Source organism: Homo sapiens, chromosome 2 (assembly GCF_000001405.40).
Source record: "Homo sapiens chromosome 2, GRCh38.p14 Primary Assembly".
Taxonomy (NCBI): Eukaryota; Metazoa; Chordata; class Mammalia; order Primates; family Hominidae; genus Homo; species Homo sapiens.
In genome coordinates, this window is record NC_000002.12 from 138,667,115 (window position 1) to 138,811,293 (window position 144,179).

Consider the following 144,179-nt stretch of genomic DNA (forward strand, 5'->3'; position numbering starts at 1 on the left):
CATTTCTCTGGAGAATGCTAATATACTATACACTTTACCAGGTGCTGTGGAGGACACAAAAGAGTTAACTCATTATTTTAGATAATAGATTAAGTACTACAGATGCACCTCAATACACGGGGTTACATCCTGATAAACCCATTGTACGTTGAAAATCCTAAATTAAAAATGCATTTAATACACCTAATCTACCGATCATCATAGGTCAGCCTAGCCTACCTTTAATGTGCTCAGACACATCAGCCTATAACTGGGTAAAATAATCTAACTCAAAGCCTATTTTATAATAATGTGGTGAATATTTCATGTCATTTATTGAATACTTCACTGAAAGTGAAAAACAGAATGGTTGTACGAGTACTCAAAATGCTGTTTCTACTGAATGCGTATGGCTGTTGCAACATCGTAAAGTCGAAAAATTGTAAGTTGAACCATTGTATATCAGGGACTGTCTGTATTTATGGGACAGCTGAGTTGAATGTAGAGAAGGGAAGTTTTAAAATGAAGCAGAATGGGTTGTGTTCCCAGGATTCCAGACCTCAGAATATGGGGTAGGAGATTGGGGTGAAGATGAAATGATCTTTGAGTATCATCTACAAGACTTTCCTGAAGGAAAAATAATCTCTAATATGAACTTGTTATCCTGATTTGTCTCTTGCAATTGGCAATATTAAATTGTCATTCATTAAGAGTTCTGATTAATCAACATTGAGTTAACTTTAGTTTCCCCGCAAGTAAGAATGCATGACTCCATCCTCTACATTTTACAGGCCAGTTAATTAATTTAAAATTCTTTATGAGGTGAAATCAAACCTTTAGGCAATCAAGATATTCCCCAAAACATACCAATTCCTATGAAAATATATTCTCAGGTGCCATAATCACCTGAAAACTGCCCAATGTAGTGTTCTACTGCTGTTAATTCTTAGCCAGTCATATTGCTAATGTATTCCAGGACTCCTATCTTTGGATATAAGGATTTATCCTGACTTACTTTTCTGTAGTTGCAGTTTTTAAAAAATTTGTGATCATAGATAAATTATTATCCTAAATATTTTAGGGGGAGGTTATTTTCACCGTTTTCAGGTTCAGTTTTGGCTACTGGGTCCTGTCTTGTTATAAACTCATTGCAATTATTTTTGTTGTCTTGAATACCTGCTTCAATTTACCTTTCTTATGTAACGCAAGAGCTGGGACTAGGAGTCAGGAGAAATGCATTTCAGTTGGGTTTGCCATTTACTAGTGGGCACATCATTACCCTCATGGGGACTTGGGTTTTCCTGTCTGTCAAAAAAGAGGATTAAGAAGGTAGTGTAGGCTGCACTCTCTTTGAAATATTACTCTTCTATATGTTAATATGTCTATACGTTTAAAAGTTCTGTTGCTTTAGTTTTTAAACAGTTTGTGACTGAGTGCAAAATTAGCTTCCATGAATATCCTTTTCCTCAATAGCAGTACTAAAGGGCAAAAAATAGTTTTGTAGAAATGTGTGTATTTGCATGCTTAAGTGGGCTCTGATTTATATTGTGCCAAGTACCATTACTGACAATTAGGTATGCTTTGAAATGAAATTATGACTTAGAAATATATGTGGCATATATTCTACTCCAACTTACAAACGAGCTTATGGGAAACTTTTAAAAAATTCCACAAACGCTGCTAACATCTAAGAACTGTATAAATCAATTTACAGTTTTTTTTTTGTTTTTTTTTTTTGCATAGAAATAATGTTCACATCTCTCAACTTTGGAACATCAGATAGTTTTAAACCTCATTACTTCACGTCAAAACAATAATAATCATAATGGCAGCTCACAAGTAGAGTTCTTTCTTACTAGATGCCATGCTATGTACAAAATGTTTTATGTGAGTTATTCTTTTGCCCTACTTTAAAATCTCCACAGCCAAGATGCCTATTTAACATGTATCTAAGGGAAACCTTCTTGTTCAATTGGTATCACACACACACACATGCACAGAATAAGCCCTTGTGAGGAAAAGAAACAAGGAGAACAGAGTCTTTAAAAAATAACCACCCAGGATTAATGTGACAGATCTAGCAAATTCTTTTTATTTACATAAAATGTGTACACATACTTTCTCTGTACACAGAAAATTCTAAGTATATATATATAGATATATGATTCCCACATATTTTACAATAAATAATATTTTACTCTTGTTTCTAGGTGAAAATAAAAAGATGTTTCAAAATATTAATCACCAACCACAAAATTACAAAAACATGTGGTGAACTCAGAGCAAGAACTTCAAGCCTGTACTACCACACACTAAGCTTAGTACAATTTTTACAAAAGACAAAAATTGAACACTGCAGATATTACCGGTAAAAGGAAAGAAATGAAGATAGAGAACAGAGCTCTTGGTTTTTTGAACAGTGTGGTAAGAGTATTTCTTGTTGTTTAGGACTTCTCTTCCTTTAGTCCTCAATTTAATGTTTTACTTTAATTAATATTTTACAGATAAGAAGGGAGAAAGAAGTTAACATCTATTGTAAAAGGAGTGACCATTCCATGAGCGTCCTGAGTTCTAGAAGCCTTTTTCTTGGCCAACCAGACCCCTGTTTCTGTTCTAATTTAATGATCATTCAGTTCTACCATATAGGACTGCTATTCACCCCCACAGGGAAGATGAGAAGGGCACTGACTGTGAAGTGACATTAATTTGAAAGTCATTTCAAAAGTCTGGTAAGCCAGGTATCTTGGTTGTCAGCACTTAATAATTAGAAATGTTTAAATATAACTCTCTATTTCCACATAGAGTTTGATCTCTTATTCAAATATTAACTAAATGCAAGGGGAACTTAATCTGGGAGGCTAGAAATAATGAATCCATAATCCTGAAATTTCCTCCCTCTACTTCCCACTTTTGTTTTCTATTCTAGTCTAGGAAACAAGCACTTTCACTCAACTTCAGAGCTGTTCTACACATGTGTAAAGAATCACACTATCGAATGAATTGAATAAAGCTCTAAGCTATAGGATGCATACAAATTTTGTCATTTTTTGATTAATTCCACAGCATTTGAATTTATCAGAAGAGTCTAAAAACATCATGATTTTTGTTATCGTTCAACAAACTTATTCTCAGATTTGCTTTCCCATTACATCAGTATTCAAACTCAGGGGGAATCATAAGAATGGTGACCAACACAGGGCTAAGTGCTCAAATCACATTCCACGCAACTGTAGCTCAGATGATAAGGAACTTGGTTCCACTGTGGCACTGTAACTTCACACATGAATTTTGAAACAAATTTTACCTTTTTTTCTCTCATATCAATAACAGCACAGATGGATGGGGGAAAAGATAGAAATATAAAAAAAAGGGTCCAATGTCAAAAACACAATTCATCTATCAAATACAATCTTTTCCTTTACCGCATCTGCTGTTTCTGCGGTAACCTTCCAAAACATATTTCAAAGGCAGGCTCATTTCAAGAGCAATGTTTGTCACATGCATAATTTTGTTCCTTCTTGTCACATATTGCTATCATTGATGTTTCTTTCAGAGAAACAATAAGATTTCTAGAACTTAGTCATCTTGCATGAAAGTGATGGTTTCATAAACAGTTTAACTTTTTAGATAAAGGTACCTACGATAGAAAGAAACAAATTTCACACTTAAAGATGTCTCTTTTTCTTTTTTTAAATTTGAAAACCTGATAGGGAACTATTGTTCACTGCCAGAAACAAAAGGGATCCTTTATCATAAAGAGCTGGGCTTGTTTCTTTGTCATTCTAATCAAATACATATGTATCCCTCATTTCCACCACAGCAGGAAGATCAGCCAGAAGATAAGTATGGGGTCTCACTATGGTAATTGTAGTCAGGGCACACCTTTTGCACGAGTTTATAATCAACACTGTAAAAGGCAATGTAAATGCAAATGACCTTGAAGGGCTTGGAGCACAACCAAGACACATGGCTCTGAGTCTGCTCCTGGTAGCAGATCTTGGATGGGTCAAAGTTGCACAGGGCGGTCTTTTTCGCCCGATCTGTTTTTTCATACTCAATGCGACAATTGAAAGATTTGGATTCCTTGGTCTCCAAGGTAGACTGGGGGGAAACTTCAAATTCCACCACCTTGGAGGGTGGTACCAAGCTCACTGAAACATTGCCCAGGCCTGTTGAATTATGTCGGAAATACACACTGAAGGTTCCATTTCCATGGTCAACAATTTTCCCTGTGATGAGGAGATTGAGTTTGACAGTTTTAATGTTGGAATGAAAGTCACCCCATCCAAACATTTTCTTAAATTTTCCTGTTTTTACTATTGGCCTCCGTTTAGTTCTTGCCAATGGCTCCTGAATCTCCGTGATGTTGGCCAGCCAATCCCAAAAGTTTTCCATGCTGTCTGCGTACGCCATGGGGCCGGGCTTGGGCACCGGAGACTGTTTAACAAACAGGCGCAGGGGACTGATGATCCTTGAGTGCACCACGTTGCCGACCAACGTCCCTGGAGCATCTTTGTCTTCCCAATCCAGCCCCTCCGTGGCATGCACCACTTCCTTACTGTCACAAAATAGCTGTTTGAAAAGAAGAAAGAGAAATAAACTTTAGGTTAGTGCCGTGACTGCGCACTCAAACTGAAGTCAAAGCGCAAGGGAAATTATTTCAACATTGTTTAGATTCTTGTTCGACAGCATTTCACACACACAGCCGGGCTCAACAGTGTAACAAGATAAGCATTTAATTCAAGCAATGGAAAACTGCGAGTATGAAAATTAAAAATGGTGAGGTTAAGAACAAAGTATTTCATTTTAATGGGTTGATGTGATTTTAGTCTCTGTTTCCTGATCTTCACAATTCTATTTTTCCAGATTGGGGGAAGTAGTATATTTTGACTTCTCATTTGATATAATCATTAAATTGTCAACTCTTTTCTTTCAGGTGGAAGACAAAAATAGAGTGCTGAAGTATCTACAAAGGAGCTAAAAACTGTCAATGATATTGATAAGTCTTAAGTATATTTGGAAATATTAAGGGGATTATTACATTCAAAGGCTTATAACATGTAATTTCATAGCTCTTTATATAATTCCATCTCAAACTCTGTAACAAAAAAGCATGTGATGAGGATTAGAAAGTTCTACAAAAAGTTTTAGTTGAAAAAATAGAAGTAAAAATTTAGTTGCCTTTATAAAAACAGAAAGTAATGTAGAGAGGTATATTTTGAATTAATAGGTTATATATGAGTTAATAAATTTTATTACAACTGAATTATATCCTAAAATAATTGCTAAGAAACTGTCATGTGCATTGTTTTATGGGTTCCTCAGTATTTTGGTTCAAATCATAGCCACCGAAACGTAAGACTTTATTTGCATTTGATTTTTCTTTTTATTCTTTGTATAGTGTAAGAGTCCCCATGTTTACTAAAAATAATTTAGTTAAGTAGATATGGATTTTGAGGGACAGGATCACTGTATATGATGCTGTTGCATGGAGTGAATATTTATGGATGATTTATAAAAAGTCTGGAAAATAGAGGTTTCTAGTGGAAACACAGCCTCTTATCTCTAATGGCACAAACCACTCTTGTAATGATTCTACAGAAAACTGTCAGCACGATGAAATGGATGAGGAAAGAAGTGAGGCTGTGTTTATGTACTTTCTCTAGCCCTTTCAAACTTGGCAAAACACTTGGTAAAAATGGTTTCAGATTATTCCCAAAATTATTGCTTTCAATCCAATTTTGAAAATAAATGAGAGACGTAGCCTGGATTATAAATACTGCATTTGACTAGACGGTATAGTTTGATAACACGAGGTTATCTATTGTATGTTCATAAAAGTTTAGAAGCTTAAATCCTAACAGGGCTTTGTGAAAAGTGTTTCCACCTATGTCTAGTCCCCAAATCACTTTAAGAATTCAAGGACTCAAAATGTATAGATAGGTTTCTTTAAAATTATTTTTTGCTTTGGTAAGGATGGGAAGGTGCTACAACATATACTTCTCTCTTTGGTTAATTTCTTGGAAGATTTTCTTCCGCATTCCTGGAGTTTTAAAAAATTCAGAACAAATTGGTATGATGCATATTCTTACATTTTGAGAACCTAAATCCATATGGCCTCTTCTTAGGGGCTTATACACCCTGAATTGATACTCCTTTCTCTCTCCTGGTGTTGAAAGGCTGGCAGATTCCCCAGGGAAAGAGGGATCATTACTCTGGATTTCTGGCTCAAAGTATTTCTGATACTGTAACTACAGCTTTCTGATTTTGCACACTTTTTTCTCTCTTATTGGTATATAATATTTTACATATTTATGGGGGTACACGTGAGTATTTGATACATGCATAAAATGTGTAATGATTAAGTCAGAGTATTTAGGGTATACATCATCTCGAATATTTATCACTACTATGTATTGGGAACATTTCAAGTCCTCCCTTCAAACTACTTTAAAATATACAACACGTTGTTGCTAACTATAGTATAGTCACCCTACAATGCTTTTGAACATCAGAACTTGTTTTATTTTATTTAAAAAAATGGGATTAATTTTTTTTTTTTTTTGGTAGAGATGGGGTCTCAGTTTGATGCCCAGGTGGTCTCAAGCTGCTGGCCTCAAGTGATCCTCCTGCCTCATCCTCCCTAAGTGTTGGGATTACAGGTATGAGTCACCATGCCTGGACTAGAACTTATTTCTTCCATCTAACTGTGTTTGTACTCATCCATCAATCTCTCTTCATTTCCCCCACCCCACCCTCAAATGCTTCCCAACCTTTGGTACTATCAAAATTCTCTATTTCTATGAGATCAAGTTTTTTAGCTCTTACATATGGGTGAGAATATGTGTCTGTCTTATTTCACTTAACATAATGACTTCCAGTTCCTTGAATACTATTTATTTATTTTTAGAGACAGGATATCACTCTGTCACCCAGGCTGGAGGCATAATCATAGCTCACTGCAACCTCAAACTCCTGGGCTCAAGTGATTCTCCCTCCTCAGCCTCCAGAATAGCTAGGAATACAGGTGCACACTACCATGCCTGGCTAATTTTCTTTTTTTTCTTTTTCTTTTTTTTTAATACAGTCTTGTTCTATCACCCAGGCTGGAGTGGAGTGGTGCAATCTCAGCTTACTACAATCTCCACCTCCAGGGTTTAAGAAATTCTTGCACATCAGCCTCCCGAGTAGCTGTGATTACAGGCATGCGCCACCATGCCTGACTAGTTTTTGTGTTTTTAGTGGAGACAGGGTCTCACCATGTTGGCCAGGCTGGTCTCAAACTCCTGGCCTCAAGTGATCTGCCTGCCTTGGCCTCCCAAAATGTCAGGATTACAGGTGTGAGCCACTGCTCGGCTTAATTTTTTATTTTTATACAGATGAGGTCTTGTTATGTTGCCCAGGCTGGTCTTGAACTCCAGCCTCAAGTGATCCTCCTACCTTGGCCTCTCAAAGTGTTGGGATTACAGGAGCGAACCATCATGTCCAGTCCCTTGAATACTCTTACTCATGATGTGTGCAAACTTCATTCCAATCATTTGGTAATAGCCCATGGAGCTCAACACCCAGACTCTGCTTCTGACTTGAGTTTCCTGAGAATGGAGACAGCCTGGTCCAAGTGACCTGTCCCAGCATCTCTCCAGAAAGAGGGCCAAGGATGCATGGGCAGATAAGAAGCTCTTGCTAATCAAGGTCCAATTTCTCTTCTGTGATCATGATTCTTGCTGCCCATAGTCTACTACCTATTTTTCACCTGTTTCCAGTATTTAATGAGATTCACCCTGCTTGGTAAATGCTTGCAGACACACCTACCATTTGCGGAACATCTGGTTTACAAGAAGTGCTCCCTTACTTCCCAATCTCTATTCCCTGATTTGGTACAGCTTCTGAACTTCTTCCCTCACTCCCACCTTCCTTCTCCTGTTTCATGGGATAGAGCCCTTCTGACATTTTCCCTTTTAAGCTTGCTTTTAAAAATATGTCTTGATTCTTACCTTTATATATCATAATATCAATTGCTTTATTACAAATACCATGACACTTTATCAGCAGAACTAAAATACATTTTTCATTCAAAAGTATTTTTTCAACCACAAGTATAAAAATATTCTTTTATCAGCAGCAATATGCCCTCTTTTTCTTTAAAGTGCTTGTTTAATGTTATATGTTTCCCTAAATTTTTTTCTGCCTGGTTCATTTTTCTTGTTTTAGTGCTTTGCCCAATTTTCTCCTCACTTTCACATTACTGATAAACTCATAAAAATTGAGCCCATCATTCAACAATCAGTAAGTTTTGCAATCATGTAGTCTTAGCTGATCTTGGTGCACTTTCAAATACATGATAGACACTGATACCTTAAGAGATCCTTCTCTTATCACTAGTACTTCCATTGTGATGGTTCTGAGATTACTCAATAATAATAATAATAGTAATAATAATAGCAATAGGACATTACTGAGATATTTTCAAAGATCTGAAAACTTTCCTGATAGCAGTTTATGTTGTAAGAGAACATGAACCAAATATATGTGACTCTCTTTAAAAAAATGAAAGCAGAAAACATTCTAAGCTTTCAAACAGATAAATTGAGTGTCATTATTTGCTTTTACAAAAGTTGTTTTATTCTTTGGAAAAGGTTCCCTATATGAGAATTTGAAATGAAATTAGATTTCTAAAAAAAAATCATTCTAACACACTACTGTTGAGGTCCAAACCTGTTCAAAGAGCCCTTGATTTTAAGATTAGTCAATGTAATAAAAAGTAATAAAATTTAGCTAATAGCAAAGATATATAATGTTTCTCTCTTCCAGTGACAGCATTCACTGGCAGTACCTTAGGTAAAAAGTACATATATATACATATGTGTGTGTGTGTGTGTGTGTGTGTGTGTATAAATCTATATAAAAGCACTTTTTTTTAAAATTTGGCTTTCCTTAGCACATCATATTTCTAGCTTGTTTTGACAACAACATTAGCCAAGTTGGTAAAACTGTGTACAACCTCATCCGTTTATTACTTTAAAATACACGTACAGTTCTCACAAGTGCTGACTTCCAAATCTAAACCCAAATCTCAAAAAGCTATCTGACAGTGGTTTACTGGTAGAAGAATATAATGTAAAGGGCAAATATATTTCTCTATGTCTTTAAACAGATGACAATTTTATCTCCCCTCCCAACTTTCAGCCTTGGTGTAACTTGTTCAGCCTTCCTCTTGTTATTAATCATCACTTTATAACATCACTGTTGAGAGCTCAGGCACCCTTTTCTACACCAGGTCTACCTAGATGGTTATATGACCTAAGTCCCCAGTCCACATGCTCAACATGAAGACCTAATCAGAAGACTGGAGGCTGATGAGCCACAACCCTTCCCACCTCCCCACTGCTTACCCATGTATTCCCAATAGGGAAGCAGCCTGATATGATGTTTCCATCATATCAGAGCACAGGATTTATTGCCTAATGCCATTGTCACCCCTTGCTCAAGTGTGTGACATGAACCTCAGTTTTCTCACCTACATCTCCTTTGCTGTTTGGCTGTAAGGACTAAAAGAATGGACGGAAATTACTGGGCCTATTAAGGCATTCGATGACTGATGGCTCTTCCATGGTCCAATGGATAATCTCATGCCTCCTACTCAAGAAGTGTCTCCAAAGGTTTCTATGAATTCTCAAGCCTCCAGGAAACTGATTAATGGTTAATTGAGCAACTTGTTCAGTGCCATGTGATAAATTAATGACCAAGTAGAAATCAACCCACTCAACCCCAGAACATCAATCAAATGTTTCCCTATGTTTCTAGTCTTACTGGCATCTGAGTCACATCCAAATCCCAGGTGAGCTCTCTTTGCCAACAAAATGTGTTTGTAGATCTTTGATTCCAATCTACTACATGAATCAGCAAAGGGAGCTGAGAATATAAAGTGTCTGGCAGGTGCCCTCATTCCTGAACAGACAATTTCTGTGATACAACATGCTGTGAGAAGAATGTAGGTGGCTCTGAATCTGTTGGTAATCCACTCTGTCCAAGGCAAGATTGTTAAATGTTATTTACAAAACACGTAGCTGTATATTCCTGGTTACTTTTGTATTTGCTGGGGCTCTTCGGGCTAATTTCAGTATCCCTGCTGTCTTTTCCCCCATCATATTATAATAATAATGCAAAAACATTTAACCTCAAGCATAAAATGGAGTTTTACAAAGGGGAAGAAAGAAAAATTGCTGTGCTTTATCTGTTTGAACATTCCTTGATTTCAACACATTTATCAAAGCTTAAGTAATTTATGTCTTGGCAGGGTGTATCAATTTCACAAAGCACACACATTAGCTAGATACAATGATATCATATTAGCTTTTTCTGCGTCTTACAGAAGAGCTCAAAAAGATTAATAAATGCAGAAGCCTTCATCAATTAAATGAAGCAGGTGGAAGGAAGGGAGTAGAAGAATAAGACTGTATTTCATTTTGGTTCTTTTGTTTTTAGGGGGGAAAAGCTGACAGGTTCAAATCATTCATCATAACAAGCTAAAGTTGAATTTTACTGATAATTAAATGCATTTTTTCCCAAGAGGCAGAGAAGCTGCAATGAATTTTATAGTAGCAGATGTGAGACCTGTCACAAATTATGGAAATAATTTATAAACTAAAAAGCATCTTCCTCTGCAAACATTATATCAGAAGAGACTTTTTAAACTGTATTCGCTATATATTTTTTAATAAACATTTTTATTTTGGAATAATTTTAGTTTACAGAAAAGCTGCATAATACAGAGTTCCCATAGACCCTGCACCCAGACACTGCACTCGGTATCCCCTACCGTTAACATCTAACACTATAGTATATTTGCCACAACTATTAAACCAATATTGATACATTATTACTAACTAAAGTCCATACTTTAATTGGATCTTCTTAGTTTTTCTTTAATGTCTTTTATTTGCTCCAGCATCCTGTGCAGGATCCCACATTAAATTTGGTCATCACCAATCCTTAGGTTACAAAGATTCTCAACTTGTCTTGGTTACAAGTTTCTCTGACTTTCCTTGTTTTGGATGAACTTAAATGTTTTCTGAAGTACCTGGCAGATATTTTGTAGAATACCCTTCAATTTTGCTTTATTCTATATTTTTCTCATGATTACGCTAGGGTTAGGGGTTTTGAGGAGGAAATACACAGAGGTAAAGTGCGGCTTTCATCACTCCCTCTCAAGGGTAAATGTTAAGCAACTTGTCACTGTGACGTGCCACTGTAATGTTAATCTGGATCTGGCTGAGGTAGAGCAAATGTATCTTTTTAAGGTTTTGCTTTCAGAATTCTCATAAGGGTTGCAGACTGTTGTTATTATAACCTTAGTTGAAATTACCTTTAATTCCGTGGCACTTGGTTTAGGATTTTTTTTTTTTAAGTCAGGAACTCCAAAATTTCAATTTATAACTCTTTACAGTATCACTGAATTATCTAAAATAACCTCAGAGTTGTTTAGGAATTTACAGACTATTTCTAAATTATCCTGGCAATTTTACATGTTGTTAATGTGTCTGTCATCACCATTATTCATATTGCTATTTTATTTTTATTTAATATTAATTCCCTAAAAATTGTACCCACTTTGATAGTTGATAGCTCTATAAAAAAGAGCTTATTCTATGAATATCTTATACAGAATTAGAATTACTTGCTGACTACATTAGAATCAAATATCCCTTCTCAGTTTAGGAGCCTGCCCATTTTACTTTATTCTACACATCCAGTGAGAAAGGATCAGTCTTTAGGTGCGGCTTTCTTTGTAGGTCAACTTGTTTATCAAAGGGAAGGGAGCTAATGAAAGAAAACATCACTAAGGATGATTCTATATGTAGTGCTCTGGGTGGTGCAGGGACACAAACGCTACTTGGTTTCCTCTGGGTTCTATGACAGTCAGATATTTTCCACGTTTATAGGATAACGCTTTCCTACAGGTTCATCATTGTGATAGCTCCGCTTCTTCTCCGGAGCTACATGTTGGGTTGAATCCTGAACCGCAAAGGGAAGAGATTTCTCCACACTCACTGAATAACGAAAACTAAACAAAAAGCATTTAAAACTTTGAGCTTCTGGGGTTCAACTTCCATTTAATGTAAATCATGCCTTTATCAGAACAGTCCTAATAGGTGGTACTTTTGTTACTTACAGATACACTAAGAGAAGAGATATTGCCACCACCCTTGCTGTCCTAGGCCAGTGTTTAGCAAGTCTAAATGACAAGTTTATTAGCACATATTGACTCTTCACCTACGTGGCAGCGGGGGAGTAGGAGAGGCCTGAATTTTTTTTTTTTTTTTTTGAGACGGAGTCTCGCTCGGTTGCTCAGGCTGGAGTGCAGTGGCGCGATCTCGGCTCACTGCAAGCTCCACCTCCCGGGTTCACGCCATTCTCCTGCCTCAGACTCCCGAGTAGCTGGGTTTACAGGCATTCGCCACCACGCCCGGCTAATTTTGTATTTTTACTAGAGACGAGGTTTCTCCATGTTGTTCATGCTGGTCTCAAACTCCAGACCTCAGGTGATCCACCCGCCTCTGCCTCCCAAAGTGTTGGGATTACAGGCGTGAGCCACTGCGCCGGGCCGAGGCCTGAATATATGCCCTTTCTGACTCAGCAAGAAGAGACTAGGTGACATTAACACACCCTATTTAAGAAAATGGAAAGCGTAAATCAGTTTAGAAATATTTCCACAAAAATACTATTTTATTTTTGCAGGATTAAGTTTATTGCTTCACTGATTTTGCCTATACCTGCAATCACAGGAATATTATTGTATTCTAACATTGTACTGGCTAATCATTGGACTGAGAAGAAAAAGTGGAGTGTCCCAATCAAATCAGTGCATTGCAGAAAAAGATCTGTCACTGCGTCCTCCAGTGGCTGAATTTACCCAATCAGAAAAATTGTCCCAAGAGCAAAGAAATGAATAAGAAAAGGAGGGGCAATGAAGTCAATCAGGACAAGCAGGGAAGAGCAAGAGACAGGAACAGAAGTGCTTTGATTTATTAGAAGGATTTGGCATCAGGAGCATAAAAATGGTTAATGGGTGCTGTAACTTAACCATCCCAGCACACTGTGCAAGCCACATTCCCTCTCTGAGCTTGGTTTTCTTAATAGTAAAATGGTGAAAAGCACAAGATATGGTTGCACTTCAAAGAGATGAAGGAGGCTGCAAAGTGGAAAGTGAATTAGAGTGAGGCTTGTCTACAGGTAGGAATACTTGTAAGGAGGTGAATACTGCACCCCAGAGAAGTGAGGAGACCCTCAACCAGGTTCACAAATGTATGAGTTCATTTTTTTAAACACTTATTTGACACACACTTTTCAAACACATTTCAGGAGCCCACATTTGTGCTGTAGGCACTGAGAGTACACTGCTGAGCAGGACAGACACAGGTCCTGTCTTCAGACAATTTGCAGACAGCAAGGGGGTGAAGCAATTCACCTAGTCATAGTTCTCATAAGGTCCCATCTCTTGTTCTCTCTCTCTCTATATATATATACATCTCGGTATATCAGAAGGTGGAAATGCTAATCCTAATTAAGGGAACAGGGTAAGCAACAGGGCAGGGAGTGAACAGAACTAAACAATTAATATCTTTATTTGGATGAGTGAAATGAAATCCAGGACTTACTGGCTGATAGTTGATAAACAATGAATTTGTGACAAGAAAACCAATTGATCTTGGAATTTATACTCCTTTGTATCTGGTTCCAAATTGTATATTGATTTGTTTATAATTACTAATGAGAGTGTGATAACATTGTTAAGACAACAGTTATATTTTTTTCCCAGTGAAAGGCTAACTTGGTGACTATTTTCATGACCATAAACAGGCTCCGATGTTCAGTCTTTGCTGAATTCCTGACTTGCAGCTACCAGCTACAGAGCTTGGAAGTGATGACCTCAGCAGGCCTGGCCTTTCACCTTTCTACCTCCAAAGAGCTTTTGAAGGTGCATAAGATGCAGTCTTGGGTTCTGAGACAGTTAACCCTTTGTCATGATTATGCTATAGCCCTCTTCTATATAATCAATATAATATGTATTAGTGCTACTTGATAATTAGGTAACTATGGATTAAAAAGAATACTCTGAAACAATATAGAGTTGTCTTTATGTTTATAGGTGTGTTAAAAATATGCTAACAGAAAATAAATGTAGGTAACACCCATAGTTTTCACAGGGATTACTGATTGTTCTAAATGGAAGGCAAAGCAAAACAACCTAATTTCCCCCCATAATCATAAAATTGAAGAGGCATCTATACTTTAAGAGAATGTTTTCAGATTTCTGTGTTTATACTCAATATAAAGTGTTATGTCTTTACTGGTTTAATATGAAGCACTTGCTATAACATATATAATACACAATGCATAGATTGCATAGATCACCTACCACTAAGAAGGAATGTTGTAACTATTTTATAGTACACCAAAAATATGTAGTCCTCTACTTATCAAAGAAGAAAATTTTGACTTTCCAGGACTAAGCTGAATGAGCTGAATACTCCAAATGTGTGGATTTGCAGCAAGCCGGGAGAGAAAGTTGGCTTTTCCTTGATAACAGGACTGGCATATTCTACTAGAGAAAATTTCATACAGATCAGTACAAATATTTTTTTAAAGGCAGCTGGCTTTTCGGTCTTGGATACCCTATAAGTATTTATTATTGTTGTTTCAGAATGATGACCATTGCTAAGTGCAAGTTTGGAAGAATAAGTGGTTTTCTGAATGGACTTGTTCATGGTGTTGTTAACGATGGGATCTATATTGGTGGTCATTAATGATTTCACTGGGGTTATTAATTTAAGCCAAGAACCCCAAAGTGACCGCTATTATACAATCTAGAGGTGGCTTACAGATCCCTTTACAGTTGAAGAATTATAGAACCAATAATAAAAGGTGGTTCAAAGCCTCATTTGAGTTGCTTACATATAGCTTACATAGTTAGATTGCTTTGACAGTACTGTCCTATATCCTGCAGCTAAAACTAAAATGACAAGTTGCTCAGCAGAAAGAACAACAGAAAAAAACCCAAAACCCTGTCATGATCAATTTTATCGGCATCCCATTTGAATATAACAAACAAAATATATAATTAATGATCAAATTCAGCATACCATTAAATTTATTGCTTGTAAACAAATCTTGGAAAGCATTTCTCTGGGTAGAAATTTTGCAGAATGTCATCCCTGCTGACAAAACAGGAACATGCATCTGCCGGACAGCATACAATGCTGTATTGATGATTAGTAGTATGGCTTGCCCTAGAGTCATATTTCTGGTGCTCCATTACAGAACTGTCACAGTAGATTAAAAGAAGAATGACAAAAAAAGAATGAAAAATGATAGAATCAAACATATATCAATGTACTAATTGTACCTATTAATATTTTGTGGCATAATGTGGCATTGTTCCAAAATTCATTTTGTAAGTTGAAAAACAAATGATTGCTTAGGAGAAGAAAGCTAAACAGTGGACATCCTTTCTGCTGAGAGTGGCAAATTCATTTTACCTTCCAGATATCTTTTAATAGCTACCCTTTACGTTATTCTAAATTGATACAGGAACTAACAGGAAACATAAATGTGAAGACAGAAATCTTAGCAGTAAGAGCCAAAAAACCTAGATTGCAATGCTTGGCAGTAGTTTTATTGCTAAGGTTAAATATGGCAATTCTTATTTTATCTTGATGACAGTAATCTGAAAAATCAGTGACACCAACCTCTGCAAAAAATTCAGTACACACACACATGCATGCACGCATGCCTACACACTCTAGACACACAGAAATATCATGTATGCATGCACATACCATAGTTCTCTGTAAATATTTAGGAGGATAGTGTCAAAGAAAACTTAGATTTTATTTTGTATTAGAAAGCTGAATTAACAGAGCTCTTTAACAAATTATGAACGGGCTGGAAACAAATGTTAAAGATGCTTTGTTGGAAGGGGCTGCTAAATATGATATGGCTGTGTGTCCTGAGTTAAAAATGGTCAGATCACAGTCTCAATACAAGTTTTGCGAAGTCAAACAAGGTATTCTTTTGATAATCTAGTAGACTGAAATACTGCTTTTGTTGCTAAGGAGTAAGTGACTCAGCATGGCAAGTGGCACTGTCTACTTTCATCATTCAAGTTTTCAATGAGAGACATGAGCTTCACATGATGGGAACACATATATACTTCTGAAATATAATGGCCTGGGAGAGACAACATGAATCTATGTCTTGACCGCTAAAAGTTGGCATTTAAAAAGGAAAGTTGCAATGGAGGGAAGAACAGTCAAGTGAGGAATAGTAATGCCAGATTATTCTATTTCCATGCCATTTTCGGCAGAGTTTCAGTGAGGGATGAGGAGACGTATACAGGGGAGGAAGAAGACACACGCGGTGTGGGTTTGGAAAAGTGACTTTGTGTATGCTTTGTATTTTACTATCAAATCCATTTAATATTTCGGTCTTCAGGTACCATTAATTTGGCAATTAGCACATACTCACTGTGATGGTGAGTTTTATGTGTCCATTTGGCTAGGCTACAGTATCCAGTTAACCAAACACTAATTTAGGTGTTACCATGAAGGGATTTTGTAGATATGATTTGTATCTACAATCAGTCCACTTTTTGCTGTTGTTGTGTTTGTTCATGATGTTAGCATTAATTTATTGGTTACATTCTTTCACCAAACATGACATTTGTTAATTTAAAATAAATTTTCCAACTTTCTTAGATACATAGTACAGTATTTCACTTAAATGTAAATATTCACAGTGTATTGGGGATTTTTACAAGATCCTACATAAATATGCTACTTCATTATGATCCAATATAAATATGTTTTTAAGTTCAGTGACAGTTTACAAACTATAAAATATCTATCAACTGAAAATATAAATGCCTATTACTTGTGCATTTGAAACTGATAATTGTGTTAAAAGTATTTTTGCAATAATCATTCCTGACATTTCTAATGAGAATTACAGAGCCTTCACAAATAACCTCATTTGATTCTTACATCTACTTTATGAGGTATGTAGGGCAGGAAATAGCCTTAGAGAGGTTAAGTGGCTTGTCCAAGGTCCAAGTATTGAGAGGCAGCAATAAACCTAGGAATCTGGTCTTTGTATAAGGCCATTGTACTTTCTATAGTAATACTCTAATGAGACTCAACACCAAAAACAAACAAAACAAAACAAAAAGTCAAATAACAAAAAAACCTGATTAATATATTTGCCTTATAAATAAAAAACAATTTTTCTCATTATAAAGTAAAAAGTTTATTCTAGAAAATGAAACTAAGAAAACAGAAAAATTAAAGTCTGATAACTGTTAACATTTTAATATTTAATTCATATTTTCTATCTGTAATATAAATGATCCATATTTTATATATAATCTTTATTTTTAAGAACAATATACAGTATTTAGTTGCATAATAGGTCAAATGCTCTGGAAAAAAGATCTTGCAATCACTACAAGTAAAATCTAAATCCAAATCAGGGTCAATTTTATCTAGACCTCCCTAAATCCTGGATGACACTTTCCTGTTTCAGCATTTGCCATCCAAGTCCAGACCAGAAGGAACTGGGACTGTTCCGGGCAGGAGCAAGCTCATTGTCCTCTGGACTTGCTGGGGTGGCTGCCCTGCCCTCTTAGCCCAAGAGTCCCCTTTACATCCATGGATCTGCCCTCAGAGTCATGCTCCCTTCATTTCTTCCCTTCTCTGTCCCTATCAGTCCAGGCTGGCAATATTACTGGCAGTATAAAATTTTCAAAACTTTTTCAGTCTCCTGTGAAATTCATGGGAGTTTAACCCATCAACAAGAGGGCTTTCCACACATCTTCACTGGATATCTGCATCTCTATTCCTGGTCTCTGCTGAGATGACAGATTGCATCCATGTGTCTTTGGCAAAAGTTGCCCAGCCACATCTTTGGTGTTTTCTCCAGACCAATCAGTTGATTTTAAGTTAAAAAGGTTATTCTTGATTATTGGGGTTGGCCTTATTCAATCAGCTAGAATGCCTTAAAAGCAAAACTGAGGTTTCCTTGAAAAAGATGAAATTGTGCCTCAAGATGGCAGCATCAACTCCTGCCCAAGAATTCCCAGCTTGCTGATCTGCCTATGGATTTTGAACTTGTCAATCCCTATAATCATGTGAGCCAATTCCTTGAAATACAGCTCTTGAGATATCTACCTCTCTATCTTACTGTTTCTGTATCTCTGGAGAGCCTGTTTGATTTTAATAGATATGCTCATGTGTAAATATCTTACTTTCATTAACTCAGTTATGCCTGTTGCTTTCTTGTATCCTCCACAGAACCTAGTTATAGATTCACCTTGACTTACCATGGGGTTATGTCCCAATAAACTCAATTTAAGTTGAAGATATCATAAATTGAAAATGCATTTAATACGCTTAACCTACTGATCGTCATAGCTTAGCCTAATCTACCTTAAATGTGCTCAGAACTCTTACTTTAGTTGGGCAACTATAGTTGGGCAAAATCCTCTCACACAAAGCTCATTTTATAATAAAGTGTTGAATATCTTATGTAATTTATTGATGTTCTACTAAATGCTTATTGCTTTCATAACACTACAAAGTTGAAAAATCTTAAGTTGAACCAAAGTAAGCTGGGGACAATCTATATAAGGTTACTTGATGGTGACTTAATCACAGGTTTGGACTTAGGGCCAAGTGTCTCTCCATGCTGCTCCCAGAGTAAACCATCAAAGTATAGGTCACCATGCTTGTCACACTGTTTATTATTATCATTTTTGTTTTTTGACTTGGTTCTTCCTCTTGTATATTCCTTGATGGCTGCTACTTGATCTTATTCATCGTATGTCTCTAGCCCCTCTTATGATGTCTGATTTACAATAAGTACCTAACAAAAATTGAAAAAATAAATCTGACTGGAAGTGTGTAACTGCCTGGACCTCTCACAACTTTTTATTTCCTTAGACCACTTTGGGAAATGTTTTAAATCCTAATTAAAACTTAATCAATAAAGCAGTCAACCAGGAAATATAATGGAAATGAGGGGCGTCTTTCCTGGCATCTGGAATTATTTGTTAAGGAGATAAAAATCAAAGCCTTTTCTACTTCTCTGGTGATCTCCTAGTGGGGTCTTCTTTCTCTTCTCTCCCACCAGCAACCTCTTCCCGTATCTGTCTCAGAAGTCCTGGAAAAGGTTCAACAGGACTGTCCTGGAATTAAGAGATGATTCAGACCACAGGAAGAGGCACTGTCTCTCTCTTGCCATCATTTCATGTTAAGCTCCACCCATTAGGAATTAGGCCCAGTAAATTTTCTAAAATGCAAATTTAGCTGTGAGATGTCTTTTTTTTTGTCTTTCAAAAAAAGCTACTTTATTGAGGTATGATTGATGCACAAAAAGTTGTAGAAATTGTTATTTATTTATTTTATTTTATTTTTTTATTATACTTTAAGTTCTAGGGTACATGTGCACAACGTGCAAGTTTGTTACATATGTATACATGTGCCATGTTGGTGTGCTGCACCCATTAACTCGTCATTTACATTAGGTATATCTCCTAATGCTATCCCTCCCCACTCCTCCCACCCCACAACAGGCCCCAGTGTGTGATGTTCCCCTTCCTGTGTCCGTGTGTTCTCATTGTTCAATTCCCACCTATGAGTGAGAATATGCGGTGTTTGTTTTTTTTGTCCTTGCAATAGTGTGCTGAGAATGATGGTTTCCAGCTTCATCCATGTCCCTACAAAGGACATGAACTCATCCTTTTTTATGGCTGCATAGTATTCCATGGTGTATATGTGCCACATTTTCTTAATCCAGTCTATCATTGATGGACATTTGGGTTGGTTCCAAGTCTTTGCTATTGTGAATAGTGCCGCAATAAACATATGTGTGCATGTGTCTTTATAGCAGCATGATTTATAATTTTTTGGGTATATACCCAGTAATGGGATGGCTGGGTCAAATGGTATTTCTAGTTCTAGATCCTTGAGGAATCGCCACACTGTCTTCCACAATGGTTGAACTAGTTTACAGTCCCACCAACAGTGTAAAAATGTTCCTATTTCTCCACATCCTCTCCAGCACCTGTTGTTTCCTGACTTTTTAATGTTTGCCATTCTAACTGGTGTGAGATGGTATCTCATTGTGGTTTTGATTTGCATTTCTCTGATGGCCAGTGATGATGAGCATTTTTTCATGTGTCTTTTGGCTGCATAAATGTCTTCTTTTGAGAAGTGTCTGTTCATATACTTCACCGTCTTTTTGATGGGGTTGTTTTTTTTCTTGTAAATTTGTTTGAGTTCTTTGTAGATTCTGGATATTAGCCCTTTGTCAGATGAGTAGATTGCAAAAATTTTCTCCCATTCTGTAGGTTGCCTGTTCACTCTGATGGTAGTTTCTTTTGCTGTGCAGAAGCTGTTTAGTGTAATTAGATCCCATTTGTCAATTTTGGCTTTTGTTTCTATTGCTTTTGGTGTTTTAGACATGAAGTCCTTGCCCATGCCTAGAAAACTCTAGGTTTTCTTATAGGGTTTTATGGCTTTAGGTCTAACATTTAAGTCTTTAATCCATTTTGAATTAATTTTTGTATAAGGTGTAAGGAAGGGATCAAGTTTCAGCTTTCTACATATGGCTAGCCAGTTTTCCCAGCACCATTTATTAAATAGGGAATCCTTTCCTTATTTCTTGTTTTTGTCAGGTTTGTCAAAGATCAGATGGTTGTAGATGTGTGGTATTATTTCTGAGGGCTCTGTTCTGTTCCATTGGTCTATATCTCTGTTTTGGTACTAGTACCATGCTGTTCTGGTTACTGTAGCCTTGTAGTATAGTTTGAAGTCAGGTAGTGTGATGCCTCCAGCTTTGTTCTTTTGGCTTAGGATTGACTTGGCAATGCGGGCCCTTTTTTGGTTCCATGTGAACTTTAAAGTAGTTTTTTCCAATTCTGTGAAGAAAGTCGTTGGTAGCTTGATGGGGATGGCATTGAATCTATAAGTTACCTTGGGCAGTATGGCCATTTTCACGATATTGATTCTTCCTATCCATGAGCATGGAATGTTATTCCATTTGTTTGTGTTGGAGATGGAGTCTTGCTCTGTTGCCCAGCCTGGAGTGCAACGGCACAATCTCAGGTCACTGCAACCTCCGCCTTCCGGGTTCAAGCCATTCTCCTGCCTCAGCCTCCTGAATAGCTGGGATTACAGGCACGTGCCACCACGCCTAACTTTTTGTATTTTTTAGTAGATATGGGGTTTCACTGTGTTGCCCAGGCTGGTCTTGAACTCCTGAGCTCAAGCAATCCACCTGCCTCAACCTCCGAATGTGCTAGGATTACAGGTGTGAGCCACCATGCTCGGATGAGGCATCTTTTTTTAAAGTCTTTACCTAGCTCCCTGTTACCTAGAGCAGTGGTTACAAACTCAGCAGTGGGACCCTTTCTCCACTAAAGTACACTTTTGTAGAATTCCATTATATACAAAAGATACCAGTACCATTTATTAATGCATTATATATGAGTTCAGATGTGTAACAACTATTATTGAAAGCTTCATGAATGACAGCAATAAGGATCTTATGACAAAAATGAAACTTGAAATCAGAAGTTACAGATGATCATTGCAGTCATATCAGCTTCAAAACAGTTCATGGCAGCATTTCATACATAAAGTGTCTCTTGACATCCTGATAGACTTGGTCACCACCGCCCCCCCAACCCCCGGCCGAAACTGCCTTTATACTCCTATAGTAGCACCTGAACTGGTTTGTGTCCTTTCACTAGGCTGAACTCCTTAAACATAGGGACATTTTCTTATTCTCTGTTGTGTTTCCAATGCCTTGGGCAATAAAGCACACATGTTTAATAAATATGTTTCTGAAAATGTGTAAGCCTCCCCACTAAGCTCCAATGCCATTTCAATACTAATTTTATGACTTGGTTAAATTTTCCCTGGAATTTTTCGTATTGCCATTTCTCCCTGAAATTTCCTGGAGGTTTTATGAATTGGAATGTACCCAAACGACCATATCATGTTTCTAAATTATTGGGGATCAAGCCATGAAGTTTAATTGACTGTGATTTTTTAGGAAACCTGAAGAGAAGAGCCATGCTTGAACAAGGAACAAAGTGAGAAGCTGCAAACCATTCCTGATGGGGTCCTACTAGTTTTAGCCCTTGGAGACTCAAATATAATCTCAGACTCCTGGCCCCAGAGGAGGAGAGTGGTTGGGTTTGGTGGAGGGGCTTGGTCAGATGCAAGAATGGTTCTGGAAAATAAAGACTGTGACTTACCCTCATTAACAGAGTAGGGGAGAGAAAGACTACTGGGAGGAGTGTCCTCCAGCGTACACGGGACAATTAGCAAAGCATCCACTAAATTGCCAAGGAGGGAGCAAGCTTTTCCAGGAGTGCCCATGTTGAGGTAAAGTACCAAGGAAGAAATTATTCAGATCAGTCCCAGTTTTATAGGGAAATCTGATTATTTCAGACTATGAGTGTTCTGGACCTAAATCGCATAGGAAAATGCTTCATTTCTCACTGTACTGTATTTGGCTTTTATAGGCAAATTTAGCCGTCTATTAAATAAGCTGGAATACTTAATATCTAGCGGAATAGCCCCAGTGTGTTATTGGGGAGGGAGGAGCAACAAGTGATTCATTAGGTCTTTATGTACAGAGAAATATCAAGACATGAACTCATCGACTTGCTGATTAAACAGTTCACTTTGATGCTCCCTGAACAATGATGATGTACAGATCACACTGGCAACATCTCTTAAAAGGAAGAACTTGTGGTGGAACAAATGGGCCTGTACATGCAGGAAGTAGCTTGAGGGGGTGGCAGAGGGAGGAAGTGGTCAGAAAGTAAAGTTATCCAGAAACTCAGAGACAATCTTGAAATGTAAACTTCCCCTTAACAATGTCTGTCCCTTACGCGATAATAAGGTCATTTGTGCTGATTTCCTTTCTGATTTTCCTCCTGCAAACGTTTTCTACTCCCTTGGCACATGCCTCATCCTTCCCACCTATGCGTCTCTGTCCGCCTTCCCCCACTGGCTCAACCCAGAGCCTCAAGTTCTTCTTGATACCTCCCTCATTTTCACTCTTGAATTCATCACTAATTTGTATATTTTATCTCCAAATCCATTTTATATTTGTGTACCTCTGTTCCTCCATTGTCAACATGACCTCTCTCCTGGGTACCTTCAGAAATGCTCGTGTCCCATCTCACCCTTTCAACCTGCTTCACACGCAGCATCCAGAGTGACCTTTATACATCCAGGCCATGTCCCTCCACTGTTCACCCTCCTCAGTGCATTCCATTGCACGGATAATAGAATTCAGACTCATTAAATGGTTAAGAAGGTGCTTCTAGAGATGGGTCCTTCTGGCTTTCCAATGCACAATCCACTCACTGCTATATACTCACTGTCTTTGACTTTCTCTCAAAAAACTCAGAAATTGAAAAAAAAAAAAACAAAACTCAGAAAACTTTGCTCATGGCTCTCTTAAGACACATTAATGTTTGGCCTTGTTTCACCATCTCTCACTAGGCTGCAAGTTACTTACAGTGTCCTGTAACATCCATTTCACACATACTTGGGGGACACCCCCATATTTCAGGCACTACGTTGGGCACTAGGATACAATGGTAAGAATGGTTCTTACTCTATGGAGGGTAGTGTCTAGAGGAGACCAACAGAAACCTTGTAAACAAATGCATTCAGAAAATAAGTAGAAACCATGGAAAGTGCAGAGAAGAAACCCAACACGAGATGCACCAGAGAATAGGTGGGACCCTTTAGATTGGGTGGCCAAAGAAGACCATCTTGAGAAGGTGACATTTAAACTCACACAGGGATAGTTAGCCAGAGCTCGCCATCACAACAAGGGAAGAGTGTTGTGGGCAGAGAGGCAGTATGTGAGGAGACTTCTAGTCAGGGAAAGTGTGGTGAATTCTGAGAATTGCATGAGGCTAGTGTGGAGAAAGGGCACAAGGTGATTTTGGAAAAGTGGGCAGGGGTAAGAACATTTGGATTATCAAGGTGAATGTCTCACTTGAAGGAAAAAATTAATAAGTACTTGTTGGGTTTCCAGGTGATGATTCTATTCCAACTGCAAAATTCTTCAACTTACAAAATTGAGGCCCTTAAAATTAAGAGAAAGTCTAGAATTGAAGTCTCCACATACCCAGTTGAGTGTTCTTTCTAGTATCACTATAGGGAGTTAAGTACCAATGATTCCATAGCATCTGAAAATGACTGATGACCACTACATCTTCTATCATGCACAGATTGAATGTGAGAGACATATATTAATTGACAGTCTTTTATCAGCATGTGTGAATGATTCTGATAGTTTTCCTGAGTCTGTCTTCATTCTAAAAGCAAATATTTCTCTGTGCCTGAATGCTGCCTCTTTCCTAATCTCCCTTTGCCTAATTAGCCCCTTATGTTTTCTGCATCAGGGAATTTATTCCTCACTATTGGGAGAAAGTTATACTTTTCTGGTACATGCACTCTTGGAACCTGAGCGACAAGGTAAGAAGTGTAATCACTTTGCTGGAAAGACCACACATGGAGGCCCTGAAATACATGGAGATGGAAAGGGGCCCAGATGAGTGCAAACTGCCAGCCATCCCTTCCAAGGACCCAAGTATGTGAGCAAAACCATCTTGAGCCTTCCAGATCAGTTCAGCTGTCAGGTGAGTACCACTGAGCAATCCCAGTCAATGCCCTTTCCAAAAGCAGAAGTGGAAGAACCAGCCAACTAAGCCCTATCCAAAGTTCAGACCCATAACATCATAAGATGTAATAAAATGGTTGTGGCTTTAAGACATCAAATTTTATGGTTAATAACATAACCAAAATATAGAGGGTGTGTGTAACTCTATGAAGTGAGGTGATAGCGTAGTAGCTACAATGTACAGGTGCTAAAGAGGTAATCAGAGCTTTGCCCTATAGATGAGGTTGTCTGAATGTGGAATGACCTGCAGAATTAGCCTGCAGAGTTCAGCTCTGAGTCATTCTGATTTAAGGAGCTCACACAAAGCCTGGGATCTGCCTAAATTCTGCCTCCACGATTTCATGGTTCCTGTTGAAGCAGGTTCTTGAAAAATCCAGACCCAATCCCTGATTTTTCCTGAACACTGTCACATTGTCACTGCTGGTATGAATTCCACAAGATATGAAGGTCATGTTTATACCAGCGAAACATCAATGCTTGTTTATCATCAGCCACTGCAGTTCTGGTCAATTTTTATATTTCAACAATATTCAATATATGTGTAACGGAAGCTTTAAAACAAGCCTCAAATGATAAGCAACCCTCTCTCTGTTTTGTTTTGCCTAAAAATTCTTATCTGTCTTGGGTATTCACCAGGTACCTTTTTGCCATAAAGAGAATTCTTGAAGATTAATCCTAAATGTCCGCTGAAGATGAAAATGATGGAGCAAGTATTGTTAATGTGGGCCAAGAGAAAGCAGATGAAATTAATAATTGTTAGTTTTAATTTATTTAATAAGTTCACAACAGGCCTCATTCTTATGCATAGCATATTTGGTCTTTAGATATCTCTCTCACTTCTCATCTGACTATGGCCTAATTTTAAAATGTGTGTGCCTCAAAATACCTGGAGATTTCTAATATTTATAAAGATATTACATAAATAGCAGAGGATAGCAGAGGAGAAAGCAGTTAGAAGAGGCCTGGCTGTTCTCACTCCTCAATTCATCACTAATTCTTATACTCTGTCTCGAAATCTAAGCTCAGTCAGTTGTCAGAATCTCAAGAAAGCCTTTTGTTCATATAAATTAAACTTTTTCCATTTCATTTTACAATGCATGTAAGTTATAGTTCCATTTCATGCATATTTTTTAAAAGAAGATTCAAACAAGCTATTAATGGATTTCTAACCTTTAAAAACACTCTGCTTTCCTCTTTTCCATATTATTTCTTTCTTAATGCCTTTGCTTGACTTTTTTCATGGTTTGTTCCATGAATGTGTTGTGCTCCTCATGCTTTACCTCTCAACATAACTGAAACACTTAGGAGTGGCCATCTGTTCTGGTCATCATTGTCAGTTACAAGAAAGCTAAAGAATGTAACTGCTGATCCCCCATTTCCTTACCGACTACACACTTACAAGAGAGAACTTGCTGTTACGAAAGCATGAGAGTCCCTCCATCACCTGCCTTTGGTCAGATTGAAAACATAAGCTAAGACTTATGTTTAGGAGTAGGCTGGTTTGGGTATGGAAAAGATCAACCCACATGTTCTGCCATGTGAGCCATCAGAATTAGCGATTAACTTCTGAGACAGATGATGAGAATGAAGAACAGTATATTCAGAACCCACAAGTCTGATTGCCTAGCTTTATTGTGTGAATTTCTGCAGTATCCTCCATGAATTACTGGTATAAGGTTGCCATATAAATTATAGATTCTTGATGGTGACCATGTCTTGATTTTTTTTTTTCATCAAAGATGTGACTCTCTAGAAGCAATAAACTATAAGAGAGCTGTATTGGTGTACCAGCAGGGATGTCCAGCATTAGCCAGGTGAGATTCACAGTGGTTCACTGTAGGTCTGAGTATAGAGACAGTAGGTAGGCAAACCGTGGCTTGGGAAAAGGATGAGAGTTCTAACCATGAGGACTGCCCATCAACAGAACAGCCTGCTCCAGCCTGCTCCACCTATGACAGTGTTATGGGTTGAATTATGTTCTCAAAAAGATATGTTGAAGTCTGTTAAAGCAAAATGAAAATGAAAACGGGGCCTGAAAAATTCCTGGGCAATCAAAACCTGGTAGGCTTTAAAAATAGCCTTCATCTTGCTTAAGCTGCAAACATGAGTAAAACTTGGGTCATTTCTGGTAGATGCTCGTGTTAAAGAAAAATGAAACTTAACCTCAGCCAATCAAGAGCAGCCAACTAAAATATATAATTATATGATCGAAGACTTTCCATCAAGGTAAAACAAAAAAGACGATTTTAAAAAACTGTAACCAGCCAAATAATTGCTTTGTCTTATTTCCATATTCACCTGGTAAATATTTTCCTCTAATGCTTCCTCAGTGGAGCACTACACCGCTTTTGGTTTGATGCCTCCCAACTGAGGAACTGTTGTTTACACAAATTAACTCTAAATTTTTATTTTGCCTCGGATTTTTCTTTCAACAAATCCTAACCCCGGGTACCTGTGATCGTGACCTTATTTGGAAACAGGGTCTTTGCAGATGTAATCAAGATAGTTATTATGGTAGATCCTAATCCAATTTGACAGGTGTCTTTATAAGAGGAGAGAAGCACAAAGGTAGACACCACTGACTCTGTGAAGACAGAGACAATCTCTGAAGATGGAGTCAGAGATTGGAGTTACGCTGCCACAAACCAAGGAACATTTGGGGCTACCAGAAGCTGGAAGAGGTGAGGAAGGACCCTGGACTAGAGGCTTCAGAGACGTCATGGCCCTGCCAACACCTGGATTTCAAACTTATAGCTTGCAGCCTATGAGGGAATTTCTGTTGTTTTAAGCCACCTGGAATGTGGTTTGTAGTATAGATGGTCTCTGACTTATGATGGTTCAACTTACAATTTTATGATTTTCTGACTTTATGATGGTGTGAAAGTGACACACATTCAACAGAATATCAATAAGTTACACAAGCTATTCAACTAGTCAACCACACAATCACAAAGGTAAGCAACAGATATTCTAGAACGTATTGCTCCCAGATTATTTTGCAGGCTATTGCAAGTGTTTGGAGCAGGTGTGAAAATCATAGAGTGTACTACATACACCTAGATGTATAGCCTACTACACACCTAGGCTATATGGTATGTAGTAACTGTTGCTGTACTGAATACGGTAGGCAATTGTAACACAATGGTAAGGATTCATATATCTAAACATGTCTAAGCATAGAAAAGGGACAGTAAAAATACGGCATTATAATCCTATAGGACAACCATCATATATGCAGTTCGCTGTTGACTAAAATGGTATTATGTGGTGCATGACTATATCATTGCCTGGTGAGAAAAATAAGTTGCATAAATAGGAAATCCAAGAATACCAAGGGAAAAGAATTCCAAATCGATATTAGTGGCTAGATGAAAGACTGATAAACAAAAATGGTTTTCTAAATTTTAATATTAAGTGTTAAAATGTAGTTTGAAAAAGATACTGTTCATGGTAGCAACATAAATTTTAACATATGTAGGAATAGCCTTAGCAAGAAAGTTTAGCATTTCTATGAGTAAATTTATAAAACTCTGCCGAGAGGAACAAAGGTCTACACTAAACGAAGACACCAGGTGCTTGCTTGGGAAGAATGAATAATGTGAAGATATTACTTCTGCCCAATAATGTGAAGATATTACTTCTGCCCAAATAAATCTATATATTCATGTATTTTGATTCAAAAACTCCACAAATTTTTTTGAGGTAAAAATGATTTTTATTCAGAAATAAAAGAATAATATTAAATATTTCTTGAAATCAGAAACCTGACTAGTGAGGTTAAAATGCAAAAATAAACTGATAAACTATTTGATATAAACATGGTAGAAAAAAGCTTCATTCCCTTGTCAGATAAAGAGATTTTACATATTATCAAGAAAAGATGTAAAAATCAAAATGGGAACATAGGCAAGGAAAAAAACCCACACAATTCATAGACAAGATATACAAATAGCCAATGAATACTGTGGTAAGCAGATAAGTATCCATTTAAAAATAATGACAAGGACAGGCATAGTGGCTCACACTTATAATCCTCCATTGTGAGAAGGTGAGGTGGGAGGATCCCTTGAGGACTGGAGTTCAAGGCTTCAGTGAGCTATGATTGCACCATTGCACTCCAGCTTGAGCAACAGAGGAAGACCCTGTCTCTAAAAATAAATAAATAAATAAATAAACTGAAACATATTTTCTGACAATTAAGTTGGCATAGATATGTATATATTTTTTAATAAAACAGTCAGTGTTGAAGGTTGGGAAAGTGTCTGGAAGAATAAACAAGTACAATCTTCCCAGACAAAAATGTAGGCACATGAACCAGTATCCTTAAAAAGTATGATACCCTTGAACCCAGTGTACCATGTCTAGGAATTTACCTTAAGTGAAAAATGATGTTCTGGTATACAGAAATAGATATAACTCAATGGAATAGAATAGAGAATCCAGAAATAAACCCACATATTTCAACAGCTTGTTATCTGACAAAGGTCTTATATCTAAAATATAATAAAGAACTCATCCAACTTAATAATAATTGAAGACATACCACTCCATGTCAAAAAATGGGAAAAATAATTGAGCCAAAGAAAATACATTTCACTAAAAATATACACATGGCCCATATGCTCATTATAAAGTGCTCCATCTCATTAGTCATCAGGGAAATGAGACTTAAAACCACATGAGCTAGCACTCCATACCCACTAGAAGGGCTAAAATTAAAAAGACTGGCAGTATCAAATGGTGGTGAAGACATAGATTAACTAAAATTCCTGTACATTGTTGGTGGGAAAATAAAATGTAAAAAGCAACTTTGGAAGGCAATCTGGCAGTTTTGTATAACATTAAAGATACACCTTTACTAAGATCCAGCAATTTTACTTCTAGGTATTTATCCAAGAGAAATGAGTACATATGTCTAAGCAAAGACTTTTACACAAAAATTTATAGCAGCTTTATTTGTAATAGTTCTAAACTGAAACACCCAAATGTCCAATTAATGAACCATCAAATATAGATAATTAAATAATGGATAATCAAATAGAAACTAATGGATAATTAAATTGAAAATAAAAATAGTAAACCTATCAGATAAAAAAGTAATTGTAGAGAAAACATAAGTAGGTAATTTCATATAATTAAATAGTACTCAGAATAAAGATAAAAACTGGTAACATGCAACAACATGAATGAATCTCAAAAAGATCTCAGAAAATAAGAGTATATGTGGTATAATTCCATTTATATGAAACTCTAGAATAGGCAAAACTCATCTATAGGCAGATCAGTGGTTGCCTTTGATCAAGGGGTTGGTGGTGTTGACTGCAAAGGGACTTAAGAGAACTTCTTGAGGACATGAAAAAAGTTCTAAACTTTGATTCTGGTGGTGGTTATACATGTGTATACCTTTGTCAAAACTTTTGAAAATGATTTAAATAATAAACCAAGACTGTTTATTATACTGTATGTAAATTATACCTTTTAGAAGCTTATTAAAAATTTGAAATAAATGATGCCCAGAATTTATGTACTAGTCTGTTAATTATAGCATTATTCACAATGGTAAGAATATACATTTAATGGAAGTATTAAAAGATAATTTATATGGGTACCCATTAAAATTATGTAAGTAAAGACTACTTAATAATGTGAAAAATAAAATACTATAAGTGGGGAAAAGTGATATACGTTTGTAAAAAATAGTTTATATACAGATTTAAAATTATTGGCAGGAAATATACAATTCATTAACTGGTTGTCTCAGGATAATACATTCTTGGTATTTCTTATTTTCTTCTTTGTACTTATCTCTGTTTCATTTTCAGATTAAACACACTTTTTTTAATTTGGAAAAATAATGCAATATGTTTGAGAAAAACAAAATAAAAATAATAAACTAATAGATAAATAATCACCAGAGAAAATATAAATGAATAATATTAACATTTAATAAAAATTTCAACATTACTACTAATTAAGTACATAAACAACAGATACTTTTGTGATTAACAAATTAGCAAATATGAAATATATGAAAACAACAAATATTTCTTCAGAATGAAATACCTACTGCTTGAAAGCCTATTTCACTTTGTTATGACAATATAAATTAGTAAAGCATTTCTGGAAAGCAATTTATAATATGCACCAAAAAACCTTAAAGTTCTTCACTCTTTTGATGTAATAATTGTACTTCTGAAGCGTCCTTAGGAAATTTTTCCTCAATATCAATGGTGACGAATGCACAATGATGTTCACTACAATGTTATTTATACTTTGATAAACTGCAAACAACCAAAATCTCTCAAATTTGAAGAAAAATTTTAAGTGATTTTAATACATTTACTTAAGAACTTATTATCCAGTATTTTTAAATGATATGGGTTTTAATAATATGGGGGATACTCATTTCTATAATGTTAGGTTAAAATAGTTACGAAATTGTATATAAAGTACTATTTCAAGTATACTGTATATCAAAATCAATGGAAAAAAGTTAGAATGAATATCCTAAAGTACATATAGGTTATGACTGGGCAGAAAGGTTTCTCATAATTTTCCCTTTATTTTTAATGCACTTCCCTATTTTGAAAGAAGTCAATAATAAACAGGTAGAAATTTAATAACGTCTTCCAGTAAGACTCAGGAACTAAAATATTCCCAGATGAAGGTGAACAGATTCAGGTAACTTGCTATTTAATGTGGCATCAGGGCCAGGCGTGGTGACTCAGGCCTGTAATCTCAGCACTGTGGGAGGCCAAGGCGGGAGGATCCTTTGAGCCCAGGAGTTCAAGGTCAACCTGGGCAAGATGGCAAAACTCGTCTTTACAAAAAATTTACAAATTAGCCGGGTGTGGTGGTGCGTGCCTGTGGTTCCAGCTACTTGGGAGATGGAGGCAGGAGGATTGCCTGAGCCCAGGAATTAGAGGGGGCAGTAAGCTATGATCACACCACTGTACTCCAGCCTGGGAGACAAAGAGAGATTGCATCTCTAAAGTAAATAAAGAAAGAAAGTAGAATTATTTAGTCTTCTAGTTTCTGGTGAAATTGAAAAGGGTAATGAATTTTGGGACTCAAAGTACTTTGATGCCCGGAGAGTAAATAATTAGGCATTTAACAAATTTAGTTTTGTATATTGGATTCTTAGCATACCAGGGACATGATGGTTAATAAATGCTCATTACACTAAATAGAAATGAAAAAATTATTGAAAATGTATGTGAATGTATGTATGTACATAAACATATATATACACATACACAACATAAAGCAATCTCCCCACTTGGACAATAATATAATATGTAACAAAGCTTCAACTACATATGCAGAGAAAATTGGAATGAGTACAAACCCATTTTGCAGTTGTCAATAAAGTACAAATCTTAATCTTTGGGGAGCAGAACAAATAAAAGTGTCTATGGAAATGAAAGTGCTGCCCTATAGCCCAGGGAGAAAAGAGCAAAGAGGAAGGCTTTTTTCCTCCCTTATCCAATCACGGCTGACCCCAGGGTAGAGCTGTGAAAAGAGAGAAAGTAAAGAAACAAGGCAATCTAGATTACCAGTCTATGCCTTGTGAATAATTCATTAAGAATCATCCTTAACAGAGTAGGGGGAGAAGGCAAGACATTTCCCTCTGGCTTCCTGTGCTACTCTCTGTGAAAGCAGCATCCGGCACACGGGATGGTAGAGATGGCCTAGGGGCAGCGGTGAGACTCGATGAGTAGGGTTAAAGAAGCAAGTAGGTTAATGCAGGTAGCCTAAGGCGGACATGGGAGTGAGGGCAGGCCTTGCTGGGCCAGGCTTCTGAGAAGGATGAATGCTAGCACAAGGGACACATTTTCTGCAAGGATTAGGCTGAGTCAGAGCTTTGGGTGAGAACTTTCCTATTTGATCCCAGCCAGCTTCCTGCTGGGGTGCAAAGTATCAGCTGCGAAAACACGTTCATGCGTATTTTCTTGTTAATAGCAATCTTTAATTCAAAAGGTCGAAAGTAAATCTATTTTGGCTGCAGGACGCCAACATAGATTAGGATATAAGTCGAGGCTTGTGTGTTAATATGCCTTCCTCAATGCACGTTCAATGTAATAAGATAACATTGTTCCGTTCAGGTGCTGAATACATCCTTGTGCTGGGCTGTGCTGTTTGAGGGCGTCACCAAATTCTGTTTTCCTATTTCCCAGTAAGCCATGTAAGGCAAGTGATAATATCCTCATGTTGCAGATGAGAGATCAGGGCACAGAGAGTTTAAGCAACGAATCCAAGTTCCCTGAGCAAGTGCACCCTGGAAAATAAGCAGAACCCAAGTCCCCAAATCCCTTTATTATCCCTACAGCGATGCATCTAATAGCCCATTTTAATCCAGCATTCAAACCATTTTTAACATTATGTACAGCTTTTCCTTTGAGTAGGCTGTATAATAACCAAGCCTTTAGGAAAATACATATTTAGCACTATAAACATTTAAAAAATAAACCTTAACTATTCAACAATCTTTTCACCTATCGACATCTGGTGCTGAAAATTTCTACTGTGCTGAAACAGTTTATGATATTACTAACAATTACTGCTGGGTATCAAGCCACATAAATATTTAATGATACCATTAATTTCTGAAAGGAAAAAAGAGAATTTTCACATTAGGTTTAAATGAATATGGAATTTATTTCCCCATATTTTGCACTGACATTTAATTTGAAGTTCTTGAATTAAGGCCTCCTGTCTGTGATTGATGAGAATTTGTTATGGCTCTTTAGGCCTCTCTGTTCACCTTTAAATATGGGCTTCCTTCCCCCTCGTGCAAGACATAAAAATGGGAATGTCCAACTCTATCAGACCAGCACCTGCTGACCATCCGTCTGTTGGACTTCTTAATGTCCTCCCTCCTGCTTGTTTCTTGGATGCCTGAGAGATTTCGCTTTACATTTGCTAAGACTGGTTCATTAAAATACTAATCTTAAACTGTAATTATGTGTTGGTTCATATCGGTGGTTGAACCACAGTGGCGCTGATATCTTCTAACTGCAGGAGAATTTCACATCTGTTCTCATCCCCTGGAGTCTTGAGCAAGACGTGGTGCTGGAAAGGAGGCAGTTTGAAAGAGATGTAGAGAACGGCGTTTTAAGAAAAGCGACAAAGGCAGGCAGGAAGAATTATAAATCTGGTAAATAGACTCAATTGTAAAACTATTCATGATAATACCTTCTGGGGAAAAAGCGAAAGCAATCAAATAGGAAGCATGCCAGGTAACAGTGCTGTTGTCAGGTTGGGAGGATCTTAACTGTGCAGTAGCTCGTGTAATTCTAGGAGCGTTTGCAATCTGCTGGCCCAAGTGGGTGAGAAGTGGGGTGGGGTGGGTTATACCTTGTTTTACGATAAAGGTCAAGAATATCTTTAGCCTGGTGTGGTATCAGCCAGCCTAGGGAATGCCCATTGGTTGGCAGAACTGAATGCAATTATCTGATGTAAGCCATAAATAAGTGAGAAGAAAATCAAAAAGCAAACAGAAAAACAGAGCGGGTTTTAGAAAAGAAATAGGAATACAAAGATGGATAGGAAGGAAGAAGAAAGCAAGGGGGAGAACACACACACCCTGGGGAAGAGCAGCCATATTTTTTGAGCACCAACTACACACAAGGTACTGTAGAAGGAAGGATAAAAAGAAGGGCTGTTCACTGAAGGTTTATTGTATGCTTGGTGATTTGCTTCTTTGGGTCAGGTGGGTATCATCTGCAGCATGCAGATGAGGAGATTGCGGCTTGGAGGGATCAGATTCTGACTTTGAGACCCTGGTTGTCTAATTACTTACTCTGTGTCTTTTTCATTATATGATGTTGCTTTTTAATATTTCAGGGAGATGCAGAAATGAATAAGACACATATCTTTCCTTTAAAGAGCTCAAGGTCTTAGTACAAATCATAAAGCAGTGTCATCCATATGTTACAGAAACTTGCCTCATTCATCTGGGGCTCTGGCTTGCATACGAATCTCCGCTTTGGTAGGTGGGAAGACTCTAGATAACATTTTATTTCCAGGTGAACACCACCCACACAGGCAGTTGGCTTTGACATGGATCAGGCCCTGCCACTGTCTATCATAGGAGAGGTCGGTTACTCCGGTTTAAGGCAAAGCTAGTGTGGAGGAATATCAGGAGAATTCTCTGCAACACAGAGGCCACTTTATCATTTTCCAGAGACTGTTTCTTTTTATTTCCTTCCCCTTCCTTTATTTCATTTTTTCCTCATTTTCTTCTTCCTTTCTCTTTCCTTCTTTCTTTCTTACAGGGTCTCTCTCTGTCTCCCAGGCTGGAGTACAGTGGCACAATGATAGCTCACTGTAATCTCAAACTCCTGGGTGCAAATGTTCCTCCTGCCTCAGCCTTCTGAGGAGCTGGATCTACAGGCACACAGCACCATCCCTAGCTAAATATTTAAGATTTTTTGTAGAGACAGGAAGTCTTGCTATTTTGCCCAGGCTAGTCTTGAACTCTTGGCCCAAGTGATCCTCTCACCTTGGCTTCCCAAAGTGCTGGGATTTCAGGCATGAGCAAAAGCATCTGGCCTGTTTCTTTTTCTGTTAGTGTATTCCATACTTAGGTCCTGACTTGAATAAAACTATAAAATCGTCCAATAGCCTCTTCTCACCTCATGGCTTCCACCCCTACCCAACCACTATCAGAAGAAACTACAAAAGATTCAAAATTTTTCTTGAGTTACCTTCCCACCCTCCCAACCCCCACACAATAAGCTGCATAAATTAACTTGAAGAGAAAAAATGATAGAAATAGAGTGACAAATGAAGCCAGAGGGATGACTATTTCTTTGACAGAGAGTGTTCAATGCTTCAAATACAGTACAAAATGTTGCTGCCTCCGTCTACATTGGATGTGAGAACTAAATTGCCAGGTGCTAAGAACAACAACAACAACAACAAAAAGTGAAAGATTTTTAAATCTTTGAGCAGACAAATAAGCTTTAACAATGGCCAAAGCAAAGAGAAGATAGGGAAGTTTAGGAAGAAGGAAGGGAAAAAGAACTTCTCTATTCTGAGTGTAGAAGGAGGTAAAGCAAATGAATGCTAAATCAAACTTAATGAGAACTAAATCAAAGGATGTTCTATTGACAAATTAATTTGGAAATCATTTAAGAAAAATTGTGCTTTGGCTTTTATTTATGTCTGCTGGAGTGAATGGGCCATGTTCTCTCGCCTGTATTAAATAGCAAGTATTTAACCCAGGAACTTAAAGTCCATTTTTCTTTTATATCGTCAGGACCCAGTGACTGAACTGTTAATAATTTAGCTAATTGAGTAAAACCTAATGCTTCGAGTGTTGATGCAGGGAAATAAAAATTCAAGATTTCCTGTAGATATGGAATGCATAATATTTAATGCTTCAGAGATCATCAGTAAAATAAAATATTAAAGCCATACATACCCTCTGAGAGTCTAACTAATGAACGTCTCCCAGCTGTTGTTGAAAAATCAGCAGCAGCATCAGTACCAATTTCAAGACAAAGCACAGCTGACAGATGTTTGAAGGGATAAATCAGGCTGTACAAGGATTAAAATAATAAGTCCCCAGGGCCTTCTAAAGGCAGAGGTGCCACAGTAAACTATTTCCAGCCACTTGAGTACAAGTGAAATATGCATCCTGGGGGTCATTATCCAGCAACCCAGTAGGCATTGGAGAGGTTCGCATATTACTAAAACCTAGCACAGGTTCTAACCACACTGAGCTTTAAGTAAGGACAGCTTTTACTGTTACTTCTTTGTTTTAAGGGAGTCTCAAGGATTCTAATTCAGTTACAATGTTTGGGACATAATGTGACTAAATGTGAACTTGGCCAATAAAATGAAACATAACAACAGTGATTATGCATGTACATGTTAACCTATGCTTAGCATGTAATACAGTTATTACTAAAATGTATGATAAATAACCTCCTAACTGAGAAACATGCACTTACTGAGAACCCATCATGTGTCTACTCCTGTTTATCCTTTAGCAAGGCAGGTTAGGCGGGATCTTATTTAAAACATAAGAGGTTAGTCCTCTTTCCAAACTTAGGCAACCTCTGACATTCACAGGCTTTTCCTGCGCCACCAGCCTGGACATGACTTTATTACACCACTTGCTAAATTACATTGTAATGATTTGAACGTATGTGAATTGCATTCCCTTGCCCATACCCGAATGTGAACCTATTTAGGGCAAAACCTAGATCAGAGTCAGCTTTTGTCTCACAGACCCTTGACAATGCCTGGGATACAGGATATTTGATAAAGGTCTAGCCTTTTCCTATGTGCTTTGGGAGCACCCGAACTATATGTCAATGTTCCTGACTAAAATGTGTCCTCAGGCTATTAAAGTATAAAATACTAGTAGATATACCATCTTGAAACAAGTTCTATGGAAGGTAATGACTGACAGATATAACCCAGGCTCTGTAAGCCAGGGGCTGGTCACTCCAGCTTTATGTTAGAATCACTGCCCCTTAAAGAAGTACAGTCTACAAACTATCAGCAGTCTAAGATAGATACTTCTGTGTTTGGAAACTTTTATGGCAAGTTGATATTAGAACATTATTTAATCATTTGATTGTGCATGTTATAAAAGCATCAGATTGGCACCTAAACAACAGCTGGTTATTTATACAGATAGTTTGAGAAACACAGTCCTAGAAAGCTTATGCCATCTCAGACCAATTAAATCAGAAGGAGGGGAACTGGGAGCCTGCACATCTTCAAGGTATTTAGCTCCTTTAGAAGATTCTACTGTAGTGATATTTTAAGGGTTTATTTTTTGTTGCTTTTAGAGACAGGGTCTTGCTCTCTCAGCAAGTCTGCAGTGCAGTGGCACAATCATGTCTTAATTGTGCAGCCTGAACTCCTCGGCTCAAGTGATCCTCTCACCTTAGCCTCTTAGGTAGCTGGGACTACATGTGTGCACCACCACGCCCAGCTAATTTTTTTTTTTTTTTTTTGAGATGGAGTTTCATTCTTGTCACTCAGGCTGGAGTGCAATGGCACAATCTTGGCTCACTGCAACCTCTGCCTCCTGGGTTCAAGCGATTCTCCTGCCTCAACTTCCCAAGTGGCTGAGATTACAGGTGTCCGCCACTATGCCTGGCTAATTTTTGAATGTTTTTAGTAGAGACAGGGTTTCACCATGTTGGCCAGGCTGGTCTCAAACTCCTGACCTCAGGTGATCTGCCTGCCTCGGCCTCCCAAAGTGTTGGGATAACAGGCGTGAGCCACCACACTTGGTCTTTTAAAAAAATTTTTTTGTAGAGATGGAGTCTCGATACGTTGCTCAGGCTGGTCTCCAACTCCTGGCCTCAAGCAATCTTCCCATCATGGCCTCTCAAAGTGTTGAGATTACAGGCATCAGCCACCATGCCTGGCCAATAATATTATTAAAAATAAACATTAAGATCCTTTTTTTCCTTCTTGATTTGATATATGGAATTCTCATATTAAATATACGTATATTTTAAGTCATGTCTGAGGCATTTTGAGACAATAAATAATCATTCTTTTAAAAAAGAAAGCTTTTTATAGTAAAGATGAAACAATAACATGTAGTACTATGCTTATTTTGGCAGTCTAAAGACCCAGAGTGTCTTCTGTCTAATCCCTCTTAGTAGATTTTACTCAGTAACTGATTTTGGTGCTGCCATTACAATTTGAGGGAAGTTCCCATTATCTAAATGAATTCCCTGAATTTATTCTACACTATCACTGCCAAGTTGGTCATCCTGCCTGTCTTTGAACGTGGTGTGACAGGGAGCTAACTATCTCCCAAGGGAACCTATTTCATCTTTAAATTCTCTGTTAAAATTCTTGTTTCTACTAAGCTGAAATCTGTCTGCCTAGAACTTTATTCAGTGGTCCTTGTTCTCTCTCTCTTTCTAGAGTCTTACAGAACAAGCTCAGTGATTCTTCATAAAATAAACATTCATATAGCTGAGGATGTTTGTATTACTGAGTAAGCCCCTCTTCGGACCAAATGCCTCCACTTTTTAATCAAAAACCATTCTTCAATTCTCATAACCATCCTGGTGACTTCACTCTGATTGTGATCCTGTTCCTTCATATTCCCCATAAAAATGTAATATGATCAATGAATTCCAGAAACATTTATTAAATCCTTACAATGTGAGAAGGATGCAAAGTTGAAAACCAGGATTTCTGCTCTGTATGTGTTTACAGTTTTATGTATCAGAGTGTTTTAAGGGAAAACAATCTATGCCTGTGGTCTGACCATTACAGAACATACTATGTCTATTAATAAAAAGATAACAAATATTTACTAAGAATTTTCTCTGTGCCTGTTATCTCATTTAGACCTCACAACAACCCTGAGAGGCAGGTATTATTCTACTATCCTTATTTTACAGCTGAGGGAACTGATGCTTAAGGAATTAAGTTGGCAGTGTAAGCAAGAAAGTAGCAGAGCTGCTGTAGTCTATATTAAATGACATGCTCTAGAAAAGTTAAGAAGTTGTTTAAGGATGTTAACCAATTGGCCAGATTAACCAATGTTCTCCATTGGATCTTGCTGATGCCCAAGTATCCCGAATGCACACAGCTGGTGGGCTGTTCTCTAGGATCTATCCAATTATTTTGAATTTTATGTGAGACAGCTGTTTGTCCCCATCCTGTTTATGCCAGTTATAGTTGTCATTTTAATTACGTAACTTAATAAAGTATTTATTAGATAGGCTGATGAATATGAATGAGAAAAAAGTTGTTCTTTATATGAAAATTAAGGCCAGGTGTCGTGGTTCACGCCTGTAATCCCAGCACTTTTGGAGGCCAAAGCGGGAAGATTGCTTGAAGTCAGGAGTTTGAGAACAGCCTGGGCAACATAGAAAGACTTCATTTTTTTTTTAAGTAGGCAGGTGTGGTAGTGTGTACCTGAAGTCCCACCTACTCAGGAGGCTGAGGCTGGAAGATGACTTGAGCCCAGGTGGATGAGGCTATAGTGAGCTATGATTGCACCATTGCATTCCAGCCTGGGTAACACCGTGAGACCCTGTCTTTAAAATAAACTAAAATAAAGAAAAAAAAGTTAAGGTGAATGCTTAGAGAAACTTGTTGCAGATGGGTCTCTTAAAAAATTGCTGTTCAATAAATGAGAGCAAGAAAACTATTAAGAGATAAAAGGAAAAATGTAAAAATTCTAGAAAGATTTAGATTGATTGGAAGATGACTTTAAGTACTTGCCCCATGACAAAAAAAAAAAAAAAAAAGAGCAAGAAGAAGAAGCAACAGCTAGGAATCTTCTTAGATGATTCAATATGGGTGAGTTTTATTTAAATGACAAACTTCAGTCAGGGGATTCATATTCTGAAGGATGATATTCACATATTGTTATAACCAATCAGAACACATATCAAACAAATGAGAACAAAGGCCAGCCACAAAATCCAGATATGGCCATACCAATGTGTACTTGATATGCCCTCAAAGGAAAAGGTTTGATCCTACATCAAATAATTTGTGAAAGAATGAACCTTCAGCATTTAAGTTTAAAAGTTTCATGTATGTTGGATATTTTTATGAATCACTTGTGGCCTGATCTGGGGGGGAGAAAAGCTTCTACTACACTGTGAGTTGGAGCTGGGATCTAAAACTGGGTTGTCTGACCCCAAAGAGCATTTGCTTGACATCTGTGTGTACTGCCTCCAAATGCTTTATGCTATCACTTTCCTCTCACTAAATACCACAGTCTATTAATACAGTCTAGGGTTGCATAAGCATTCTGGGAAGCTTATGCACATTTGGAAAGCTTTTGCCATATTGATGACTCACAACTTTAGTTTATTTTCAACTAAAACTTTTCCATACTTGCTAACCATATATCCTTTATCCTCTGGTGGTGGTGTTCTTTTTGTATCCAAGTGCCAGGTCTTAAAATTATCCCTTGTAACTTTCTTCTCTGTGGATTTGGCCCATCATTCTAGCCTGAGATCCTTTTGAATCCTGTCAGCCAATAGGTCCCTCTCTCTCTAAGCCTCATGTCATTAGCTAATTTAATAAGTAAGACTTGTGTCTGCCCTTTTAAAATCTGACCTTGTCAGAAGACTCCCTGGACAGTCAAGCTGATTACTACAGATACTCCCTCCATTTCTCTCTTACTGAAATAATTTGTGATGGCAGTCACAAATCTGACTGTCCCAAGATGCCAGGGCTGTCTCCTCTTATAGAGCCTCATGTGTGGCACTGTGCTTGTCTTGTCCATAACTGCACTTACCCTACTACACAGGGCATTTAATAAATGTGTTTAAATCACAGAATTTCATTGTTTTTCTGGCATGGGACAACAGGAAAGCCGATCTGGAAAAACAACAATAACAACAAGACAGCTGCTACTTTCCTCAGCCGTCACACACGCTGCCCACTTCACAACTATCTCCCCGGCCATGAACTTGAACTTGAGAGAAGAATGAGTATCAATGAATTAAGATGTTTTAGAAAGTATCTGAACATACAATTGAGCTGGCACTATTTTGTACATCAGGATTTTAATATTGCAAAGGACTGTATTGATTGCCTAAATCTAAAAATAATTTCATTAATGGAAGAAGATGTAATGTGATTTAATATGCAAATTAATGCTGCATTCACTGAAAACTATTAAACCAGCTCATTTAGCAATTTGAGTGAACATTGCTAATACATTTCCAGAGTTTTCTTTTTCCTCTACAATCATACTGAAAACTCCTGAAAGACAACAAATGTCTTTTAGTTCTGAATACTCTATATAGCAGTCTAGAAATAGGCCAAGCTAATGTGAGGTATAGTGCTTATTATTCTTTGAATGTTGTTCTAAATTAAGGAGACAAGTTGCAGAAAAGTTAACTACTGTGAACTGGAAAACCTCCAATTAAGTAGTTGGATTCCAACCTCTCCTTGACTCACAGGCTGGAGGACATTTATCAAAGCATAGGGACATCGGGACTGAAAACAAGGGCTGATTTAGACAACAAAAGCTCTGATTCACTCTCTCCATGTTGACAAAATATACTCTATACCCACAAACTTAAGCTGTGTCCATGCACACACAAACCAGTCTGAAACAAAAACAAGTGAGCATTTAAATTTAGACCAATTATGACAGCAAAAGCTGTGTTCTTTGGCATTCTACCAAACAAAAAGCTTCAGAAACCAGCACTTCAAATACTCCCCTGGTCCACACATGTATTCTAGCAGCAGGGACTGGCAATGGAGCTAATTCCAATCAACGAGGAAGCTATTTAGGTCCCACAAGGCTGACTCTGAGAGTCGCTGGGGGATGCTGGGGTGCTGGCTCCACTCGAGACGGTACAACAGCCCCTTCTATCCTCTCAGGGAAACAGGGGCAGCTGCCCAGGGGAGGCTCACACTGCACTTTCTCTCCCATCCTAAATCCTACAGCAGCCTTCACAGTTTCTCTTTTTATAATTTTATTTTATTTTGGTGAAATAGAGATAACAAAATTTGTCATCTTAACCATTATTAACAGACTTTATTTTTTAGAGCAGTTTTGAGTTCACAGCAAAATTAGCAGCCAAGTACAGAGATTTCCCATATACCCCTGCCCCCCTCCCTACCCACAGCTGCCCCATTACCACCTTTCCCCCCACCAGTGTGGTGCATTTGTTACAATCAATCCTACATTGACACATAACTACCACCTCAAGTCCATGTTTATGTTAGGGTTCACTCTTGCTGAATCCTATGGGTTTTGACAAATGTATAATGACATGTACCCACCATTATAGGAGCATACTAAATAGTTTCACTGCCCTAAAAATCCTCTGTGCTTTGCCTATTCATCCCGTCCTCTCCCCAACCCCTAATTCTTTTACTGTCTCCCTAGTTTTACCTTGCCCAGAATATCATCTAATTGGAATCAGTAAGTACTATTTTCAGATCAGTGTCTTAGTATTTCACTTAGTATTGTACATTTAAAGTTTCTCCATGTCTTTTCATGGTTTAATCATTTCTTTCACCTGTGGAATAACATTCCATTGCCTGGATTTACCACAATTTATTTATCCATTCACCTACTGAAGGATATTTTGGTTGCTTCCTAATTTTAACCTCTTTTATGTGTACAATTCAGTGGCATTACTTGTATTCACAATATTGTGCAACCATCACAACTGTCTATTTCTCAAACTATTCCATCACTTCAAAAAGGAACTCTGTTAAACATCAAGCAATAACTCCCATTCCTCCCAGCCCCTGGTGACTTACTTCCTGTCTCTATGAATTTACTTATTATTTAATATTTCATGTTAGTGGAGTCATACAATATTTGTCCTTTTGTGTCTCACTTGTATCACTTAGCATAATGTTTTCAGGTTTGTCCATGCCGTAAATATATCAGAACTCCATTCCTTTTTACGGCTAAATAACATTTAATTGTATGTATGTACCACGTTTTGTTTATTCATCACCTCTTGATGAATACTTGGGTTGTTCCCACCTTTGGCAATTGTGAATAATGCTGTAATGAAGATTGGTATAAAAGTATTTGCTTGAGTCCCTGTTTTCAATTATTTTGGGTATATATCCAGGAGAGGAATTGCTGAGTTATATGGTAATTCTATGTTTAGCTCTTAGAGAAACCGCCAAACTTTTTTTCAGCAACTCCACTATTTTACATTCCCACCAACAACACACAAGGGTTCCAGTTTGCAGCTTCTCTTAAACCCAAGCAGAGTAGTTAGTTCAAATGAAGGTTATCTTGAAGTTACCTGGCCTATTGATTAGCTGGCATCCTTCCTCCACCCTAGACTCTATGAGATAAATTTTACTATAAGCTATTATAATTTACCACTCTCAGGCCTACAGTTCTCCATTAGTTTCCCTCACTAAGACTTCTGTTTCTATGCTCTGGACCTCATTACTCTCCTAACATAACCTTGATTCACTCGCCGTCTGTTTTCCACCCTGCTGAAGCAGCCCAACACACCTCTGACTCCATAACTCATCTAAACCACCCATGCCAAACACTTTACCCAAGCTGGCTTCCCCGACTTCCTCAGTCTCTCCCCGACCTTCCTTGGGCCACTCAGCATCTGTGCTAATGTCCTCCCTGCTCCTTGGTTCACAGTCATCTTGCTGCCATCTTCCTGGAGCCGGATCCCACTTAAAATGAGGGGAGATGCTCCTTTTGACTCTCATATTGCAAAATGTTATCGCTGCACCATTCTATTTAAAAATCTCACCCAGAGGAGGAAAGCTCACTAATTAATGGACACTTTAATGGAATTTCCTTCCCATTTCTATCACTTTTTTTTTTTTTGAGATTGAGTCTCGCTCTGTCACCTGGGCTGGAGTGCAATGGCGCCATCTTGGCTCACTGCAACCTCCATCTCCCAGGTTCAAGCGATTCTCCTGCCTCAGCCTCCGGAGTAGCTGGGATTACAGGCACCCACCACCACGCCCGGCTAATTTTTGTATTTTTAGTAGAGACAGGGTTTCACCATGTTAGTCAGGCTGGTCTTGATCTCCTGACCTCAAGCAATCCACCCACCTCAGCCTCCCAAAGTGCTGGGATTACAGGCGTGAGCCACCGCGCCCGGCCCCTGTCACTCTTATACCTTCCTTTCATTCATCCATTTGCCTCCATCCTACTTGATGCCTTGGCTATCTCATGACAACAGCTTGCAAACCTGTGTCTGCCTCTAAATTGTACTTGAATTGAATCCGTCTTTGGTTGCAGTATCATATACAGTGCAGATTCTTTTACTCAAACCTATCAATTGTTCTTTAGTTCCTACTCAGTGATTCAAAAGGATGATTCTAGCAGTTCAGGCCTCCCACAAAAGCCCAGTCCACCTTTTCCATGATATCTCCTAACAGACATGTCCCCTCCAGCTCCTGACTGCCCATGTTGGGCACATCCCTTTGTGTCTGCCTCATGACATGGCCTTTGTGGTTCTCATTTACACCGTTCTTTGCTTAATGAACTTCTACGTTTTGTTTAAGGATAGTGTTTCCATGATCACTCTAGCTAGAAGTAAAATGAACATCCTCTGCTGGTCTGGCACAGTTTGTACCATTTGGCTTATGTTTAGTTTCATCTAAAGAGCAACCAGTTAGCTTGGGGTGTCACTAGAAGAGGGCAGATGGCTGGCTGCCAAGTGGTTTCATAGCACCTTGGGACATTCACCAAGGCCAGTATCTGATCTTCAGTTTAGTAGGCTGAGGCACTTAACTTTGAGCAGCACATCCTGGGCAGAACTGCCTCTCAGGAATAAATACACATCACATCAGCTCATGGAACTGATGTGTGTGTGTGCACGTGCATCGCAGAATGCCACTAAATTAATTAATTTACAGCAACAGCTAGAACCTTCATGGATGGAAGTCTGTGCATTACATGAGTAAAACAGTCTCTCCCCAGTGGATAGGCCTGAACCAGAAGCCAATTTAGAATCAGAATTTTTAGTGAGTGTGGAATCAAACCAAACTGCTGGCTTGATGAGTCAAAACAGGAATTTCTCTGTCACAGAGGCTGAACTGCTCATAACCTTAGGCCAAAGATCATTTCCTGTTTCTGGACTTCGGAGTTCTGTCCTCTCTGGGTTGACCACATGTTGACTCAGTTTTACTCAGAATGGCCAACAATACAATCATCACAACATTGCCCCCCACCCTGGGATACTAAGGAGCCTTCAAGTGCAGTTCTGCTTCCCCCAAATTCGGTGGCAGCACAGTATCTTTGGTTTATCCCCTGACCAAATTCAACCACTAAATATGTCTAAGTATACCTGCTTGATTTAACTCCCAGAAGGCAATGCTTCCTTCCCCTCACCCCCTTCCTATGTTCTTGAGAGTTACTTTACTGTTCCACAAAGCATTGGCTATTGTGCCTCTGACCACAAAGTCCACTGCACTATAAACACTTGGGTTCAGCTCTTATCTTCATGTGTGAATGGAAAACTCCATGAAGACTAGACCAAGGCCTTATACGATGGTCTATGTCACACACGGCCTAGCACACAGCAGGTGTTCAGCCAATATTATTGAGAAAAGGAGCAAACAGGGGCTGTATTAGTAAATACTTGTGATAAATTCCTTCCAATTCTTTCTTCTCTCAGCTATATCTAACACTGGTGATGGTCTTCACATGATTTTTAAGTGTTGGTTATTCAAGAAAATCTTCTGAATGAAGAAATAAACTAAATTAATTATCCAAAGCTTCCAGGTCTTCAGTAATTGACTATAGAGAAACAGTCCTTGCTAAGTCCCAAGGGGCCTCCTTCTGGGAGAAGCCTGAATTGAAAGGCCATTCAGGATCTACTTCCCCACTGCCGATGGTTCTTCTGAGATGGATCTGCGACTGGGCTCCTGCCAGCTGCCCTTTGGATTTGGGTCTGACCTCCCTTGATTCAAGCACTGAACCTCAGCAGTCACAGGACAGCATGCTGAATTTTCTAGGAGGATTTGTTGTTGACCCAAACGGTCTGAAGAGGGACCTTTGTACGTTGGGAGTGACAGATTATTTGTCCCCCAGCCATCTTTAGAAGCTTCCAAAGGAAGGGAGACAAGATAAAAGCCCAGTGTACTTCACTCAGAGCTTTGCTGCGTGGTGTTAGGTTATCCAGTGTGCTCAGGATTCATCTCCTGATTTCAGTGAGAGAAATAAAATGAATATAGGAAAGGAAAACATGATATATGTAAAACCCTTTCTAAAGCTGGCTTTAACAGCACTTAAAGTCAACTGTAGAAAACGTTCTGTGTGTGTGTGTGTGTGTGTGTGTTTTAATTGCAAATTGGTGTGCAAAATCTCTGTTTGCTCAGGATCTCCAGAGACTGCCTCATGATGTGTGTTCTGTGATGAGGCCATGGGACCAGGCAGTAGAACTGCGACAGGACAGCAGGGACAGAGGGGAGCTTCTCCAGCCTTTTGTTTCGCACCAAATCACAACGTACTCATCAGGGGAATCCAATGTGTTCCTTATCAAACCTTTCTATTTTCAGCGTAAATTACTGAACAATCCTCCAGATACTGATTTTTATCTGCTTGCTAGATAAATATTAGTTCCTATTGGCACATTCCTATTCAGTGCACCACTCACAAGTTATGTAAACAAAGAAACAAACAAAAAAGCAAAAAAAAAAAAATTTCACTACAACTAATAAAACAAAACAGAAAAAATCAGCAAGAAGAGCTTCTTTCTTTTTTCTTATTGTCATAAAAGTGTAGCAGCTTAAATATATGTCCTAATACAATAAATAGCCCATTTGTATGGTTATTATTGGTTATTTCAGTTCTCAAAATTCATACTAGAATAAATTAAATTTATTTTCTAACTCTGCTTCTCTCTTGCTGTAGGTATGTGCGTACATAGGGGCAGAGGGCATGCTAAGCAAAAGAGCAAATAAAATCTCAGCATAAGATCCCTACAAGTAGTTATATTTTTGTATTTTTGGCTCCCTATTTAAAAAATAGTTATTTGTATTTTCATTAATTCCACAAATATTTATTAAGCTCCTGTCCTATATCCCACTTAATAATGGATATATCTTTTTAAGCTAAATTTCATATCCTGAATATCTCTGAATTACTAGAAATGGGGTAACTTTTCTCATTAATTAGAAGACTTCCAATTTCCACACCTTAGGAAGAACCTTAAAGTCTTTTTGAAGGTTATATTCAATGAGTGACTGCTGGACTCCTCTATCTAACACAGAGACAGGAAGCAGGCAGACTGTGTTCGCTTCCCTACAAATTGGAAATAACACACACTTCTATTACTGGTCTGATAAAAAAAAATCCAAGAAAAAAGGTACTGAAGATCCAAGTCCACCTTCTGGGATAATGGTGTTAATTTCATTGAATTACTTTGCTCCACTATATCCTTATACCAAATTATCTAATTTGTTTCAACGGATTCATGCAAAAGAACACAAGAGCAAAAAGTCCAGTGCCTGAAAGAAATTAGACTATGTACCTAAACAACTTGAATTCATGTCAAATAATATAACATATAATGGCATAATATGTGTATATGTATTTTCCAGAACTGATGAATGACATTAATGTACAGATGATAATTCAGCAAGAATGACTAAAAGAATTTCATGAGTAGACACATTACCGTAAATTTCCTGAACATCAATGGGAAAGTGGAAAAGTAAAACTTAGAAGTGAAATTTGAAGCAAAATATGGGTTAATCATGAGTGATGGATGCATTGGTGTTCTATCAACTCTAGGTACTCTCATCCGAGCATGCTAAAAAGAATTCTATTTCATTGTAGATTCACTACAGTCACTTTGTTTTTTTACTTGAATCCCTGGATATTTACTATAATTGACTATAAGCTAATAGCTCTCTTGGCACAATATTTATTATCTATTAAGTGAGTTTAGAGTTTGATTTTTCACTATCAACTCAATATTTAAAAAGCAGAGATTATTTTATACTGGATACATACAACTATTTAGTCCAGTTATTTAGAGTAGAGTTTCTCAACCTTGGCTGCGACTTATAATTATTTGCAGGGAATTTTTTGAGCCCTTCCTCTAGATTTAATTTGTCATAATGTGTGTCCATACATCAGATTTTTAAATAAATGTATTGAATATAACAAACATCACAATAGCAGGGTGAATTATAACAAAGTGAACATAACCCTGCTTATCAGGGTAAATAAACCAGGGTTTGTTTACCAAGTGCTTTCTCCTCTGAATTGGAGGGGAGAACACCTCTGTGTCACTGGTGGGGCATGTGGACAGGTGGGTTTCCCAGGAGGGCACACTGACTAGAAGCAGACAGGAGGCTGGGAATCCTTACAATAGCCGAAGAAGGAGATCCTTATTCTGGCGGTAGAGGGCTTTCCTGTTTCTACTTCTGGACAAAGCTGTTTCCTTTATATTTTCCCTCTAGAGGTCTAGAGTCACCTAAATCTCCATTTCTTTTCCTTCCCAGGTCCAGGATGTTTACTAGAATCCCTTCCCAGTCTCATCAGCCACCTCTTCAACAGAGAACAGGTCTTGAATTTTATACCAAGGGCAGGAACTCTCCATGCCAGCTATATAGTAGCCTCTCTGTCCTGGGGTGGGGTGAGGGCTAGGGAAATAGCTGGACCAACTATTCTAAAGTTAATTCTTACATATATTGGCAATTGCCTGATGATCTACTTTTTTCTTTGTCCTTGTTGACTTTGTACTTGGAGTTTCTTTGGAAGCTTCTTTGGGAGTTGAGAAAAACTGCTATTATCTCTGGTGTTTCTGGTTTTAGTTTTTCTTACTCTGATTTCTCTCTCCAAAATTTCCTTACACTTCATAGCATACCGAACTCCATTTTTTTAAATAGCAACATTATGTTGCATTATCTTCATATGGATATATCTTTTTATTATTTCTTGAAACCATGATGTTATGGTCTGCATGTTTATATCCCCATAAAATGGATGGTAGTAGGAGACCGGGCCTCGGGGAGGAAACTAGGTTTAGATGGGAGCATGAAGGTGGAGTCCCAAGGGTGAAACTAGTGCTCTTATAAAAAGAGAAAGACTAGAGCTCCCTCTCTCTGCAATGTGAGGCCTCATTGAGAACACGGCCATCTGCAAAGCAGGAAGAATACTCTCACCATACATTGAATCTGCTGGCACCTTGATCTCGAACTTTCCAATCTCCAGAACTGTGAGCAATAAACATCTGTTGTTTCCAGAACTGTGAGCAATAAACATCTGTTGTTTAAGCCCGTCAGTTTGTGGTATTGTTGTTACAGCAGCCTGAGACGACTAAGACAACAGGTATTCGGTCCTTTTCTAGATACCTATCCCTGTTATCCTGAGTAGCCCCTTATGATCGGTTCCACCCAATTGACTGATGTAGCTATTGTTTCTGCTCATAAAGCACAGTGAAAAGCGGCATGACACAGTGGAAAAAATACTGGGTTTAAGGTTTTGAGGTGATGGTTCTAGTTCCCACCCTGGAATAAACTTGTTAAGAAAGTATGATCAAATCACCTCATCTTTCTGGGGCTGCTTCCTCATGTTTAAAATTGAAGGGCAATTGGTTGGTATTTACCAAAATTAATAACACACTTAACTTTTGAGCCTGCAATTCCTCTCTCAAGAATTTATCTTGCAGGTATAACTGCACATGTTTGAAATGACAGATGGATAAGATTATTCACTACAGAATTAAAAGAAAGAATTCTTTGGTGTGATATTTGGAACTCACAGTTTTCAAATCAACAGAGAAATAGTGAAATAACAATGATCCATCACACAATGGAGTGCTATGAAGCTGTAAAAAAGAAGGAAGGAGCTTTTTATATACTGATAAGGAAAAATATGCAGGATATGTTATTAAACGACCAAAGACAAGGTGAAGAAGAATGTACATAATCATACACCTACCCTATGACCCTGTAGCAACATTCCTATGGCTTTATCCCACATGAGAATCACCTGGAGAACGTTTAACAGTATTGATGATATGGCATCTCAAGGCAACTGTCTTAGTCCGTTTTGGCTATAACAAAATACCATAAACCAGGTAACTTATAAGCAACAGAAACATCTCACAGTTCTGGAAGCTGGAAAATCCATGATCAAAGTGCCAGCCGATTTGGTATCTAGTAAGTGCCTGTTTTCTGGTTCACAAATGGTGCCTTCTTGCTCTATCCTCACATGGTGGAAAGGGAAAAGCACCTCTCTTGGAAAAAGGTCACTAAACCCTTTTGTGATGGATCTAATCAACTCCCAAAGCCTCTTCCTCTTAATGCCATCACCTTGGGAGTTAGAATTTCAATGTATGAATTTTGGGGAGACAGAAACATCCAGACCAGAGCAGCAACCTGTATGCTTCAGAAATATGAACAAAAGATCAAAAGAAATTTGAGGAATCAAATGGATCCCAAATCACCCTAAAAATTCTAAATGTTATCAATAGAAATGTGAGGAATCAAATGGATCAAAAACAACTCTAAAAATTCTAAATATTATCCTTAGAAAGATTAGGAAGGCAATTGTACTGCAAAACAAGTCAAGAAAGAAATTTTTGGAAATTAAAATAAGATTGCTGAAATCAAAGTCATTAGACCTCTCAAACATTATAATAGAGTTGAAAATCAAGTTATTGATCTAGAAGCTCAAGCAAAGAAATTTCCAACAACCAAAACCAAAAATGCCATAAGAAATAAAAGAGAAAGTAAAACCATAAAAAATGGGTTCAGGAAGTTAAGTAGCTGACTAAAAAAAGTTCTAAGAGATGAGAACAGATAGGAAAGAGGATGGAGGAGAGAATAATAATAATAAATAATGAAATGAAAATATCCTAGGTTTAAGAAAAATTAGATCACTCATATTGAAGTCCTCACCAAGGCTAAGTGAGTTTGATGGGGAAAAGACACATACTTAAATTTTACATACTGTTGAAATTAGTGAAAAGACAATTTAAAAAATTTCTAAGAGAGAGAAAAAAATGGGGCCACTTATAAAGGAAGGAGAATTAACAACAGATTTCCCTTCAGCAACAGTGGACACTAAAACTCAAAGAAGCAAAGATTGTCAAACAAACAAACAAACAAACAAAACCCTCTCTGGGATAATGACTATGAATTTAGAATTCCATGTTGAAACTACAATTTTTATGTAATATTTTCAATCATACAAGTTTCAGAAAGCTTGTTGCCCTCACAAGCTCTCCAAAAACATTACTCAAAAAGGCTGTCCAGCAGAACAACTGAGAAAGAAATATATTATGAGTCAGAAAGGTAGCAGCTGAATATGACTTGAAAAGGGAGAAAACTAAAAGGAAATGAAAAGAGAAGCCACTGGACCTTGATGCCTGGGGCATTATCCTATGAGTGGCTAAAGGTAAGTGTCTTAATGATATATTTAATTCTCTATAAATCCAATAGCATAACTTGGTTCTGTAGTAAATATTTATAAAAGCATAATCCCATTAATGCCTTTTTAAAGTTGGTTCAAAAGCTTTGAATTAACCTATAGACTACACATGGAATACATAATCATAGCCCCAGAACAGCAGATAAAGGGAAGTACAGGAGACGGGAGACACAGTCTCACTAGAGTGTAGAATTTCTAAATCTGGAAGTCAATAGCTACTTGCTAAAGTTGGGGGGTGGGGGAGGAAGAGGAAAATGTAATGTAAATTGTAATGATAACCCTAGAAAAATTACAACACAAAAACACTTGTTTATGTTTATTCCTGGGGAGAGAATTAGAGATACAGTAAGAAAGACAGCTTTTCATTTTTGATTAACAAGCTCCTTTATTAATAAAAGATTACTTAAATAACTCAAAGTAGAGCTATATAATGGAATACTGAGTGGTCTTTGGAAAGAATGAGATATGTCTATATATATTTTTGTGGAAGATTATCCACAATTATATATACTTAAGGTAAAAAAAAGAATTTGCAAAATAGAGTATCATCCCTATAAAGGTAAGAAAATTCTTTATATGTCTGTGTGCATGTATATAAGTAAATGCACTTAAAAATATCCGAAAGGAGAAGCTACAGGTTGAGGGTACAGGCGAAGAAAGGAGTCTTTCGGAATTTACTTTTCAAGCTTCTGAATTGTTTTACTGTTTGTAATAAGTAAATATAATACATAATATGTAAATATTACTTTTAAATAACTTTCATACTTTTTAATTACAAAGGTAATTTTCTTAAAAAGTAAGAAAAGCAAGTATATGAATGTATAGTGTTACTTTCTTCATTTAAAACTTTAAATGGGCAGGGAGCTATGGCTCATGCCTGTAATCCCAGAACTTTGGGAGGCTGAGGTGGGAAGATCGCTTGAGCCCAGGAGTTCGAGACTAGTCTGGAGACTGGGTAACATGGCAAGACCTCATCCCCTCAAAAACCACAAAACTTTGAATGTTTAAATATATTATTAAAATTAGTCTTTATTTTTTCATAGCCAAATAATGCCAGTATTATTTATTAAACTATTTCCCATGGAATGGAAACACTCTCATTTTCATATTGTAACATCCCACATGTACTTATATACGTTTCTTGGTTTGATTCTATCCCACTGCTCTATTTACTTTTTCTTGTGCAAATAGCTTTTTATAAAAAAATTATTACATTAACTTTAAAGCAAATTTCAATATATGGTACTACATGTACCACCTCATTATTCTTTTTCCCTCATACATTCTTGGGAATTCTTGCATTTATTTTTCCATATGAACTTTCAAATCATTCAATCCAGTATAAAAAACAAATCTATTGAAATGTTCTGGGATTAGATGAAACATGCAGTTTTAAGGTTAAAAAAAAAAAAACTTGAAAAAAAAACAGAGGCTATATGGTTAGATCAGCAGAGGTCAATCGCCACCACTGGAAGGACAATGCAAAGTAGGTCTCGTACTGATGGTATGAAGAACAAAAGCAATGACTGGGAGAGTCTTGTCTTCTTACATACAATCCTCAGTAACAGAAAACAAGTATGCTTGTAAACTTTCTCACAGGCCATGACGAAACATGAGTATTTACAGACAGCAGTGTTCACTGACCAGGGTCATTATAAACTGAACAAACAAACTTCGGTGAAGAGCAGGCATTTCTTCGGCTGCTCTGAAGGGGTGGTGAGAGGCAAGGCCACGTAGTCAAGAGTGAGGGCTGACTGCCCCAGGACTGTTGGTGTGAAGACGTAATTGACAGTCATAAATTAAATCTATTTATGTCACTGCAAAATGGATGACCAGGTCACTGAGGCACTGCAGCTACAAAGAGAGAGAAAAGGCTCTGACAGTGAGGAGTGTGCAGCTCTTTGAAGGAACTGTAATCCTGGGTGCAGAGGAGCCACGGCAGCACAGGGGGCTGGCTCCACACGCACTGGCGCTGTGGCAAGAAAATACGGTTCAGATCCCTGTTCTCCCATTTTCTAGTTATAGGATCTTGGGGTCTCTGAGCTTCAGTTCCTTTATCTGTAAAACATAGATAAATGCTTCTGAGTAGAGCTGTTGTGAACATTAAACCAGATACAAAGCCCCTTGGACAAAGCCTGACACATTGGAGTCTCTCAAGAGATGCTAGATATTAATGATAATCCAAAATGCAAAACAGATGGAAATAGGGCAGAGAAGGTAGTATTTAAGAGTGCCTGCAGTAGAAGAAAGTGTGTAAATGTGAAACTGAAGGACGCATGCAGGGCATTATTAAATACTTTTGTATTGTGAAATTAAAAGTTGCCAGAGGGGCTGAGTGTGGTGGCTCAGGCCTGTAATCCCAGCACTTTGGGAGGCCGAGGTGGGTGGATCACAAGGTCAGGAGTTCGAGACCATCCTGACCAAAATGGTGAAACCCCCATCTCTACTAAAAATGCAAAAATTAGCCAGACGTGGTGGTCTGCACCTGTAATCCTAGCTACTTAGGAAGCTGAGGCAGGAGAATCGCTTGAACCCGGGAAGTGGAGGTTGCAGTGAGCCGAGATTGCACCACTGCACTCCAAGCTGGAGATAGAGCAAGACTCCGTCTGAAAAAAAAAAAAATTGCCAGAGGTGGGGAAAGCTGAGCCAGCCAGAAGACTGAGAGGAACACAGGAATTCAATTGGAAAGAGTCTATATGCTAGGTCATGAAATCATGATTTTATATTATAGAAGTTTGTTTTTTTTTAATGGAGCAAAATAATAAGATTCATGTTTTATAAAGACCCTCCTGACAACAATATGGAGGATGTACTGGAGGAATTTGGAGGTAGGGCTGTGTGGTAAAACTGTAGGCAGGAGGATCATTTTATTTTATTTTTTAAGTCACAATGGAAGAGATATGATGTATGTAGGGAAAAAAACTAATTTAGAAAAAGACTATGTTTAATAGCTACAGAAGAGACACAAACTATGGGAGTTAAAGAATCGCCCTTGCTAGGCTCAGCCTCGCTTTCTTACCTTTCTTCTCTCTCGGCAAACCTAAAACTGATAAAGCTTTAAACTTCCCCAGGCTGAGTAACCTTGTTAGCAAGTGGGATAATGCCTGTAAGTTTGCAGGATTTAGATGCAGCAGGTAGATATGAAAGTGTAGTGTGCTTTGAGTATTCTGTCTTTATTGAATTTGCAGACCTACAATAGCAATGGCGGGAGCATGGCTATTTTTGCTTCAAAGTCAGTTGCTTGATTCAGTAGAAAGAGCACAGGCTACAGACAGTCAGACTGGGAGTTGAATGCTAGCTGCTCCACTTATGCTATAAGTAGGTAAATTAATTTCTCTCAGAAAGTCAGTCTCATCTGTTAGTGTCTCTCTCATGAAATTCACTAGTAGAAGTAGACAGAACAACAATAAACAAATACATATTAAAGAATGCTACTGATGGTAAAGAGCAAAGTGAGCAAGAGGATAGAAACTAACTGAGAACTGCTTTTTATTTAAGGTGGTCAAGAAAGGAATCCGTGAGAAGGTCATATTTAAACACACACTTGCAGAAAGTGAGAAAATAAGCTTTGAACACATTTTGGAAAAAGAGAATTCCATGCCTAGAAAACAGCAAATGCAAATGCCCTACAGCAGAAGAAAGCTGGGCTTGGGGGAAGGAAAATCAAGGAAGTATGTGTGGTTGGAGCGGAGCCTGGGCAGGGCAGCGTGAAGACTCACCCAGTAAGCATGGGCAAGCGTCCAGGCCAGGATCTTCTCTAACTGACCAGAGCAACAGGAAGCTGTCCTGGGCAGAAGAGAGGCACCATCTAACTGGCTTGAAGATCCCTAAGACTGCAGTGTTGAGTGCAGACTGTAGGGGACAGTGGGAGGAGAGATCTTCCAATAGTTAAGGAATTCCTGCAATGATTCCAGTTGAACAACGAAGAAGGCCCAGTCCAGGCTAGTAGGTGGAAGAGGTGTTCAGTGGTTATATTCTAGATAACGTTTAGAAGGTGGTGCTGATAGCATGTGCCGATGGATTGCCAAGGTGTGATCTTTGCTCAAGAGATTTTGGCTGGTCTTGTAAGAATAAAACAAAGTAAATAAAGTGCCTACAATTACTCAAAAACATCAGTTCTTTCCACCTTCCTTTGAGGTTCTTTGGCCTCTGTAGCTCAGGCCTCTGCAAGTGCTCAACATATGCAAAATCTGGTCAAGAGTGGCACTGGGTGATTTTTCAGCCATTGCTTATTGCCTGCTGTGTCCTTGTCTACTTGTTTTCTGGGTGAACAAAAACAAAAAGGTTAAGTACCACATTATTTTATATCTATTGCCAGGGCAAGCAAAGGCAAAAAGTGCTTGAGACAAGATATTTTCTTTCCCACAACAAGACTGAGGAGATTTACTGTAGGGTTTCACATTAAAGCAAAGCTAAGCAACACAAACAGACAAGCAAGCAAGCAAGCAAGCAGACAAACAAACTGGGTCCATTTCTCAAAGCTCAAAGCCCTCATCCAAGGAACTTTAATGAAGCCTTGAAAAGCAAACAGCAGTGGCAGAGGATTTAGTTCCAGGAGGGGGAAATTTTAAAAAAATTCATTGAAGATTATACATACTGGAATATGAATGAAAAATCATGGTTGAGTGTATTTAGCAGAATACTTGGCATTTGAGGGGAAAAAATCAGCCCATTTGGCTCAAACCTATCCCTGAAATCTAGTTCTCAATGATTACGCCATGAGGACACTCTTCTCTGAGTGAAGTTTTTATGTTAAGCCAACTGTGAGGGGAGCAGTCTTGGTTCTTCCTAAAGCCCTGCTTTCCCAAGTTCTATCTCCATGTGGAACCCTGGCCCTAGTCTTTTCTAGGGTGGGCATCTCACAGGCCCCCTGGCTTTACTTCATAAAAGGAAACTGACATTTATTGGGCCTCGCCTCCTGCCAGGACCCTGGTACTCAATGGAATTGTCACAGTACCATTGCAGGTGGAGTATCATTATTTCCGCTTCTCAGAGGTGGTGCTGGAGAGAAGCTCACCCACTCGCCCACACCTCACAGCTGTTACTTCATGACAGCAGGGTGCAGCTGAGCTGCCACGGATTCCAGGCTTTTTGGCCTCCCCTAGCCTTCCTCCCAGCACATTTTCCATTGCTGACTGGTATTTGACACTGACTTCCCCCGGATTATTTCACCATTGCTCCTAAACCATTCGGGTCATAATTTCTTTTTTTTTTTTTTAACTTTTAAGTTCAGAGGTACATGTGCAGGTTTGTTACATAGATACATTTGTGTCATGGGGATTTATTGTACAGATTATTTCATCACCCAGGTATTAAGCCTAGCATCCATTAGTTATTTTTCCTGATCCTCTTCCTCCTCCTACCCTCCACTTTCTGAAAGGCCTCAGTGTGTGTTGTTCCCCTCTATGTGTCCATGTGTTCTCATCATTTAGTTCCCACTTATAAGTGAAAGCATGTGGTATTTGGTTTTCTGTTCCTGTGTTAGTTCCAGCTCCATCCATGTCCATGCAAAGGCATGTCATGGTTTCTCAATACTTTTATCAGGAACAGTTGTAGGCAGAACATTCTATCAACTTTAGGGAATGTTGCATCCATTTAGCATGACTCTGTTTTCTGCCAATCAGTATCATGTCTTCAGAGACTGCAGGATGTGATGAGGCTATGGGAAGTAATGAACTCAGGTCTGATCACCAAACCACTGCTGTCAAATGGGGTGATTGTATGTGTGTGTGTGCATGCTTGTGTGCTTACAAACAATGCAAATAGCCTAATCCCTTTGTGGGGCAGAGCTCAACAGGTCATTGTTCACTGCTGGATGCCTGTTCTTTTCATCCTAACCATTTTTCCCCTGGAACTATTTATTATTTCTTCCTTTAACAAAAGAATAGCCTCACAGGGTGTTGACGACACTGAGTAGCTCATAACATATGACTGCTTCAGTGCAAAGGAGATGTGGCGAAACAGTGAAACTCTACTCCTCATAATTGTGCATATATGTGTGTGTTTTTTTGTCCAAATGTGTGTCTGTTAGTAGCTCAAGAAGATAAATGTTATTAATCAATTAGTTAATTAAACAAACAGCAACAGAGTGCTTATTCTGCAACATGCTTTATGCTCCATGCTCTCTTTGAAACTAGGCACTCATACACAATAAATACCATTACGCACAGTTGAAAATCAGTCTGTGAGTGGAAGAGGCTATGCCAATGGTGACATTTGCTGTGTGCTCTGATTGCTACTGAGCTCTCCCTTATTCTGGTGCTCCACAATTATGGACAACTCAGTATTTTCTGCATTAACAAATGGGAACAGTGAGAAAGATAAACCAATACATAGCACGATTAAAACAAATCTATATTTGCTTTTAAATGTAGTCTCAAATATAAACAAAGATTGTTTACTTCATAGAAGAGTTAGGAGGACAGTTAGTTATTGGAATACTTTATCCTACTACTTTAATCCTCTGTGAGTTTTAAAATGTGCAGTTATTGAAGTAATTCATTACAAATATTTACAAAGTGGTTGATGTTTAACTTTTTCAGCTGATGCTTTATGTTAAATGGACACTGAGCTTGCATTCCAAAATAGATAAGACAAACTCATACATTTATCTACCCTCTGAACCCAGATCTTCCCTTACATTGCATTTTACTCAGATCTATACCAATCTGTAATAGATGTGAGCTTCTTGGGGAAGGATTGAGAAAGGAGGTGAATCCATAAAGTTAGGATTTCTCACATGAGTGTCGGATTCGATAAATAATTTTTGGCTTAAAGGCAAGTCATTCATTAACAGAAGCTAAAATCATGGTTTCATGAATGAAACCATTTTCTTCAGAGTTTTAATTCAAGGTTGGGACAGAAAGATGTTGTAGACTTATGTTACATAATATTTGGCATTGTAGATGCACTGATTTTTATTCTTAAGTTTATCCCATATTCATCCCACCAAACTATTTATATAATTGTTCTTTGTATTTAAAAATCATCTTCTGACGGTGAATTATGTTTTCCAGCTTCAGTGATCAGTGGCTTTCTCTGACAGTCTCCCTGTGCTTATTTTCCCCTGCATAAAAAATCCATTTACTGTATGTAAAGAATTTTCAAATGCATAGGTAAGAAGTATTATCATTGTTCCAGTAATGTCATTCACATTATCTCCATTTATATTCTTGTTTCAGGATGTAAGAATTTGTCTCTGTGCTGCAATTCCTTGACTATATCTGGATATTCTAGGTTTTTGCATACTGACTTTTTCTCTTCAGCATTCATAACACCTCCCAAAGCGTGGCCAACTTAGAAGCTTTTTGTTTCATTTTGTTTTTGTTTTGAGATGGAGTCCTGCTTTGTTGCCCAGGCTGGAGTGCAGTGGCATAGTCTTAGCTCACTGCAACCTCCACCTCCTAGGTTCAAGCAATTCGCCTGCCTCGGCCTCCTGAGTAGCTGGGATTACATGCGCCTGCCACCGTGCCCAACTAATTTTTTCATATTTTTAGTAGAGATGGGATTTCACCACGTTGGCCAGGCTGGTCTTGAACTCCTGACCTGAAGTGATCTGCCCGCCTCAGCCTCCCAAAGTGCTGGGATTACAGGCGTGAGCCACCAGGTCGGCCTGCCAACTTAGAGTTTAATTAATATAATGTTGATTTATTTCCTCTTAGGTTGTTAACCAAGATGCAGAAATTGTGTTACTATACTTTCCTTAGGATTTCTAGAAATTAAAAATATTCAGTCTATAGTGAACTAAATTGCTTAATTTGCATCTTTTTGGAAAAAAGTAAAAAAAGAAACACACACACACACACACACACACACACACACACACACACCCTCCAACATAGCACCAAAGGCCAAATTTTATCAGTTGAGTCAATGAGATGTGTGTGTTTTTTTTAAATAGGCTTTATTTTATAGAGCAGTTTTGAGTTTACAGCAAAATTGAGCAGCAAGCACAGAGGTTTCTCCCACACATGCACATCCTCCCCCATTGTCAGCATCCTGCACCTCAGTGGTACATTTGTTACAGGAGTTGACCCTACATTGACACATCATTATCACCTGAAGCTCACAGCACTTATTAGAGTGAACATTAGGGTTTACTTCTGGTATTGTACATTCTATGGGTTTGGACAAACATGTAGTAACATGTATCCACCATTATAGTATCATACAGAATAGTTTGACTGCCTTAAAAATCCTCTGTCCTCTCTCTATTCATCCCTCCCTCCCTGCTCACCCCAGGCAGCCACTGATCTTTTCACATGCATTTTCTAGATGCCATATAGTTGGAATCATATAGTAGAATGTAGCATTTTCAGATTGGCTCTTTCACTTAGTAATATGCATTTAAGGTTCTTCCAAGTCTTTTCATAACTTGATGGTTCATTTTTTTAAAGTACTGAATAATATTCCATTGTCTGGATGTACCACAGTTTATTTATCCACTCACCCATCAAAGGACATCTTGATTGCTTCTGAGTTTGGGCAATTATAGATAAAGCTGAATCCATGCTCAGGCTTTTGTGTGCACATAAGTTTTCAACTTATCTGGATAAATATCACGGAGCATGGTTGCCAGACTGCCTTCAAAGTGGCTAAACCGTTTTGCATTCCCCCAGCAACGAATGAAAATTCCTATTGTTCAACATCCTTGCCAGGATATAGTGTCAGCATTTTGGATTATGGCCATTCTAATAGGTGTGTAGTGGTATCTCACTGTTTTTTGTTTGTTTGTTTGTTTGTTTTTTGCAATTTCCTAATGACATATGGTATGAAGCATCTTTTCATATACTTATTTACCATCTGCATATCTTCTTTGGTGAGGTGTCTGTTAAGGTCTTTGACTCACATTAAAATCTGGTTGTTTTCCTATTGTTGGATTTTATAAATTCTTTGTATATTCTGGATAATAGTCCTTTATCGGTGCGGGGGGCGGTGAGGCGGGGGGGGTTCTTTTGCAAACATTTTCTCCCAGTCTGTAGCTTGTCTTCTCCTTTTCTTGACACTGTGTTTTACAAGCATTTTTAATTTTAATAAAATCCAGCTTAATGAGACATGTTTTCATATTATTTGACCAAAATAAATATGAGCCCACTTTATTAACTCTTATTTTCCTGAGTGTGTGTACCTTGCCAATCTTTCAGAAGACAAAGGCAGACATTACTCCATGAATGAAAATATAAAGTAGTTGGAGGCTTGAGGTTCTAGTGTCAGGCTGCCAGGGTACCAATCCTGGCTCCAGTATTTCCTAGGTATGTGACCTTGGGTAAGTTTCATAATGTCTCTGCTATGGACTACACTGTGTTCCCTCCAAATTCATATATTGAAGCCCTTGCCTTCAATGTGACTGTGTTTGAAGACAGAGCCCTTAAGGAAATAATTAAGAGGTTAAATGAGGTCTTAAGAGAAGAAGACACCAGAGTGCGCTCTCTCTCTCTCTCTCTCTCTCTGTCTGTCTCTCTTCCCTCTGTCTCTCTCTTTGAGCATGCAGAGGATCATATGAAGACACAGGGAGAAGATGGCCACTTGTGAGCCAAAGAAAGAGGCTTCACTAGAAATCAATCCTACTAGGACTCTGATTCTGGACTTTCAGCATCCAGAACTGTGAGAAAATACATTTTTGTTTGTTTAAGCCACTTAATATGTGGCTTTTCTTATGGCAGCCCTAGAAGACTAATATAATTTCTAAAACTGAGTTTTCCATCTTCCATGTATAACAATAACATGTATCTGATAAGGACTATTTGGATTAAGAAGAATGACATTTAAATGATTTGGCATAGGACTTGTCATATAGAAAGATCTCGATAAATGTTAGCTATTATTTTCTTAATAAAAGGGTGCTTACTGTAGTGGCATTCAAAAAGAAGGCTTTTTACCTGAAACACATTCTTCCTTAAGGCATAAATAATGCTTATAAATGTGTCCTGTAGTTTTTTAAATTCCTACATGAAAATCCTGCCAGAACATCAATGTAGATGCATTTATTCTCTGATAAAAAGTTTGACATTATGTAGACAGCAAGCTATGCATAATAAATAAAGCAAAAATTATAGAGTAAAATGGCACACATCAGTAAAACATCCAGATGTGCCCTTACAAAGTATTTTCATGACTTCTGTTTTCATCGTCTAGTCTAAATGTCGGGAATCATGCAAACACAGTCAAAGTTTTGCTAAGGGCTTACACTACCTCCTGGTACACTATGGCCTTAAACCTTAATAAGGTCTCTTAGGAATCTAATCAATTTTCTAGGGTCAAATAGATTAGGATTTTGCTTCTATTTCTTTTCATACATATTAGTCCAATTATTACACAAGATTTTCTTGGAAAGTCATAGATTACAATGTATGGTTCCATTCTCCCAAGCTATCCAGCTTCCCACTGTCTCCTTCTCCTCAACAGCTTTAGTGCCTGATACGGTTTGGCTGTGTCCCCACCCAAATCTCATCTTGAATTGTAGTTCCCATAATCCCCACATGTCATAGGAGGGACCCAGTAGGAGGTAATTGAATCATGGGGGTGGTTTCCCTCATGCTATTCTCATAATAGTGAGAAAATTCTCATGAGATCTGATGGTTTTATAAGGGGCTTTCCCCTTTACTGGGCTCTCATTCTTCTCTCTCCTGCCACCTTGTGAAGAAGGATGTGTTTGCTTCCCCTTTGGCCTTGACTGTAAGTTTCCTGAGGCCTCTCCAGCCTTATGAAACTGTGAGGCAATTAAACCTCTTTCCTTTATAAATTACCCAGTCTTGGGTATGTCCTTATAGCAGTGTAAGAGTGGACTAATACAGTGCCTTTAAAAAATAGAAATCAAAATGTTGCTTTCCTATTTAGCCTTCTAAAATCTTCCTGCTGCATTTAGAACACAATCTGAATTTTTTGCTATGGCCAAAATGTTCTCAAATCACGAATCTCTGCCTACCCTCTTAACATTACTTCTTTCCACAGCAGCACACTTTCCATGGAAGCACACCATTTCTGAGCTACATTGGCCTTTTAGTTTCTCAAGCTGCCAAGCTCCTTCCAACATGCTGCAGCTTTCAAACATGACCCTGTATCTTTTGACACTCCTCTCTTTAAGGGCTTATGACTCCCGTTTCAAACTGTGTGGGTTTATGTCTTCTTTGGTCAATAGGGTGCTTCTGAAGTGATGTTTTTGTCTGCTCGGGCTGCTGTAACAAATACCACAGACTGGGAGGCTTAAACAACAGACATTTATTGTCTCACAGTCCTGGAGGTTAAAAGTCCAAGATCAACGTGTCAGTAAGTTTGGTTTCTTCTGAGGCCTCTCTCCTTGGCTTGCAGATGGCCATCTTTTTGCCGTGTCCTCATTATGGTCATCCCTTGGTCTGTATTGTCTGTGTCATAATTGCTTCCTCTTACAAGAACACTAGTCATATTGGACTAGGGCCTGCCCATATGACATATGACTTTTTAACCTAAAGTTCCCCCACCCCACCCTTTTTTTTTTCTTTAAAAAGAGACAAAGTTTTCCTCTGTCACCTAGGCTGGAATGCAGTGGTGCAATCATAGCTCACTGCAGCCTTCAACTCCTGGCCTCAAGTGATCCTCCAGTCACAGCCTCCCCAGTAATTGGGATTACAGGTGTAAGCCTTTGCACCTGACCCTAAATTACCTTTTTAAAGGCTCTATCTCCAAATATAGTCACATTTTGAGGTCCTGGAGGTTAGGACTTCAACATATGAATTTTGGGGGCACGATTCAGCCCATAGCACTTCTGAGGTGTGGTTATAAATAGCCAGGCATCATATCTTGTTTACTCTTGAGGCCCTGAGCTGCTTGATAAGAAATATAACTACACTGAGGCACCATGCTATGAGGCAGCCCAGGGCAGAGACCATTTGTATAGATGCTCAGGATGATGGCCCCAGTTGAGCCTAGCCTTTAAGTCATGCTAGCACAAGAGTCAGACATGATCAAAGTTCTAATAACTCTAGATGATTTCAGTCCCTTGTCTTCCAAGTTATGCAGATGTTAAAAGTCTGTCTTCTCAGCGGGTGCTCTGTAAAATGTGAAACAGAGAAAAGCCATTTCTCTTGCATTCTGTCCCAATTCCTGACCACAAAACCCATGAGCATAACAAATTGGTTGCTGTTTTACGCCACTGGGTCTGGAGTGGTTTGTAATGCAGCAATAGCTAACTATAACACCATCTCGGGTCTTCACAGAGGCTCTTTGCTCTCCCTAGTATCCTCTTCCCATGCCCTTTGTTGTCATTCTTCACATTTTGCCTTAAACATCACCTCCTTAGATAGGCCTCCTCTGACTGCCAATGTAAAGTTTCCCCTTTCATTGTCTTACAGGTCCCTGTTCCTCTCCTTCAGAGCTTCCCTAAATATTTATCATTATTTACTTCTTTTTATTTATTCAGTTTCTGCTGCCTCCATTGTGCTGCTTGCTTTTTTAGAGCAGGAACCACTTTTCTTTTGTTCACCCTGCATAGGATGTGCTCTATGTGCTCATAATAAGAGGCTGTGGAATATCTGTTGAATAAATAAATGACTATGAGTTCAGTATTGCTGTGTTCTTGTTAGAAAAAAATCACTGAAAGCAAACTGATAGGATTTAGGAAAAGCTCGGTCAAATTTAAGCAATACGCTTTTATTGTGTACCTGCTCTTGCCAGCTCTAATCTAGTAGCTGACAATGCAGTGATGACCCAGGAAACCCAAATGTATAAATAGATCCTCTAGAGAAGAACATAGTGGCAACTCACAGATAATCCTCTGTTTGTCATCATCTCTCTGGGCTTTGACAATTTAAGGTAAGAGTCATGATTAATATAATGATTGGGCTAAAAATGCTAATCCCTTGGTAGGTAGGGCAGAGTTTCCAAGTTCACCAGGAAATACCATGCTGAGCTTTAATCTGTGAACACTCAAGATGATCAATTTTAACAAACTGGGATAGATCTTCTAAAGACTGGGGAGGTCAACCTGCAGACAGGACTGGAGGGTCCAAAGACAGGACTGGAGACCAAGGACCCAAGATCAGCATTCATTTATATAGCAAGTAGGGCCATTGGACCAGCACAAGCAGGAGACAGTAGAACGGCCCTAATCAAGTCCAGCTTCTTCACAATCCCTGAGAGTCACCTTCTTTTGAAATAATACGTTTTGGGCCCCAACAGTTTTTTAGTGGTTTCTAGCAGATTCTGTCATCATTCACAAGATATACATTGCCTGAACCTTTGATCCATATGCATGCACTTCTGCCAAAATCTGTAAATTATCTCTGCATAGGCTTCTATGGGTGGGCAGGTGTGTATGGATAAGTGGATTAAGAGGAAACAGAAATAACCAAACAGTGGCAAACATGGCAACGCAGGTTAAGGAACTGGCTTACTGCTCCAAGATACCTTGATTTAAATCCACAGTATGTCAAGTTGAAAATGGGAAACTATGGACAACATTGCTTTGCAAGTTTGGTGATCTCATACACAATGTGTCAAAAGGAGGGCTCTGTGATTAAGGATGTAATCATCTTGGGCAATCAAAGATGTTTTTTGAATCCAGTAGAGAAAACTGGCCTATGGAAAGTCATAGAGAAGAGGAGAAAGTCGAGAAGCTCTCCTGGTAACTGGTCACACATCCAGCACTGGAAGAGTAGGAGATGCATCTGGGTCTTTTAAAAGGCACCAGCATGGTTAGGTAAGGAGGACAAGTAGAAACACTGATGTGTGAGATTGCGAAGGAGGGGATTCTTTTCAGGAGATGATCTCCTCTGAAATCTGTCAATGTCAGCCTTGGGCTGTGCACTTCCTTCCAAGTAAGGTGAGATTTCAGGCTCTCTCAGGCATGTTGGCTGAGGCTTCATTCCTGTGCCTAAAAGCTCTGCTGTGCTGGACCTGCTCTTCTCCTGACTTGTCACCTTGGCTTTACAAGACACGCTAAGGTTTTTTTTCTTCTTCTCCTTCTTTGTCTAGGGTCTTTTAAATGTTCCTCCTGCCAATATTCTGATTCTATTCTGTGGCTTTGACCTGTGATTCTGAAGTCCTAATAACTGGCTCTCGGTAATTCTTAACACTGTACCTCTTCCTGGTTCCATTCCTTATTCTTCCTATTCCACTTTTAGAGGTCTGCTCACCAGTGCTGATTAAGCACATTATGGCACATTTGACTTAAAGCCAAAACTTCTAGATTAAAAGAAAAAATTCAGAGGCAAATCACAAATATTTGGTATTCCATAAAATAAACTTCTAAGCAATTGAATATATTTCCCTCATTTTCATGTAGCTGCTGTGACTTCTTCCTCTTAAATGATCTCTTGTTCTGTTTGACATGCACAAATCCTTCAAATGCCTTATATAGCTCTTTGTTTCTGAACACTTGAGAAAAGTGAACTTACTGAAGCAATTTGTGTTGTATGGTTTTTCTTGTACATCCATCCCATATCTACACAGTCTATAATGAAATGACCTGAAGGAGAAATTCCCTTGAAGCTGTTCTTTCTATTGAATAAAAAGTTTCTGAGATCCCTTAGTATGAATGGTTTAGTGATAAGTGTATTTAAAGAAATCAAGATAAACAAAAGGCCACTTTGTTAACTGAGAGTAACTCAGAAAGAACGGATGCGAAGTTACACATATTGAGAAAAACATCTGAATTTAAACAGGGGCTGAATGAAGATCTGGATATTTTATTTCTGTGTAAACCTAGAGGAAAGCCATTAACCAAGTCTTCAAGTGACTCAAAACTGGGAAAGATAGTTAATATTTCAGGTAACATAACAAAGAGCCAAAAGGATCTTGAAAGGCAAGAAGAAAAGAGTTTAAATGAATGGAGAGACATGTGAAGTCTTGCACTTAAACTTAGAGAAAAATTCTTCAGAAATTGTCATTTTACGTGAAAATATATCTGTATGTTGAATTGCCCTCTAGCTACCATTATTAATAACAAGGGATATGACATCTAAGAAAGCTCTCACAATGTTCGGCTGCATTATAAGTACAGACTATAGGTGACTATCAAAGGAGGCTACTGTACCCATGGGGCTCAGACTCCATCCTGATATTCAGACTTGATTCTAAAAATGACATTGAGTAATACAATTATTTCCTGAAGACGCTGACCAGCATCTGCAAGTGTCCTGAAAACAAAGTCAGGGATAGTGGAAAGATTTGCAACTACATCAGGAAAAGAAAAGACGTAGGGGAAAATGTGAATGTTCATTGTAAATACTTGAAGAAACGTCAAGCAAAAGAAGAATGAGGGTGAGCATGGTGGCTCACACCTGTAATCCCAGCACTTTGGGAGGCCAAGGCAGGTGGATCACCTGATGTCAGTAGTTCAAGACCTGTCTGGCCAATATGGTGAAAGCCCATCTCTACTAAAAATGCAAAAATTAGCCAGGCATCATGTTGGGTGCCTGTAATCACAGCTACTCAGGAGGTTGAGGCAGGAGAATTGTTTGAACCTGGTAGGAGGAGGTTGCAGTGAGTCAAGATCCCACCACTGCATTCCAGCCTGGGTGATAGAAGAAGACTCTGTCACAAAAAAGAAGAATGAGATATTCGAGGTGGCTGTAAAGGGCAGGTCTAGAATTCACAGAAGTCACTGAGAAGCAGGATTTACATTGGAGATATTCAATTCAATGAGTCTGACTATCTGTCATATTCTGAACATTGGGGATACAAAGATAAATAAAGCTGAATTTCTGTTGTCTCATGCATAATTTAGAGAGAAAGGCAATGAGGTAAACACAGTAACTATTCAATGTGACAGGTGGTAGAAAGGAAGAAATGGTCAAGCCAGGGAAAGCTTTAAGGAGAAGGGAGTACTTGAGCTGAATTTTAAAAAAGGAATACCTCCTTGTAGAAGGATGGAATGTGAAATAGAGAGGGTGATCCTGAAGATGGGAATGCCAGCTATAAAGGTGACAGCAATAAGCCAGAGGGAGACCACAGTAGTGATGAGAGATTTTGAAGAGGCAGAACAAACAAGACTTGGTGGCTGATGGGGTATGGAAAATGGGGTGAAGAAAGTATGAAACCAGAATGATTCCCAAGATTTGTGCTTTTGTGCTCAGATGGCTGATAGAACCATTTGCAAAGAGATGCAATATGGTGAGCATGGATAAGAGGAGAGGAGAGAGAATTCAGTGTAGGGTAAACTGAGCTCACGTGGCTCAGAAACATCTTGATAAAGATGTAGAATGAGGAGATACAAATCAGAAAACTGGTCAAGGGCCAGGGATGTAGATTTAGGGGCCATCAGTCTATAAGTAGTAATTAAAATGTTAATCTGGGGTGTGACCAAACAGGAAGAAGGTGAAGTCAGTAGTTGAGATTAGGCAGAAAGGCAGTTATATTGGGTAATAAGCATAGATAGAAATGGCGCTGTTCTGGCAAGTCCATGACAATGGATGCCCCTGAACTTGGGGATGTTGGTTTTTATGAGTTATGAGGTAATCAGCCTCCTATAATTCCATGAATATGAAACAGCTGAACTATGAGACTGATTCTTGTAGGAGTTTTATAGTTGGTATTCTATGATGGTGTTGTATTAATCTGTTTTCATGATGCTGATAAAGACATACCTAAGACTGGGAAGAAAAAGAGGTTTAATGGACTCACAGTTTCACATGGTTTGGGGAGGCCTCACAGTCATGGTGGAAGGCAAGGAGGAGCAAGTCATATCTTACATGGATGGCAGCAGGCAAAAAGACAGTGAGAGCCAAGCAAAAGAGGTTTTCCCTCATAAAACCATCAGAACTCATGAGACTTATTCACTATCACAAGAACAGTATGGAAGAAACTGCCCCCATGATTCAATTATCTCCCATTGGGTCTCTCCCACAACACAAGGGAATTATGGGAGATACAATTCAAGGTAAGATTTGGGAAGGGACACAGCCAAACCATATCATTTTTCACCTGGCCCCTCCAAATCTCATGTCCTCACATTTCAAAACCAATCATGTCTTCCCAAAAGTCCCCCAAAGTCTTAACTCATTTCAGCATTAACTCAAAAGTCCACAGTCTAAAGTCTCATCCAAGACAAAGCAAGTCCTTTCTGCCTATGAACCTGTAAAATCAAAAGCAACTTAGTTACTTCCTAGATACAATGGGGGGTACAGGCATTGGGTAGATACAGCCATTCCAAATGGGAGAAATTGACCAAAACGAAGGGGCTACCAGCCCCATGCAAGTCCAAAATCCAGCAAGGCAGTCAAATCTTAAAGCTCCAAAATGATCTCCTTTGAATCCATGTCTCACCTCCAGATCACACATGCAAGAGGTGGGTTCCCATTGTCTTGGGCAGTTCTGCCACTGTGGCTCTGCAGGGTACAGCCTCCCTCCCAGCTGCTTTCACGGTCTGGCATTGAGTGTCTGTGGCTTTTCCAGGTGCACAGTGCAAGCTGCCAGTGGATCTATCATTCTGGGGTCTGGTGGAGAGTGGCCCTCTTCTCACAGCTACACTAGGTGGTATCCCAGTTGGGACTCTGTGTGGGGGCTCCTATCTCACACTTCCCTTCTGCACTTCCCCAGCAGAGGTTCTCCATGAGGGCCCCACCCTTGCAGCAAACTTCTGCCTGGGCATCCAAGCATTTCCATACATCCTCTGAAATATAGGCAGAGGTTTCCAAACCTCAATTCTTGACTTCTGGGCACTTGTAGGTTCAACACTATGTGGAAGCTGCTCAGTCTTGGGGCTTGCAACCTCTGAAGCCATGGTCCACGCTCTACATTTGACCCTGTCAGCCACAGCTGCAGCAGTTAGAATGCAGGGCACCAAGTCCCTAGGCTGTACACAGCATGGGGTCTCCTGGTCCAGCCCATGAAACCATTTTTTCCTCCCAGGCTTCTGGCCTGTAAAGGGAGGGGCTGCCATGAAGACCTCTGACATTCCCTGGAGACATTTTTCCCATTGTCTTGGAGATTAACATTTGGCTCCAGGTTACTTATGCAAATTTCTGCAGCCAGCTTGAATCTCTCCTCCAAAAATGGAATTTCTTTTCTATCACATTGTCAGGCTGCAAATTTTCCAAACTTTTATGCTATTTCCCTTTTAAAACTGAATCCTTTAACAGCATCCGAGTCACATCTTGAATGCTTTGCTGCTTAGAAATTTCTTCTGCCAGATAACCTAAATCATCTCTCAAGTTCGAAGTTCCACAAATCTCTATGGCAGGGGCAAAATGCCACCAGCCTCTTTGTTGAAACATAACAAGAGTCACCTTGGCTCCAGTTCCCAACAAGTTCCTCATTTTCATCTGAGACCACCTCAGCCTGGACTTTAGTGTCCATATCCCTATCAGTATTTTGGGCATAGCCATTCAACAAGTCTCTAGGAAGTTCCAAACTTTCCCACATTTTCCTGTCTTCTTCTGAGCCCTCCAAATTGTTCCAACCTCTGCCTGTTACCCAGTTCCAAAGTTGCTTCCACATTTTCAGGTATCTTTTTAGGGGCATCCTACTCCTGGTACCAATTTGGTGTATTGGTCTGTTTTCATGCTGCTGATAAAGACATATCCAAGACTGGAAAGAAAAAGAGGTTTAATAGACTCACAGTTCCACATAGCTGGGGAGGCCTCACAATCATGGCAAAAGGCAAGGAGGAGCAAGTCACATCTTACATGGATGGCAGCGGGCAAAAAGAGAGTGAGAGCCAAGCGAAAGGAGTTTCCCCTTATAAACCATCAGATCTTGTGAGACTTATTCACTATCATGAGAACAGTATGAAAGAAACTGCACCCATGATTCAATTATCTCCATCTGGGTCCTTCCCACAACAGAAGGGAATTATGGGAGCTACAATTCAAGACGAGGTTTGGGTGGGGACACAGCCTAACCAAAGAAGGTGTCCTTGCTTTTCACTTCCTCATGTCTCCAGTACCCACACATTTTCACATTTATTTCAGAGTTGGTGTGTTTCTGGAATGTCTCAGCCTCTCTGGGTCATTCTCTCCCAAGTCAAGAGCAGCATCTTTGGATTATCCAGAGTTGGATGCTCCCTCCAGCTCTTGAAATGGCCAATATCCTCATCAGTATCTATAAAATACATGATTTTGAGGCAACTAAAAAAGTGGAGAGCTTATTTGAATCATTACATAGTGTGCCATCCTTTGGAAGACATTGCCAGTCTTACTATATGGTAAATACCTCGGTGATCAACATGATGGAGTTGACTCATTGCCTTGTTAAACAGAACACCTTCATTTTCTTTTTTTTTTTTAATTATACTTTAAGTTTTAGGGTACATGTGCACAACGTGCAGGTTAGTTACATATGTATACATGTGCCATGTTGGTGTGCTGCACCCATTAACTCGTCATTTAACATTAGGTGTATCTCCTAATGCTATCCCTACCCCTCCCCCCACCCCACAACAGGCCCTGGTGTGTGATGTTCCCCTTCCTGTGTCCATGTGTTCTCATTGTTCAATTCCCACCTATGAACACCTTCATTTTCATACGTAGAAACAGTCTAGTGTAAAGGAAAGAAAGCAGAGTTTAAATTAAGATTTGAGTTCTATATCTGACTTTATTACTTTCTAAAATTTATTTTCTTCATCTGTAAAATGGGAATAATATATAGCTCATGGAGGTATACTGGTAATTAAATAAAATGATGAAGAAAGAAAACACTTGGTATAACGAATGACACTTGGTGGACTCATTCCCCAAATGGAAATCACTATTTATAATTTTATTTTGGAAAAAATTTTCATCTCCCCTTATTGTGTGCAAAAATCTTTATCTAGCCTTTAGAGATATATCTATTACATCAATCCATTAGGATAAAAGATTTAAAGCAAAAAAATTTGTGATAATTCAAAGGATTTTCATGGCACTGATAAATGGGTCTTTTGTTCGGTATAGATTTCCTCAATCACTTCAATGCTCATTATAGAAGCACCTCTGTTCTATTCTCTCTTTTACAGTCTTGTTCCTACAACAAAGGAAATCAAAGCACTCAAGTTCAATGTGATGCAGTGCAACTCTGATCTAACTACACTGAAACAAAGAGTCAGAACCAAGGGGACTGCCTGAATTTGCTCCCCTTGCTCCGCCTGGTTAATGCCACATGCAGAAAATATGTTATCGCTCATGCCACATGTACCGCAGCATCAAAGGGCACAAAATCGGATGATTGGGAACTTTGTCTCTCATCAGCTTCTTTGGAGGTGGACAGGCCTATAAGACCTTGTCTGCATGCACCTCACACAGACTCAATAGACGGCACAATGGAAATTAACAAGCCCTGAAAGAAATGTTGGCTCCAATAATTAACGAAGTCCTGGGAAACAGAGTTATTTTTTTTTGAGAGGGGAAACTTCTAAATACAACGAGTTAAAATCCACCATGGATGTAGGATGGTGAATGAATGTACATATTATTGCTTCCACGGGAAATGTTTTACTGCCTGAAAGCAGAAATTATAAAGTATTGCATCAATAATAAAAAAATAACAACTTTCAACAACACAATAATAATAATGGTAATGTGCTTTTCATTCAACCAAGTAATCACTGAATTCCACATTAGACTAATACACTAGGAGGCTCCAGGAAGAGAAAGAGAACGAGGGCCACAGCCCCAGTGTGAATGAAACCATCAGACATATATAAACAACCACAGGATTTAAAACCAAAATTATAAGTACACACACACATTCAGAAGAGGGAGAGATAGTTACTAGTTGGGATGATCAGGAAAGTCTTCATATGAGAAGCAGCAATGAAATGCAGTGAGGAGCTATTTTGGAAATAGAATATGGAATGACCTAAGCTGTGGAGGGTGTAGAACAGGAGGAAGGGAATGAGGGAGAGAGGAAATGGCAAGTGGTCCTGCATACCTGCCACATGGGCACCACAGGGGGATCACGGGAGGCAAGGCTGGTGGGACATGGTGGGGGCAGGTTACTGAGGGACTTAGATGCCAGGTTGAGGACGTTTGACTTTCCTCTGCAGTTTAGTTGATGGAAGCCATCTGCTCTCAAGCAAGGAAATAACATCTGATCAAAGGGGCTGTGCAAGCTTAACCCAGCAATAGTGAAGCTATCTCAGGTTCATTTTTTGGAATGAAGTAAGGTCTGTATGGTTTATTTCATGAAACAAAAAATAAACATAAGCAAGCAACAAGATAGTGGCATTGTACAGAATGAATTAAAAGAGAAGAGGGAAAAAAATAGAAGTAGGGAGGCCAGATAGAAAGCAGATGGGAGGATACAGTTCTTGACCCTGGAAATTTGGATATATAGACTTTGAATTGTTCCCATAATAGCTGTGGTAATTTTGCCCTCATCCCTCTATCTCTGCTCTCTATAATCCTCTTAAGCACAATGGTGCCAGTTTTCACAATGGCGTTCCATATCCCCAGAAAAGACACACGCAGACTGGCCCATGCTGGGGTCAAGATCACACTGGAACATTAGGGCCACAAGGCCACCAATGACCTGGCCACAGGAGATCCTGACTATGATGATGGAGTAGAAAAGGGTGAGGCTAGTGTAGAGTTTAGTAACTGGGCCTTGGGTAACTTAGGAAGAGAGGGCTGTAGAACTGTTTATGTCTGTCCTTTGAAAAAAAGAGTTAACAACATGAAGTAAAGTATCATTTTTCAACTTTCTGGCTGGAGCTGCTCTGAAATGGTGCTCTGTTTTTTCTGTTTCCTCTCTTAATTTGCCACACAGGTGTCCACTTGTTCTTGAACTTTGCTTGTTTGCTTGCACACCTTTTCAGAAGTTTACCAAAATGTGGTGAGGGGTTCTAGTCACCCTGAAATGAATCCGCTAATTAAATTAATTTTATCTAGGGTATATTGCTTAGTCCAATTAAGTTACTAAGCCAATCACATCAGAATAAATCAACCATATCGTTACGTAACTCTTTTTAATAAACAGAGTTATAATTATATGAAGGCAATTCTGAGGATGCCATATGCTACAACGCAGGGAACCTAATTTATTTCATTGATTTGGAGAGACAAACTCACTCATGTGTAATAACTTTTATCATCCAAGATTTTAATTCTTATTGCGTTGTAAAGTTTAAAGTCTCCTGCTTGCTTTATAGATCACAGTAAGAATTAGTTTGCAATGGGGCTTGTGGGGGAAAAGGAGGGTATGTATTAGGTATGAAATGGTATGCATGAAGCCACGCTGTAAACTCTGCCACAGAAATATGGGGGAAAAGTGCTGATTCTTCCTGCCCTTTTGAACAGCCAATACAGTAGAGATGTGTGTGGGGGCTGGGGGTGGGGTGGGAAAAATACATCTTGAAATAGATGCTTGAAGTGGAGAACCATACTGGGACAATCCCCTTGCTTCCCACCTCCCTCCACATTTTCCTGGCAAGTAATAGGTGCTATATAAACTCCTGGTAAAAATGACTTATTTTAAAATATAACAGAAATTCCACTTAACAGATCTGAGAAAGGGAATGAAAACACCTTTGTCTGTCAACTTGGCCTGATTCTCTACGAATGCTGTTGACTTTTCAGCTTTGTTGAGGATGGGACCAGGGAAGCATGCAGGGGCGTTAGTCCATGGCAGTATAATGTTCAGTTACTGTCTCTGGCCAAGCGACTGCTGGCAGAGCTGTGGGCATCACTGGCCCAAGAGACTCACACACACTTATTCATTCAGCCACTTAGACACGAGGAGCTCAGAAATGCTGGTGGAAGAATGTTCTTGAGAGCTCCTGTGGCTGACCTTTCTTTGAAGAGATTTTAGAGAATGCTAGAAAAACAGGAAATCATCCTCCATGTTTTCCCCCTCATATTTCTTACTAATGAGTTCTAGAATTGTTTAGTCCAAAAATCCCAGTGATTTTGGTGAAAGATGCACAAGCTGATACCTCATTTAGGGATGTAATTTCCCTGTCTGCAGAAGTAGTTCTACTCATAAATCCTATTTTGAAATAACCTAAAGGCAAATATTACTAGAACAAAATAATGTATATTAAAGCAGCACAAGTGGCAGAAATTGATGTGAAAGCAAGGTACTTAGTGGATTACATACTTTCTGCAGTGGTTACAACTAATCCTATTCTGGGCTGCTGCTTGAAATAACTAGATATTACCTACATTTGCTTCTATTTCCTTCCTGCCCTTACATAATTAATTAGATGCCAAATTGACAGAAGTAGAGGATCCCCAAAGCAGAGAAAGACTTGTATTGCATTCATTTGGGGGCATTAATGGGGAAAATGTTATTAATAGCATGGCAAAATGCACTATTGCTAATTCACAGTTACAACTTCCACAAAATTGAGCATATTGCTCTCTATTTAGTGGGCTTGCAAAGTCAATTCCATGCCATCATTACCTCATGATTCTAGCCAACTGTCAGCAATCCAAATGAAAGAGATCAACACAAAATTTGGACCAGATTGAATGAATTCATTACCAGGGTATTAATCCCAGGAATAATGAGTCTTGGGCTCAGATACAGATTGTTTTATTGATCTTCCAAAGCTCCAGATCTGGGGTGTCCGGCAGCCTCATCGTGTGAGATGCCTCAGAGCTAACTCTTGACTCCATCTTCAGGGCTCTTTACTGTCATGAGGGGCTGGAGCTGCAAAGGAGTATGGGTTTCTTCTGGAATCTACATGGGTTCAAATACTGAGGAATCCTGGAATAAAGTGAGGCCTTTTTAACACAGCATATTTGGAAATACGCCCTGGAACTATTTGGAAATAATGGAGCGTATTTAGAAAAAATAGATTGCTTTTGACTAATGGAGAGATGAATTTGGGTCTTATGGGAACGTATCAGAATGTATTTCTGACAGGAATTTTCTCACTAATATTTCTGTGGAATGTTCATTTCAAAAACCCTGGTATGACTGTGGAGTCAGAGAAGAGTGTCCGGTAACAGCAGTAGATCCCATGATGTATGAAAGTGACAGGTGTACAGGACACCAGCAGGGCAAATGAATGAGCAAGTAAGTCTCCTGCTTGGCTGAAACTGTATCCATTCCTAGCAAGCAGGCATCTGCACTTGCTGTTGGGCCCAGAACAAGTCAGCTTTATTTGATGAACCCAAATAAAAAGAAATATTGACCTAACTTATATCCTAACTGTAGTTTTGCAAAGTCAACAAAGTGCTTTTGAAGCTCAGCTTCCCTAGGTATCCAGGAGGTCTAGAGACTGACCTTGAAAACAATGGATTACATCACAATAGAGATATAGTCGTGATTAAAAATAACAACAAATATTGATTGGTCTCGGATATGGCAACCACAAACAGCAACAACATTTTTATCCTGCATTTTCACTTCTAAATCCATGTGTATTAGTATAATTTAGTGAGATCATTTCTTATATACAGGACTATTCCCTCTGATAAACAGTTGTAGCTCACATTTCAAAGAAAAAAATAGCCAAAAGAAAGCAATCACAAATGTATTTCAAGAGAGGTATGCTACTGTCAAAATGGTTCTTTTGATTGCTTGTAACAAAGGCAGTTAGCCTGCATTAATTACATACAAGGAGAAATGGATTTACATATACCACAAGTTATCTCTGGAAGTCACAGTCACCCGGGTGGGATCCACCTTAGTAAAAAAAAAGACTGAAATTAATGTCCATTAACTGGCGAATGGATAAATAAAATGTGGTACATCCATACAATGAAATGCTATTCAGTTATTTTTAAAATGAAGGACTGATACCTGCTACAATATGAATGAAACTTGGAAACATTATGGTAAGTGAAAGAAGCCAGTTAATTTAACTAAATGTTGTATGATTCCATTTACATGAAGTGTCCAGCATAGACAAATCCATAGAGAAGTAAATTAGGGGTTGCCTAAGACTGGAGAGAGAGCAGGGAGGAGATGAAGAGTGACTGCTAATGGGTATGGGGTTTCTTTTTGGGAGACGAAATGTTGTAAGACTAGATAGCAGTGATGATGACACACCTGTGAATATACTGAAACCCACAGAATAAGACACTTTGAAAGAGTGAATTTTATGGCTTGTGAATTGTATCTCAATGAAGCTGTTATAAAAATGATGGAAGTAGCCAGGCGTGGTGGCTCATGCCTGTAATCCCAGCACTCTGGGAGGTTGAGGTGGGCAGATCACCTGAGGTTAGGAGTTCAAGACTAGCCTGGCCAAGATGATGAAACCCCATCTCTATTAAAAGTACAAAAATTAGTCAGGCATGGTGGCATGCACCTGTAGTCATAGCTACTGGAGAGGCTGAGGCAGGAGGATTCCTTGAAACCAGGAGGTGGAGGTTGCAGTGAGCCGAGATTGCGCCATTGCACTCCAGCCTGAGTGATAGAGTGAGACTCCATCTCAAAAAAAAAAAAAAAAAAAAGACAGAAGGTATCCTGTTATTTTCATTAATTTATTATTTTACTTTGTCTTTAAATATCCTACTCTCTTACTCGCTTTAAGAACATTACTCCATCCTCATTATTAGTAGAGGGGTGATTTGGCCAGAAAAAAATTATATGTGTTTTCAGTAGGTATAATGTTATATGGATTTGTCTATTACACTGTACTTTCCTTTTTAAGAATGTTGTCTCCATAAATAAAGTAGGTGACAGTATGCTTCCTCTTACAAGTACAGATAAATAGTCTGTGAAACTGATGATTGGCTTCATAATGGATATGTTTTCCGTCAAAATAAATAAAAGTGAAAACAAAAAAGACAAGGCTTTTCCAGAGGGAGGGAATGAGAGAGAATAGTAATGCATTGTTATCTTTGGTTCTAGCCTGACTACTTCACATCATTCCTTAAAAAAAAAAATAAACTGGCTGTTCCATTAGTACCCAAAGGCATCTTTTGGACCAATATTTTCTTTGATCAGATCAATGTTTTGACACTGGGTAGGTGTCTATCTGATCCCAGCCTCCCTACAGTTACTGATGCGTTTAATCTGCTATTTAATCTACTATCTTCCCTATGTCTCCCTCCTCCAGGTGCTCCAAGCCTTCTTCCTTTTCTTGAGCCTCTCTTACTTTACGGACCTGCTTGAACATGCTTCCCAGTCACTCTCTCTCGGGCACTGGTCCTTAAGGTCTGCTTTTTCCCACTGTGTGATGAATAGAACTCTTCCTGGCTCTAGCCCCACCATGTAAGGACCACGAATCAAGCTCACTTCTTCCCTGCCTAGACAAAGGATCTCTGAGTGTAGACAGCTGCTTCCAGAGGACTTTTTCCCATCTCCATGCCCACATGCTGTGGAAAATGATGTGAGGAATGTTCCTGGAGAGTGCAGGACTCTTAGCCACGCAGGCTTTAGGTGCAAGTACAGAAATGTGAGCCCAGCTGTCAGCTCTCCATGTATGGCTGGCAGAGCAAAGGAAACAGCTGCAGCTGCTGCAATGATGAAAACACGACCTGATTTCCATCACTCCTCTGTGACTGCTGCCCCTAAGACTAACCTTCTCAAGCTGCCCTTCTTGTTTTCTTGGTTGCAGCTGTAGCTGGGCATGCCAGGTGCCCAGCATACTGGGAAAACTGAATGCATAATGCTTTTCATCTTAATGCTACAAAGGAGAAGTAGAGTGAGGGCCATTCCCTGAAACAGGATCAATAGGTTGTAGGATTTGAACCATATATTAACAAATTGCTTTCTTAAGTAGTTTTACCAATTTACACTCTCACCAGCAGTGCATACGAGTGTCAACTTGCCTACCTTCTCTCAAAGACATACATGGATATGGAATAGAATCTTTTTGCTAGTGACTATTAGTGAGTTAAGCAAGCTAATTGTGTACTGGCCACTTAAGTTTCCACTTCGGTGCAATGCCTATGCACATCCTTTTCTTCTTTTTTTGGCGGGGGGGGGGGGGTGTTGTTTGCATGTTTTTCTTTATAGTTCTAAAGTCTTACGCAAAAAGTTAATTGTGTAATACTTTCTAATAACAGAAAAATAGAGAAACATGAAAGAGCATCAATAAGAGAATCAATAAACAAATTGTGGCATAGTTATATACTGGTACATATTATAGCAATAAAAATGAAAGACATTATGTTTTAAAATGGAAAAATCTTGGAAACATAATGTTGGGTTAAACAAACATTTGCAAATGCCAGGCACATCTATCCAACAATTTCAGGACAGCTGTTACCTATGGAGTGAGAAAGAGAGGAATTCAATTATAGGGTGGGGGGAAGAAGCAGGAAGGTGGTTTAGTTGTATCTATCTCTAATGTTTTATTTAAGAAATTTGATACGGCCCATAAATACAAAATAATTAAAGAGTCATAACTCCATTGGGTGATAACACGGCTGGTGGCCTAGTCCACCAAGAGATGGTCAAAATAGCCATCCACAGATTCTGGAATTCTGGTGGCAGTGCTGATAGTCGTGGGGAGAGGAGACAAGGAAGGTGGCAGCACACAGGGGAATTCGTCGTCCTGTATGGAAGCTGTCTGAATGGACTAGGTTGGCACCTTGAGCCCATTCTAAGAAGGTGTTAGAGGATGCTGCACATTGAGCCTGCAATAGCAGCCAAGCACACCAAATTCTCAATTTTCAATTTTACAAAATAGAGATGTCCCTGGGTACCTATGGAGACTTCTTCACAGCTCCCATCAATCCCTCTGTTATCTGCCTGTGCTTGTTCCCTACTGGGACCTCAAGAAAGGACAAGCTATTCAGTAGAGGTGCAACTTGTGTCCTGTGAAGCGGCAGTTCACTTTGCCTCCAGGCACCTGGGGACATGACTGAAACTAAGAACCTCCCTTGGGGAGGAACTGGCCAAAGCTTTCCATGCTCCCTCGTGCCTGGCTCCAGCCAGACAGAGGATGAATGGTGACCTGTATCTGACTTTAGGGTTAGTCTGTGACAGACCTCAGGGCAACAAGAAGCTTTGGTGGGCAAGCCCTTCTTGGTAGGCCCAGCTTCCCAAAACTGCCACAATGGATGAGGACATTGTCAGTCCTCCAGGAAGCTAATATTTCTTGTAAATGAAATGTCAAATTGAGCACATGGGAAGACATCCAAAAGACTACTGCTCTCTCTTGCTCATAACCTACTCACCTTGGCCTCTCTTACTTAAAGCTCCAAGACCCCACTATCACTGACCAAATTCCTACCATCAATTTCACATGAGAATTCTGCTGTTGGTGTTGTCTAACCCACAGAAGTTCCCACTGCCACCACATACTGCCTTTCATTTTCTTTTTCTCAAAGAAATTTCCTATAAAAAAGGGTTTTGAAGCAGAAGACAGCAAAAGAGAAGTGACTGTATGATAAACGCAGTGCCTGGCCCTGATCCTGAAAAGAGGGTACCCTTGTTTTTTCTAAATCTTGCAAGAAGCTTCTTTTAAATATGTAGATAACAACCCAAATCAAGGTTTCATCAAATACATTATATTCCCCTCCCACCTAAGGTTAAATACTCTGCTGTGAAGATAAATCTCAAGATATTTGAACATTCTCCTATTGATGGACGTTTAGGTCATTCCTAATTATTTGCTACCATACGTAGTGCTGTGATGAATATTCATGCACGTTTATCATGCATCCTGAGGGTGGACAAAGTTGACAATTCAGTTCTTATTAAGCTTAAAGGAGATCAAGCAGGGAAAGAAAATTGATGCCCTTGCCCAGTGAACCTTGCTGGATGTCAGGTGTTCTGGGGCTGGTAGTTGTTGGGCGCATTGCTTGAGGAGGGGCTGGATATTAGGATAAGAAGTCAGAGAGGTACCTGCCCTCATTCTGGGACTGTGCTTTGACACTAACTGGATGGAGCACTGAAGGTCCAACTGGAAAGCTGAATGTAATCCCAAAGGCTGTGAAGGGGCCCCGTGTGGTACACTTGGCCCCTGATTGTGACCTGTCCCCTCCCATGGCTGTCAGACCCTCATGGTATTAATGGATATCTCTAGAAAATGGCACCCTTGTAACATTGGAGGTTCTGCTATTCCCTGGTTGGATCTAGGAAGAGTGGGTGTCAAAAAGGGGGCCATAAGTCTCACCATGCATACGTGGTAGTGTACTTTAGGATCTTTTATCTGAATTCAGTCACTCTGGCTGGGCCTACCCTTCCTGTTACATAGGCCTGAGAAGGACTGGGGGAGTCCCCTCTCTTCTTGAAGTCCACTAGCCTGACCACAGAAGATGTTTTCCAAGGACTCATAAAACCCATTGAGGGATATCAACCATCTCTCCAGAATTTGTCTACGCTGCCTCCCTTCTCTCCAGTTTCAGTTTACTGCTTCCATCTACCTTGCCTCAGCTCTATTTTCTCCTCCACACCTTCCCTAGAGGCTCTCACCTTCAGGCTGTCTTTGCTCTGATCACTACTTCTGGACTTATTTCTCCAGGATGATTTTAACATCTTCCCTCTGACATAGTTTTGATGCTAAGTGAGTGGGTCTAGAGTTGAGCTATGGGTCCCTTTATCAGCTTTGCCATTTACCAGGGTAAATTACTTCATGTATTCATTTATCCAGTGTTTCACGATGTTGTCATGTGGGAGGCACTGTGCTAGGTGCAAGTAACACTGCCATGTGTCACGAAGGAAAAAGGACAATGAGCAATTAAAGTTTGCTTAAGCACTCTAGCCTCAGTTTCTAATCTGGAACACAGGAATGAGACAGTTACATCTATCTCGGTTGACTCAGTGAGGACTGCTGTAAGGCTTTCAGTAGTGTTTGAGAATGAAAGCTCATTAGGTGTTAACTCGATATCATCATTTGTATCTTCTGCAGGTCAGCATTGCAATGAGGCATCCTGTTGCCCAACAAGGCCACTTTCTAGGCTGTTTCTCCAATATGGTCCAATCTGGGACAATTATAGGACAAGAATAGAGTACAAATAACAAACGGTGTGCAAAAAATGTGGTAGTGCCTGGAACAATTTATTGCTGAAATGGATAGAAATAAATTAGAAATAAAGAATGCCTGCATCTGAAATTCTCTCTCTCTTTCCCTCTCTCTCTCTTACATGCACGCACACACATACACACATGCACACACATACAGTAATACCATGGAAACTGTATTTATTACAGAAAGAAGAAATTGTCATATTTAAATAGTAAAAGAAGAAGCTTCTACTTACTGACTATTGGATTAACTTTTAGAAATCAAAGATGGCACATTATTGCAAAGCTAATAATAAGATGAATCAGTGTACAAAGCAGAGCACCTGAAGTTAGACTAAAAAAGACATTAAAAAAATAAAATTATGCATTGTGATCAGCAAGCGTAAGGGATGCTCTGATTATATAATAAAAAGAATCAAAGAAAAGCAGTTTTGCATTTTTGCTTTTTCACTACTGCTCTTACCAAAAGGACATAATTTCTTATGACTTTACTTCATCTAGTCCTAAAGTTTTAGGTTTCATTATGGCTTTTATTTCATTAGTGATATTGTTAGGCAAATTTCACCTTGAATTTTAATCCTCAGATGTTGAGGGAGGATCCTGGTGGGAGGTGACTAGATCACGGGGCAGTTTCCCCCATGCTATTATCACAATAGTGAGTGAGTTCTCAGGAGGTCTAATGGTTTTGTAAGTGTTTGGCAAGTTCCTCCTTTGCTCACTCTTCTCTCTCCTGCTGCCATGTGAAGAAAGACATGCTTGCTTCCCCTTCCAACATAATTGTAAGTTTCCTGAGGCCTCTCTAGCCATATGGAACTTTGAGTCAATTAAACCTCTTTCCTTGTCTTGGGCAGTATCTTTATGGCAGTGTGAGAATGGACCAACACAACTAGTAAAGTTATTATTAATGATAATACCTTACATTAATGATATACCTTTATGTTTATAAAATTCCTTTTATATACTTTAGCTTTGATTATTGACATGTTTTAAACATTTTCCAATAATGGATCCCAAATGTACAAAATGTTCAGTGTAAATTTTTATTTAAAATAATAATTTAATACACGTTCAAGAATTAAGAGGTTTCTTTATGCTTTATCTTTCATCTGCCTCTTTATCCTGAGCAGAATTATTAGTGTAAAAATAAAATAAAGATATTCAAGGTTTTGAAGACAGTTGCAGAAAAAAAGTAATTTTAAATCACAAATAGTTAAGAATACAATTTATAATGTCAGAATAAAATAATAAATTTCACTGACATGAAACATTTCTCTTATAAAAACACCACAACCTAGATTTTGTTCTTTGTAAGAGATAAAATTTAATTGAGCAAATATTCTTCTACAAACTTAAGACCAATGCAAGCGTTTCCTAGTATCTGTATAAAACAGAGTGTGTCGCTTATTTAAAGGGACTGTTTTGTTTCATCATTTCAAATGATGCTTAGAAGTCAGGTTGAACCCAGGAACCCAGGGCCACAGGTGTCCAGTCTCAAATAAGACAAAGAAAATAGCATAGTAGGCATTTCACTGATTAGAAGACATTTCAATTTAAACATCGTTTTCTTCTCCGTCTTAACAGAAAATACACAAGGGATACATACACGATGATGTTCAGGGTGACAGGAGGCTTCTATAGGATAAAAATAATAATGCAGATTTTTTTTACTTCCAAAATACAAGTCTTCTTTATTCTTTTCCATGATGAAGATTGAAATGATGCTTCTTTTATAGCTCACCATATACTATGCTCAAAGAAGCATTTTGTGAATGTAAAAGTTGTGTTCTGGTTTTAACATCTCTCATGAAGTAAATAGAGTAAGTAACCTGGAATATATGCAAATAATTTCATTCTAAACATTAATACATAGTCCAAATATACACTGGGGCATAAGCAAATGAAGGATTAAGTAATTCATCATTTTGGGGTACTAAAATAAAAAAAACTCATGACATTTTAAGACAAGTATTTATCTAGTAAATAGCCAAATTGTAGAGTTATAAACATCATCAGAAGTAGAGCTGTAAATGTGAACCAGCAGATTGAAATCTCATTCATTTGTCCAGTTATTTATTCAGCAAATATTTATTGAGTGCTGCTACAGCCCAGGAACTATGCCTAGGTATTAGAGACACAAAGGTGAATAAGACCCAGTCCCTACCTATGAAGGTCTTGCAGATAAGTGAATGATGGCAAATCTGCTGGACAAAAATATCACTTTAAAAATTAAATTACAAGTAAAAAGAGATGTATACACAGTCTCAGTAACTTCAAGACAACAACAACAACCATAAAAATCTAAATAGTACAGGCTTGATATGAGTAGGATCTGTGTCCCCACCAAATCTCATATTGAATTGTAATCCTCAGTGTTGGAGGTGGGACCTGGTAGGAGGTGATTGGATCTTGTTCGGATGTTTCCATGTCTGGCTTCTTCACTTCACTCTGGGCTCAGATCAAATGCCAAGTCATCTAGGCCTTCTCTTGCAACCCTCTATAAAGCTGTGCTCTCCTGCTTAACCCCACGTCCCCTCCCCACCCCCACCCCCATCTCTTTCTCATTACCCTGTGTTTCCTGCATAGCATCCTTTACTGCCCAACAGTCTCCTAGAGACTTACTGCTATTTTCTATCTTTCTGCTAGAATATATGCTCATGAGAGCAAGTAACTAGTTGTCAAATGAACCAGAATATCTTGACACAGAAGGTACTTGGCAAAAACATTTGTGCATGGAATCAGTAGCAGTACAGATCACACTCTGAGATCCAGCTACCCACAGAAACCCAGATAAGAAAGATAATATTTAGGGAAGATAATTTTAAGAACAAGGTTAACTATATACTTCTCTCAGTTGTCTAATATATCCTCAACTTAAAATTTGGAATGTATTCCAAAATACATGAACTACATTATAACATCATCTCAAATAACTATGTGCTTTGAATTGCCTTTTATTATTATGGCTTCAATCTGTTTGTCAGATTTTATGAGAAACAACCATATAAATTTTATTTCCATATTGGCTGTGAAACTATTGTGAACAATTTTTTCCTTTTACCTCCTTAAAATATCCTAATAAATCCATTCAGACTTTCTAACAGGGGAAAGTTTTGCCTCTCTGAGAAACTGGTATGTTCTCTCTTCAAAGGAGACATATAATATAACCATATTTCCTTATTTTTCTTGGCCACCAGATAAAATAGTGTCAGCTTTCATGATGAATTATAATAAGTGTATTAACCTTTATGGTTAAAGTATTTATTTATTCCCTCATAATTCTGTTTAGATTTTTTAAAATTAATGTTATCATATTTTTTCCAGGGTGTCTTCAATTCTTATTTGAAAGGTTGTAAGTAATACTGAATTTAAATTGTAATGGTAAGTCCTAAATGTAATACTCAGAAGTGCTCAATACTGAACTGAATAACAGACATTGCTGAGACTGTGGAGAGATAACTCTAGGAATATTTGAGATGCTTAAATTACTTTGAGTTTGGTTTCAAAAATACATTGAACTATGAAATAGAGGCCCAAAAGGATAAGAAATAAATTTTGAGAATAAAGCAATAAAGAATGATTTAATTTTAGCTAACAACATTATTAAAGGCCTCCTGTATCTAACAATGCGATAAGGCAATGTAAAGAGAGAAAGTCCACATATGATTTCTTTTACACTCAAATCTTATTTACTAGGCCCAGGATTCTGACAAATCCCTCATTTTCTCTCAGCATCAGACTCCTTATCCCTAGATTGAAAGAAAAACACTGTCCCGGTGGGGTTGTGATGGGGATTGAATGAGATAATAAAACTCAGGCATCCAGTAGAGTTCTTGGCACAAAATTAACAACGGAGAATTCAGGAGAGGGCCTCTTATCTGATGCCTTTAGGTCTGGCACTGGGCCAGTTCAAAAGAGATATCTACATCTGAGACATGTACAACCTCATACATCATACACTGTCTTACACATTTTAAACATACTTTTAATGCCAGAACAGTTTTAAGTTTGCATAAAATTGTCAAGAAAGCAGAGTTCCCATATACATCACACCTAATTTCCCTAGTTTCAACATCTTATATTAGTATTGTATATTTGATATTATTAATAAACCAATATTGATATATTATTATGAACTGAAGCCCATACTTTGTTCAGATTTCCTCAGTTCTCTCCTAAGGTCCTTTTCCTGTTCCGGGATCCCATCCAGGTACGCATTCCATTTAGCTATCGTGTCTCCTGGACTCCTCTTGGCTGTGGCAGTTTCTCAGACTTTCTTTGTTTCCGACGACCTTAGCAGTTTTGAGGAATGCTGGTCAGGTTTTTAAAGAATGTGCTACAAGTGGAACTTGTCTGATGTTTTTCCCATAATCAGACTGGGATTACATGTTTGGGAGAGGAATACTACATAGACAACATGCTGTTTTTCATCCACTGTGTTAAGGATATATAAAATCAACATGACATTACGTTAATTTTAACCTTGATCATCTGGATGAGGTATGGCTGTCAGCTTTCTCCATTATAAATTTATGTTTCCCCTTTTCATACGGTATTGTCTCGAAGGAAGTTATTATGCACAGCCCACGCTTAAGTTATGTTTCCCCTCCTTGAGGGTGAAGTATCTATATAAACCATTTGGAATCCTTCTGCATGGGAAATTTATTATTCCTCATTTGTTTATTCAATAATTTATATCAGTAAGGATAAATGGTTATTGATTTTATACTTTGGGTTATAATCTAATGTTAATTTACTCTGTTGTTCACATTGACCAAGATTTGACCACTGAGGGTTCTTTCAGTTGGCTCCTGGGTCCTTGTGACAGTGAGGGTTTGCTTGTGGTTTGTGTTGATAATTTTGTTTTTGAGCATCTCCTTACTTTCTGGCACTACAAGACACTCTAGGACCATGTTGTATATTTCCTGCCCAGGTTCTAGAATCAGTCATTTCTCCAAGAAGCCTTAATTCTTTTCTTGTATGAAAAATGGTATTAGAAACCAAAATCTGGTTTCTAGGCATGCTCATTGCTACTGGAGTGTTTTGTTTTCAGGCCCTCTCAGCTGGTAAGAGCAAGAAAATATATATGTGTATGCTAACTTGTAAATATATACATATATCTATAAATATTTTTATGTGCAACCATGTGTATCTGCATTAAACTAAAACTGAGTGTCTACAGATGTCACCAACTCTAATTCATCACCAAATAGATCACTGTAGCCTCCTCCCCTTGATATCTGTAAATTCCAGCTTCAGAGTGAGAAATCCAGCTCCCACTGTACACCATACATTGACTTAATTGATCTATTCCAGTATTCATGTATTGTGACACAAGAATTGTTAACCTACAACTCCATGGAAAATAACTTTATTAACTAGAGTACAGTGCTTATATACAGTTTCTTGCTGTTAGTTTTACAGACTCCACTCATCATTCATATATACAATTACTTAGATCAGGAAACATCACCCCCTCCCTATCCTCTTCAGTGAGGTTATTTCAATTTTTTTTGTTGTTTGTTTTTTGAGGTGGGATCTTGCTGTGTTGCCAGTCTGGACTCACACTCCTGGGCTCCAGTGATTCCCTCCCATCCCAGCCTCCCAAATACCTGGGACTACAGTTTCAAATAATTTTAATACAATTAGGCTATTTTGTCATATTTTGTATTTCATCCTGAAATCCCCCAGCCTCTTTATTGATTTTTTAAGTTTACATATGTAAGGATTCAGTCACCACACTGGAAAATTGTATGGACTTTAACAAATGCATAGCATCACATATCCACCATTAGAGTATCATATAGAATAGTTTCACCAGACTAAAATACAGCCTGTCCTTCACTATCCAAACCTTCCCCTTCCCTCTGAACCTTTGGCAACCACTGATCTTTTTACCATCTCTATAGCTTTACCTTTTCCAGAATGTCACATAATTGGAATTAGAAAGTGTGTGGTCTTTTAGACTGGCTTCTTTTACTCAGCAGTGTGCATTAAAGGTTCATTTATACATTTTCATGGTTTGGTAGCTCAAATTGTTTTTATCACTGAATAGTATTTCATTGTATGAAGGTACCATGGCTTGTTTATCTGTTTAACTATAGAAGCACAGCTTGTGTGCTTCCAGTTCTTTGTAATTATAAATAAAGCTGCTATAAACATTTGCATGCAGACATTTTTTGTGGAAATAAGTTTTCAAACCTATTGGGTAAATATCTGGGAGTTCAATTCCTGGGTCATATAATAAAAATACATTTAGCTTTATAAGAAGCTGTCAAACTGTCTTCCAAATATTACAGTCAAGCTACATCCCAAAATTGCAATACAATTTTGTGTTTTGATCAGCAATGAATGAGAGTTCCTGTTGCTTTGCATCCTAATCAGTAATTGGTATTGTTAGATTTTGGTGGATTTTAGGCATTCTTATGTGTATTGTGGTATCTTCTAGTTGTTTAAATGTTCAATCATGAATGACAAATGATGTTAAGCATCTTTACATATGTTTATGTGTTATCAGTACATCTTCTATGATTAGGTATCAGATCTTTTGGCCATCTTTAAATTGCTTTTTACTGTTGAGTTCTAAGAATTCTTTGTATATGTTGCATACAAGTTCTTTATCAGATATATATTCAGCATATATATCTCAGTATACGGCTTATCTTTTCATTCTTTTAATAGTGCTTTCACTGAGAAGTTTTTAATTACAATAAGGTTCAAGCTGTCAATTTTTTCTTTCGCAAAGTGTGCCTCTATATGACCCAAGGTCACATAGATTTTCTCCTGTGGTTTTTTTCTAGAAGTTTTGTAGTTTTGCATTTTAAATTTATGTCTATGGTCTGTTTTGAATTACTGCTGTGAAAGGTGTAAGTTTTATGTCTACATACATATGTTGCATATGAATGACCAACTGTTCCAGCATCATTTGTTGAAAAGGCTATACTTTCTCCATTGAATTGCCTTTGTTCCTTTGTCAAAAATCAGCTGACTATATTTGTGCAGGGCTGTTTCTTAGTTCTCTTTTTTGCACCATTGATCTATGTGTCTATATTTGCTTTTTTTAACCAATACCATGGTGTATTGAATACTACAGCCTAATAGTAAGTCTTAAAATCAGGTAATGTGAGCCCTTCAGTTTTGTTTCTCAGTATTATGTTGGATATTCTAGGTATTGGACTTTCTATAAAAATTTTAGAGCCAGTTTGCAATATCTGCGAAGTAGCCTGCTTGAATTTAAATTGGTATTGCATTGACTCTGTTGATCAAGTTAGGAATAAATGACATTTTAACAATATTGAGTTTTCCAATTCACAAACATGCACTGGCTCTCCATTTATTTAGATTTTTTTTTGTTTTCTTTCATCAGTGTCTTGTAGTTTTTCACATATAGATCATGTACATATTTTATAAGATTTATACTTAAATATTTCAATATTTTTTGGTGCCATTGTAAAACTGGATGTTTCAGATTTCAAATTCCAGTTGTTCTTTACTGGTATACAGGAAACAAATGAACTTACTAACCTTGTATCCTGAGACCTTGCCATACTCACTTATTCATTCCAGGAGTTTTTATTGTTCTTTGTATTGATTCTTTGGGATTTTTCTACTTATTCAATAATGTAATATTTATTAATTAAATGAATATTTATTAATTACTCTTTATGTAATCAGTTTTATTTCTTCCTTTCTAATATGAACACCATTGATTTTGTTTTCTTGTCTTATTGAACTAGCTAGAACTTCCAATATAAATCTTTTTCATTTTGATCAAAACATATAATGCCAATCTTTCACTGTTAGGCCAAGATATGTTTCCCTCAGAATGGGTGTTATGTGTTATATTTCTTGCAGAAACCACACTTACTCTAAGATTTTTCAGCACCAATTATTTTAAGCACCCCCAAAATGGACACACTTGAAAAGAAATCTAGGTGCAGAATGTGCTTAAAATTTTAGGACTTTTTTTTTTTTTTGCCTTTTTATGTTTCAAATGCGTTGGTCATGCTAATTTCCCCAGCTATTTAAAAAAGTAGCTTTTACTTAATCTTTCAAAAGTGTTTAACTGAATTTTTATGAAAGAAAATCTCTTGCTCTTGGGAAACAATTTTTATCAATCCACAATAATAATTAATTAAATTACAGTATCACAATAACAAGTGGAGGTGGCATAAATACGTTGGATACAAAAGAACACTGATATAATAATAGCAACTCTATTGGCAGAAGCAGAAGTTTTCGCTCATGGCCTCAAACTCTCAGTGTTCCACAAGACTAGTTAGTATATCTGACAGGGGAATCAAAGCCACTAGTTAGGCTGGCAAATCAGTTAAGTGGACTAAGAGGTAATTTATTGTATTAAATTATAGCCTTAATTTTGGACCAATGAAGGAATGAAGCAATATTCAGTGGGTATGTGACTTACTCATTCTAATAACTAACTAAACTCTTACTCTAAGCAAAGTAACATAACACTGTCTTTTTTATTTTGTGGAAATGTGACCATCTATACAATCTGAAGTAGTATGTCTTTAATAAAAAAGATTTAAAATAGGTTTAAATCTATCACAATGCAAGGCTACCTGAGAAAGGAAGCCAGCAGTTTATAAGAATTGTATTGAACACTTTACATAGAGATTTCCATTAATTTAAGCATACTATAAAGTTCTTCAGGGCAAGAAATATGCTTCCCATTTCCTCATATTTCCTACAACAATGGCCTTGTAATGGTAGGAAATGTTGGCTAGGCTGAACTACATTTCTCAGAATTTCCTTCTATGCTGGGTTAGATGGGCCATGAGAGAGATTCTTCTGAGATGTAGAAGGCGTAAGGAAGAAGACACACATGTGCTGCTGCCGATCTGCTGCATGAACATGAAGCAGCAGCAGGCCTATAATGATTCCACCTTCCCTTGGGTCCTCCTCCACTTTCTCTGACATCTGGGTCAGGTGTGTGTGTAACTCTCTGAAGAAGGGCCCTAGCTTCAGCAGGATACCCTTGTAACCAAGGTCAGAGTTAACCAGAGCTGACCTAGGTTTCTGTCCGTCCTTGTGGCATTCCCGTTTATGCTTGTCAGTTCTTGCCTGCTTGTGATCTCCCCTTCCTGACTGCCTGCCCTGTGGAATTCATGCTGCAGCATGAGACACAGAGAAAACAGGCTTACAGAGACTGATTACCCAGCCTCTAAATTGTGTAAGGCCAACCATCCCCATAATAAATCTATTTATGTGTATGCACACACAGATAAAAATACCTCACTCTCTTATATATGTGTGTGTGTGCATGTGTGTATGTATGTGTATGTATGTATATGTGTGTGTTTCTTTATCTATCTATCTATCTATCTATCTATCTATCTATCTATCTATCTATCTATCTCCCACTGGTTCCACTTGCTTGGTTGAACCCTGACTGATACATACCTTAATGAATTTTCTACCAAAGTCACGTTCCTGAGGGATGGGAATGCTGGCATGAAAAGCATTGTTAAGATGTGGCTTTCAACAAGCTCTGAGAATGAGAGATGGGGAAGCACAAGGATGAATGAACCAAAGACGAACATGTTAAGACTCTCAAATAGACTCATGTTTTTAGAGAAATTTCTATCATCTTCTAAATCCACAGACTAAATCTCATAAAAGGCCAAAACCCTTTTATGATAGAAACTCAAGAAAAATGAAAAATCATCACTGGATGATACTGCACCTCTTTTGACAAAGCTGATTGCTGATTTTAAATATTATTTCCTAGGGTCTATCTATAATACTATTAAATAGTATTACTGAGGATCTACCCAGGATCCTAGGACACCTCTGCCTGAATTCTGCTCTGGCACCAAGGATCACATTCCTCCATTCTTGAGAAAATTCTGCAGAATCACAGAATTTTAAGTCTAAGCATAACTGAAAGTTCATATTCTATCTCCTTATTTACAGGGAAGTAATTGAGCTTTCATGACATTTTGACTTGCTCAAGGTCATCTAACTAATGGACAGGAAGAACCAAGACTAAAGTTCAATTTCCTGCTCCCAAGCCAGTGTTCCACTCACAATAGTGTTTCTCTTCATGCCTCATGTCTCCACCTGCTCCCACCATGGGACTTCCTGATGAAACATACCCTGCTTAACCATCATATGTCTTTAGTTTGTCAAGTTATATGCTTGCATTTGCAAATTTCCAGCTCTCAAAATTGAAAGACTCACAATTAGAGACTGTGGCCTGGTGGATCTTGTCCCTGACTGGTTGACCATGTCTGGAGAAATCTGATGTCATCAGAATGTACTTAACACCAGTTGTACCTCACCAAAAACACCAGCAAAAAGTTTGCTCACAAGTGGTCCCAAGCCACTCCAATCTTCTGAAAAATGAGAGACAGCTGGTTGAATCTCTATATCACAATATGCTTATGTCATGAAAGTGTTTCCTCTGGATACCTTGACAGATATAAAACTTATCATCTCAGGTCCTGAGGCAATTTTGCAGCCACCCACCCCAGTTATAAAGCAATTTGTGACCAGGTATGCTGGGGGAGTAATAGATTGACATTTGAACACTCTTTTTAACTTCTTTTGAACTTCAAAAGACTCTGGTGCATCATTTTTCCAGACATTAAAAGAAATTTCTTTCCTTTTTTCAATTTTTTTAACCAATACATCTTTTGCACAATGATTCACAACTGCCCTTGATAGTGGGTGTTTTTATTAAGGTGGCACATTTCAAAAAATGTTTTAGTATCCTTTATGAAGGCAATGTGATATTTCAAATAGCAAAAGCTTACAACAGTGGCTTAAAGAGGCATGGATTCAAGAAACAAGAAGTCATGAAGCAAGCAGGCTAGTGGTGGCACAGAGGGTCCACAATGCCCTCTGTGCCACCAGGCTTTGCCCATCACTATTCTCTGCTCTTGGTCTATGCTTGGTCCAAGAGAGAGGTAGCTCTTGGTCCATGCTTGCTCCCTCATGTTCACAGGATGGCTGCTGCACCCCCTAGCTACAAGTCTACATTCCAGGTGGGAAGGTGGGAAATGGGCAGAGTACCAAGGACAGAAAGATTGCCAGCCCACTTTACCCTTATTCTAATTTTTTTTTTTTAAAGAGGATTTCCCAGAAATAATGCTCAGCAAATTTCCACTTGTATATCACGAGCCACACCTATCTTATTAGTCATCCTGGAATTTTACAAAAGACAAAGCGGGTATGGATAGAGATTGTGACAACCACTGCCACAGGCTCCTATGCCACCTTTTTTTTTTTTTTTTTTGAGACGGAGTCTTGCTCTGTGGTCCAGGCTGGAGTGCAGTAGCGCAATCTCGGCTCACTGCAACCTCCGCCTCCCAGGTTCACGCCATTCTCCTGCCTCAGCCTCCCGCTTAGCTGGGACTATAGGCACCTGCCACCACGCCCGGCTAATTTTTTGTATTTTTAATAGAGATGGGATTTCACCATGTTAGCCAGGATGGACTTGATCTCCTGACCTTGTGATCCGCCCGCCTCGGCCTCCCAAAGTGCTGAGATTACAGGCATGTGCCACAGAGCCCGGCCGCCACCCTTTTTCTATAAAGTGTTTAAGAATCATTCTGAATAAGGCTTCAAATTCAAAACCTACTTCTAGAAATTTTATTTTAAATAAAAAAATTAAAACTTATTAAATTCATTCATCCCAAAGAAGTGGGAAAATTAACAAACCCAACTCTACATCAGACAAATGTCCATATATACAGGGTGACAGAACAATAAGATAAATAGGCTACCTCCCGCCAACTACTAATGAGCAATAAGACACTCATCTGCAAACCGTCTCCATTGCTCCCTGTTGTATACCGAGTCTGTCCCCATGCTCAACATCTGCTTAACTTTTGAGATCTCTCAGCCTGACGCTTTGAAACAACAACAACAAAAACCCCACAGGTTAGAAACATGCTTCCTAACAGCAAAATTCTGGGAAGATATATATAGAACAGAGAAAACCATACCTCATCCATTGCACGGAGGTCCCTGCTTTGGAGCAAAAATGCTGTCAGGGTCCTGAATAAATCATCTATCATCAAAAATCATAACGTGTGTAGAGGATTTTCTAAAACTAAGTAGAACTAGCTCCCTTTAGGCTAGTGTTTCTCCAAGTGTCATCTCATCTCAAAAACTGCATTAAAAGTCCTTAGATGAGGCTTAAAAATTAAAATCAGGTTCCTGGCGGTTCCTGGCACCACCTTAAACCCATGGTATCTATCTCCCAGGCAGAAACCCAAGAACTTGCATTTTTAGAAACTATCCCAGATCACTGCATACTAAAAGTTGTGAACTGCTTTCTTAGATTAAAATACCAGACTCATGGACGGAGTGGACAGGCTGGCAGAGTTCCCAGTCAAACCAGGTGTGGACTCTCTGTCTGAAGTCAAATGCTGGTGGGAGAACAATCATTTCAACTCCAGATAGAAAGTGAGCTCAGAGGAAAGGCTTGAGCTCCCTTGGCCAAGCAAACATCCCTGGCAAGAGCAGGCACCTGATTAAACCCAGGGTCTGCACGTATACTCCTCCAACTGATGAATAACCCTGCCAGGTAAGCATCTATCTTATAGGGATTTTCAGGGTGCCAGAGTTTGCTGTGCCTGAAGCTCAGCAAGCCATAAAGATCCAAAGATTTTGTTGAAACCTATTGCCACCATCTGCCCCCACCCTCATCTTCACTTGAGCATATCCAGTCCACCTCAAGTCTCCCCTACCTGAGCTCTGCCTAATAACAAATTCTTTCACCAGCGCATTCTCTGAAGGGTCCCATTGCTAACCCCTACATCAAATGTTTCGTCTGATTGATGTCATCTGATCTCATGAATCACCAATGGCTGCCAACTACTCTAGCAATGGGGCAAATCTGATGACCATTTCCCCGGTCAGGTCCCCAATAGTCAGGGGCCAGGACATACTCCTAGTCACATTTATGCATCAGAGCTTTTCAATGTCATTTGGCTACATTTCTTTATGGGTTTGAAATTTCTTTGACTTACTAATGCATCTGCTGTGCCTCCTGTTGGTTTCAAGAAAGAAGCTGAAGTATGTTCTGTTGCACAGAAAAAAGTGCTATTCTGAGAGATGATGTAGAAAATCCAAAAGGGGTTTCCTGTGCCACTTGAAGCTAAGAAAGGAGCCACTTGAAGCTAATAAAGCTGGTTTGGGCTTTAGTACCCAAGTACACCTTCTCCCACCCCCAAAGTTCACTAAAATAAAGTTGGGAAAGTGGTTTTTCTGGCCCCTCGCAGATGTAAGAATATTTAACTTTCAAAGATTCTGGTTGAAGTACATATCTAAAGCAAAATATGTTTTATCTTATGCGTCCAAAAGGCAGGCATCTAAAGCTAACCATTTAAAGTACTGATCAGTGTTCAGGGAGGATGTCCAGGGAGTAATGCTAAACACACAAAAACATCATATTTCAAAGAGTATAGAGTCACAAAGGCAGAAGTCTTAGATTACGCTGGTTAAAACCGAGTAGCATAAGCATGACTGAAACTTAGATAAGTTTGTGGGTTCTCAGAGAAAGAGCTTAGCAGGAATTTCTGTTGGAAAATATACTAAGCAGATTCAGAACTGAATGTGAGTGAGGGAGAAAGGAGCAGGTGTGAGGACAAAAATCACAGGTTTTGTTTCTGTTATGACACTTCTAGCTTGTCCCTGATATATCTGGAGATGAGAGGTCAAAATACACTTTATTACATTATCAACAGTGGTCAACTTGAGGTCATAGGCATCCACATTTGTTCTTTCTCCAGATTTTGCACCAATACTAGCACATCACTTGCCATGGTTCAGACATTACCCAGAAGCTCTAGCATCCCAAAATTCTTAATAAAAATTCTTAATAAAAATATTCAAAGCTCTCATTAATAGCATTCAAAGATCACAGCCCTTGCCCACTGCTAGCACTAATATAATACTGCAGGCATTTCATTTAATAATATCTTGGGCACAGTTGTTTTGGTTCCACCTCATTTCAATATAAATCCAAATAAAAACAAAATAAAATATTATGGAAGGAATTTGCTTAATGACTTGGTCACATGCCTTCACCATATCAATTCTGGTCTACTAACTAAATGTGGTACAAAAGATGAGAAGGGTTTATTACACCCTAATATTTTTCTTGTTCAAAACCCAGAAGTCAAGTTGTTCCTGGATGAAAATGCAAATCTCTTCTCTGACAGCCTAAGATGGGATGTTGTGGATGACAGCCTAAGATAGGATGCCTTCATCAAATGGAGACAGTGGGCTGTGTCTGGCTTAAACCAGAACAGTATGCAGATGACACTCTTCAACTGAAAGTAGATCTGTCCCCTTTATCTACTGGAAACAAGCTTGCTTAGTATAATGAGAAGAGGAGCTATTCCATACAGACCAAGCTTGGCTCCTTAAGCCAGACCACACCTATGTATTAATATATGCACAATTATGTTTCATTGTATCTACTTTCATATACAGGAGAGCGTATTACGAATAAGTTACAGTGCTTATAAGCAGGTGAAGTGATGACTGCTAAAATCATATCTGGTCTTTCAAAAACTTTAAATCATGAAATAATCACTTTAATTAAGACTAAAATAAAAATCTGATACAGGATGATTGGAATTGGAAAAGACAGTAAGATAGTAAATTAAGTTATACTAAGAAAGTGTCCTTAGCATATAAATATCAGCAAATTAAACCTATTACCTCATCAGAAAAATCATAAATCAATGAAGTAAGGAGATCAATGGAGGAAAGCACTAAAATAACAGAATAAACACAAAATCAGAAATTTTGATCATAAATTTTAAATTATTGACTGCCTAAATTCTTATTTTCATATTTTTCTATCAAAGAACTGAATCTAAACTTTAGAAATAATATTTTTCCTATATTAATTAATTATTCCTCTAATTATAAAAATACATTAAAAAATACTGCATAGCATATTGTAGTGAGAACAAGTGAGTCTGTAATAAATATTACAAAGTCTTAAAATGTGGATGTTGTTGACTGAATATCAAACTTTTCTGGCTATATGTATTTACTTCCAAAGGGCAAACAATGGAATCAACCAGTTCTCTGGCTACTGAGCATATCCTTTCTTTGTCCTAGTAGAGAAAACAGTTAAGCTTGAGAGAATCAGGTAGAGAAAGTAACAGTCTATTTTAGTAGAGTGCTTTAACTGAAGTGTAGAAGTCTTGTCCCAAAGGATCTTTATGACCATACTGTAAGGAAAGGAAATAAACTCAGAGCTTCAAAACAAAGGGGTTTCGAGCACACTTTGAAGGAAATCAGTGACACTGAACCAGCAGACTGAGGGATTAGATGGAATATGCCACCCCAAAGTTTTTCCCTGCAATCTGTTACAGGTAGTTTTCCAGGGGCTCTGAAGCATAACCTGTCAAGGGAGTTACTGAGTGATTTCTCTCAATAGTTCATTCATTCATCCATTCAAGCATTTATCTGATGCTTACTATGAGGATGGCTGTGATATTGCAGAGACTGACATCCACATTCTTTGTGTTCATAGATTTCACTTGAGCTAAGTGAAATACACAAAGATGTGCACCCACAACTACAATACCATGAGATAAATGCTACAGAGGAGTTATGCACTTAGTGTGCACCAGACCACAGAGAAACACTTAACATACCTTTGAGGAGAGGTCTGCAAATGCTGTAAAACCCTCTCATGACCTAAGGCATTCCCCTTCCTGAGTAACTGGCAGTCTTTCCCTTTGTGCTGGCTTATATTCCACCCTCCAAAAGAATCATGAACTCACAAAGCCAAAGGATACTTAAGAGAAAATCTGATCCAGGGGTCTCCAAACCTGGCTGGGCCCCAGTATCACCTGGTGCTTTGGTTCCAGCCCAGAGACACTGATGTAGCATGCCTAAATGTTCTGAAAATGCTTTCTTGCTATGGCCATTGTAGCTGGCCCATGGACCAGCATTTGGGAATCACTGAATCCAATCATCTCAATTTGCAGAAAGAAGAATTTAGAGGAAATTAACATCCACAGAATTAAAATGACTTCAGCAAATTAGTGTTATAGGCACATTAGGACAGCAATGGTGAAACATCTGGCAAAGGAATTTTTAGCGCAAATATTTTCAAAAAATGTTCCCAAGGTTTCTGATATAAATCATATATAATAGGACTATCTATCTATCTATCTATGATGGTCACAAATTATATAACTGGTAAGAAAACCTCAAGAAAATGAAGTTTAGTAATGTTACTTGTTGCAATGAACTACAAATTAGCTTTGCTCTTCCCAGTAGGAAAGTTATAAATGAAAACACTGAATTGAAACTCTCATTCTTAAAAATACCTGATTTATCAGGAAGAAATAATTTGCCCCTAGAAATATTTTCTAAGGAAAAGCTTAGCATAGTGCCATGCCTACTGTAGACACTTAAACTATTGAGTGGATGTATAAGAATATGAATGCAAGTATTAACAAAACATGTTTTTCTATGGCCATTTCCTATATTAACCTTTGATAGAAGCTAAGAATACATTGATAAAGAAGGGCTTGACTTATTTAGGGATGTGTACAGAGAATGGTAGTAGCATAATTAGGTCTATAACTTCCAAGGCAAAGACAAGCAAATGAAAAATGCAGCCTTTCATGCAGTGAGAAAGTTCAGTAAGAGAGTGTTATTTGTGTGCCTGCATGTGTTTATGTATAAAGACAGGCACAGGAATGTGCTGGCCTGTGCAGGGTGCTCCAACACACTCACTGTGAAGGGTACAGAAGCCTATGTGCAGGTTCATTCTCCATATATATAAAGGGATTGAGCAGCAGCCCAGCTGTGTTCCACTGTGGTTCTCAGACCTGATCACAATAAGTAAGGTCAATATTTATGCATAGTTAAAATTTTGTGAAAATATATTTCAAATTTTAACACCACCAGGGATTCTGTTTACGTTTCTATTACCATGTTTATCTCTGGAGGTTAACATGCAACTCTCATAGGGTACCTTCACAGATACATTTTTTAAAAACTAAGAATTACCTTAAAGAAAAAACTTAACTAAAAATGCATTCCAATATAGAATAAAATGATTCATGCCATTTATAAAAATAGAGTAACTCACAGTTTACATTTCAGTAAACTTGAAAATCTCCAATTTTTCAATAAAAAGGGAATGCAACCTAGCTCCTAAGAGTGGAATGTAATAGCTGTAAGCTGTTTTTTATCTCAAAAACACTGAATCAAATTTTACACTCACAATCACTGCATTTGTTTTCATACCAAAAATATAACCTGGGTTTGTGATAAACTCTTTGAAGAGTGTAATCCTACTATATTTTAATTGTAACAAATTTGCATGTCAAGTGTGATGTAGTTCACGTTTTTATTAACCAACCAATATTTGTGATTGCCAATTTCAATTTTATTTGCTGTCTTCTACAAGGTAATTTTTCTCTCATTACTTCATTTTAAAATATGGAAATTAGAAGGCTTTACTAAAACTTTCAGAGCCAGCCCTAACAACTGATAATATCTGAACCTGACACAAAACGAAATGTGTGACAGTGTCTAGTAGGAAAGGAAATCTTGTCCAGGCAAGGAATATCAGGGGGAACATTCATCATTTATTACCCTCAAAAAGGAAAATTTGTCCAACAGAGATGTGTGCACTGGGCACAGTGCCTGACAGAGTTGGCACTCAAAGATATTGGTTGAACTGAATAAAACCAAAGGAAATTTGCCTGAATTAGAAGAACTAAAATGTTGAGAAAGAAACTAGATCTAAGCAAAATGCTGACCCCGCTTCCTAACAGTTCAAAGACAAAGCATTTAGTTGAGAGAGGCTGAAGCAGTCACTTGGTTCAGCTTCTCGCATAGCCAGAAATCACCTATGGCAGGTTTCTCACCCACTCCAGGTCTCAACTGGGCTGTTTTTGCTCCCCAGGGGACATTTGTCAATGTCTGGAGACTTTTTTTGGTTGTACAAGTGGGAGAAGGTGCTACTCGCATCTGGGTAGGAGCCAGATGTGTTATTAAGCATCCTACAATGCACAGGATGGCTCCCAACAACGAGAAACTATTTGGCTCAAAATGACAACAGTTCTGAGGTTGGTACACCCTGCCCTACAGCATGATCCAGCAGATGGCCTCTGCTTTCCCACTTCCAGAAGTCAACTCATGGCCACAGGAGCATGACTTTACCACTGCTGGACAGCTCTCCCTGCTGAAAAGACCACCTTCATTTTGAAATTTACGGAGTAATAAACATTTATCAAAAGCACTATGAAAAAAGAAGCATATTTTGAGGTCAAATACAAAACACAAAATATACATTAAGGTCAAAATGCTTTTTCCACATGCTAATTTTAAATTTATTTTCTAATTTATTTAAATTGTAGAAGAAATGAAAGCACAAAGTAAACAAAGATGCATACTGATTTTTGTTGATTGTGTCATTTTTAATTCTTCCAGTATTTGGTAACTTTTAAGACTTTGCATCTATTTCTTAATTTATTAATATTAGATGGCTTCTATTAACTTCTTACTATGTAAGATAAGGAACCTGGCATGCTTGCCCACTTTTACCTCTTGTATTACCTTCACCTCCAAATTTTTATGATTTTAGTTCATCAATATTTATTATATTATACTCTGTTCTTAAGCAATATCTAAATCTTTCATGCTTTGAATATAAATCCATTTCAAAAACAGCAAAATAATAAATAGCACTTATGAAGCTGATATAACGTCAGTGGAACCCTTCAGTGGAACCCCCTATAGAGTCACAGTGTGGCCTGACCACAGAAGGAAATGGAACCCCATGCTTTCCCAGGAGCAGAGACTGAGTCACACTCAGACTGGAGTGCAACTGTGTGCCTCATCATCCCTTTGCTCTATCTCTCTCTTGCTTTGCAGCACCTCTTTGAGGATTTCCCCAAATGGAGAGAGCAGTAGCTCCCCTGAGACCCTTGCATGCCCCCAAATACCATTTTTTTTATTTTAAGTTCTGAGATACATGTGCAGAACATGCAGGTTTGTTACATAGGTATACATGTGCCATGGTGGTTTGCTGCACCTAATCATTTTTACCTTCTCTATTTTTTTCCTCTTCTGTCCTTCATATTTGATTGATAATTTGACTATTGATTCAATATCTCCTACCCTACAAACTGTAAAGATATTATTTTGTTGTTAATAAGATAAAACGTTTTTTTCCTAAGTAATCTATCTTGTTTTTCTGAAAGCTTTTAGAATTTTCTGATTTTTCATTTGAGCATGGAAATTTCACCAATTTGTTATTTTTAAGTCAGGCTATTCAACACTGTGTCTTTGACCATGTCCTTCCTCTCATTGCCTCTGTCCTCTTTTTCTGGAGCTCTTCACTGGATTTTCTGGATTTATCCTCTGTGTCTCTTCACACTTCTCTCATATTTTCCATTTTGGTTTTTTTGCTCTCTTCCATGGGAGATTTCCATGGCTATACCTTGTAGTTCACCAGTATGTTCTTTATTATCTCTATTATTTTCAGCCTTCTCCTTAACTTTTTATTTTGTCAGTTATAAATTTCGTTTCTAATAATTATTTATTGTTCCCCAGTTGATCTTTCTTCATAGCAACCTGTTCTTATTTTCAGGATACAATATCTTTTTGACTCTCTGAGAATACTAATTGGGCATTTTAAAAATTATAATTAGTTCTTTGTATTATTGCTTGCCTCCAAGGTAAGTTGTTCTGTTTTCTCTTTGTCCTTTTTTTCCTGATGATTTCTCTTAAGTGTCTGGTGATCTCTGGTTATCTATGACTATTTATGAGTGGAGATCATGTGGATTAATATGAACAGCTGGAATGGGTCTTCTCTGTAGTTGTTTGGGTCTCTTTCTCTAATAGAGCTCCTTCTTTAGTGAGAGTGCTAACCACAAGTTTTCTAAGGGGAATATCTATTGTGGATTCCCTAGGATATGCAGAACTCTTCATCAAAGTGCCCTGCCCTTCTCAAGCTAAGGCGTATGACCCAAACCAACCAGGCTTTCTCAACCAGAACACAGCATCTTAAATGAAGTGAAGCAAGGATTGTAGAGACAGGGAAAAAATGGTTGGCATTTATTCATTATCTTGGCTAATTGACAATTTCCTGACACACAAACCCTGGATTCTGTTCTAGACATGCCTGGTTCATACCCTTTCTGTGAGCTGCCCCATTTTAATAATTTCTTCTCTGCTTAAGTTAGTCAGAATCAGTTTCTGTTGCTTGTGCACAAAGACCCTAAGTTAATACAGATGGAAAGGAAACTGTCATTTGTTAAGCTAATGTTATGGGCCAGGTATTTTACATTTTTTGTAAGTAATTAGCAAAGCCCTCTGAGATAGCTAATAACTACCATTATTTTATAAGGAAAGAAACAGATTTAGTAGATTTATTAGCTTGTCCAAGATGCCAGAGGAAGTACCAGAATCCAAGTCAGCCTGACATCAAAACCTACGCTTTTCCCTCCACTCTGAAATATTCATGGAGCATTGAACATACAGGCCCCGTCGCAGTTAAGAGTATGTGATAAATATTGGAGGAGAGATTTAAGTCTGGGAAAGCCAGGAATAAGAATTTAGACTCACTGTGTTCAGAAAAAGAGAATCGCAATCTCACTCTTAATAGTGTAGTGGTATAGTAAATCAAAGGAGAATTTAAGAAAGATGATTCTGTGATATGTGGGATGAATTAAAAAGGCTCATGTTGGAATAAGATACACCAGTGAGGAGGCTGTGATAGTGATGACATGGCTGGGGATGGAGAGGAAGAGAGTTTACAATGGGACTTGGAAGGAAATTTCATAGGATTGTGTGACTGAATGGTTATTATAGGGGATGAGGAAAGATGAGCCAAAAATGACTACAAGATTTCCAGTTGCAATGAAGGAAGCTGAAAGAATGCATGCACTTGCCTCCCTCCAAAAATCCCAGTGAAAAGAACTAGAAATGCAAAAACAAGAATAAATGCATAAGAGTGCTAGAAAGAGAAAAGGATGCCAAAAGAGTCCATAAAATCAGAATCCCCAGAAGACACAAAGAAGAGTAAATCAAAATAATGGAAAAGTCAAGCATGCTGAGCAGGCTGTAACCAAACAAAGGCAAAGGAGAACCACACGCAGGCAGGACACTGAAGTTTTTTCCCCATGTGCACCCAATTCCCACCACCCAGCTTAGTGCAGCAGGATTTAGGCGTGAAACTGGCACCAAGGCAGCTACCAGGAGGCTCCCCTGAGCACAAAGCTCGTGGGGTTTTGGATGCTCACCCCTTACCCTGAGGCTCCATTCAGTTTGGACCTCTTAGTAACTTATCTATGAAATTTGCCCCTCAAGTCTTCTATTTATGCTGTTAAACATAGAAAGAAAATGAAGGCACTCCCCTAGCTACCATTCTTACAAAACAATTAATATAATACAAACTCGAGGGCAAAACAGGGCGCAAATTCACAGTGTGCAGTAAGTTTTTAAAAATTAAGGTTATAGTATATATAATTTTATGTGAAACAAATTTAAGGATACAGAAACATGCATAATTTTAAAGTTAATAAAAGGGATTCAATAAGGGTTGGTTGAGGAAAAAACCTGAGTGGTAAGTAGTCATAAAGGAAATAAAAAGTTTATAAAAGACTTCTTTTCCCAAAACAAAAAGGCCCAAATGGATTAGAATGATTCCCAACAAACTGCCAAAGAAAAAGCAATTCTCAAATATTTTAACTCTTTCCAGAAGTGAGGGGGAAAACATAGAAGTCTTTTTAATTCTAATCCCACCATAATCTTTATACAAAAATCTGGCATGTTTCACTTTAGTTATATTTCATTTATGAATATAGCCAGTGTATCTAAATAAAATGCTAAAAACACATACATAAAATAAAAATAAAAATTAACAAATAATAAACTTCATACTTAGTAAAGTTTATGTTAAAGTTGGAAACATGAGAACATGCTTAATTTCAGAATTATTCAATAATATTTTGAAGATTCTATACAGTTCTCTAGGAGAGTAAATTTTAATATGAGACATAATGTTCAATAAAAAGAGTCAAATATAAGATTATTTGCAGATGATATGATTGTCTAGACATAAAATCCAGGGGAATCAAATAAAAAATATTACAACTAATAACTGAGTTCAGAAATAGAACAGATACAAACATAAACATACAAAAATAAATAGTTTTCCTTACATTCCAGCAAAAATGAATTTTAAAATGTCAGCCATAAAAAAGATATCCATAACAACCTAATAATGTACCAGATATTCAGGAATAATAAAGAACAATTGTGCGTGAGCAATATTAAAAAGAAACTATAAAATTTAAAGGCTGTAAAAAACTGAAACACAGGAAATTACTTAAAAAGGCAATTCACAAAATAAGAAATACAAATGGTTATTAAATGTGAAAACATGCTTTATATACCTGATAAGTAATACAGTATACAATACATGTTAAAAACAATGAAGTACTTTCCTTTAATAGATTGTCAAAAATTTTTTTTTAAATACCAGTATTCAGGTAGTGTGATACAGGCATGCACATACAATGTAATACCTTATATTGGTACAATCATTTCAGAAAACATTTATAATTATCAAAATTCAATATATACATTCTCAATTGAACCAACATTTTCAATTCTAGGAATTTGTGTTACAGGTATACTTACAACTATATTAAAGAATTCAAAACAATTTAAATATTAATTAGAAAGATTAAATATATTATGGCATATCAATGCCATGAAATACAGTGAATCTTTAAAAATATAAGTTGCTCTATCAAAGTAGCCAAAATATGCTATTGCATTAAAAAAGCTTGTTACAGAACATGGTACTGTGCATGATATAATTATTATAAAAGCATACATATCCATAATATCTGGAAAGACATACGTTAAACTATTAATAATGCCCTGAGTATAAGGTATGAGGTGGCAGAAAGCAGGCAGGGGTGAGGATGGCTACTTAAAGAAATTCTGAGTAGTACTAAAAAAAAAAAAAATTAAACAGAAATCTTAGATGGAGTTCCCCAGAAGGACAGGCTGAAGCAAGTATTTGAGGGCTATTGATTTAAAACAGAAGCACTTCCGGGGAAGCCTTGCTAAGGGAGCAGGGCAGCTGGTGAAAGAATGGGAAAAAAGTCATGGAAGTGCGTGATCTCAGGCAAAGTCTTGCAGAGGGTAGCTTCAGCCTGCTCCTGCAGGGAAGACCGAGATTATCTGTTTCACCTCAGTTATATCTGGGAGCTGTCCAGAGTCGGGGCAAGGCAGCTGGGCTTTCATACTCTGACATCTGTCAGTCACTAGTCAAGAGCTTTCCAGAGGAAGTGAATGGCACCTGTGGCTCTGAGTGCATTCTGGCAAAGTGCCTCCCCAAAAGAAATCTGGGTGGAGAACCAATAACATCCACTACAATATTACTTTTATAATAAAATACATATTTTCATTAAAAGAAAGAAAAAGAGAGCAAAAGCCATGTGCTACTAGTAAAGTAAAATTATATATTAATGCTCTCAAATTCTACACAAGTCTGGGCACCTACTAGACAGGTTCCCTCACCCACCTGCTTGTCCTCATATTCCTACCTGTCCACTAGAAAACCAGGGTTTAGCAGCCCGTGAACCCACACTTTCTCTCTCCTTTTTATCTTTTCCATCTGGAGTGGTATAGGTGAGATCCTGAAAAGTTAGAGGAACTCTCAAAACCTCTGCTGATCCTAACTGGAGCCACATTACTTGGCTACTAACTTAACATGAAAATGGCATTAAAGCTGAGACCCTTGGCAACTGGCCTCCATGAGGTTAAATTTTATTATTTATTTATTTAGAGACAGAGTTGCACTCTTATTGCCCAAGCTGGAGTGCAATGGCACGATCTTGGCTCAACACAACCTCTGCCTCTTGGATTCAAGCAATTCTCCTGCCTCAGCCTCCCAGGTAGCTGGGATTACAGGCATGCGCCACCACGCCTGGCTAATTTTGTATTTTTTAGTAGAGACGGGGTTTCTCCATGTTGGTCAAGCTGGTCTCGAACTCCCGACCTCAGGTGATCTCCCCACCTCGACCTCTCAAAGTGCTGGGACTACAGGGGTGAGCCACCGCGCCCGGCCCATGAGGTTAAATTCTAAATAGAACTCCAGATTAAAGAAATGCCCCAAGAATTCATTTGTTCTATTCAACTTATTTGACTTTATGGCAAAGCTAAGATGAATGAATTAAGGTTTCTAGCTCAGTGGTCACTGAGCAGAGTGGGATGTTTCCTAGAAATGTCCCTCAAGTCCATCACTCTGGGTGTCAGTGATGAGTACCTAGAAAGACAGCACTCATCATCAAAGTGGATGATTCGAATTTACAATCTGTGCAGTCTACAGTCTGTCTCTGAAACCTGTGGTGTGCTTTTGTTGCTTCACCTGTAAAATGGATGCAATAACTATCATTCTACTTACTTTTCAGAGCTGATGCACAGATTAACCACGAAAGAATTTTGCAAACCATGTAGTGCTTTACATCCTGTCACTTGTCTTAGCACAAAGGCTCCAAACATTAAAAATGGGATGGTGGTGACTTCAAGATCCAAATCCATGAATGTTGGAAGGCACTTGTTCAGCACAGATGTGTGTGGCCTTGCACATGTTGAGTGTGAGTTAACAGTAAAACATCCAAGTAAAACAGAACAGTAAGTTATGGAGACACCGGCTTGGAGCCTGAGCAACAGGGTAGGAACTGAGATACAAGCTGGAGAGTCAGCAACACAGGAGCAACAGGTAAATTCGAGACTACGGAAAACACGCTTTTGAAAACTTCATCTTTTTTTCCATTTCCATAGCCATATTCCTCAAGCCAATCCCAATCGTCTCCTGTTTGAACTATCCAAGTGCAAAACTTCATTAATACATATTCCTGTTATCATTACTACAAAATGTTAAATGATGCTTTATGGTCCCTAGTCGTTTATTGTATGCATTATCCATTGAAAAGATCATACAGATTTTTATACTAATCAACCACTTTCAGTAGCTGTCTACACACACAAATGAGGAATGGAATTTGGGAATAGAAATCACATGTGTTTTTAACAGCCATACTACATAAGTGTTCTTTCCCTTTGAATAATATACATTATTTCTTAAATTACTGTTTTGGGCGAATAAATATACCTGCTATATAACTTAAATTGATAAGATTTAAAAATTATCATTATATATGATAAAGCTTGAAAATCATAATCTTGCATATTCTTGCATGAAAAGACTTACACAATTTATGTAAATTTTGTTTTTAATGACCTTAGAATCACTTTATGTGGCAAAAAAGCAGCAATATCTCAAAGTCAAGTTTCATTTGTAGAGACATTTACGTGCTTACAGTTGGATTGAATCCCAGGAATAGTTAGTCTTTCTGTTTCACTTGGATTTTCTCCTAAGGTTAGGATCATTGGCAATTTTCTCCATCTTTGGTAGGTCTCACATGCCAGTTTTTTTGTTTGTTTTATTTTTAAAATTTTGTAACATTTACATGTGAACTCCTGAAACCATTGCAGTTAGTTAAAACTATTTCTGATTTAAATAGACTGTATTCTATTCAGGCACACAAAAGTCACTTGCTAGTTTTCTGGATGAAGAACAGTATTAATCTGTAATGTTGTTTATCTTAATAATTAGAATTTAACTGAGAGTCAATTTTCCGTTTATTTAAATTGATGCAATGACTAGATGTTAGTTTACAATTTAAAATGGTATGGGGGAAGAAAATCCCTGAATGCACCATTTTAATTTAACTTTTTATTGATTTTGCTGATTATATGTTAAATAAGTGCTCATCAATTCTCTGTCTGGTTTTACTAAATTTTCCTTTTCCGTAAGCACAGATCTAGTAATCCATCTTGTAGTGTTTTAAATCTACTTCTAAGTATATACATCACTTGTGATGTGGTTAACAGCATAAAATACATGTGAAATTTATATTTAAAACAATTACATTTTTATGTAACATATATATACAGTAACTAAAGATGTAAATCATATGAAGAAAAATTCAGAACCCCTGTTACAACATATTAAAAAAGGAGAGATGTTAAAAACAAATTTTTATCTACTTTGTCATTATTGACTTCATTTTATAGATGAAAGTTCTCAGGCTGTTAAACGAACTGCCCAAGACACATACACACTCACAGGTGCACATGTGCACACATACACACACACTCACACCCTTGGACCAACTCTATTTTGTTGACTGCTATGTTCTCACTGCTTGCTGTAGTCTCAGTGTAAAGTCTGGATCAAAACAGATAATGAACAAATATTTGTTGAATGTTTGACTGATTCAGAAATAGACTCCAAGTCTTTTGACATGAAATTCATTGTTCTTCCCAAAACATGAATGGAAACATTTAAAATATCCTTCTCTATCTTCTAGTCTTACTGGGAGAATAGAATGTGATAATTGTGTGAAAGAAACTTAAAATTATGTAAGTGCATGGAAATCTAAGTCAGCGTTATTATCATTATAGTTTAAGTTTATAAAATGTCTCATTTCTCTTACCATTTAAGAAAGGAAAAATTAACTAGAATGGCAATTTAGTATACGTGCTACTGAAGTGAGCACAAGAATGGCAATTTTAGATACAACTATTTGATCTTTGTGAATGATCTGACTAGGAAAAAGAAAAATATTTCCTACAGCATTTGGGCTTAAATAATGGAAATTTCATTTTTAATGGTAATTCTATAAGGAAAGATAATTCCTTATTATATACCAATCTTACAGCATAATGAACCAAACACTTGTTTGAGAGTTTTAATCTAGATTTTCATAAGTTAAAAAATAACATAAAATAGAAGTTTTCAGTCAATCACATCTTAAAATTCTTTCTTTAATATGAAAATCTATACCACAACTTATACTGTAAATTGCTTTAGATTCCTTTTTTATTTAGCAGGATTTTGAAATAAAGAATAGAGTTGTCATCAATACCATTAATCAAATCACAGCTAATAAAAAATGCATTAGTAAATAAAGACTTATAAAAGGGCACCTGATTTTGGCATAATTAAAAATACTTATGACGAAATAGTGTTAGAAAATCTTACGGCAGTACAATATATATGTTAACTGGGAAAAGGTTATCTAAAATCATTTAAACATATCCCAACTTAAATTATAACCATTGTGGAAGTCAAAACCATAGGATTGTGCCTGCTAATTTAGTTACAAAGTCAATAATATAGAAATTAGTTTGTTAAATCACCATCCTGCATACTATAAGGATACCTAGACAGTAACCTCATATGGGGAGCACTCAAAATCATTTGGACCAATTTTTTAAAGCCGTTTTGAAATAATTTACTTCCAAATCAAGATATTAAATGCCAGCTTCTAACCAGCAATAATGCTTATGGCTAAGATAGAAATGAGATTCTTTACAGAAACGCTGACACAGCCTTAACTGTAAGCACTTGAGTGTGCAGCTATAATTCTTTTTTCAAATCTTTCCCAGTAAAGCTTCAGGTAAAAGAGTCCACAGAATATGTAAACGGTAAGAGACAGTCTAGAGCTTTTACAAAATCACAAACCTGTGACACATTTATATTCATCTTTGATTGCTACCACTAAACGACTAAATCATTCAAGGTGTATTGATTAGCTCTTTAATAGATAAAAGGTGGGCGGTGTCTTATATAAACCAACATTTCTTAATACATTTGATTGGCAAGAACTACACATTTTAAGCTGACAATGTAAACCCCTAAAATATTTTTCCAAAAAGCTTTCTGCCTTATTTAGCATTACAATTACTAATCAAAAACCATAAAAAAGAAAAAATTACAAAAAAATACAGAACAAAGATTAAGAAAGCTTTTCTTTTCCATTCGGAAACTAAACAATAAAATAATTTCCCAAGCAGTCATTTTTCTGTATGGAAGGCATTCACAACTGGACCAGATAACATAATACCAGAATAAACCAAGGGAATACAACTTGTACTGGGAGGTGGGTGACTGGAACCAAGGATTTAATTGTCTAATCTTAATTTTCATTTTTTAAAGTGTGTAAAATAATGATGCTTATAATGAGGAGTTCATTTTAATGCACGGCCAACTCTAAGTCATAACAATGATATAGTGGTGTTTTTTTTTTTTTTTCCTTCACATTGTCATATAGCCAACAGAGGACTATTCATCCGGCACTGGAAAATACTATTTTGATGTTTATTGATCAAGGCTGTATGAGGAAAGTTGTCATTTTTGAATGGAAGATAGTAAAGAGTTATCAATTCTTGTAAGTACAGAAGAAGAAATAAATAGAATCATCAGACTAAACAAATATTAAAATTATTAGTTTTAATGTAAGTACCCTTAATAAATTATGTGGTACTAAAAAGATGAACTTAAAATTTTACCATCTTTCATCACAAGGATCTGATTTTATAGGATTCTAAAAATTTGCCAACTTACATTGCTTTTAACTAATATTTTATTTTGTAAACTCAGCATTGTATCACAGTAAAACAAGTTAAAATGTGTAAGAAACTGATTTTTTAAATCAGCCCTAAATTTTATCTTAAACGTTAGCTAATCATTCATTTAAATTAAAATTTATTCTTTTTTTAATCTTCTTTTTACTTAAAGGCAAAAAATCACACTTATTACCAGTTACAAATCATCATGCAAATCTGTAAACAGTTGACATCTGGTGAAGTCTTTACCTTGTATCATGATGAAGCAACACTCATTTTGATATAATATTCATTTCAAATGCTAATTTTTTTCTTCATTAGTGGCAGAAAAGATATAACATGCTCTTAATATTCTTTATAAGAGTATGTTGCTGAATAAGAATTTTTAAAAAAGGAATATGTTCAAGATGGATATTTAAATCTTGCAAATAGTAATCCCATTAATTAGCTATAGCAACCTGTCTGTTAAAAGCACTATACACAGGCCAGGAAAATGGGCAAGGACAGGTAAGAGACATACATTCTTCCTAGCCTACTTGCAGTATTTATCAATTCCGCTTACTGTTTTCTTAGAAGTTTTAAATATCACATAAACAGGTAAAAAAATTCTAGTTATTGTGACTGTATTATATATACGTGTATATTATATATGTTATATATAACCATAGTTAGTGACTTATTTGGGCTCAATTCCCTGTGACTGCTTTCAGAAACAAACAGGTAATTTTCATATCACTAAATGTTCAATATGCCCAAATGAATCTATTATTCTTTTAAAATATTTAATATTTTTTATAAGTATGTTCTTCAGGCTGGCAGTGCAGATAGAAAAGTAAAATCCAATTTCGACAATAAGGTAACTTCACTCCTCCCTCACCAAAAAATTAAAAAAAAAAAAAAAAAAAAAAAGCCTTATGTCAGCAAAGGGCAGATTTTTTTAGTACATATGGTTCCTAGAAAAGTAAATGACTAGTTTCATATCTAGAAAATATTTTATCCCCTTGCTGTTAGGATTTAACAAAGAAGTTCAATATCAGCTGAAAAAGGTAGAACAAAACTATGAGCCATCCAAATGAGCAAATCATGATCTGTCCTTTTTGACACCTACTGGAGTAGGGCATATGCTGGGATTGGGGAATATTTCAATTTAGATATGCTCAGCCACTCTGTTTTCCTTTCACATTCTAACCCCCTTGTGTTATAAGGCTGGCAACAGCTCTAAGAATGTGGAGAATGTAAACAGCCTTTTATTGTCCGAAGGGATGGCAGCGTAAGGAATGTGTGCTTATCAACAGGGCTGCAGCTCCCTACCTCACTTACCATGATAAAGTGCTCCAGGAGAAAAACATTACAACCCAAGCACAATCCCAAAATGGATTAGAATTTGACATAAGCTTTTTTAAAAGCAAATCCATCAGTCCATGCTGTAATATTAGAATCTAGCTCTTAAGGAGAGCATATAATCCCTTCAAGATGTATTTCCTATTCCTTACTGACTATGGCGGTGTGGAAAAAAAAAATATCTAACATTTCCAATATAGTAGCTGGGAGAAGAACTTTTCCCCGACACGTGCCCAAATATATTTTCTCATCTTTAAGAGCCTATCACACTGCTTACGGAGCAGATACACAGTTCATATTTATTAAATGCAAAATTAATGAACTAAGATTCGTGAAGATATTCTGAAGACCCCACATAAACACCTGATTTCCCCAGGCTTTTCCTTACACACACCATACAAATGCTGCTTTGTTAGATCACCTTTTATTAGAATCCAGACTAAAAAATTTTAAAGCAAGGGATACTAAAGATTAATGTGGCATATATTTTGGATTCATAATGCCTAAGATGTAAAATGTATTTTAACATGGAGTATTGTAGATAGCCAGTATGTGATGGCTCATTCAAGGATATTTGGGCATATCATTGCATTTTCTTCTTGATGCCATTGAAGAGTTTCTGAGTTAACGCTGTGCAGGTGAAGCTAATCTCCACCGTAACAAGCATGGACCACGGGCATCTCAGAGGTCTCTCCACCTTTTAGAGTTCCTTCCACCCTCAGAACTTGCAAAGTGCCTCTGCCTTAACAATATCATACATATCATAAACTTTCAAAGTTACTTGATTTTCCCCCTAATAGGAAAAGAAAGAGACAAAGAGAACGAGAGAGAGAGCGAGCGAGAGAGAAGAGACTGTCATCTTCTAAGTGCTTGGGCAAAGTCTTAAGTATGAGGACCAAAGAAACTATGGCATCAGGAGAAAGCCCTCTTAATAGCACCCTAACAAGGCAAGAGCTAAGTGACCAGAAGAAATCCATCACAGATGCTGACCCAGCCAAAGCACTCCCCTTCTGTAATTTTACTTTAAAAGTTTCTTCTTGAAGATCTTACTTTGGTTTTCCCTCAACTATAATTAGCCATGCATATAGAACATAGGCGTATATCAGGAGGAGGAGAGCGTGGCGCCTCGCGGGAAGAGAGAAGAGAGTGACAACGCGAACCCCAAACCACATTTTAATACGTTTCTTATTCCTCAGCGCCTCCGAGCCACCCAGACCAGGCGGGCGGTCTCCCTGAAAAGACAGCTTCGAGATGCCCGAGAGGGGGCTCCTGCGCGGAGCTGGGCATGAAAGTTATATCTTGTGTCCCCAGCTGGCAGAAAGCCCCATCCCAGTCCCTAGCGCCAGACGGAAAACGAAGAGAAATCCAAGCTGTCCCCCAAATCCGTATTTTGCCTAAGTTTTCTCCCAGCAAGGCGCCACTACCTGGCTCTGAGAACGAGGATGCATGCACTATGCTGTGCTTTGGGAGAAGTGTCTGTGTGCATCTGGGCAAAACACCACGTGAAAAATAAACACCACCAAGCCTCTCAAACTGTGAACAGGAGGAAGGTCTTTCTGCCCCTTCTCATCCTATCAATTTACTTTCCTTCCTCTCCTTGACCGCTTATCAATAAACCGCTTCCTTCTCCCGGACCTACTTCCCGGCCACCTTCTGCCTACTTTACCCCAGCGCTCAAGTCCCAACCCGTGCTAAGCCCCTGAGTCGCCTGTAGATCCCGTCTATTCCGTTCTTCAATTCTTCCCTTTCGACCTCTAAGGCAACCCAAAACTCCTTGCCCTCCGCGCGCCCCCAACCCCACTTCCCAAGCAGGCCCAGGCTGGGCTCCAAGTCAGCCGCCTGCGCGGTTTTCCCGCCGAAACGCGTCCCCGGCGTGTGGGACGGCGCGCGGGCCGGGCACTCACCAGCTGCAGCAAGCCAGGGACCACCACGAGGGGCAGCGGCCGCAGGCGCATGGTGCCGGCTGGCGCGGCTTTTCACGAGCTGCGCGCCCTCGCCTGCCTCTCGCGCATCTCCACTTCGCGGGGCAGGACTGAGGACGCCAGGGACACAGCGCGGCGCTTCCCTCCCGGAATCCGAGCGCTGCGCCGTGCCGCGCAGCTCTGGCCGGGTGGGCGGGCAGGGAAGGGGGAGGGTGGGCGGACCGGAGGTGCCTCTCCCGGCCCCCCGCGCGCCCCTCCTCGGAGGGGGCCGGCAAAGAGCCTGCGGGGCAGCTCGAGCTCCGGCACGCGGCGGGGGGCTTCAGTCGCGCCTTGGACTCTCCCGCTTGGCCGGGCTTGGGGTGAGCGCGTGGGGCGCCTGCGGGAGGGAGGCGGCGGCTCGGGCGCTTGGGTGATGGGTTCAGTGCGAGGCTGCCCTCCAGATCCGATCCCGCCGGGCGGATGCCTGGCCGAGCTGAGCACGCCTGGCCAGCCGGTGCCCCAGAGCCCCGAGAGGCCGGGTGCCTCCTCCCACCCCCGCCCAGCAGAAGGCCGGTCCGAGAGGCTCCACTGTGCCAAGCGCCCTGCCAACTGACTGGCTCTCGCTTTGGCTGGGGAGATTGGGGATGAGGGGAAGAAAAGGTTCTCCCTGGGTGGCTGCAAGAAAGAGTGCGCCCGCCTGGAGAGCGCCCAGAGAGTTTAGGAGGGGAAGGCGATTGCAGAGTCCTGGGGCGGGGCGTGGGGAGCTGCGAACGGAAAAGGCTGGGGCGGGGAGGTGAGGCTGGAGCCCAGGACGCCCTGGGAGAGTGCCCTACTCTGCCGCAGCGCCAAGCTCGCAGAGCCGCGGGTAAGGGGTACAAAGTGCGCCTGGTGCGGCTGGAAGGATTTCTGGGGTTGGGGAGTAATGGGGACCTCGAGGGACCAGGAGCAGAACTGTGAGAAACGGAGCTAGGTGATGTCTGGTTTACTCCGGTTTGGGGATGGTATAGACAGCTAGGTGTCCTGAAGACAGACAAAGTTGCTCCCAGACCTTCTGCCCGGGCTTTGGAGAAGCAGAATAAAGGCAGGATACCCCACCACAGCCTCCGACTTCAGAAATATTGGAGAGGGGTATCTTTGCGGACGGGCGAAGGTGCAAACCTGATGCCTGTGAGCCTCGACCTCCGTGTTAACAACTCGCCATTGGAGAGATCCTTAACCTTTTACTATCTTTGTGCTGGACACTCGAGTGGAAAAATCAAAGGCAATGGGGCTCACAGACCTGCACTGTTTTTACGGTAGATCAGAGTTTGGGCGTCATTCGTCACTCCTTTATTGAACAGGTGGGAAACCTAAGGTCCAGAGAGATACATTCACTTCTCCAAGGATGAGACTTTAGGCAGTTGCTCCGACAGAATACCCAAGGCGAGAATGCTTCTTACATCTAGAAACGCAAAGCTCTTAGAGAAGAAAACCATGTTGAAGCAAGGGAGTAGAATTGCAATTGATTTCTAGGCTTTAAAAAATAAACCCAACAAAAAGCACAGATTAAGTTGTAATTTTTGGACAAAAAAAAAAAAGTTTCCTTCTCCTCTGCTTACCACCCCCACCCCAAAATAGAAATGAAGGAGGGTTGTTAAATCTTAGCGGTTGAAGCAGAGCAGCCTTGGTCCTAGGTTTCAAAGGCAGGAGGATTGCTTTGACTAGGGCAAAATCCTACTATTCCTTTCACTGAGTGTGCCAAGATTGTGCAGATGGGGAGGGAGGTTATTCCAGAGTGTTCTGGGATCCCAGTGTGAATTTGAGAGTGTGTTGTCCTTGAGCCTGCAGGTAGGGTATCTTTCCAGTACAACTCCATTTCCTGTAGGGGGGGAGAGTGGCAAGCAAGGGGCATGCATCCTCCCTAAACCCTTGCTAAGCCTGACTGGGGGTTCCATGGTAAAGGATGCACCAGCTGCATCCCATTTCTGCTTGATCTCAGACTCTCCTTTTGCCTTGCAACAGACTCAAAAACAAAACCACTATTTGCATATCCAAATCTATATCTCACCCATTCCACTCCTCATCCCTACAAAAATTCCCTCTTTACCAAGGCTTAGAGCCCTGTTCTACCAGTTCTAGTAAATTATTCTGTCCCAAAAGCACAAATAAGAGGATTTCAAAAACTGGAAGGATCTCTATTGGTTGATTTTGCCCAACTTTGCGTCCCTGGATAGGGCTGCATCTTATTTACAGACAACCTTTTCGAAACAAAACGGACATAATAGGAAGGGTTTTGCAGAAACAGAGGAACCCCTTTCTGAAGAGGTACAGCTCGAAGAGGAGAGAGGCTAACCGCTTTGCAAGAGGCACTACCTCATTTAGACTTGGTGTCTCTGCCTGAGCTGAGCTGACTCATTTATAGAGCCAGAAGGTGAGGTCCTGTCTCCATTTGGTACTTTGGTAGTTTGCCATTCAGCTATCACAGGCTTTGTAAATGAGGAGGGCATGATTTAACACATTATTGAAATAAATAACAAAGTTGTTTAATTACTGGAATAGTTCACTTTTTTCCTTCAATTTGTTCATATTTCTTAGATCATTTTTGTTCTTTTGAGAAACTACATAAAGTTTAAAAGTGGAAGTTAAACTCAGACATGTGCCCTAGTAACACTAAGTATTCTTACAAAGAAACATGCTGAGGGATGTTGAATTCCAAGTTAAAAGCTAAAAAACAGTAGCGAACTTTCGTGCCCCAGTGATCAGGCCAGGTAAAAGAGAAGCCTAACAGCCCCACTAACCTAAGTCTGGCATTACTGTGTTTATTTATAAAATAACTACTGATCTTTCTGGATTCCTCCCAAATTTTGCTGTACAGACTACAGTAAAGAGAAAGAAAGAATGGAAAGAAGAAAGGGAGAGAGGGAGAAGAAAAGGATGAAGAGAGGCAGAAAAATAGAAGTATTTAAGACATTGTCCTCCAGCAGCATGCAGTCTGAGAAATATGCAGTAAACAAAACACAGTAGACAATACAGCAAAATATAAGTGTTGTTTAGTACAGCTGGAGAAAGGAAAGATCATTGTAGGCCAGCACGAATGCTTCTTGGAAGAGACGAAACGTGAGTTTGCTCAGTTTCCAAGAATGGCCAAGATTAGTCTACATGGGAAAAAATGGAGGAGATCATTCTGTATGGGAGAAACAGAATGAGCAAAGGCAGAGTGGAGGGTTTTTATAGGGCATAATTGAGGGATGAACAAAAAGCAGCCCAGACTGTGACTGGAGAAAATATGTTGAGGAAAAGTGAGAAGAAAGTTAGGTTATGGGCTGCGCTGTAGAGATCTGGGAATGCCAAGCTAAACAGTTTAGACGTAATCTGGAGGAAATCATGGAGTCATAAACCTTTTTTGGAGTAGACAAGTCATGCATGAAGAGGCATGAAGATATAGAGGTGGAATGAGGAGATGGTCATGGTAGTTGGAAAGAAAGGAATAGAGGAATAGGGAGATGTGGGTACAAGGGCAACAGTGAAGAGTGAACTGTGAACAGGAACTGAACTTGGGGTTTGAATATTTTTAAACTTTTCTAGCATAGTAGAGGAGCGTTTTTTTTTTTTTAATCACCGCTTTTTCTCTTTTCCAGTCTATTTAACAACTAGAGAATCAGATCAGTGCTTTCTCATTTTGAAAGGTAGTCTTCACAGTGTGAGGGGAAAAAGAGTGGTTTTTTTTTTCTCATACAAACCCGTAGTAGAAAGTGGGACCTACCAAATTTTACTGCTACGTGATCCAGTTGTAGTCTTTTAAAAGCAAAGAACATATCTAGGGTTATGTTCAATGCTTTGAGATCAAATTTGTCAACTTATGGCTCATCCAGACCATTAGTTTTTTCCAGTGCTTTCCCTGTACTTAACTTTCTCATCCCGTACTGTTCATTAGTATCATTACCAGAAAGTGGAGAAGGAAATAGTATGCATTTCAGAGTTTCAAGTGAATATTAGATAGTGTTCAACTTACTCACTTTACAGTTAAGAAAACAGGCCTGAAAAGTTCTGTGACTTGCATCAAGTCACCTAGAGATGCTTGGGCGGATCCGTAAATTGATTCAAAGGCCTGAGATTCTCAGTGCACTGCCTGTTCCAGTTCATTACTCTGCCTCAGGTATTTTCCAATTGGCCAGCAGTTATAAAAGTTTTGATGTAGTCAACAAATGAACCTCTAGCTAATAATAAATGTGACAATGATCTATGAATGCTAAAAGCCTCAGGGTCTACCTTATAATCAGGAAAACAGGTTTGACTATAAGGAGCCTGAAGCATTGATCTGGCAGTAATTTTAAAAGGGTATGAGGGAAAGGGAATGATATGGCGTGAGGCTACTGTGCAGCCCTCAGACTCAGGATTCCAGAACATGGTAGCATTTACCCCAAGGATAGGGGAAATTCTCAGGAAGGCTTCCAGCTTCTCAGACCTCTGCAATAGGAAGCTGGTGGGGTTTTTGGTAACAATTCTTAACAACTGTTATAAAATCCCTTTGAGTGGCCACTCTTTCTTTAGTGATTGAGTCACTTATTTAAGGAAATGTGATGCTGTATTGTATTGAATCTCAACACCGATTGCATAATAGAATCACATGGAACTTCAAACATCACTGAGGGTGGGCTTGAACATTGATATTTTTCACCCAGGATATTTCAACATACAGCCATGGTTGGGCCCTACTACTCTACCAGGAACTTGTGTTTCTTTTCTCCACCCTCCCTCTATCCTTCCCTTCCTTCCTGCCTTTCTTCCATCCTCTACAGAATTATAGCCCTAATTGTTGGAATACGCTGAGGCTGTAACCAACTATCATTAGGACCTATTTACTTTCTTGATTCTGTAGGACCTTCTCAGGCAACAACTGGACATTTTCTTTGTAAATATTTAGCACGATTGGAGGATTTATGAAGTTTTATTGCATAAATTTATCATTTGTTCCAGGTTTAAACACAATTAACTGATCTGTAGTTAAAGTGCTTTTCTCCCAACCTTTGGTGGCTGCAATACTACCTCTTCATTATCTCTTCACTTGGATGCTGGAAGGAGGTAACAGGAGTGTGTTGGTAGTTGATGCAACTATCAGTAGTCAAGAGGAGAGGCTAGAGGGGAAGGGAGGCAGGCAGGATCCCAGCAGGCCCTGTGATGAAAGGGCACCTGGGTCAAGAGAACATCACTCAAGACTGACAAGGCAGCAAAGAGCTTCTTCCTGGGTGCCAATATTGCATCTCTACCAAATCAGAATGATTTGGTAAATGACTGATAAACCTGTCATTATCTTTCCATGGGTAGATAGAAATAAACCTGTCATTATTGTTCCATGTGTGTTCCCATGCATTGTCCACAGATGCATGATTATTTAACTGAATAATCACCTTGTCTACTTGTACATCAAACATGACAGCTTTCATTACAAAGGAATTATTTAACCTGCCTCAAATGTTGCTTCATATATGGAGCGAAAGCAGGGGAACAGAACCATGGAAGGTTAGAATTGGAACATCTTGTTTAACCTCCTCAGTTTGTAGATGAAGAAACTGAGGCCCAGAGAGAGAAAGTGATATCCCCAAAGTCACACAGCCAGATTGTGGCAGATCAAGATTAGGCCCCAGGATTAGTGCCTCTTTGGACTATGGTAAGCTCACTCTGTGGGGTAGCCCGGAGCTCTGAGGTGCCTATTTCCTGTACCAAGATGATTATGAAAGAACAATGAGGGGGACACATATTTACAAAATATCATCTTAGTTAACCAAATGCAAATTTCCCAATTTGAGAATACTTAAGAGTTCCTAAGAGGGGGAAGACAGAGACCTGGGATGAAAAGATATTGGAGTAAATGCCATTGCCCCTCGAACCCCCACAACTTCTTATCATGAATGAATAAAGCACTATTGGTTGCAAGTGCCCAAACACAGCTCAAACAAGTCAAACAACTACAACAGAGGAAATTTAATAGCCTATGTGAATAGGAAGTTCAGTGGCTGAAGGTAGTTTTAGGCAATTTAAACCAAATTTTAAAATTCTTGAGCAGGATACTGGGCCAGCCATTCTGAGTTTGTGTGTAATTCCCTTAAAGTGGGCTGGGTGTGGCAGCTGGAGAAGGCTTGATGTTAGACCCTGGAGAGCAGAGAACAAAAACCTAACTCCTAGAAACTAATTTGTATAAGAACCTGAACCTTCATCACCACTTGACATGGTCTTTCCTGGTTCAGGTGCCTATAGCTTTTCTTTGCTAGGTCTCTAACTGAATGACTCTCATCTTCTAACTTCTTATCCCACATTTCTGTACTTGCCTGGTTCCTTAACACTCATCACCTTATTAAATGTAGAGCCATACTTGCTGTAGAAGATGAACTGAAGTTGTAACATGTGGATGATGGTTCAAGTATCACATATGCAGCTCTCTTTACTATTCTTACCGCCAAAGGAACATGAAATTGCTCCCTATGCAACAAGGATGTCACCACTTGTCAAAACATAAGCAGCAGCTATGTTAAACCAGCAAGTTTAAAAACACCAAGGCACTATCCACCAGCTTTAGGTAATTATGATTTATTTTAGTTTGTTTGTTTATAGCCAGGTTCTTAGTAATTTTAACATTGCATTCTGAAATGCATGTGACTTTTTCACTGTGCCCTTTGGCAGGATCAATGAGTTCTGCACAGTGTTGCCTTTTGAGTCTTCTTCATTGTTTTTGTGAAATGCAATGGCACGGTGTTCTTCGTGGTCTCTCCGGACCTCAGCATTACTGTTCAAGTGCTGCTTTCATGTGTTATTTAAATCTGTGTCAAATGTGTGGTACCTTCCCACATGCAAACAGAAGTTCTGTTAGGAAACAAGTCAGCTAATTTTCCTACTCTGATAAAGTACAGGTTTACATTAAGAGGCTACTAGGATTTGGTTAAAAAAAAAATCCCAATTTCTAATCAGTGGGGACTTCTATTTTCTTCCTCAGCTGATCAAAAATGAACTTGTCTGGTATTTCCCTGGCAAAGTAATAATCACGCTGAGATTTTTTTCACTATATTTATTGGAATATCTTGGGTGCTATCTACTGGCCAAATGTGGCATTGCCTCATAAAAGGTGAACAGGCAAATTGCCATAGCTCTTTTAAAGATAATTTTGTGTGGGGGCTGAATATATGCCATAGGTTTTAGCACACTTGGGACCTGCCTTCTTGGACAATATCACTTCCAGACATCACTCATTGCCTTTGAGATTGGGGGATCACTTGATCAGAAGTCACACAAGTTGTAATATAAGTGAAATATAATGGGTAGGCAGGTTCCTGCTTGTCCTTCCTTGAAATGGTTGACTATAAATAGCTTAAATCTAATTTGCACTTTGCTGAGCAATGTGAATGGATAAAAATGTTACTAATTTCAAATGAGCTTCGCTATATAGATTCAATCAATAATCCTGTGTCTTCATGTGTACATAAAGGAAAATAAGAAGTTAAAAAGATTCTTTATAGTTATTTTGCACTTAATACTAGGTAGAATGTACATGCCAATTGATAGTATTGGTCAAAATACTTGAAAATAAACAGATAAACAATATTCAGCATAAGGTAAACTCATCCAATTTATGCTAACCAAATCATATTCTTTCCCCAGGAGTTTTTCTTTGTTAAGCATCTTGTAATTTACCCAGAAGAGTACATTATGCTTTAATCAGATTTGCAGAAAGGAACATATCAGGAGAAAACACGGAACAGTGAGACACTGAGAGACTATGCCAAGTGAGATGGGAGACACAGTCAAAGAGCAGAGGGATCTTACTTACTGTAGCAAAATGAGCAGTTGTCCCATTTAGGACAAATAGCTGTAAGGGAAAAGCCAAGGACATAAGATCAATATTGATCATTGAGAGGTAATGAAGAGAAAAGCCCAATATGTCAACATTAACTTAGGTGAAAATCTAGATTATAAGGCTGTACTTAACAGGAACTTAATGCAGGTGTATAGATTTAACAATATACCAGAAAATAAAATGCCCTATCTTAATTTCTAAAGTTATTAAAATGCAACTTATGCCTTTAACTCAATTATTCTAAATTGCTTATTCAGTCATTCGGTGTTATTTTTGCCAGGTCATACTTACTTCAGGTTGTATTCTATTTCAGATTGTAATTTTTGAAATTGAATATCCTGATTCTGGGACTGTATAATATATTTAACTTATTCAGTTTTCTGTATATTATTGAATAATGATAGATGTAAACATTTTGATTGAAATGAGAAAGACCATAAATTAAAATATTCAACTATCATTTTAAACCATTCTGTTTTGGCAGTGGAATATTTTTTAAAGTTATGTTTGTAGGTGGAAGTAGGAATTTTACTTACACTTATTTTCGTTTTTGTTTTAAATTTTTTTCTTCAACTTTTATTTTAAGTACAGAGGTACATGTGCAGGATGTGCAGGTTTGTTACATAGGTAAACCTGTGCCATGGTGGTTTGCTGCACCTATCAACCCATCACCTAGATATTAAGCCTAGCATCCATTGGCTACTCTTCCTGATACTCGCTCTCCCTCCACTCCCAGCCCGGGCAGGCCCCAGTGTGTGTTGTTCCCTTTCATGTATCCATGTGTTCTCATCATTCAGCTCTTACTTTTAAGTAGGAACACACAGTGTTTAGTTTTCTGTTCCTGCATTAGTTTTCTGAAGATAATGGCTTCCAGGTCCATCCATGCCCTTGCAAAGGATATGATCTTGTCCCTTATTATGGCTGAATAGTATACCATGGCGTATATGCACCGCATTTTCTTTATCCAGTCTACCATTGACGGGCATTTGTGTTGATTCCATGTCTTTGCTATTGTGAGTAGTGCTGCAGTGAACATATGTGTGCATGCATCTTTATAACAGAACAATTTATAATCCTTTGGGCACATAAAGAGTAATGGAATTGCTGGGTCAAATGATATTTCTGCCCCTACGTCTTTGAGAAATCACCATGCTGTCTTCCACAATGGTTGAACTAATTTAAACTCCCACCAAAAGTGTAAATGCATTCCTTTTTTTCCACAACCTTGCCAGCATCTGCTGTTTTTTTGACTTTGATAAAAGCCATCCTGACTGGTGTGAGATGGTGTCTTATTTTGGTTTTGATTTACATTTCTTTAATGAGCAGTGATGTTGAGGTTTTTTGTATATGTTTGTTGGCTGCATGTATGTCTTCTTTTGAGAAGTGTCTGTTCATGTCCTTTGCCCACTTTTTACTAGGCAATGTTTAATGTTTGTTTTCTTCTTGTAAATTTGTTTAAGTTCCTTGCAGACTCTGAATATTAGACCTTTGACAGATGAATAGATTGTAAAAATTTTCTCTCATTCTCTAGGTTGTCTGTTCACTCTGATAATAGTTTCTTTTGCTGTGCAGATGCTCTTTAGTTTAATTAGATCAATTTTTGCTTTTGTTGCAATTGCTTTTGGCATTTTCATCATGAAATTTTTGCCCATACCTAGTTCCTGAATGGTATTACCTAGATTTTCTTACAGGGTTTTTATAGATTTGGGTTTTAAATTTAAGTATTCCTTTTTTTCTTTTTTTGAGGTAGAGTCTCACTCTGTTGCCCAAGCTGGAGGGCAGTAGGGCAATATTGGCTCACTGCAACCTCTGCCTCCCAGGTTCAAGCGATTCTCCTGCCATAGCTCCCAAGTAGCTGGGATTACAGGTGTGTGCCACCATGCCCAGCTAATTTTTGTATTTTTAGTAGAGACAAGGTTTCACCATGTTGGCCAGGCTGATCTTGAACTCCTGACCTCAGGTGATTCACCTGCCTCGGCCTCCCAAAGTGCTGGGATTACAGATGTAAGGCACTATACCTGGCCTACATTTAAGTCTTTAATCCGTCTTGGTTAATTTTTGTATGTGGTGTAAGGAGAGCCCAGTTTCAATTTTCTACACATGGCTAGCCAGTTCTCCCAGCACCATTTGTTAAATAAGGAATCCTCTCCCCATGGTTTGTTTTTGTCAGATTTGCTGAAGATCAGAGGTTGTAGGTGTGTGGTCTTATTTCTGAGTTCTCTATTCTGTTCCATTGGTCTATGTGTCTTTTCTTGTAACAGTACCATGCTGTTTTGGTTACCATAGCGTTGTAGTATAGTTTGAAGTCAGGTAGCATGATGCTTCCAGCTTTGTTCTTTTTGCTTAGGGTTGTCTTGGCTATTCAAGTTCTTTTTTGGTTCCATATGAATTTTAAAATAGTTTTTTTTCTAATTCTGTGACAAACGTCAATGGAAGTTTAATGGGAATAGCATTAAATCTATAAATTACTTTGGGCAGTGTGCTCTTTTTTATGATATTGATTCTGTCTATCCGTGAGTATGGAATGTTTTCCCATTTGTGTCATCTCTGGTTTCTTTGAGCAGCAGTTTGTAGTTCTCCTTGAAGAGATGCTTCACTTCCCTTGTTAGCTGTATTCTTAGGTATTTTATTCTTTTTGTAGCAATTGCAAATGGGAGTTCATTCATGATTTGGCTCTCTGCTTGCCTGTTATTGGTGTACAGGAATGCTAGAGATTTTAGCACATTGATTTTCTATCCTGAGACTTTGCTGAAGTTGCTTATCAGTTTAAGAAGCTGATATGATGGGGTTTTCTAGATATAAGATTATGTCACCTGTAAACAGAGATAATTTGACTTCCTCTCTTCCTATTTGAGTACCTCTACTTCTTTCTCTTGCCAGAACTTCCAATACTGTGTTGAATAGGAGTGCTGAGAGATGTCACCCTAGTCTTCTGCCAGTTTTCAAAGGGAATGCTTCCAGCTTTTGCCCATTCAGTATGATATTGGTTGTGAGTTTGTCATATACACCTCTTATTATTTTGAGGTGTGTTCCTTCAGTTTATTGAGGAGTTTTTAACATGAAGGGATATTGAATTTTATCAAAGGCCTTTTCTGCATCTATTGAGGTAATCACGAGGTTTTTGCATTTAGTTCTGTTTATGTGATGAATCACATTTATTGATCTGCATATGTTGAACTAACCTTGCATCCTGGGGATGAAGCGAACTTGATTATGGTGGATAAGCTTTTTGATGTGTGGCTGGATTCAGTTGCCAATATTTTATTGAGGATTTTTGCATTGATGTTCATCAAGGATATTGGCCTGAAGTTTTCCTTTTTTGTTGTATCTCTGCCAGGTTTTTGGTATCAGGATGATACTGACCTCACAGAATTAGTTAGGGAGGAGTCCCTCCTTTTCAATTTTTCAGTAGAAATGTACCAGCTCTTCTTTTTACTTCTGGTAGAATTCAGCTGTGAATCCCTCTGGTGCTGGGTTTTTTGTTTTTTTTTTTTTGGTTGGTAGGCTATTTATTACTGCCTCAATTTCAGAACTCATTATTGGTTTATTCAGGGATTCAGTTTCTTCCTGAGTCAGTCTTGGGAGGGTGTATGTGTCCAGGAATTTGTCCATTTCTTCTAGATTTTCTAGAATTTGTGATAGAGGTGTCTATAGTATTCTCTGATGATTGCATTTCTGTGGGGTCAGTGGTGATATTCCCCCATATCATTCCTGAATGTGTTTATTTGATTCTTTTCTCTTCTTTATTAGTCTAGCTAGCAGTCTATCTATTTTATTTTATTTTTTTTTGAAAAACCAGCTTCTGGATTCATTGATTTTTTTGAAGGGTTTTGTGTGTGTGTGTGTCTCAATCTCCTTCAGTTCAGCTCTGATCTTGATGATTTCTTGTCTTCTGTTAGCTTTGGAGTTTGTTTGCTCTTGGCCTTCTAGTTCTTTTATTTGAGATGTTAGGTTGTCACCTTGAGATCTTTCTAGCTTTTTGATGTGGGCATTTAGTGCTTTAAATTTCTCTCTTAACACTGTTTTAGCTGTGTCCTAGAGATTCTGGTATGTTGTCTCTTTGTTCTCATTGGTTTCAAGTCACTTCTTCATTTCTGCCTTAATTTCATGATTTACCCAAGAGTCATTCAGGAGCAGGTTGTTTAATTTCCAGGTAGTTGTGTGGTTTTGAGTAAATTTCTTAATCTGGAGTTTTAATTTGATTGCACTGTGGTCTGAGAGACTGTTTGTTTTTATTTCAGTCCTTTTGCATTTACTGAGGAGTGTTTTACTTTCGATCGTGTGATCAATTTTAGAGTAAATACCATGTGGTGATGAAAAGAATGTGTATTCTATTGTTTTGGGGTGGGGAGTTCTATAGATATCTATCAGATCCACTTGATCGAAAGCTGAGTTCAGGTCATGAATATCTTTGTTAATTTTCTGTCTTGATGATCTGTCTAAGATTGTCAGTGGGACGTTAAATTCTCCAGCCATTATTGTATGAGAGTCTAAGTCTAACCTCTTTGTAAGTTTTTAAGAACTTGCTGTATGAATCTGAGTGCTCCTGTATTGGGTGCATATTTATTTAGAATAGTTAACTCTTCTTGTTGAATTGAACCCTTTACCATTATGTAATGCCCCTCTTTGTCTTTTGTGATGTTTGTTGGCTTGAAGTCTATTTTGACAGAAACTAGGATTACAAACCCTGCTTTTCTCTGTTTTCCATTTGCCTGGTAAATTTTTCTGCATTCCTTAATTTTGAACCTATGTGTGTCTTTGCATGTGAGATGGGTCTCTGGAGACAGCATACCAATAGGTCTTGGCTCTTTATCCAGATTACCATTCTGTGTCTTTTAATTGGGGCATTTAGCTCATTCACATTTAAGGTTAGTATTGTTATGTGTGAATTTGATCCCATCATCATGATGCTAACTGGTTATTTTGCAGACTTGTTTATGTGGTTGCTTCATAGTGTCACTGGTCTGTGTACTTCAGTGTGTTTCTGTAGCGATGGTAATGGTTTTTTCTTTGCATATTTATTGTTTCCTTCAGGAGCTCTTGCAAGGCAGGCCCAGTGGTGACGAGTTCCCTTACCATGTGCTTGTCTGAAAAGGATCTTATTTCTCCTTCACTTATGAAGCTTAGTTTGCCCAGATATGAAATTCTGGGTTGGAGATTCTTTTCTTTAAGAATGTTGAATATTGGTCTCCAATCTCTTCTGGTTTGCAGAGTTTCCACTGAGAGGTCCACTGTTAGTCTGATGGGTTTCCCTTTGTTGGTGACCTGGCCTTTCTCTCTGGCTGCCCTTAACATTTTTTCTTTCCTTTTGACCTTGGAGAATCTGATGATTATTTGTCTTGGAGTTGATATTCTCATGGAGTATCCTACTAGGGTTCTCTGGATTTCCTGAATTTGAGTGTTGGCCTGTCTTGCTAGGTGGGGAAGTTCTCCTGGATGATATCATGAAGTATGTTTTCCAACTTGATTCCATTGTCTCTTTCAGGTACTCCAATCAGTCTTAGGTTTGGTCTCTTTATATAATACCATAGTTCTCAGAGGTTTTGGTCATTCCTTTTTATTCTTTTTTCTCTATTCTTGTCTGCTTGTCTTATTTTAGAAAGACAGTCTTCAAGCTTTGGGATTCTTTCCTCTGCTTGGTCTTATTCTGCTATTGATACTTGTAATTGCATTGTGAAGTTCTTGTATTATGTTTTTTATCTCCATCAGGTTGGTTATGTTCCTTTTTAAACTGGCTATTCTGACTATCAGCTCCTGCATTGTTTTATCATGATTCTTAGCTTCTTTGCATTGGGTTACAACATGTTCCTTTAGCTCAGTGAAGTTCGTTATTACCCACCTTCTGAAACCTATTTCCATCAATTCAGCCATCTCAGCCTCAACCCAGTTCTGTGCTTTTTCTGGAGAGGTGTTGCAGTCATTTAGAAGAGAAGAGGGACTCTGGCTTTTTGAGTTTTCAGCATTTTTGAATTAATTCTTTCTCGTGTTTGTGGGTTTATCTACATTTAATCTTTGAGGTTGCTTCCCTTTGAATGGTGTTTTTATGGGGTCTTTTTGTTGTTGCTGTTGTTTTCTCTTTGTTTGTTTTTCTTTTAACCTTCGGGCTACTCTTTGTAGGGCTGCTGCAGTTTGCTGGGGTCTCTTTCAGACCCTAGTTGCCTCAGTTTTTCCCTTACCTGAAGGTATCACCAGTGAAGGCTGCAAAATAGCAAAGATGGCAGTCTGCTCCATCCTTTGGAAGCTCCATTCCAGTGAGGGACTGACTTGTTGCTGGCCCAAATGTGCCTGTAGGAGGTGGCTGGAGATCCCTGTTGGGAGGTCTCACCCAGGCAGGAGGAACAGGATTGGGGACTTGCTTAAAAAAGCAATCTGGCTCCTTTTTGATAGAGCAGGTGTGCTGCATTAGGGGGGACCCTTCCTTGTCCAGACCATTTGTATTCTTCAAAGCTGGCAAGCTGGAATAGTTGAGTCTACCAAACCGCAGAGATAGTGGCCACCCCTCTCCTTGGGAGATCTGTCCAGAGAGATCAGCACTCTGTCCACAGAACCCTGACTGGAGTGGCTGAAGGTCCTGAGGGGAGGTCCCACCCAGAGCCTCACTTGCTGAGGCTCCACACAGATCTATGTATTGGACCCAAGGCCCTGGTGGCATGGGCTCCCAAGGGGATCTCTTGATTCACAGGCTGCAAAGATCTATGGGAATGGATCAGGGTCCAGCTTAAAGAAGCAGTCTGGCCACAATCTGGCAAAGCAGCTGCACTGTGTTGTGGGTACTCTTCCTCATCCAAACAATTTTTATTCTTCAAAGCTGGCAGGCTGCAATGGCTGAGTCTACCAAACTGCAGACATGGTGACTGCCCCTCCCCCAAAGAACTTGGTCCTGTCTCAGGCAGACTCCATCCTGTTGCCATTGGCTGGCTAAAATTCCAAGCCAGTGAGTCTTAACTTGTGAGGTGCCGTAGAAGTGGGGCCCACAGAATGACAGTGCTTGGCTCCCTTGATTCAGCCCGCTTCCCAGGGGTATGTACACATGGATCTCCCACCTTGCAAGGGATCCTGGGGCCAGAATATGTAAAACTCCCAGGTCTCTGTGTGTGCCTAGGTGGCTGCTCTGCTGAGCCTCCACACAGCTCTGTGTATTGGACCCAAAGCCCTGGTGGCATGGGCTCCCAGTGGGATCTCCTGATTCACAGGTTGTAAAGATCTGTGGGAGAAGCATAGTTTCTGGGGTGCAGTGGCATAATCACTCACCACTTCCCTTGGCTGGGGGTGGGGGTTCCTTTGGCTCAGTGCTGCTCCTGGGTGTACGCCACCTCCACCCCACTTTTCTTTGTTTTCCATGGATTGAGTTATTTGCCTAGTCAGTCCCAATGTGAGAACATGTATATTTCAGCTGAGGGTGCTGAATTCACTCACCACTTTCGTTCACTCTCTGTGATTGCTGTGGACTTCAGCTGCTTCTAATTGGCCATCTTACACTTATTTTTTTATTTTTTATTGTTCCTAAATTGAGCTCTTTATTTTTTTACACTTCAGGCGCTGTATGTATACTATCACATATAACCAATACAACAATTTTATAAGGTAGGTATTAGCTGAAATTTACAATGACAAAGCTAAAGAATAGAGAAATGGAGGTAAGGGCAAGATGGCCAAATAGGAACAGCTCCTGTCTGCAGCTCCAGGCGAGATCAACACAGAAAGCGGGCAGTTTCTGTATTTCCAACTGAGGTACCTGGTTCATCTCACTGGGACTGGTTAGACAGTAGGTGCAGCCCACGGAGGGTGAGCAGAAGCAGGGTGGGGTGTTTCCTCACCCAGTAAGTGCAAGGGGTTGGGGAACTCCCTCCCCTAGCCAAGGGAAGCCATGAGGGACTGTGCCCTAAGGAACAGTGCTGTCTAGCCCAGATACTACACTTTTCCCACTGTCTTCACATCCCGCAGAACAGAAGATTTCCTCGGGTGCCTATACCACACGGGCCCTGGGTTTCAAGCACAAAACTGGGTGGCCACTTAGGCAGACACTGAGCTAGCTGCAGGAGTTTTTTTTCATACCCCAGTGGTGCCAGCAAGACAGAACCATTCAGTCCCTGGAAAGGGGCTGAAGCCAGGGAGCCAAGTTGTCTTGCTCAGTGGATCCCAATCCCAGATAACCCAGCAAGCTAAGATCCACTGGCTTGAAATTCTCGCTGCCAGCACAGCAGTCTGAAGTCTACCTGGGATGCTTGGGCTTGGTAGGAGGAAGGGAACCTGCCATTATTGAGGCTTGAGTAGGTGGTTTGCCCCTCATAGTGTAAACAAAGTGGCAAGAAAGTTGGAACTGGGTGAAGCCCACCGCAGCTCAGCAAAGCGGCTGTAGCCAGACTGCCTCTCTAGATTCCTTCTCTCTGGGCAGGACATCTCTGAAAGAAAGGCAGCAACCCCAGTCAGGAGCTTATAGCTAAAATTTCCATCTCCCTGGGACAGAGCACATGGGGGAAGTGGTGACTGTAGGCATACCTTTAGCAGACTTAAACATTCCTGCCTGCTGGCTCTGAAGAGAGCAGCAGATTTCCCAAAACAGAGCTCAAGCTCTGCTAAGGGACAGACTGCCTCCTTAAGTGGGTCCTTGACCCCTGTGCCTCCTGACAGGGAGACACCTCCCAGCAGGGGTCTACAGACACCTCACACAGGAGAGCTCTGGCTGGCATTTGGTGGGTGACCCTCTGGGATGAAGCTTCCAGAGGAAGGAGCAGGCAGCAATCTTTGCTGTTTTGCAGCCTTTATGGGTGATATCCAGGCAAACAGGGTCTGGAGTGGACCTCCAGAACTCCAACAGACCTGCAGAAGAGGGGCCTGACTGTTAGAAGGAAAACTAACAAATGGAAAGCAATAGCATCAATGTCAACAAAAAGGACAACCATGCAAAAACCCCATCCAAAAGTCACCAACATCAAAGACCAAAGTTATATAAATCCATGAAGAGGAGGAAAAACCAGCGCAAAAAGGCTGAAAATTCCAAAAACCAGAATGCCTCTTCTCCTCCAAAGGATCATAACTCCTCGCCACCACAGGAACAAAACTGGATGGAGAATGAGTGTGACGAATTGACAGAAGTGGGCTTCAGAAGGTGGGTAATAACAAGCTCCTTCAACCTAAAGGAGCATGTTCTAACCCAATCCAAGGAAGCCACGAACCTTGATAAAAGATTACAGGAAATACTAACTAGAATAACCAGTTTAGGGAAGAACATAAATTACCTGATGGAGCTGAAAAACACAGCATGAGAACTTCATGAAGCATACACAAGTATCAATAGCCAAATCAATCAAGTGGGAGAAAGGATATCAGAGATTGAAGACCAACTTAATAAAATAAAATGTGAAGACAAGATTAGAGAAAAAAAGAATGAAAAGGAATGAACAAAGCCTCCAAGAAATATCAACTGTGTGAAAAGACGAAACCTACGTTTGATTAATGTACCTGAAAGTGACAGGGAGAATGGAAACAAGTTGGAAAACACTCTTCAGGATATTATCCAGGAGAACTTTCCCAACCTAGCAAGACAGACCAATATTAAATTCAGGAAATACAGAGAAAACCACAAAGATATGCCTTGAGAAGAGTAATCCCAAGACACATAATCGTCAGATTCACCAAGGTTGAAATGAAGGAAAAAATGTTAAGGGCAGCCAGAAAGAAAGGTCAGGTTTCCCACAAAGGGAAGCCCATCAGACTAACAGTAGATCTCTCTGCAGAAACCCTGTAAGTCAGAAGAGAGTGGGGGCAAATATTCAACATTCTTAAAGAAAATAGTTTTCAACCCAGAATTTCATATCCAGCCAAACTAAGCTTCATAAGAGGAGAAATAAAATGCTTTATAGAAAAGCAAATGCTGAGGGATTTCGTCACCCCAGGTCTGCCTTACAAGAGCTCCTGAAGGAAGCACTAAACATGGAAAGGAACAACCAGTACCAGCCACTGGAAAAACATACCAAATTGTAAAGACCCTCAATGCTATGAAGAAACTGCATCAACTAATGGGCAAAATAACTGGCATCATAATGACAGGATCAAATTCACACATAACAATATTAACCTTAAATGTAAATGGGCTAAATGCCCCAATTAATAGACACAGACTGGCAAATTGGGTAAAGAGTCAAGACCCATTGTTGTGCTGTATTCAGGAGACCCATCTCACATGCAAAGACACACTGAGGCTCAAAATAAAGGGGTGGAGGAAGATTTACCAAGCAAATGGAAAGCAAAAAAAAAGCAGGGGTTGCAATTCTAGTCTCTGATAAAACAAAATTTAAATGAACAACGATCAAAAAAGACAAGTGTATTACATAATGGTATAGGGATCAATGCAACAAGAAGAGCTAACTATCCTAAATATTTAGGCACCCAATGCAGGAGCACCAAGATTCATAAAGCAAGTTCTTAGAGACCCACAAGGAGACTTAGACTTCCACATAATAATAGTGGGAGACTTTAATACCCCACTGTCAATATTGGACAGATCAATGAGACAGAAAATTAACAAGGATATTCAGGACTTGAATTAAGCTCTGGACCAAGTGGACCTAATAGACATCTACAGAACTCTCCACCCCAAATCAACAGAATATATATTCTTCTCATCACTACATAGCACTTATTCTAAAATCAGCCACATACTTGGAAGTAAAACACTCCTCTGCAAATGCAAAAGAATGGAAATCATAACAGTCTCTCAGACCACAGTGCAATCAAATTAGGACTCAGGATTAACAAATTCACTCAAAACTGCACAACTGCATAGAAAATGAACAACCTGCTTCTGAATGACTACTGAGTAAATAGCAAAATTAAGGCAGAAATAAATAAGCTCTTTGAAAGCAAAGAGAACAAAGACACAATGTACCAGAATCTCTGGAACACAGCCAAAGCAGTGTTTAGAGGAAAATTTATAGCACTAAATGCCCACATGAGAAAGTGGGAAAGATAAAAATCGATATCTTAACATCACAATTAAAAGAATTAGAGAAGCAAGAGCAAACAAATTCAAAAGATAGCAGAAGACAAGAAATTACTAAGATCAGAGCAGAACTGAAGAAGATAGAGACACAAAAAAAACCCTTCAAAAAATCAATGAATCTCAGAGCTGGTTTTTTGAAAAGATTAACAAAATAGATAGACTGCTAGCCAGACTAATAAAAAGAAAGAAGAGCAGAATCAAATAGACACAATAAAAAATGATAAAGGGGATATCACCACTGATCCCACAGAAATACAAACTACCATCAGAGAATACTAAAAATACCTCTGTGCAAATAAACTAGAAAATCGAGACGAAATGGATAAGTTTCTGGACACATGCACCCCCCAAGACTAAACCAGGAAGAAGTCGAATCACTGAATAGACCAATAGCAAGTTCTAAAATTGAGGCAGTAATTAACAGCCTACCAACCAAAAAAAAAGCCCAGGACCAGACAGAGTCACAGCCAAATTCTACCAGAGGTATAAAGAGGAGCTGGTAGCATTCCTTCTGAAACTATTCCAAACAATAGAAACAAAGGGGCTTCTCCCTAACTCATTTTATGAGGCCAGCCTCATCCTGATACCAAAACCTGGCAGAGATACAACAAAAAAAGAATATTTCAGGACAATATCCCTGACGAACATCAATGTGAAAATCCTAAATAAAATACTGGCAAACCAAATCCAGCAGCACATTATAAAGCTTATCCACCACAATCAGGTTGCCTTCATCCCTGAGATGCAAAGGTGGTTCAACATATGCAAATCAATAAATGTAATCCATCACATAAACAGAACCAATGACAAAAACCACATGATTATCTCAATAGATGCAGAAAAGGCCTTTGATAAAATTCAACACCCCTTCATGCTAAAAACACTCAATAAACTAGGTATTGATGGAACATATCTCAAAATAATAAGAGCTATTTATAACAAACCCACAGCCAACATCATACTGAATGAGCAAAAGCTGGAAGCATTCCCTTTGAAAACTGGCACAAGACAAGGATGTCCTCTCTACCACTTCTATTCAACATAGTATTGAAAGTTCTGGCCAGGGCAATCAGAGAAGAGAAAGAAATAAAGGGTATTCAAACAGGAAGAGAGGAAGTCAAATCGTATCTTTTTGCAGATGACATGATTGTATATTTAGAAAACCCCATCGTCTCAGCCCCAAAACTCCTTAAGCTGATAAGCAACTTCAGCAAAGTCTCAGGATAAAAAATCAGTGTGCAAAAATCACAAGTGTTCCTATACACCAATAATAGAAAGCCAAATCCTAAGTGAACTCCCATTCACAATTGTTACAAAGAGAATGAAATACCTAGGAATACAACTTATAAAAGATGTGAAGGACCTCTTCAAGGAGAACTACAAACCACTGCTCAAGGAAATAAAAGAGGACACAAACAAATGGAAAAACTTTCCATACTTATGGATAGGTAGAATCACTATCATGAAAATGGCAATACTGCCCAAAGTAATTTATAGATTCAATGCTATTCCTATCAAGATACCAGTGACTTTCTTCACAGAATTAGAAAAAACTACTTTAAATTTCATATGGAACCAAAAAAGAGCCTGTATAGCCAAGACAATCCTAAGCAAAAAGAACAAAGCTGGAGGCATCACACTACCTGACTTCAAACTATACTACAAGACTACAGTAACCAAAACAGCATGATACTGGTATCAAAACAGTTAATATAGATCAATGGAACAGAACAGAGATATCAGAAATAACACCACACATCAACAACCATCTGATCTTTGACAAACCTGACAAAAACAAGCAATGGGGAAAGGATTCCCTATTTAATGAATGGTGTTGGGAAAACTGGCTTTCCATATGCAGAAAACTGAAACTGGACCACTTCCTTACACCTTTTACAAAAATTAGCTCATTGTATTAAAGATTTAAACATAACACCGAAAACCATAAAAACCCTGGAAGAAAACCTAGGCAACACCATTCAGGACATAGGCATGGGCAAAGACTTTATGACTAAAACACCAAAAGCAATTGCAATGAAAGCCAAAATTGACAAATGGGATCTAATTACACTAAAAAGCTTCTGCACAGAAAAAAGAAAAATAAAAAACTATCATCAGAGTGAATAGGCAACCTACAGAATGGGAGAAAATTTTTGCAATCTATCCATCTGACAAAGGGCTAATATCCAGAATATACAAGGAACTTAAACAAATTTACAAGAAAAAAACAAACAATCCCATCAAAAAGTGGGCAAAGGATATGAACAGACATTTCTCAAAAGAAGACATTTATGTGGCCAACAAACATATGAAAAAAAGCTCATCATCACTGGTCGTAAGAGAAATGCAAATCAAAACCACAATGAGATACCATCTCATGCCAGTTAGAATGGCAATCATTAAAAAGTCAGGAAACAACAGATGCTGGAGAGGATGTGGAGAAATAGGAATGCTTTTACACTGTTGGTAGGAGTGTAAAATAGTTCAACCATTGTGGAAGACAGTGTGGTGATTCCTCAAGGATCTAGAACTAGAAATACGATTTGACCGAGCAATCACATTACTGGATATATACCCAAAGGATTATAAATCATTCTACTATAATGACACGTGCACATATATGTTTATTGCAGCACTATTCACAATAGCAAAGACCTGGAACCAACCCAAATGTCCATCAATGATAGACTGGATAAAGAAAATGTGGCACATATACACCATAGAATACTATGCAGCCATAAAAAAGAATGAGTTCCTGTCCTTTACAGGGACATGGATGAAGCTGGAAACCATCATTCTCAGCAAACTAGCATAGGAACAGAAAACCTAACACCACATGTTCTCTCTCATAAGTGGGAGGTGAACAGTGAGAACATATGGGCACAGGGAGGGAAACATCACACACCGGGGCCTGTTGGGGTGTCGGGTGCAAGGGGAGGGATAGCATTAGGAGAAATACCTAATGTAGATGATGGGTTGATGGGCGCAGCATACCACCATGGCACATGTATACCAATGTAACAAACCTGCATGTTCTGCACATGTATCCCAGAACTTAAAGTACGATAATAATAATAATAATGAAAGAATAGAGAAATGAAGCATTTTCCCCAAGATCACTTAGCTATCGTATGATAGGACCAGGATTTGGACTCAAACTCTAGAACTTTCTCTCCTAAGCATTGCACAGCATTGTCTCAGACTCTACCGCTGTTTGCATCTTATGAATAACACTCCAGATCTTTCCAAACATCTCTTCATATTTCTTTTACTGGGACTGCAGAAATGGGGTGGGGAAAGTAGCATGTAAGGTGATGCTTCTAAAGAAGGGGAGTGTGTGTGTGTGTGTGTGTGTGTGTGTGTGTGAGAGAGAGAGAGAGAGAGGAGAGAGAGATTGAGAGAAAGCTAGAGGGAAAGCGAGAGAAAGAGAGAGAGAGAGAAATCTGGCACAATGTTTTACACTGAGTGGGAATCCTCCCAATGCTTGTTAAGTCTTAATATAAGATATGTTGTATTTCTTTATTTCACTCATGACTCCAGTGATGGGTTTCTCTGTGTAACCTCATCAAACTGGGACCCACATTTCCCAGTATATTTTTCCATGTATAGCTGGGTTAGAATTGACCAATGTGGAACTCACATGAGATCTGATCTAGAAGGCAGAAGCTCTATGGCAGCCATTCCACTTTAAAAAGTCTTCTCAATCTGTGGTAATAGATGGCCCCAGAGTGAACCTAGCAACTCCACCCTGTCCTCCCTCTCTGTCCTATCTGTTTATTTTCCCTACTGCTGTCCCTGCTGGCCAAGGCTACCCTAGGCCCACCTCTAGATGCTGGGTGGTGGATCCACAAGGGTAGTAAACACACAGATGCAACACCCACCCATGGATTGCTCCTTCATGACCCTGCTGGGCCTTTCAGAACATCCTGAGAGCTCCAGTTTTTCACCTGTACCAGTACTGCACCAAGAACAATTGGTGACCCCTCACAGATGCTTCAACTCCCCCTTCTGAATTTTCACTTCCTCAGCCACTGCCATAATTGCATAAAGTCTAATTTCTAACAGAAAAATCCCCAGTCACTCATAGTAGCCCTGCTTCCCTAACTGAACCTTGACTGGCATAATCTCCAAATTTTATCCTCTCTCTTTTAAATTAAGTTACAGATGAGGTCTCACTATGTTGCCCAGGGTAAAATCCAGTGGCTATTCACAAGTGCATGACAGCCTGAAACTCCTGGGCTGAGCTCAAGCAATCCTCTTGCTCAAGCCTCCTGAGTAGCTGAGACTACAGGCTCATGCCATCCTGCCAGGTTATACTCTTTCATTTACAACTTAAAATTGGTCATACTGATCATAATTGGTCAGTAAGCACTGAGTCCCTCAGTCCCCTTCATGTCAATTGCCCGATCTTTTGGGCTTAAATGCCTTCCTCTAGGATGACTATGCCTCTTTCTGGTATGTAATGGAATAAATATTACCACAGGAGCATTTCTTGACTTTCCCTTTATTTGCCTGCAAAAGAGGATTCTGCCGGGATGTACTAATTGTTTCCCCCTCTTTTCCTCCTTAAGACAAGTCCTACCTTATCAGATTTCTTGGTGGGCTTTAATGGTGGTAATTCAAGTGTAAATGGAGAGTGAAATGAAACAAAAAGAAAGGAGGTAGTGAGGGTTCCAGAAGATGTAAAGGAGAGAGGCTGGACGTGGTGGTGATGGCTCGCTCCTGTAATCACAGCACTTTGAGAGGTTGAGGCTTGTATTAGTCAGTTTCTCTAAAGGGATGAAACTAATAGGATAGATGAATATATGAAGGTGAGTTTATTAGGAGAATTGACTTACACAATCACAAGGTGAAGCCCCCCAACAGGCAGTCTGTAAGCTGAGGAGGCAGCCAGACCAATTCCCAAAACCTCAAAAGTAGGGAAGCCGATAATGCAGCCTTCAGTCTGTGGCCAAACGCCCAAGAGTCCCTGGAAAATCACTGGTGTAAGTTCATGAGTACAAAAGCTGAAGAACTTGGAGTCTGATGTTTGAGGGCAGGAAGCATCTGGTAGGGAGAAAGATGGAGACCAGAAGACTCAGCCAGTCTACTGTTTCCATGCCTGCTTTTAGGCTAGTAGCTGATTAGATGGTGCCCACCCAGATTGAGGGTGAGTCTGTCTCTCCTAGTCCACTGACTCAAATGTTAATCTCCTTTGGCAACACCCTCATAGACACACCCAGGAACAATACTTTGCATCATTCAACCCAATTTAGTTGACACTAGTATTAACCATTGCAAGGCAGAAGGAGTTTGGAACCAGCCTGGGAAACAAGCAGGCCCCCATTTCTACGAAAAAATTATTATAATAAATTTAAATTTAAAAATATATCAAAAAACAAAAAAAGAAGAGAGAGGTGGAAGAAGTTTTAGTATAAATGCAGTGGAAAGGAAAAAGAAGATTCTAAAAAATATTGTACGATCTATACATGCTTTTCATGGTATTCAAAAAATTAGAAATCTAAGTCATTTTGAAATTAGTTTTAGTTGCATGGATTGGGTTCTTCAAATTGTGGCCCCTCTCTGGGACTGATCCACGTAGACTGTGGTTTTGAAAAGGTTATAGGCCAGGCGTGGTGGCTCATGCCTGTAATCCCAGCAGTTTGGGAGGCCAAGGCTGGAGGATCACTTGAGGTTGGGAATTCAAGACTAGCCTGATCAACATGGAGAAACCCCGTCCCTACTAAAAATCCAAAATTAGCCAGGCATGGTGGCGCATGCCTGTAATCCCAGCTACTCAGGAGGCTGAGGCAGGAGGATCACTTGAAGGCAGTTGCTGGGAGGCAGAGGTTGCAGTGAGCTGAGATCATGCCATTGCACTCCAGCCTGGGCAACAAGAGTGAAATACCGTCTCAAAAAAAAAAAAAAAAAAAAAAAAAAAGAAAAAGAAAAAAGAAAGAAAAGAAAAGGTTACATATATATACATATATATATATAGGAGTCATGCCTATAAGACAGTCTCTGAATAGACAGTAAAAACAATTCATCTAAACCTCTCAAATTCCTCATGATTTCAACACTTTTTATGATTCCAAATTAATCTTTTAAGTATTATACAAAGTGCAAATGCTGATATCCAACATGAATAAGTTTTTCTCAAAGTATATTATTTTATGAAACAAGCTCCAAGGAAAGTTATATTATTTACATTAAGGAAAAATTGAGTTCAATTAGGTTTGGAAAACATAAGACAAAAGAAAGTTAAACATATTGGTTTATTCAAGAACTATTTAAATTTCTTAATTTTTTTTTTTTCTGGGAACTTTTGAGAGCCTCTTTTGGGAGTAGCATGATCCAAAATATATTCATAGGATCACAAAAGAGAAACACAAAGTAGCCACGTCTTCCTGCACAGAGAAGAAATTGAGTGGGGTCATAGGTAAAGTCAAATGTATCTGGATTTTTGTCTCTTCATTGATCATCCAGAAGAAATAATGGGGAGCAAATCATGACATATGCAACAAATATATACAATTTTTGTTTGTCAGTGTTGTGAACTGAGTCAGACTTATGCATTTGACCTGGTAAGAGACAGATCAGCTTTTACCCCTTAATTCTGGTTAGCATATTTCTGATTAAAGAAAATTAAAATCAGCATGAAATAGAAGTGGTCTTCTTTTAGCTTTTTGAAATAAATATTTTGCATACAGTAAAATTCTCTCTTTGCTATGTACAGTGTCATGGTTTCATGCAAATGCATAGTTATGTATCACATAGAGCAGTTCTAATTCCCTCACAGTTTTCTTATGCTGTCCCTTTGTAAGCCCATCCCCACAACCCCAAACCCTGATAACCACTGATTTATTTTCCATCCTAATAGTTTTTCCTTTTCATGAATATCAAAAATCATGTAGCCTTTGGAATCTGATTTCTTTCACTTAGCAAAATGCCTTTAAGCTTCATCCGTGTATTAAATAGTTGCATGAATCAATAGGTACTTCCTATATTGTATTTTATAGAAGTTTTAGAGTTTGTTTATCCCTTTTCCTGTTGAAGAACATGTAGGTTCTTTCCAGTTTTTGGTAATTACAAATAAAGTAGTGTGAACCTAGATTTTCCAACTCACTTGAATAAATAGCTATTAGTGGGACCGCTGGGTTATGTGATAAGTGTATGTTTAACTGTTTTCCAAAGTGTCTGTACTATTGTGAATTCCTACCAGAAGTGTTTGAGAGTTGCAGTTGCTCCGTGTCCTCACTCATATTTGATATTGTCAGATTTTTAAAATTCTAAACCACTTATTTCTCAGAGAGTAGATGTTAAGCCTTCTCATCACAAAAATGATAAATATGTTCTCATACTTATCATACACATATGTGAATTAGCTTGTTTGAGCCATTCCACAACATATACATGTTTCAAAACATCACTTTGTACACAATAAATGTATACAATTTTTATTTGTCAATTAAAGAATAAAACACAGATTTAAACTATTTTAATACATGTATACATGGCATGTCATTGTGTATTTAATTTGCATTTCCCTAGAGACTAATGATGCTGAGCATATATGTGTGCACAAATTTGCCATATATATATATATATATATATATATATATATAGAGAGAGAGAGAGAGAGAGAGAGAGAGAGAGAGAGAGACAAGGCCTTGCTCTGCTGCCCAGGATGAAGTGTAGTGTTTTGATCACGGCTCACTGCAGATCCAACCTCCTAGGCTAAATCAATCCTCCACTTCTGCTTCCTGAGTAGCTGGGACCACAGGTGCATGCCACCATACCTGGCTACGTTTCATATTTCTTGTGGAGATGGTGTCTTATTATGTTGTTCAGGCTGGTCTGGAGCTCCTGGGCTCAAGCAACTGAGACCACCCATTTTGGTCTCTCAAAGTGTTGGGATTACAGGTGTGAGTCACCACACCCACCTGCCATCCATATATCTTCTTTCCTAAAGTGTCTGTTCAAATGTTTCACCTATTTTTTAATTGTGGTGCTTGGTTTTTTTATTATTGAATTTGGGAGTATTTATATACTCTTGGTACATGTCTTTTATCAGATATGTGATTTGCATATTTTCTCCTATTCTATGGGTTGTCTGTTAATTCTCTCAACAGTGTCTTTTGTGGAGCTACAGCTTAAAACTTTGATAGAGTCCAGTTAATCAATATTTTCTTTAATGGTGTATGCTTTTGGTATTGTATCTAAAAACACATTGACAAAACCAGTGCAACACAGGTATCGCCTAGAAGATACTGTCTTTACTTTTACATGATACCTTTAGGTCTGTAGCCATTTGGAGGTTTTTTGTTTTTTCTTCTTCTTTTTCCCATATGGATGTCCAAATTATTCAAGCATCATTTGTTGAGAAGCTTTTCTCCATTGAATTGCCTTTGAATCTTTATCAAAAATCAGTTAACTATTTGTGTAGATCTATTTCTGGGCTTTCTATTCTGTTTAATTGATCTGTGTGTCTATCCTTTTGACAATACAGGATCGACTTGATTACTGTAGCTTTATAAGAATAAGACTTACAACTGGGTAATGTGAGGATTCTGACTTTGTTCTTTTCTTTTTCAGAATTTTGGAATTACCTATTTTAGTTCCTTTGCCTTTCCATGTAAAGTTTGGAATAAGCATATCAATATGTACAAACAAAATCTTTCTGTTATTTATATTTGGATTTCATTTTGAATCTATAGATCAAACTATGTAGAAATGATGGAGGATGGAATTTTAAGGAGTGTTGATAATAATTCTTAGACTACAACAACAAAGAAACAAACAAAAACCCAAACCTTAATGGCTCCTTCCTATTAGAAGATAAAGTTTAAACTCTCCAGCCTGATATTCAAATTTCTTTGTTATTTAGCAACATCCTGTTTTTTTCCAGCCTTATCTTTTATAATTTCTAAACCTAGATTGGCACCTCCAGTGAAAGCAAATCACTGTTCCTCCAACATACCGTGGCCTTCTCATGCCCATGAATTCACTCCATTGCCTCCTCCACAATCCTGTTTCTCCCTTTATTTCTAGTCAAATTCATTTTCTTTTTTAATTTTAAAATAGTAATTGGCAAATATTGTATATATTCAACATGTGCAATGTGATAATGTGATATATATGTGTATATATGTATATATTTATACATTGTGTAATGATTACCACAATAAAATTAATTAATGCATTCATAACCATCCATACTGTACAGTAGATCCCTGGAACTAGTTTATATTATAATTGAAAGTTTGTACCCTTTGACAAACATCTTCCCATTTTCCTCACCCTCCAGCCACTAGCACCCATTATTTTCCTTTCTGCTTCTGTGAGTTCAAATTAAATCCATTTTCAAGGCTTACCTCAACTGAAACTTTCCCTGGTTTATCCAACCGCCAGTTGTCTCCTGCTTTCTGAATTCCTTCCATAGATATTGTGAGGACCACTCATTAGATTCTTCTCAAACATTTGGGTGTATTTTTAGTATCATCTTTATCTGAAAAATGTCTTAACAGAAGTATCACCTGATAAATTCCTTCAAGATAGAGGCTGTATTTATGTTCTTTTTCATCTGTATAGGATATAGAGTATGCAATACACATAACTGACATTCCTAAGAATTAATCAATTAGAATGAATTAACTTTCAATGTTTGAAAGATTAATAATAAAATATTAAGATTTCTAATACAATTACAAATTTAAATATTTAACCTGGGAAGTATTTCGATGTGGATAAGGCCCTTTATGTAGTTGATCTCTATAGTTCTAAATTCTCTTTCATTTTTCCCTCACTCCTCTTCATTGTCCCCACTCCTGGCATCTGGGTGGGCTCACATGTAGTCATCTGGTATTTGGGGGTCCCCTGTGTGAGATCCTCTATGTAGTGCCAAATTTATTGGGGCTTTGCTTACTTCATTCCTCTGATCAAACATTTTCTCTCAGCTGTACCATGTCCTCAAAGGACTCTTTCTTTCTAAATGATGTGTGGAGATCAGAAAGAGAAAAGGGATTTTGATCTGATGGATTCATCTTCGATGATACACTAACAGAATTCAGGTTAGGAATTTTTAGTGAAAAGTGCATGGTCTTTGAAGTCAGATAGGTCTATATTCAAATCGTCTACCAGATACCATCTTTGTGACCTTGGATGAATTGCAAAGTTTAAATAAGAGCACATATAGCATTTTTAGAATGTGGAGGGAAGCAGCGGGTAGCACAACACACTTTAGTTCCTTTGCCCCGATCTTCCTATGATCTTTCCCTAAAAATACAGTAAGTGCTATCATTTATTTAACATTTTCTGTATGCCAGACACAGTACTAAGTGATTTACACACATTTCCTCATAATCCTTACAACAATCTAACTTTTTAGTATTACTGTGCCATTTTTCACAAGAACAAGCAAGGACTTAAAGAGCTCTTTGTAAGGTCATAAAATGAGAAAGCAGTGAAGCTGATATTTGACCTGCAGTCTGATTACTTCTAAAACCTAGGCTCTTAGTAACTATACCATGCCTTGCTAATTATATGCACTGTGTCTTCTTAGAAATTTCATGGTGTGAGGTCAGAAATGAGGGACAGTCAACATCTAGAAAACTTGGGGAGATATACTTTAAGTTGCAAGGATTTTTCATATGGTCCTTCAGACCCTGCTGCAAGAGACAGTTGCTTATAACCCCATTTGTAATTTATTAAATATATCTTATTTGGGCAAAATATATTCATGTATTCTCAGCACTCTGTGGGACTTCTTCCACTGGGCTCCATGTAGCCAATTAACCAAGAAGCACTGTGAAGTCGTTCATAACACTGTCGATGGTGTTAATTCCATTGACTCTTTAAATATGACCAACTTGGTTAGCAAGAAGTCCATCCTTCTTCCGAGGTCCTGAGTCATTCTCTGTGGGGTTCTCTAGTTGTGATGGAGTTGGAAATGGTGGAAAGGACTTGGCTATTGACAGTCAGAGCTGCTGTGTGCACATCTGGGTTCTGTTGCCTTCAGTGATGATTGCTGCTGTACTTTCCAGGGGATGCTTTCCTTGAAGCACCTGAGTGATCAGTCTTCTCTGAAGGGTCAGCCTCTAGGGCCTGGCTCCTTCTGTGGCCAGGAGGGAAATGAAGTTTGCTTCTTGTGACCAACTTTCACTGGAGATTTTTAGAGAAACCCAGTGTGAGCTCTAATGACATGGCTTTGTCCTTCTTCTCCTCCTTCTTGTTTTTCTCCTCATACATCTTTTTAAATTCAACTTTGTTTTCCTCAAAGTTATACATGGTTTAAAAAACTTAATTGTTATGTAAGATTTATTATGAAAAGCAGTAGTCCTCTGCTTACCTCCTACCCAGTTAGAGACTAGGACCTCATAATCAAGCACTTCAATCTACTTCATCTGATTCCTTTGGTATTTATTCTTATTTTTAAATCTTCTGTTTCTACTTTCAATATTTTTCTCTATTTCTGCTTTCTTTTTTTCTTTTTCTTTTTTTGAAACAGAGTCTCTCTCTGTTACCCAGGCTGAGTGGCGTGATCTCAGCTCATTGCAACCTTTGCCTCCTGTGTTCAAGTGATTCTCCTGCCTTAGCCTCCTGAATAGCTGGAATTACAGATGTACACCACCATTCCCTGCTAATTTTTTTATTTTTATGTAGACCAGGTTTCACTATGTTGTCCAGGCTGGTCTCAAACTCCTGACCTCAAGTGATCTGCCTACCTCAGCCTTCCAAAGTGTTGGGATTACAGGTGTAAGCCACCATGCCCAGCCCTATTTCTGTTTTCTATTTCTAATTTTTCCCATTCCCATTTTTCTAAATATAACGATCTTGCCATCGTTCAATTTTTCTGCAGCAGCCATTTTCTGTTGGCTTTCTAATATGGAAAAGGAGGATAATTTTCTTTCATTATTTCTCATCCTCCTACCCTGTTAATATAGTTGCATGAAAGCCTTGGCTAAACATTTAATTTTTACAATATTATGACAACTACAAATAATTTTCATGGTTAAGCTATATGAACGACTGTGATTACTTTTCCTTTCCTACACATTTTGTTTTTCCTAGAATTAATAAATGCTTCATAATATACTATGGGTAGTCCAACCACAAACTTTCTCTGAATTATTTAAATCTTCTCTCTGTACAAAGACAATTGGAGCCCTTCATCTTCATCTTCTTGGAGATTTCTCTCCTGAAGGCTTCTGATCTTCTCCAATCTGCTCCAGTTCTGTTACCTTCACCACTGGCAGAGTGTATTCCGGGATCTCTCTTAGCCTCTTTCTTAAATTGGTCTTT

At 38.6% G+C, this 144,179-nt stretch overlaps 1 protein-coding gene across 1 annotated transcript, besides 3 other annotated features; it reads right to left on the minus strand.

Annotated features, from left to right (window-relative positions):
* Positions 1 to 2,042: 2,042 nt before the first annotated feature.
* NXPH2 (neurexophilin 2) lies at positions 2,043 to 113,276 on the minus strand. Its single transcript, NM_007226.3, has 2 exons — positions 113,077 to 113,276; positions 2,043 to 4,551 (listed from the first exon to the last, which is right to left on the minus strand). The coding sequence occupies exons 1-2, from the start codon at positions 113,125 to 113,127 to the stop codon at positions 3,808 to 3,810; spliced, it is 795 nt and encodes a 264-aa protein (NP_009157.1). The 5' UTR covers positions 113,128 to 113,276; the 3' UTR covers positions 2,043 to 3,807.
* Positions 3,521 to 4,244: an enhancer, noted in NCBI's record as "OCT4-NANOG-H3K27ac-H3K4me1 hESC enhancer chr2:139428205-139428928 (GRCh37/hg19 assembly coordinates)". NCBI's record gives its function as "activates a minimal SCP1, AML or CMV promoter by ChIP-STARR-seq in naive H9 embryonic stem cells {active_cell/tissue: H9 hESC(naive)}" and the evidence as "EXISTENCE:reporter gene assay evidence [ECO:0000049][PMID:30033119]".
* Positions 45,476 to 45,565: an enhancer, noted in NCBI's record as "active region_16596". NCBI's record gives its function as "activates an Ori minimal core promoter by ATAC-STARR-seq in GM12878 lymphoblastoid cells {active_cell/tissue: GM12878}" and the evidence as "EXISTENCE:reporter gene assay evidence [ECO:0000049][PMID:35858748]".
* Positions 87,566 to 88,067: an enhancer, noted in NCBI's record as "NANOG hESC enhancer chr2:139512250-139512751 (GRCh37/hg19 assembly coordinates)". NCBI's record gives its function as "activates a minimal SCP1, AML or CMV promoter by ChIP-STARR-seq in naive H9 embryonic stem cells {active_cell/tissue: H9 hESC(naive)}" and the evidence as "EXISTENCE:reporter gene assay evidence [ECO:0000049][PMID:30033119]".
* Positions 113,277 to 144,179: the final 30,903 nt, after the last annotated feature.

Bases quoted from the DNA above. Each gene is read 5' to 3' on its own strand.
- NXPH2 (NM_007226.3), bottom strand. From the start codon at position 113,127: ATGCGCCTGCGGCCGCTGCCCCTCGTGGTGGTCCCTGGCTTGCTGCAG. The intron at 4,552-113,076 runs GTGAGTGCCCGG...CTTTTCAAACAG, and splicing joins TCCCTGGCTTGCTGCAGCTG to CTATTTTGTGACAGTAAGGA.